This window comes from Electrophorus electricus, chromosome 15 (assembly GCF_013358815.1).
Source record: "Electrophorus electricus isolate fEleEle1 chromosome 15, fEleEle1.pri, whole genome shotgun sequence".
NCBI classification, from domain to species: domain Eukaryota; kingdom Metazoa; phylum Chordata; class Actinopteri; order Gymnotiformes; family Gymnotidae; genus Electrophorus; species Electrophorus electricus.
The window spans coordinates 9,147,934-9,271,716 of record NC_049549.1 but is presented as its reverse complement, the minus strand read 5'-3'; the positions used below and the strand labels follow the sequence as shown (position 1 = coordinate 9,271,716).

At 41.1% G+C, this 123,783-nt stretch overlaps 3 protein-coding genes across 11 annotated transcripts; 1 reads left to right on the top strand and 2 right to left on the bottom strand.

Annotated features, from left to right (window-relative positions):
• Positions 1-6,719: 6,719 nt before the first annotated feature.
• On the top strand, positions 6,720-73,235 carry LOC113580384 (chloride channel protein 2-like). Of its 3 annotated transcripts, XM_035533936.1 has the most exons (25): positions 6,720-6,978; positions 25,920-26,073; positions 31,279-31,323; positions 35,502-35,633; positions 36,957-37,085; positions 40,208-40,341; positions 40,798-40,875; positions 42,945-43,023; positions 43,221-43,346; positions 43,476-43,560; positions 45,648-45,749; positions 46,207-46,291; positions 51,433-51,588; positions 57,278-57,347; positions 57,576-57,686; positions 58,286-58,499; positions 62,278-62,411; positions 63,368-63,558; positions 64,101-64,212; positions 64,846-64,910; positions 65,177-65,245; positions 68,141-68,176; positions 68,254-68,358; positions 69,384-69,470; positions 69,589-73,235. In XM_035533936.1, the coding sequence occupies exons 1-25, from the start codon at positions 6,928-6,930 to the stop codon at positions 69,781-69,783; spliced, it is 2,745 nt and encodes a 914-aa protein (XP_035389829.1). In that variant the 5' UTR covers positions 6,720-6,927; the 3' UTR covers positions 69,784-73,235. The 3 variants fall into 3 exon arrangements, with proteins under 3 accessions (XP_035389829.1, XP_035389830.1, XP_035389831.1); XM_035533937.1 differs by lacking the exon at positions 31,279-31,323; XM_035533938.1 differs by lacking the exon at positions 65,177-65,245.
• Positions 73,236-74,884: 1,649 nt separating this feature from the next.
• hspb12 (heat shock protein, alpha-crystallin-related, b12) lies at positions 74,885-79,376 on the bottom strand. 2 transcript variants are annotated; one of them, XM_027014892.2, is made up of 4 exons: positions 79,238-79,376; positions 78,713-79,068; positions 77,106-77,248; positions 74,885-76,991 (listed from the first exon to the last, which is right to left on the bottom strand). In XM_027014892.2, the coding sequence occupies exons 2-4, from the start codon at positions 79,041-79,043 to the stop codon at positions 76,818-76,820; spliced, it is 648 nt and encodes a 215-aa protein (XP_026870693.2). In that variant the 5' UTR covers positions 79,044-79,068; positions 79,238-79,376; the 3' UTR covers positions 74,885-76,817. The 2 variants fall into 2 exon arrangements, with proteins under 2 accessions (XP_026870693.2, XP_026870692.2); XM_027014891.2 differs by having other exon boundaries at positions 78,713-79,376.
• A 3,546-nt stretch (positions 79,377-82,922) lies between these two features.
• Positions 82,923-94,361, bottom strand: zgc:165508 (FAM131 domain-containing protein). Of its 6 annotated transcripts, XM_027014900.2 has the most exons (7): positions 94,054-94,361; positions 93,695-93,745; positions 90,281-90,402; positions 86,786-86,879; positions 86,493-86,675; positions 84,968-85,099; positions 82,923-84,197 (listed from the first exon to the last, which is right to left on the bottom strand). In XM_027014900.2, the coding sequence occupies exons 2-7, from the start codon at positions 93,723-93,725 to the stop codon at positions 83,659-83,661; spliced, it is 1,101 nt and encodes a 366-aa protein (XP_026870701.1). In that variant the 5' UTR covers positions 93,726-93,745; positions 94,054-94,361; the 3' UTR covers positions 82,923-83,658. The 6 variants fall into 6 exon arrangements, with proteins under 6 accessions (XP_026870701.1, XP_026870703.1, XP_026870700.2 ...); XM_027014902.2 differs by lacking the exon at positions 93,695-93,745 and having other exon boundaries at positions 94,054-94,358; XM_027014899.2 differs by lacking the exons at positions 93,695-93,745; positions 94,054-94,361 and adding an exon at positions 93,776-94,043.
• Positions 94,362-123,783: the final 29,422 nt, after the last annotated feature.

The window sequence follows — 123,783 nt, the reverse complement described above, 5'->3', positions numbered from 1 at the left end:
AGGGCAGTGTTGAATTCAACACTGGGAGGCGGGAGAGACACCGTGGTCTTTTTTATCAGTTGTGCATGTATGGGTTAGATTGTATGTTAAATGCATGTTCATGTTTGAAAGATATTGTGTGTGTATATCTGGGCAACAATTGATGAGCTATGTTACATATGAAACCCACATGGCTTGCTGTGAATTGAGGGATCCATGCTTGTAACACAGATAAGCTAAACCAAAATGTAAAATTGATATTAATATTAATATACTTTTAATGATATAATTCCAGTTCTTTTAAAGAAATGATTCCCATGATCTGGTTGTTAAATACTGATGAACATATCCTAATGTTGATCCTGTTTTGCCAGTATGTGGACTATTTTCCATTTATCATTCTCTTGATTTACTGTATTCATTAGATTTAGTTATTAAACTCAATTTCATTTACTCTGCTTGTCATAATTTGTGCAAGTCATATAATTTAAAAGCCATAAACATCCAAAAATCTAATTATGGAATAAAGTAGAAATACCAAAAAGGCATTATGTATTAAATCTAGAAACAAGCAGCTTCATAAATATGTGGTAAAACAAAAATTACTTTTGCAATTTTGTGATATGTAATATACCACTCTGGGATGAGAGTCTGGAAAGTTCTTTAAAAGCCCCATATAAACTCTCTAAAAGCCATTAAAGTCCCCCAAAAGGCACATGGAGCATGTGTTAAGTGTGAAATGTTGCACAAACTCTGGACAGAAGAGAAACTTGGGCCTCAAATGTGAGCATCTTATTTTTGTTTTTGAAATGCTTTAAAAAAAATCTTCTGAGCAGCTGACTACACCATATCTACCTCACTGTGGTGTAGTTTAACATGAAATGTCATTACTTTAGTCTTATTTTGCTCCCCACTGTGGAAACCCTTTAGTCTGTGAGTGAGCGAGTGAGCAAATTACAAACCAGGCCAGGTCCATTAGGTGCTTTCATAATTTTTTTCAAGGAAAATCTGAATACTCATAAATTTTTAATACCTTTCCCCATAAGTGAATCTCAAATCAGCAGCACTGAATTAACACATACAGTGTTGAGTTCATTCAGCTTTGAGGATTTTACTTTGCTGACGCCTTTGCCAGAAATGTTTAAGCAATTAGAATTAAATGTAATAAATGATAAGCCTATTCATTCTTATTTGTAGACATATAGACAGTCCATTTCCCACAAACATGCCAGTGATAAAGTGGATAATAGAACATACTTGGAATTTCCCAGCCAAGGACAGCACCTGACACAGCTGAGACTCAGACCGCAGGTGTAGGACAATCCCCTGTAACATTGCAAGGGTAGAGAGGGTTTGGGGGTGCTCTATGATAAATCTGACCTGGTCACAGATTCTGAAACTTGCTGTTTGGAGGCCTGTATTAGCCCGAGGTGGTCTGATCTCTGCGGTCAGTTCTTTCCAAATAGGCTCTTTAAGATGTACTGTAGTGAACAGCTGGTGACCTCTTTCCCAAAAGTGTCATAGCCCTAATTTTAGGTGATATCATTGCCTGGACAAACAGGGTCACATGTTTCAAACAAGCACAGCCATTTGGGGAAGGGCAGAGCATTTCAAGCCAAAGCCCTTGATTTTCTTCCAGCCAATGAAATTACAGAGCTTTAACACAATCGGATTTACTTCCTTTTTCGACATGGTATACACATCCAGTTACATTGGCTCTCTTATACTCCACAGCAAAATGCTACCATATTCAGATGACACTGGATGACTTGACATGGCTGCTTATGGCCAAGGGTAAATGTACCATATTTTGCTTGCATGGGTCAGTCTGTGACACGTGCAGGTTGAAATTCTGGGTCATCAGTGTTGTGATGGCCAGAACGATTTGTCTACTGTACAATGACATTATTTATAGCCTGGACACATGTGTTTTCTCAGAACAGGGTGCATAAACCTCAGAACATTTCTCACCACACCAGCATGACTGAGAACAATTTGATTTGTTGTATAAATAGGTCAAAGAGATTCCAATCCATCTTCTTAACTTTCAGGAATTACATTTTAAGTTTCTTTTAGATGAGGAATTAGAGACTGAGTGTAAAATTTTATGTCTAATTATTGCAAATTGACTTTGCATCACTTCTTTAAATTTGTGATTTGTGATTTTCCCATTCTGCTGAAGTAACATGAAAAACGTTCCAGTTGGTGAGTGGAAATAATAAATCTGTTGTACGAGTTTTTGTATGTCATTTATGAAAAATCAGAAACTAACACAGTGGACTCAGAGACAACATACAAACCTGATGGAAGACACATTATGTTAATGACTATGATTGAATGATATTTTCAAGCGTAGGCATGATGGCCATTTCTGATGTACCACTCCATTGAAAGCGGACTGCCGCATTTGCAGTATAAGGTTCCCATGTGAAGGCAGCACTGCGTGGCCTACCAAACTGCAACAGGCGGCAGATATCATCCTGAGCTGCTTGCTTCTCTTATGATGGCTCTACTACTGTACTGTCTGCTTCCTTCATTTCTTCAGGCACTCATCTAGTGAGATCTGAACATGTAAAAAGCAGTGTAAAGGATGCATGCTGTACACATCACAGGAATTACACAACTTGTGAAAAATTCTAAAAAGCATCCACAATTTTTTTTGGAAACACTGCAAAATAGGGTGCAGTTAAAAGGGACAAGAAGGTGTCATAAGTCCTGGAGTCCACTTACTCTGATCTTGCCTAAAGACTTAATGGCAGGTGATGTCAACTCATTTGCTCATAACATTGATTCCTTTATTAGCAATTAATACTACTTAATACTATTGTTAGCCACTATCCCTACAACTTCCACTAGTGGTAGCTTGATGTTATATAATTTAAATTCAGTATTTAACAACAAGAATACAAATAATTAATCAAACTCCTTTTTTTTTTTTTTTTTATACAGGAGGCATAGGTCAAATAAATAAATTACAGGCACTTGGTTGAGGCACCTATTAATGTAACTTTACCATCTGTGTCAATTCCCAACAAATGATTACCAGAAAGTAGTGCAGGCACATGATTTCAGATTCATTCAGGCTGCCATTACTGAACCCAATCCTTCTTCATTCCAAATCCCATAACATCCACAATAGGGAGGGCTATTTCTACTGTGAACCAAAGCAGGTGCTTTTAGCTATTTTAGCTATTAGCAGCTGAAGGCAATGATTAATGAACTGGTCATCATGATAGACTACATCAAATGGTTAACATTATACTATTTTTGGAAGAAACAGAGGTGTTACAATGAAAATGAAACGCACCAGGAACTGTGCTACCCCACTGCTTCCATTCCATTCCAGAATTTCATGGCTTAAAGTTCCCGAGCTAATGTTCGCAGCTAACCTGAAAGGAACAGTAGAACAGGCTGGAGCAGGATGGTGTGGAACCTGCTCTGAAGCACTCAGTGTAATTATATTGATTGTGGCTCAGGTTAAGTTGCAGTTGTGTTAATTATAATACTTGCAAACAAAAAGCTAAGACAGACATATTTCAAATGCAAGTCTATACAAGTACTGAAGTTTTACAGTTATAACTGTACTACGGTAACCTCAACTTCTCATCCATGCACACTCAGATTGCATTCCAGTAAACACGACACGATGTAATCAAAGATCACAGGTACCGAAAGTGAAAAATGACTTACATACAGTCTCCACAGAAAAGGATATAATCATTTTAATGCTAGAGCCAGTTGGATGGAGGTTAGATGAACTCTGAATTGCACCAAGTATATCTATCCATATTTCCCAGAATTGTGTGTGTCTTCAGGGCATGCGTGCAGGCATATATGTGCATGTGTGTGTATGTGTTTGTGAGAGAGAGAGAGCCTTGTTGCTACACCAAATATTTCATAATATGTTTACCTCATATACTTAGATATTGTGAAATGCTGACAATTATTGAACATCAATAGGACACACACACAAACACACCTTTCATTTTACTGCTTTTAACAGCATATATGAGCATTAACAATCACCTCTATTGTGTATGCACAATTGGAAGTACCAACAACCTCTTATGACCTTGCAAAACTGTGTTTGTGTTTTACCTTGAAACAGGAAAGAGATTTTCACATGGAGACATGTTGTAATGACCTTTGACCTAATCAAATGACACCAGACAGAGAATTTGAAGTCAGGATGTTAAGATGATTTTTAAATTATTTTGAATGTCAGAGTAACAGGTAGGACGCTTCTGAGCAGACAGGGTGCAGTGGCATGGAACAAGCCCAGTAAAGGTCATTAAATATTGGGTGAGCCTTATGACTGTCTGACTTTTCCAAATAATGAATAATTTGTCAGATAAATCATTTTTGTGCCAAAACAAATTGTATGGCAGATAAAGGATTTAGTGTTTTTTTTGTTTTTATACGAAATTTAGAACAACTTAGCATGATGCAGTGGATTGTGAGTTTCAGGCATAATTTTAAACATTGCTCACAAAGGTCTCCAAACAAGTTTGTAGAGACAAATGTATGTGTATTCCTAGAGACAAAATGGCCTTTTCCAGTGTATTTTGTTTGGAAGATAAGTAGAACTTACTTTGTAAACCACCATGGAAGAACATGCAAAAGGAATCTGCTCTGGTTTAGCAGTTGATCTGTTAAGTCCAGTTAACCCTCAGATGGTACAAGGGGCACACAGGTTGAGCTATGACGTCATTAGGCTTGTGAGGTATACAGTCTGGTTACGGCAAGCGCTGTGAAGCTGAACACCAGCAGGTCACAGGGCCCTGAGACTGGCCCCATTAAACCCCTTGAAAGGTCTGGGTCACTAAGGGCCGATTCTTTATTCGTAAATAATATGAATCATGTATGCAATTCCTCTACTCACTATCATTCAGAAAAGAACAAAACAAACATGAAATGGAGCTAAACATTAATACAATAAAAAGTTAAAGGATTTTTGCATGTGTTTTCAAAGCTTAGTTATATCTTGTGAGCAGGAAAAATGAGAAGCTCAGAGGAATTTATCATAGGATCATAGGACCTTTTTTTTTTTTTTTTTTTGAGCAAATAAACAATTTCAATCCTGGTAAAGAGCTAAAAGCATGATTGTCTTGGGTGGGGGGCTAAGACTTCTGCATGGTACTGCATACTGCCATACATATAGAAAAATACGTGTTTAAAAATGATCAGCAAACTGAAAAGTATAATGCGGAATATGGAAAGCCCAAAGCATTTGTCATTGGAATCCCAACGAAGGGCAATTGGCCAAGGAAGATGATCAAGTAGCTTCTGCATGGCTCAGTCCTGAAGCCTCAGTACTAGCAGAGGCGCATAGGCTAATGAGCCAACAATGAATGAAGAAGAAACTCGAAAAACATTTCTCTGACCCCATTGTCTCCTCACTTTCCCATTTTCAGGCTTTTAAATACTTCTTAAAACCACATGAGCACACATACAAACACACACACACACACACACACACACACACACACACACACACACATTTGGGAACAGTGCAGCTCATCTTTCTTTGTCTTGACAGAAGCTTCTAGACCTTCTTCTGTCCTCTCAATCAGATTTACAGTAATCATTAACCACTAAGCCACCTGCCCTTAAGATGCGTGAGTGTGTGTGATGTCCATTACTCAACAAAGCAATGGTTTGAGACTGAGAATATCAGGATTATTATTACTGGAATCTCAGAAGCACTGTGATACATTCACACATATACAAAAAAAAAATAAAAAAAATTATTGTATAGGATAAATAGCATATTTAATGGTTTTGTATGATTGATGTGTGTTTCATGCACATTCATTTGTTTTTAAACACTCCAGAAGTAAAATTGTAAATCTATAGCACTTGGAAATATGAAATTAAAATATTTCACCCAGTTCCATAAATTTAACATTACACTTATGCACACAAATCTAGCTATCATTGTCTTAAGTGTTTGTTGACTTGTCTGTACAGTGACTCTATTCTTCATGAGGGACAAAACTAGTATTGATTTGCATGCTTGAATGGTCTCATGCGAATAATTTTATTTCCTGCTAACATTTTGGTTTCTCAGTCTTGGAGTATTCTTGGAGTGTTAAGTCTGTTCTCTGCTCCGACACATTTGACTCAGGTTCAGGGTTTGATGATTAGCCAATGATCTTATCCATGTTAGGGGAAAAAAAAACGAATTTGCCTCAGTAGTTCAGGATTGAGATTAGGACTGCCCTGAGTTTATGCAGTAGATAATTAGGGTTTGGATTTTTGTATTCAAAGGAGCCAAAGTGGCCAAAGTTTTATATTACAATAGGCTACACTGAGAAACCCATAGGAGATCCGGAAAGTGTTAATCAGTTTTTAGTCGAGATCTTAATTACCTCCAAATATATTCAAAATCTAAAAGTATTCAGGTCTAAATTACTTAAATTAAGTCTATGAAAAATACGCCTTTGACTTCTGTGATATGTCCTATATTTAGCTAATCCTTAACTGAAAATACGGGATGTCTTTCACGTGTAGAAGCCTCACTGAATCGCCACTTTTCAGCATTTTTAACTTCATTCTGGCTCTGCAACGAATGGTTCCTCACGGTGAACTTGAAACGCGGCACTCGCGCTTCAAACCCTCGAGAACCGACTGTACCACTGAAGCGGAATAGAGGGGGGGAGAGGCTTTCCCTTCTCTCTCAGTTAGTCCCGCCTCGGGGCTGCTCGGCGCAACTTTATGGGGATATAAAATGAACGCGCTCCAAAGCAGAATGACGTTGTGCAACGGTTCCTCTCCCTTGGCGGACGTTTGCCGTCGCGTGACACGCTGACTAACTTGACGCCATAAGTTTCCCACACGATCGCTGCGTGTGTGCGTGCCTTAAGCGTGTGACTCCCGAGCTCTGGCGTTCTGTCCACCGCTGCTTCGCCTCATCTGCCGGTAGCGTGAGCCGCCGAGGGCGCAGCCATGGCCGGAGACGGCACAGACCCGCGCGCGCTGCAATACGAGCAGACTTTGGTGAGTTTTCGAAGTTGCACGGCAACTTGCGACGGCGCGCTTGTGCGGTTGCCCTTTTCTCAAGGCAAAGAACGAGTGGAGAAGGTGTCGATATTTGTTCACGTGCCAGGCTACGGGTACAGTAGTTACAGTACGCAGTCCGTGCTTTGCCTTGTCGTTTCAGATGTGACGGCTTTTGCTGCGATTTCCCCCTGCAGATCCTGCAATCTGGTCGCTGCTTTAATTAGTCTTCCGGCGCGTTCGTTTTTGTAGTAGCTCGCGTACGTGTGTGGCTGTTTAGTATCGCCGCAAAAGTGACTTGGAAGTGACACTATTGTGAAGACCCAGTGTTGCTTTCTTACTTACTCACCTTGTTTGTTTCTCTTTCGCACTCCACGTTTTTGCTTAATGCGTTCTTCTGTGGTGATCTGTTCCCTCCAGTGATGTTTCATTCTCGCACTTTGACACTGCTGTACAAAAGACAGACGTATAGCAAAACTGTTTTGAGGGCGAAGCCAGTTTGGTACTCTGAGTGAAAATCACGGTAGATTTGTAGTCACATTTCAAGTCTTTTCATGTTCAACTTGTTGGGGTGTAATTGTTACGCATCGTGCGGGGCAGAGAGTGGAGTTTAACTGTACACGCGAGAAAGAGGCGTCACTCAGCAAGTGTCCATCTAAACCTTCTCCAAACTCTTCAGTTAGCCAAACTATGTTTTTCTCTCTGTCTTTCTTGTTTAACATATTATGTCCCGTATCTAACTCCATTTTGTGTGAGTTTACAGATCAGTATATGCCTGGATAATGCTGCTTTCTGTGCCATGTGTAAGTGGGAGAGAGTGCACACAGTGGAGCACTAGTGTGTGATGCTGATGGAGAGATGGACTGACACACTCCCAAGTGTGTGTGTGTGTGTGTGCGCGCTTGTGCTTGTGCTTGTGCTTTTGTGCTTGTTTTGTCAGAGATGACTGGCCTTCGTTCTGGAATGTGTGTTCTCTGTAGCTCAAGCAACTATGGCACCAACTGTCCCCTGCCACACACACGCGCACACACATCAGCTGAAAGACAAAGGCAGAGTATGCGCGTGTGTGTGTGTGTGTGTGTGTGTGTGTGTTTGTTTGGCCAGCTGAGAATGACTGACTGAAAGAAAGCACAGTTCTCTAGGACCCTTTCTGCCAGTGTTGTGCTCAGAGCACTGGAGCCTCCTACAGATTCACTCATGGTGCTGATAACTGTTTGCTGGTTGTTGAGATCAGCAGCAGGGCACTACTGTGTTGTAAAATGTGGTCTAGTTGTAAAGAAAGAGCATGTGTGCTGCGCCCACACATCACTTCATCTCGTCTAGGAGATGGCATTATCTTCATCTCTACCTGGTCTTAATCATCTTTCCTTTTCACCTCTTCTGTGGTGGTTTTTTTTTTTTTTTTTTTTTTTTTTTTTGTGTGTGTGTATCAAAGTAGGAAGGTAGTTAAAGACAGGTACAGTGGTGTGTGTTGGTGTGGGAGTGTCAGTCAGACTGCTCAGTCTTCTCATCTTTACCTGCTTCTCATTGTTCTTTCTTTGTGAAAAGTCCAGGCAATAAGTAATCTTTATTTGGTGTGCGTGCGTGCGTGCGTGCATGCTCCTCAGGTCGTCCAGGTGAGATTGTCTTCCCTGCACTCTGACAGTGTGTCTGTCTCCCTCAGACCTGCACTGTGTTTACATACACACCAATACCCTCACAGTAATGAGCAACATTGTAGATTACTGGGATAGGGCTCCTGTGTTGTGGCTCTGTGTCCAGCGTCATTCAGCTGTGAGAGACGTGGTAGAGCCTCAGTCACACAGCACACCTGTTTATGTTCAACCCGCTGCTCCCATAACAGAGTGTCACACAGATGAAGGCATGCTCAGCATACAGCCATTCAGAGGTGAGGCAGAGCTTGGTGGTGAGATAACGGTCCAATATTTGAAACCTTTTCATCCATCAATACAATTTAAATGTTAAGTCTTTATTGGCCTGACTATCATATTGCATTGCCAAAGAATTTAGATAAACAGAAATAACATGTACACAAACAGTAAGGTACGTAAACACAGATGAAGAACAGAACTGTAAACATCATTCTCTCTCAACCTCGCAACAGTGGGATGAGACAAAGTGCTATCTCTAACCTGCTTGTTTGTGCATGTGAATGAGTGGGAAGAATGGAGTGGTAATGAAGGTATGAAAAAACTATTGCCTTGTTTTACCTCTGTGTTATTTGTGATTTGATGGTACGTCCACAAAATACTCTTGATCCAAAAGCCTACACGCACTCGCTTGACCTTACCCTTTGGCTAGACTGGCAGCCATGCCTTCAGTGGTGTGGTGAGGTTTGGTTCTTTGGGCAACTAATAAGAAGGATGGAACACGGAAGTACATAAGCACATGAGGAGCACAAACAAACCACAAAACGTGTGCATGTGTCTCTCTTTCTTCTCTCTGTGTCTTCAGATTCATATTCAAGCGGCCATATTGGAATGAATTGTACTTTTATATTAAAATGGTGGCGATAATGTTGATTGATCTTTCTCTCATTTTTTGTCATCTTTGTTAATCACCATTTGACTAATCCACCTATGAGTGAAACACACAGCAGGTAAATGGCTGAATTGGCCGTCTATGTATACCTTTTTTTTTTTTTTTTTGCCATGTAGTGTTTATGCTAATGCCATTTTGGCAAACTGCACTTGAAGTTTAAAATTTCGGTGTATCGGCAGTGAGGGCCTATGTGACTAAGAATAAAAGAATGTCCATTAATCCAGAGCCAAAGAATCAGTTGCATCATGAGCAGTCCAACAATGACCTGTTTATTTTGTGTAAATTCATTTTATCTTAATAGTTAGCATTAGTTATCAACCTGTTTAATTATTTCTTAGCAAGTCTTGAACTGTTATCTGTGTTTGCAGAACAGTTCCTGCGACTTGTCAGGTGATCAGGAGACCGTATTGGGTGTTTGGGAGTGGAATATTTAGTTTTGCCTTGACCGCCTCTGTCACTCATTGCAAACCAAGTGCACGTCTGGCAAAGTGAACGTCACTGGCATGACGGGTTCATGTCTCTGCTCTCCCCCATTACGGAGCCAATGTTGGACAACCCTGCCCACCCGCTGAAGGTGTTGTGCGTTGATGAACTGTGCAGTGGCAGGTTACTGCTATACCTGTGCTGAACCACCAGATTCATCTGCTCAGCTAAATACTAGGTTCTTCATGTGATGGAGGAGTGTAAACAAAGAATCTTTTAAAATAATTAATAAATAATTTAAAAGAAAAATAATTCTGCTTAATTTGTAAAGCACTTTTTTAACAAAGTTTACACAGTGGTTTACAGAAAGACAGGGGCACAGGTCTAACCTTATAGTAAATGTTGTAAACATGGACCTGGACATCCTGTTTTTAGTTTTGGTGTCATCTGTAGATAGAAGTGTTTTTTTTATATATATATATATATATATATATATATATATATATAAAGTGTGTGCGTGCGCACATGCGCGCGAAGCTTTCTCGTGGAAATTCAGCTCTTGTTTGGAGCCGGCCGAGCCTCAGTGGTAAAGACGATCGATGAGGATGATGTGCTTTTGAAATGCCACCTGTTCCTACTACCCAACAATTCACAGCTGCGTTTTGCAGAAGTTCTGAGTGCAGAGTGTTGTCATTTTCTTGAACTGAAGTGGAGCTCATACGTTTATGGGTATGTCTGGAAGATTTCACCCATCATTTAGAAGGGCGGGGTTTTTTTTTCTGCGAATGAACAGTTCAAAGGTAAAGCTTTCTTCTGAGAAATGGTTACAGTTCAGGCTGTTAAGATGATGGGTCGATGAAGCCATGCACATTTAAATCAGCACGCCTGCTGACTCGTGACGTGGGTGTGTGGGGGGTGTAGGTGTGGAGCCCAGGGCAGGAGATGAGGGCCCCTCTATACAAGGCCTAAATGACTTGGACTATAAGTCTTTCTTTATGCGTTTACTTAATTTTAAATTTATGGTTGTAGCCGGTGTAGAGAACTCAACGGCTTGTCGTAGAGCAGTGATATTTTGGCACCAGGTAACAGTAGTTCACCTGTCTCGAGTTTTAGATTTTTCTGTGTTGTGTAGTTTCCTGGCCAAACTGTTTGTTTATTTGTCAGAATTGTCATTTTACTTGAGCCAAATAACACAAAATGGTTGATTCAGTGGCTTTTGTATCTATCCATATCACCCTCTGCTTGCTTTTCTTTCTGTCTGTCTTTCAAGGTGACTTTTTCTTGTTGACACTGAGGTCCCATTACTTTCCAATAGTCTTTCCACCACACCAGAAAACATCCCGTTAGCAATCTTGGTCGCTATGTGTTCTGCGTGCGGGTGTGGAGCATTCCATCTGCACCAGCTAAATCGGGTTGACATGTTAAACACTGCTGTATCAAATTCAACTGTTCTGATATCATGGGGACATTAAACTGTGTTTTGTGTGGGTTTACACAAATATCTGAGCAGGTTAAATGGGTCTCGTTCGTGCATGCTCTCTTGCTCTCTTGCTTGCTTGCTTGCTTGCTTGCTTGCTTGCTTGCTTGCTTGCTCTATTTCAATTTAATAGTTCAAAAAAAGTTTCTTCAAATGAAGAAGCAAAGCAAAAATATATATATTTACTGGTGTCCATATGAGCATGGCTTACCTGAGGAGTGGGTGTGAAAGCTTGATGCTGTCTCCAGGCAGAGCCTTGCTGCCAAATCCTTTGCGGTGAGAGTTGCTGTGGGCACTTCTCTTAAGATGTTCAGTTGAGTTTTGCCAAAATTTGCAACAAAGTGTTTTTTTTTATTTTTTATTATTTTATTTTTTTTATATATATTGTTGCTATGACTTTTTTGTATTTTTTTTTTTTTCCCCAGTGAAGAAGGTTCACCTCAGAAAGTAGACACAGCGCCTTGGTGTGCCTAAAATAGTGAACTTGTCTGACATCCTCCTCCCCCCAGCGCAAGCAGAAGACGAGTAAGAGGGGATCATGTCTTTTGATCTTGTGTCTCAAAGCAGGTCTTCTTAAACTGTACTTTGTGCAGGTTGGTTGGTTTGTTTTTGTTTCACATTTCAACAACAGAACAGTCTACACAGTAAACAACTGTGCTACTGTTTCCATTTGACAACCAGGTCTTTAACCCAGCACCCATGCAATGCACATCTATGAAAATGTGCGCACACACTCAAAGTTTATGCCTTCACCCTGCACATGTACACAACACCTGTGTGGTTCTATTTGTACTTCTATAAATGTAACAAATAAAATGTACAAATGTCTTGCCTGTGATTTGTTCTCTGATTAGCATGGGTGTCCCTTGCTGTCTTCTGTGTGCTGGTTAGCATTGAGGCTACTAGCACTGGGAAGCAGGAGATTGGAGCAAGTCGTCCATATCACAATTTAACCTCCCCTTCTCAATCCTTGTTTTTGTATTTTATTTAATATCTGATGCTGGTATTTGGATCTGGATTTCTAGACAAGTGGCTACTAAAATGTAATCTGACACATTTTAAACTCATAATAATGATTTAAAACCAACCCTTTTTACAGTGCACCTTTTACATTGCTGTAACTTCATAGATTAATCACTCAGGATCGTTGATGGTGAGCCAGGTATTTCAGTCAGTTCAAGAGTCTTGCTGGACCTCCCTAGATACATTACAGGAAACCTGCTCCATTTTCATCTCACCGCGTGGTACTATGGTTTTAAACCTGGCGGTGTTTTTTGATGTAGCAATTTTGTAATTGATGCTATTTAAATGTGTAGTTAAGTTACACCATTTGGGTAAATTACTTTGTGTTTCTTAAGCAAACAATGCATCAGTTATGAAGGTTCTGAAGAGTAATATTTTGGTGGAGATGAAATGGATGTCACTTGACACGCTTCTGGTCATATGATGCTGTGGCCCTGGATCCATTATCTCATCTCTCTACAAATCTCCATTTATTTACTCATGCATTGGGGGGGTGTATTCAGATACAACATTTACACAGAACACCCTCCCTAAGAGACAACACACTAAAGCAAATGCATAGAGTACCTGTTTGTGTAGAATGTGGACAACCAACATTGGGTTGGTGCGTGTGAGTGTGTCCGATTATGTGGTGAGTAAACTTTCCTGTTCTGGAAGGGGTCCAGTGTCGATCCATCCATTTGCAGATGCTAAAGCTGTCTGAGTTGCCGTGGATACTCCTTTTTATGTTCAAGTCCCTTGGAAAAGGGGGTACTGTTAAAAATTGGATGGCCTCCCCTCTCTCTCTCTCGCGCTCTCTCTCTCTCTTGTGTTCGCTCTTGCATTTTCTCCTCCATTCTCTCGGTTTGCTCAATCCTTCTGTTCGTCGACAACTACCTTGCTCAGAGATGGGTGCAGTGCACAAGTAACGGGTGGAAATTGCACTCCTTGCTTCTTTCTGTTAATTGAGGCTCTCATTTTCTGGAACGAGCCTACAGGACTGGTAGGCAGTGGACTGACACAGATCTCTCTTTCTGTGCTACTTGCACACATTCACAGGCAAGTCTGTTATTGGAGGGACTCTGCACATTTTTGCAAAGACCCAGAATCTTGCAAACACCTCGGCTTGCATAACAGTGCTATTAAGCTGACAGATGCTAAATAAATTTATTTAGCTGGTACAGCAGATAAAGAGGTTCTTTTTGGTAAGCTGTGTCATACATTATCAGTATTTTACCTACACATACCAAAAAAAAAAGAAGCTTACCTGCAAAGTCAGTTGTCATATACGATGTCGCCCCACAAATTGTCATAATGCATCCTAATGTCACCAAAAATCTGTCAGTGACAGTTGATATCAAAGTTGACAAACTTTTGCTTGTTGGAATAAGCATTTATAAATCTTTATGTACGTTTGTCATGAAGGGCTTATGTAGCTGTCATGTAGCTTTCTAAACAATGCCCTTCAGTAAAATGTTACCATTTAGTTTTGAGGGACTGAGTTGCATGAATGAGAATCAGAAAACTGGCCCTCCCTTTGATGTTTTGATGAGGGTCGAACAAACAACCTTAGGTGTGTAGATGTTGCATGGTTTCCCTTGGGTCATGTATGAAAGCCCATCATGGTGATCTCAATCCTTTTGAATTTGAACATGGACAGATGAGTGCATTCAGAGAGAGAGAGCAAGAGAGAGAGAGAATCATTAATGTCTAGAATACCTCACATTTTGGAAAGTGATCATGTCTGCAGCCATATAAAGAGACATTGTTACACCAGACATTTCTGTGACTTTATTTGGCATTTAATATTCTATTGTTTTCCCCAAATATTTCAAATTCAAAATAAAACTAAATGTAAAGCAGGAAGAGTGTGATGCTAGCAACACCAAGTTCATGGGTTCAGGGAGTACATACACATTTGTCAGGGTGACAGTACAAGTCTCTGTAATACTGTAAATACTGTAAATGTCAACAGTATGTATCTAGCAGTATTTCTGTCCTTTAGCCACAGGTCAGGTTCAGACAGGTGACCTAGTGCACGCAAAGGAGTCCTCATGCTCAGTTTCAGTGAAGTCTTGGCATAAACTCTCTGTGCCTTTTATGCTTTGTTCTGCTTGTTTCATTGCCTTGGTGTAAGAGACAGTCTCAAATTCACTAAATAATTTGGATTGAACTGGGTATCATTACAGCTGTTTTGCTGTGTGTGTTTGTGTGCATGCATGCACACACGTACTGATTTGATGTTTGCGTGCGGGAAGCTACACACTTTACTGTCTGAGACATGATATTCAGCTTGCTTCTCTCCTTTTCTTTCTCTTTCACATACACTCCTCCTCTCTTTCTCACTTTCACCCCCCACCTTTCTCACTTGCTGACTCTGAGAAAGTGTATGTGTGTGCACAGCATGTTGTGAACTGTAGGACCTGGGGGTATTTATATTGCATTATTTTACACATGCTATGTATTACTGTACTTGTAAGGTCTTACATAAAGGCACACACATGTGAGGACTTATTAAACCTCATATAATAATCACAGTAACCTCATAACAGTTTCTGTTTTTGACATTTTTGGACATTTGTACAAAATTCTACAAACCCACAGCAAATGCTTTTGTACATTCATGCACGTGTTACACTCTTTGAAATAAGGATGATGCCTGTGATCACCACCGCTGCTGTGTTTGACTGAACTGTAGCATAACCTGGGGTAAAAGCATTTAAAGCAGGGCTAATCTGCATCTCCCTGTGGCAGCATTGTCTGGATCTGAGCCAGCTGCAGCAGGACCCAGAGAGCAGTCCAGACTGCAGAAGAACCCAGAGAGCAGGCTCCATCGTTGGAGAACACAGAACTGACCCGAGCAGCTGCTGATTTATTGGAATATAAAATGAGCCCAAGCCAGTAGTAATATCTGCCCTGTACAAAACACATGCCATCTATAAAGTGTTGTTTTGTCAATAATACACATTCACACAAAACATTTATTGGGTTCAAAGGTGAAAAGCTTTGGCCTCTGATAAAATCAAGGCTGAATTGTACAGTCCTGATTATGTAATATTAATTGCTTGCATGTGCGTGCGCGGGTATTTTATTGATCCCTTCTTGCTAAACTCGGTGGTCTCTGAGTGTACTCTGCATCTCTTTTCCTTCACAAATGCACATCATAATGTTATTCAGTCAGTACAAGTGAGCAACACATTCTTTACTGTAGTACTTTACTAGTTTACCATGGCTGGCTTTCATTTTTTTTTTTTCCTCTCTTTTGTGTGCTTTCGTGGAGGGGGTTAAAGTTCATTAAAGCCAGTGTGTTGTTGCTCAAGTGGTGTGTTTGTGTGTTTGTGTGTGTGTGTGTGTGTGTGTGTGTGTGTGTGTGTGTGTGTGTGTGTGTGTGTGTAAAAGAAGCATAGATTTCGGTGGGATCACAATGTATCTGCAGTTGGCCAACACTCAGAAAAGGTTGTCAGCATTCCACATCAGCACAACATGGATTTACTCCTACTGCCTCCCTAACAGATTTCCTTGTCTTTGTGTATGTGAGTGCCTTTGTGAGGGTTTCAGCAAGAGAGAGTTTTGATCATCCATCTCTTGGCAGTCTCAGCTACTGTGCTAAGCATTTTCAAGCTTGATTTCTTGGTTAGCAGACTCTATTGTTGCCAGACCTATTTGGAGACAGGAAAATCAGTTGCCTGTAACAATGATACCATTTATGCTGACCTCAAGGGCTGAAGAAACAAAGACGCTGCTATCTTACGTTTGTCTTTGAACTTCTGGTTTGGCGTCGACGGCCGAGCTGCGTGGCGTGAGAGATGGCCGTAAGCTTTAGTGAAAAGTTGATCACTGAATCCACACCGTGAACATGAGTAGCCTGACGATCATTTGGGGACTGCCACAGCAGCTGGAGGAAAGAAAGCCGTGAAGGTAGTTTAACTGGGACAGCGACAGTGTTGCTAATGTGTGGTCATAGGTGTTAGGCTAAGTGGGGTTCCCTTCCGTCTTCACCTGTGGACACTTTACCCTAAACAAGCATATTCCAGTGGAATGCTATTGTAACTTTTCTTCTGAGCAGGCTTCTGAAGCCTTCAGATGGTCAGAAAAGCACTTTGGATGGCGGAGTGGGAAGGCATCTTGGAACATGTATTTTCTTTCTCTCTCTCACTCTGTCTCTTCGGCCCAAAGTCCAAAGACCTCCTACTGTTCAGAAACACCATAAATATTCGTTTTGGGACAGTTGACAGAGGCACACAGGGACTTTAGCTCCATTTTCTGATTCTGATAACCAGGAATACACTTTATCCTTTGCTGAGGTTGATGAAGATGAGCATGTAAACCACCTCTTCTTCCCCTTATGACTTGCCACAGTGGCTTCACCCTGTGTGAAGGTGGAAGCTTACATTACTGCTGGTGAAGGATGCAACAGGAAAGAAGTACTGCAGTGTGTGTGTGTGTGTGTGTGTGTGTGTGTGTGTGTGTGTGTGTGTGTGTGTGTGTGTGTGTGTGTGTGTGTGTGTGTGTGTGTGTGTGTGTGTGTGTGTGTGTGTGTGTGTGTGTGTGTGTGTGTGGAGCCTCACTGATTTTGGCCTTGGGAGCATGTGAGTGAGTACGAGAGGGAAATGGTGTGGTCATGCTGTTGACATCTGTGAGCGTCCTACTGAGTGAGCCTCTCTCTTTCTCTTTCTCTCTCTCTCTGTCTCTCTGTGTGTGTGTGGCCTTGTAAAGATGACAGGTTTCTCTTCCATAAAGAATGTTCTGTAGGCTGCCTGTCACAAGTGACCATCTGTGTATTTTTATTTACATTAAAAATAGAATCATAACAGCAATGTGTCTCATTTGTGGAACTTTCAGTATGAAAATGTTACACTACTTGAATATATTTTGTTTTAAAACTTACTCAAGGTCAAGTTTATTGGGATTATGCTTGAGGATTTCAAAACAACTGAAGATAAAGACACTAGAGCTACTCTGTGAATGGTTGCCAAATATGGCTTTAAGTCCTTGCTGCACATTGAATAGTGACCTGTGGGATGTGTTGGAATAACAGTGGGTGTGGCGTGTTGCCAGGTATATTGTAACTCCCTTATGCTTTGTTGTGAGTAGCATGATATTATATTAAATTGTAGTGAAGTATTCGGTTTCCACAATGGAATGTTTACTGCAAAGTAAAGTGCTTGCACAGCTGAGCTCTGTCTGAAATGTCCTGTTCCTCTGGAAGCTTTCTGTACTTCACTACAATTTTGAATAGCTCTACATCCCTAAAAAATGTGTATTTTATATAAATATTCACAGAGAGGTGTGAAAAAAGTGTTTGCTCCCTTCCTGATGTCTTACTTTTTTGCATGTTTGTCACACTTAAATGTTTCAGATCATCAAACAAGTTTAAATATTAGACAAAGATAACACAAGTAAACACAAAATGCAGTTTTTAAATGAAGGTTTTTATTATTAAGGGGGAAAAAATCCAAACCTACATTGGCCCTGTGTGGAAAAAGTGATTGCCCCCCTGTTGAAACATTAAATTAACTGTGGTTTCTCACATCTTTGGAAAGCTGAGTTCAATTTCTTTAGCCACAGCCAAGCCTGATTACTGCCACACCTGTTCTCAATCAAGAAATCACTTAAATAGGGCTTGCCTGACAAAGTGAAGTAGCCCAAAAGATCCTCAAAATCTAGACATCATGCTGCAAACCAAAGAAATTCAGAAACAAATGAGTTACAAAGTAATTGAGCTCCATCACTCTCGAAAAGGTTATAAAGCCATTTCTAAAGCTTTGGGACTCCAGCGAACCACAGTGAGGGCCATTATCCACAAATGGTGAAAACATGGAACAGTGGTGAACCTTCGCAGGAGTGGCTGGCTGACCAAAATTACCCCAAGAGCACAGCGACAACTCATCCAAGAGGTCACAAAAGACCCACAACAATATCCAAAGAACTGCAGGCCTCTCTTGTCTCAGTTAAGGTCAGTGTTCATGACTCCACCATAAGAAAGAGACTGGGCAAAAATGGCCTGCGTGGCAGAGTTCCAAGACGAAAACCACTGCTCAGCAAAAAACATAAAGGCTCCTCTCAGTTTTTCCAGAAATCATCTTGATGATCCCCAAGACTTTCGGAAAATACTCTGTGGACTGTTGAGACAAAGGTTGAACTTTTTGGAAGGTGTATGTCCCATTACATCTGGTGTAAAAGTAACACAGCATTTCAGAAAAAGAACATACTACCAGCAACATATTTTACTGCTGGTATGGTGATGGTCTTGGGCTGTTTTGCTGCTTCAGGACCTGGAAGACTTGCTGTGGTAAATGGAACCATGAATTCTGCTGTCTACCAAAAGATCCTGAAGGAGAATGTCCGACCATCTGTTTTTGACCTCAAGCTGAAGCGCACTTGGGTTCTGCAGCAGGACAATGATCCAAAACACACCAGCAAGTCCACCTCTGAATGGCTTAAGAAAACCAAAATGAAGTCTTTGGAGTGGCCTAGTCAAAGTCTTGACCTGAATTCGATTAAGATGCTGTGGCATGACCTTAAAAAGGCGGTTCATGCTCGAAAACCCTCCAATGTGGCTGAATTACAACAATTCTGCAAAGATGAGTGGGCCAAAATTCCTCCACAGTGCAGTAAAATACTCATTGCTAGTTATCGCAAATGCTTGATTGCAGTTGTTGCTGCTAAGGGTGGCCCAACCGCTTATTAGTTTTAGGGGGCAATCACTTTTTCACACAGGGCCATGTAGGTTTGGATTTTTTTCCCCCTTAATAATAAAACATTCATTTAAAAACTGCATTTTCTGTTTACTTGTGTTATCTTTGTCTAATATTTAAATTTGTTTGATGATCTGAAACATTTAAGTGTGACAAACATGCAAAAAAGTAAGATATCAGGAAGGGGGCAAACACTTTTTTTTGGTGTGTGTGTGTGTGGGGTAATGATCTCTGATGTTCAATAAAAGGAAAATGAAGTAAAATATCCTGAGTCGGCATGCATCACGTTTCGTTGCAGAAATTTCTGTGATTGAAAAGAAGCGTTTTCTAGTTTAAAGATTCTTTTAAAACAGGCAGTTATTTTTCAGTTGTTCGTGCCTCTGAATACGTGTGGGAACCTATGTTGGTTAATCTGTGTCGACACGCTGAAGTGTACACAGTTAATCTGTTAATGCAGGATGGAGTCATTCAGAGAGGTACTGGGGGTGATTTACTGGGATTACAGATTTTCACCACATTCCTGGAAATGTGCAACTCCACAGCTCCTCTGGCTTCGTAAGATTACTGAAACGCCCATTTGTAGAACGTCTGTGGGAGAGTGTGGCCTGGGTCACGGTTGCCTCTCCAGGAGTGCTTCTGCCTCTCCACTGCTGGCCTGCTCCAGCCCATGCCAGGCAGTTCTGCATTTGCTCCATGCAGTTCGCTATTTACCAGCACACGAGCAACCGGGCTCGACTGGCGTGCGAGACTGCATTTCTGTGCCCGTGTCTGGTCCGAAGTCTAAGAAATCTGCCCTCAGGCAGGCACTCATCACACACATGTGACTTTTCAAACTGTTGCAGGTGTTTTCGGGGACCATGGCTTTAACTCTGTCAAGCCAGGGAGATCATTTCCCATAACATCACTACACAGAAATGAGTAGGAAGCACAGAGGTTCTGTCCAAGAGGCGTTTTCAGTGTTAAAGCAGAGGTTTCGTCCTTTTGTTTCTCTAATCTGTTTCACCTCTCCCTCATTGTCTTCATGCATGCACATGCATGCTGTGGTGAGTCCCTGGGAATGATCATGTATTGCCTTTAGCTTTTTAAAAAATTCCATTAGAGAAACTGATCTGCCCCCCAGGTTGGCATCCACAACCTACACCTTCTCCCCCTCACTCACACATTCACTTGCTCTCTTTGTGGTGGTTCCATTCTCATCTCTGGATAACCAGGTTTGAAATACTTGCTCTTGACAGACAATTGTGTACACGCATGCAGGCACATGAGTGTACACACAGACACTGTGCTGTCTGAAATGTTCTCACGATATTTTGCATGTGTGCACGCACACTTTTTTTTTACTATTGTCACAGCTGTTATTTTACAGTCTGTTCTCTACCATTCACCCCAGGGAAGGTGGTACACACACACGCACACACTCACAAAAAGTGTGTACACAGATACAGAGTCACCTTAGTCATAATTATGCAAGAAGCCCACAAAAGATTTTGTCGAACATTACAGAGTGGTTGTAGTTTCTGTGCACAGTCTGGTAAATGTGTTCAGGAATAAAGATGTGTGAGCATGCGTGTGTGGTTTTTGTTTTTAATGCCCCTTCTCTGTTTGTTTATTTTATACTTCTATATGTGAATCTCCCTTCTGTCTCCGTGGTCTGCTCTCCTGCTCCCTCTGTTGCGGGTACTTTTCCGTCCCCCCTCTTTTCTTCAGTTATTTATGGCCTTTCAGTGAAATGCATTTGTTTCCATCTTGCCCAAATGTAATTGGGGGTGGGGGTGGTGTTTTAAGCTAATGGTTAAGCTATTTAAAGGCTGATATGGTTCTTGAGGATATGTATTTGAGAGAGACTACAAAGCACTTCTGTAAGTTGCTTTGGATATGAGTGTCTGCCAAATACTGGAAGTGTAAATGTAAATAGTTGTGGCTCTTTGTGATGAGTTATTAGCACCCTGGATTTCGGTGTATCAGTATCTTATCTGTGTCTCCCCATTCCCAGTCCACTTGAGAACTTTATTAACATGGGAAAGCCAAAATCTCTGTATCTGTTCTCTTTCCCTTTTCTTCTCTCTTGCAGTCGTCGGTTGCAATATTGCGTGAACATGGCACAGTTTAGAGAAGTCAGATGTTAAATACAACCACATTTTCACAAATTGGCAAAACAACAAAGGTTAGCGTTGACAGATCATGTCTCGTCTTGTGTTCAGATCCCTCTTAAAATAATGTGAATACCTGACGAGACATGTCTGCTAATCGTTTTCACCTTTTGAGGGATTTTGTTTACTTTGATTTTGCAGTCAAAGTAATTACTGGATTCTCTGTGAGGGACATCGCCTTTGCGTATCGTGTGAGTGCTACTCTGCCACCTCTGGTCATTTGTGGCATTGCACATCCCTCATGGTACTGCACCCCAGCCGACAGGAAACGTGGTTGGCGCTCTATACAGTAGGCTAATTCATCTCACACTGTGAGAGGAATTTGAATTTCAGTACCAGTAGGAAGAGAAGAGCAGGCCAGGGAAGAGAAGACAGGGAGTGACCAGCAGGAGGAATGATGCCTTCATCAAGAGAACCATTGTTCCTCTCTGTCTCTCTCTCTCCCTCTTTTTCCAATCCCACACTGTTGCGTTCTTTGCCTTAACATTGCTTTCCCCTTATTTTTTCCCTGCTCTTTCCTTTTGCATTCGGAGTCAGTCTGTCCGCACTTGTCTGTCTTACTCCCTTTCCTCGCCGTTGTTCTGTCGTTCCATAAGGGCCTCAGTTGGCATGGCAAGCCAACCGAAAGGCCAAAACGTTTCCTCTCTCGTCTTTCTTTCTTCACTGTTGCTTACATTACGTCCCGTGTTCACTATTTAACATTTGCTTTACTGGTGTAAGCCTTTTTAGGTTTTTTTTTTTTCTTTTTGTCTTGTCCTGTTTTGTGCGAAACTGATGTGGCGGTAACTGTGATTTGTGTGTGTGCATATGTTGTTAATTGCCAGGCAGGAGTCCCTGACCAATCAGGCAATCAGAGTCCAGTCAAAGCTGGGCAGCTGAATGCTTGGTCTACGTTTTGCCTGGTTTGTTTTAGTATTGCATGGGCTGATTATGCTTTTTGTTTTTTGTTTTTTTTTGGTGTGTGTGTGTGTACACAAGTGCATGCAAGCCCACACACACATGCTCCATCCTTCTACCCTGCTGACTCTGTTTTAGCACTGCTCTCTCTACCCAGCTGACTAGCTCCACCCCTCTACCCCTCCACCCAACAACCCCCTGCATAGTGTTGATACTGTAGCAGACATCTTGCAAGTGAGCATTCTACAAAATCCCTGTTTTTATCACAGCATAAGTTATGATGTTTCTCGCCTGCCAGACAGCTCCTAAGCGGGGAGAGTCCAGGTGAGCTCCTCTGAGACTCGTGAAGCCCAGCGCTGCATCTTTTGTAGCTGCCGCCCATGCTGCAACACGAGGCAGCTGAAGAGGAAAGCGCTAACTCCCAAGTCCACAAGCATAAGCACACAGACGCCCGTAATTGGCTAGAGTTGCTCTGATTGACAGGGGACAGAGTTATACCATCCCTTTGATGGCTGTGACCTCATTGAGGCTCGAACCAGAGAACCCAAAATGGTGGTCTCGTGGAAGACGAGCATCAAGACCATTTTGTCCTGGCTCCCAGAAGGTAGAATGAACTTCCACTTGCTGTCCGGCCAGCAGAATGTAGACCCATCTATTTGTGGATTATTTAAATGACCACTGACCGTGCGCCAATATTGGCTAGCTGAAACTCTAGTACTTATTGTAAGATTATTTATTACACTGATTACACTCTAGTACTTATTGTCTATTGTACTTGCCATTGTTTAAGATATGTATTTTGTGCTTCTAGGCATCAGCGGTGATCCCTGTATTTCTACAGTATTCTAGTTCATTGTATATTGGACTCTAACCTACTCTACTGGCTAGGATGTATTCTAGGAGGAAAAGACGAAGCACTTGTAAGTCGCTCTGGATAAGAGCGTCTGCTAAATACCGTAGGAGGAACGTTACACATCTCAGATTTCTATAGTTGCATGTCCTGAGCACTCTTGGATGCTTTTTAAGAATATCTTGAAGTTTTTGGTAGTCATTGGATCTTAACACATGTAAGTTTTGGTTAAAATAATGGAGTGTAGACCCAGGCTATGCTCCAGTAACTGTGTGTGGTGAAGGTGAGACATTAAGGTGAGACAAGGTGCTGATATCCAACATCCCTAAGGAGTTGATCTAGAACATGGCACTTCTTGGTAGTTTTACACAACCGAACTGAAACTTAGCCCCGTACATCACAGGCATCGCATTGAAAGAAGCACCACGTGTGTTTTTTGACTGTGCTGCAATGCCAGAGCAGATTTTGGCTGTCAGGTAATGAGCCCTATTAACCTGTTACAGAGACAGAGAGTGGTGAAGCTGACCGCATGTGTACGTGGACATGCATATGACCCTTGCTTACCATTGAACTCAGCTGAGAACTGAAGTTGAGTATCTTCATGCCTGTGGACAACTTTTGATTGTTTGTCTTTTAATGTCATAGTGGAAGCAATCCATCTCACACACACACATTCCATTATTTCATTCATCTAGCAACAGTTATTTCAGTCAGGCGCACACAGTTTAGTGCCTATACAAAGCATAATCCAAAAGTTTTCAACTCGACATGCCTTACACCACTGGGTTTGCTGGTTTCGTGGTGCTTTGGAAATTCTTATGTCCATCGTCAGGTCTAGTCCATGTAGAAATTGTTTACCCCAGTTGTTTGTGTTTCTGTAACTTTTAAGTGGTTTGAATGTATGAAATACCAAGAGCCACTCACATCCTCCATTTTTCTTTCACTATTCATTTTTCTGTTCTCTCTCTCTCTCTCTCTCTCTCTCTCTCTACACAAAAGATGATTTACACTGAATGAATTGGATCCTTGCCCGTCACCTGTCTGAAGTTCTTTTTGTGGGGCGCAGCTAGTTAATTAACCTCTGCTAATAAGCAGGGCCTTAGAACTCAGACTCGGGCAAGCTCTCACAGTAGTCTAAGGTCTAACTGGGTTTTTCTGGTTCCAGACATTGTTAATCAACCTGGAGTGATCTCACACTGAATCTCTGTGTGATTTTCTGTCTAACCAGGTTTCTAATGCTGCTGTCCATGTGCACTGAACAAACGCATACACGCATGCGCGCAGTTTTATTTTACATAGGCCATTACGCATACACTCGCAAAATAGCTCCCACCTACTTCACTGCCCTGTATCACAATCACAGTTTTTATTTGAGGTTTATTATACCAGATTTGTTTGAGGCTTATATGACCATGTGGGATGGCAGTGAAATCCATCTTGGGAACTAAGAGACTGGAGGAGCTTCCAGATCATCATGTGGTGGTTGGAGGGCATCTCTTGCTATCTCTCTCAGGTAAGCCACTGAGTCCCAGTGGCTGCCTAGCCAGCTGCCTCTCCCATGCAAGTGGAGCCTGCATCTTGTTTGAGTGTGGTGTGCTACCCTCTCTGTTGTTGTACTGAACAGAGTGTTTGGGTATGAGATGCCTCCAACACCCAGGACAGATCACGTTGCTCACACACGGTTCTACCTGATTGGTCATGTTTTGTCAACAGCTGGTTTTTTAGAATGAGTCCTATTCTTAACCTTGGAGTTTAGTGGGGGGGGGGGGGGGGGGGGGGGTCCACATTTCTGAGTGTGCGTTGAATGGCAATGGTGAGCTAATATCATATTTTGACTTTTTGACCTTTGCATCCTTAACCATGCTTGGATCATTACAGCTAGAAAAACACCAGCTCTCTGAGTCAGCAGAAAAGCACACACTAAACACCCCCCCCCCCCACCACACACACGCACACAAACACACACTCCGTTGTCTGTTTTCATAACCTAATCATGTAGATAAATGGCCATTGCCTGCAGGAAATGGGAGTTGTCTGTGGAAAACTTTTTTCTTTTTCCTCTCTCTCTGTGTGTGTGTGTGTGTGTGTGTGTGTGTGTGTGTGTGTGTGTGTGTGTGTGTGTGTGTGTGTGTGTGTGTGTGTGTGTGTGTGTGTGTGTGTGTGTGTGTGTGTGTGTGTGTGTGTGTGTGTGTGTGTGTGTGTGTGTGTGTGTGTGTGTGTGTGTGTGTGTGGCGTGCCCGCGTATGCAGGGATTATGGTGTGTTGTCAATCAAACTTTTCTTCAGATGTGTACATTAGCACACACACCCCAATTAATGAAACGTTGTGTGTTTGGGTGGAACCCTTTCTGTTTTGTAGATCTTCGACTGCTGCACCAAGTAACAGTGTGTAGAAAAAAAAAAAATTGTGTGTCTTTGGAGGGATGTGGCTGTGATGATGGGAAGTCATAAAAATTTTGATGTCCTGTTACCTTTTTTAAAGGAGCTTTTATCTCTGAAACAAAAGGGGTAGAAGATGGCTGAGTTTCCTGAGGTTAGGGTTAGGGTATACAAATCCGTGAAATATCCCAGAAAGACTGTACATCTGGGGCGTGTGCATGTTTGTGCGTGTGTGAAACCCAGCTCTCTTTTTGTCAGAGATGTATGGCTAGCATCCCCATAAACTGTGTGCGTCAACAAAAGATGAAGGGTGCTTGTGTGGGAGTGTATCTGCAAATAAGTGCCCGTCTCTGCCCTCCTGGAAGATGTGTGGCTGCAGGACCTGGTGAGTGTGAGTGCGACTGAGTGTGATTCCTCTCTTTTAGATGTATGGCTACTATACAAAGGACCTGGGCATGTTTGTGTGTGTGTTTGTGTGTGTGCGTAACCTCTCTCTCTCTCTCTCTCTCTCTCTCCGTGTTATAGATGTATGGCCGCTACACGCAAGACCTGGGCGTGTTTGCTAAAGAGGAGGCAGCCCGTCTGCGGGAGGAGGCGGCATTCCGGCGGCTGGTGACAGAGCGCAGTCGCTCATTTGACCTCCTGGAGTATGACAAGAGTCGCTGTGCCAAATGCAGAAGTGAGTCATTCTGCACCAGAAACAGCTGAGCTGCATTACCTCATGGCAGGGGGTTGGGGTTTTTTGGGGGTGTGTGTGTGTGTCCATGTGCTTCAGCATAGGGGCCCGAACCATGGGCCTCATTCCAGTTCAGAGTTGCTCACTATACATAGGAGGAAACTGCAGCAGCAGGGTTACTGCCACCTGTTCGTCGGTGATGCCAATTCAAACACCTACCACGTTGTTACTGGTATGCCTGTAAAAACCGCGGGTCCGATCCCAGGCAGACTCCAGGCCATGCCTGTATCTGACACCTGATCCAGCCAGCCAAATATTTGGAAAGGCTCTGGTTCGCAGGGCCAGGTGTGTTTTACGTGGGGTCAGAGGAGGGCAGGTGTCTGGGAGCAGGGATCGGCCCCACGGTTGAGCACTTGTTCTGCACTTTTTAAGACGTATATCCCAACCCCTTGTCTACTTGCACAGTATTTCTCATCAAATGTCCAGGCTGTGGTATAAACCAGTATGGTCTTACTGGCCTTTCTCCATGTTCAGCTGTACTTGGTGTTAAGTAATCTCGCTTGCTTGATCCAGATGTCTTGGGAGCTGGAACAGAGCTAAAACGTGGACCGGCTGGGCTGCCTAAGGACTGGTGTTTGAAAACAGCTGGCCCGAACGGTTGTGTTAAAGTGTAACCCAGCACCTTGCTGTGTGTGTGTGTGTGAGAGAGAGATAGAGAAAGTGCCAGTCATGTTACACATCAATGACTTCCTGTCTGTCCCAATGGCCCAGTGTGTTTATAAGAACACTACTTGCCTTTTGGTATAAACAGCTTCTGAGTTTGTGCTTGGGAGTGTGTCTACTCTCACCTAAATTGGACTGTCCTTTGTTATTACGTTAGCTAGACATGAAGCCAGCTCTATGAATAGCCCAATTAAAACCAAATGATTTGTCAGTTAAACATTTACAACCTTCAGGTACATATTGCTAACAGCTATTATTTTAATTGAAATCAACTGATTTTTTTGCATGGTGTACACATATTTGAATCAATGAACATTTACTGTTATCTGTAATCAAAATACATAGTACTACTGCCGATGCAAATACAGCTACCTCTACCTGAATGTAGAAAGTTGAGTGTTTTACAGGGGTTCCATATAACCGAATATAACCACTCAAGTTTTAGTTTTTTAAAAATAAAAGCTGTTTTATCTGTGTAGAGTGCCCTCTTCTGGTCAGGGAATACAGGAGCCATTACACTGGGGGTGGGGGGGTTGTGTTTTGAATTTGTAAGTGTTGTTTCAATTTTTTTTTTTTTTTTTATATATGGGCATGCTGTGTTTTGAATTTCATGGAATTTAATAGAATTGAGCAGAATTTGACTGAAATGAAACAGACTTCACTTCTTTGTCCTCCCCTCTGTCCCCTCATCTCCTGTTTGGCTTGTGAATCGTATATAGTCATAAATGAGATGCATATGCCTCTCAAAAAAACTGTCAAAACCTGTAGTGCCAAAGTACCGCCCGAAGGGGGCAGAGTTGCACTTTAGAAAAGCTGTGTTGGGGCGGGAGGGAGAGGGAGAGAGATGCTAACACGGGCTGAATTGTCATCTGTGACTAGGTTGTGGTATGGACGTGGGTGTTTCATGGCTGCTGAGTGCCCACAGAGATTTCACACAGAGAGCCTGACAGTGACCCACAGAGATTTCACACAGAGGTCCAAGGTTATCATTCTCTTAAAATAAAATCTTTCTTGTCTGAGGCCCATCAGAGCTCTAAAGACTCTGTGGGGGTGTGTGCAGGCACACGTTGTGTAACAGATTCCATTAAGAGTTCAACCTCGGGATCAGCCACGAACAGTTAAGAGGTACAAGTGTCATGCTTGCTCACTCTCTCTCACTCACACACACACACACACACACACACACCTCAAACAGGGAGAAGTGCAATTTTGCTTGTGGAAATGTCAAGTTCTTCCTGCATTTTGTCCTCTTTCATGCAGCAATAGTTGGTAGTAGATATTAACATTTCAACCTGAATTCTTTTAACTGCCATTATTTATAAGTCCATACATTTCAGCATGTTGGAATACACTTCAGCATTCTCACTTGTACACCCATCCTTGTAACAGGTGTGTTTGTTTGCAGGAGCTCTGTGCTGCCACAGGTCTCCATGGTTACATGTTACTGAAAATGGAGGTGTGTGTGTGTGTGTGTGTGTGTGTGTCTCTCTCTCTCTCTCTCTCTCTCTCCCCCTCTATCTCTTCCTTCCATCTCTCTATCCTCTTCCTTTTTGTTAATGCTCTTTTTTTTTCCTCTTGTCGTTTTTTCATTGCCAATATTTCTAACCCCCTTTGAACACTGGCAGCCCACCTTAGGAAGCCTGCAGAGAGGCACGTCCCTGGCACCCGGCTCCAGCCCAATATGTCTGGAGACCGACGCACAAGTGCGCCCCCTCCTGGCTACCATTGCCACCTGCGCTCTCTTCTTACCTTTTTGCTGTAATGATGGAGAGTGAGACTGTTGCCGTGGCGATTGCATGCCTGGGAACGGATGCTGGCGTTGCAGCTGTAGTCGTCTAGTCATCTGTTTTGTGGTGCACGCCATACCCTCTTCCATATAACAGCCCGACTCCTCTCTCTGCACTTCTCTGCCCGTCTGTCTCTTTCCTTTCTGTTGTCATTCATTTTTCATTTCTACTGCTTAATTGGCATGATGGTGATTTATACCATTTTGCCAAAGCAGTACAAAAGATGGGGGGGGGGGGGGGGAGCCACTAATATTTAACAAAAACACATACATAAATAAATACATAAATGAATAAACCAACAGATGGTAAGCCATACCAGCATACTGTGTCTATATCATAGAAAGGAAGCAGTTTCTTACCTGCTGCAGAACTGAGACGTACTCAGCTGCTGTGTTTACTGTGTCCACTTCCCCTCCAAGTAGAACAGCGGGTCGTGAAAAAATCTGAACACATTTAGTTTTCTGAATTTCTCTCAATAACTTACATTTTCGGCAATGGATGCAAAAAATGCGTATTAGATTTCAGTAACACATGAAAGTGGCCCACATTTGTGTGGTTTTTGCCGTTCACACCTCCATCCAAATGAAAAATCGCATATGGAGAAAATTAAGGTTAGTGACTTACTTAATTTGACACAAGGTTTGTCAGAATTTTGCACTGCTATAAAGGTAAGATGGACGTCCGCAGTAAGGGAGGATTTCAGTGGTGATTTGGTGAGGTAACATACCTCATAAACATTGAAGCAGTTGCCATGACTCCACAGAGCCCCAACATTCAAATCTTGGCCATCGCTACCTCCTCACACTCGTGATCACTTTCTTTTCTGAATTTGCAGCCGGCCTCCGCTGCAGATTAACACGAGCAGTAACTTTTAACCTAGTGCCTCTTCCTGTTGCCTCTATTTTTGATTGATTTATCTCAGGATGACCATGTTATTTTTCAGATGCAGGACAGTTTAGGAGCCTGATCTCTTCAGACTAATCGTGGATATAGGTCACATTTAAAAAGGTATTGTGAACAGCCTAACAAACAAAAATGGATTTGGTCAGGCCACTTTTACCTGCTGTGTGAATGTAGCCAAGGAGAACACATGGAAAGATAAGTTCGTGTTTTTGTTTCTTTAATGTTATGGCAGTTTTAGATAATCTGCCCTGCTAATTCTGTTTTTTAAGATTTTCACATCAAAATCATCAAATTTATTTAACACATTTTACAACAGATGTTGTCACAAAGCAGCTTTACAAATGTCCAAGTCCAAGCCCCCAGTGAGCAAGCCAAGGGTGACCGTGGCAAGGAAAAACTCCCTAGATCAGAGGGAGAAACCTTGAGAAGAACCCTAGATCAGAGGGAGAAACCTTGAGAAGAACCCTAGATCAGAGGGAGAAACCTTGAGAAGAACCATAGATCAGAGGGAGAAACCTTGAGAAGAACCCTAGATCAGAGGGAGAAACCTTGAGAAGAACCCTAGATCAGAGGGAGAAACCTTGAGAAGAACCCTAGATCAGAGGGAGAACCCTTGAGAAGAACAAAGACTCAAAGGCGGGGGGGGAGGGGCATCCTCCTCTGGCCAACAGTGGTCGCCACAATAGTAACAATTTTGACAGAAATGTAACTAAATAGTAATAAAATGGAAAAACAAGCAGTTAACGTCTAGTCCGGTTTTCTAGAAGTCCTAGCCTGGTCCAGATGACGTGTGCATTTCCAAACCCATCTCGCACTAGAACGTACATCAAGGACAACAAAGAAGTAGTTGACTCTGGTGGAGGCGTGGTGGACTACAGCAAGGGACATCAGGGGTGGTGGGAGTAGCCATGGTGGCTGAGATGGGTTAAGCTCAGTAACATCATGACATCAGTGGAAGGTGTACCTTGGCAGAAAGAAAGAATAGAGTATTGGGCATGTGTAAATTAGGGAACTATAATGTGCAAAGATGGACTCTAGCAAATTTTCCCTAGTAATGTTGAGGGGAATCTTATTTTGTCACTAATTCGTGTCAGCTAGGAGTCTCTGCTGGGTTTTATATTTTGTACATGAATGGGCAGTGTGGTTCTCACCTTCTCTCAGTGGTCCTTATATTCTGTTCTCTCTTGCTATCCAAGTTTTTCTGTCATCCTGTTTGAATGGCCAGATTATGATTACTGATTCTATATTTTTGTTAAAAATTTGTTAAAAGCTTTGCTGAACTTTTGTTTTCGAAAAAGAACATCTGAGAATAATTACACAGACAATGGGTCAGAGCTTACCTGGTTTTTGTCCTTCCAAAAAGTAGCAATAGTCATTTGGATCTCTGAACTTGAGGGACACAAACTCTATAGAAGGGGGAAAATTTTACACTATGGAATGAGATTTCAGAATTTCTTCCTGGCTTTCACAGATTGTGCTGTTCAGCAGTGTGGGTGTGGGTGTGTTTGCATGCGCTCACATTGAGCAGGTCCATTAGTGATGAGTGAGTGTTTACAATGTTCTCTAATCATTGAACAGTGGGTGGGAGGGTTTTTCTCCACCCTCTCTCTCACTCTGTGGTGGCTATATTCATGAGCTTGGTAGATGCATTTAGCTGCCTTCGTTCATATATGAGGGATCAAAAACACGGCCAAACCTGAGGCAGCCGCAGTCATTCACTCTTATTTAAAAGGTCAAGTTGTCCAGACTCTGTTCTGCTCAAATCTCTCTGTGACTGAGTTCTATTTGTTCTCAGGGTATCCTTACACCCTGGAGGCTCACCCTCGGGATTTTCTTTCCGGTAAATCTGCTGATTTTGCTGCATCAGTTAAGGACATTAAAACCTACTAAAATGTTTTACAGATGCTTAACTCATTAAAGCCAATAAATAATTTAAACCCATCACCTTCCAGTTATTAATAACCTCATCAATTAAACAGCCGCACCATCTGCCTATTCTGTATAGTGTGTGTGTGTGTGTGTGTGTGTGTGTGTGTGTGTGTGTGTGTGTGTGTGTGTGTGTGTGTGTGTGTGTGTGTGTGTGTGTGTGTGTGTGTGTGTGTGTGTGTGTGTGTGTGTGTGTGTGTGTGTGTGTGTGTGTGTGTGTCTGTCCCTGAATCGGGCAGTGTTTTATATTTGAGAGAGGGACAAGTGAAAGGTGAAAGACACTAACTGACTAGTGTCTGGTGGAGTAGCTTTTGTGCAGACAGTATTCGCCAATCTAGTAGAACTGCATGATGCTGCTTTGAACCCTGTGTTATCCTTCAGTTCCAAACATGTGACAGCATTTTTCCACCAATAATTCTTTTTTTTTTTTCTCTGAGATTGTATAGCTGACTGCACATTTTTTCCCTTCTAGTGTGTGTGGACTATGTGTGTTTTTTGTTTGCGTTGGTTGGGTGTTTATGAACTGTTTTATTTTCCAGATAAATATTACAAACATGTTTGTAAGCAAATAGGGTACAGAATGTGTGGTTTGGAGAGAGCAACTGTCAATAATTGACGTGTTTCTTAGTAGTGCCTAGGGTGTGTGTCTGAGGAAAGCTTGTATTTTTGTTTATCCAGAGATTAATATGTTTTAGCTGTAAGGGCAATAAAATGTCTGTTATTGATCAAAGGAAGTGTGCGTGTGCGTGTGCGTGTGCGTGTGCGTGTGTGTGTGTGTGTGTGTGTGTGTGTGTGTGTGTGTGTGAGTGAGAGAGAGAGAGAAATATCCTGTGCTTCTATAGTACCCTATTAGCCATGGTTGCCTATAATGCCTTCATTAATAACAAGGAGCTGTAGTAGGGGGGTGTGCATGTGTGTCAGCAGAATATATATACTGGGTAAACTCTGCACTGCGCTTTAGCTCAACAGCTGAGCATGCACAAACCAACAGTGCACACACGTGCTTCATTCACACCAGTATGCTAACAGTGCTCGCGCACACATTTATAAACTCCAAACCTATGTTTTATTTAGATTTAAATGTCAGATTGGGTTCAGCAGATTTATACATTTCTCATTCATGTTTCCAGGCTTTGGTTTCCATCACTGTATTTGAATCTTTCCCTGCAGTTCAAAACCAATCAATGTTTATGAAACAGACATCTTTATGAAGGAGCAAAGTTATAAAACAAGAGGGTTAAATTCGGTTTAATGGCTCAAGCATTAAAAACGCATCTGTTTGTAGACACGCGCTCCCGCACGTATGCAAACGTGGATACATTTACATAAACTCCCAATTACATTTGCATAAACAGTGAATTTCCAATTCTGTCTGTCCTAAGAACTTTGTGTGTGTTTGTGCATGCATGTGCGTATGTCAGTCTAACGCATTTGCACACCAATGCTTGTTTCTTATTAGATGTTAATGGACCAATGAGAAACAATATTGTGTGACTTATTCTTTACCTAATTGAGCTTTTGTCATTTTTTATAGTACCATCTTGTAAGATTTGTGCATAGTGTTTGTGTGTGGGCTGGTGTGAGTGCTCGCGTACGCGCTTGTGTGGACTGATCAAGTTTGAATATAACTCTTCAAATCGCATCCAAGTTTCCTTTCCATTACAACATCATGTGTACAGAACCCCCCCCCCCCCCCCCCACACACACACACACACACTTCTCCACACCTCCCTCCATTTTAACTACTAGTGTGCAGAGACTGAGTCACCAATTGGGCTCTCGGGTTGTCTTGGATACTGGATGCACATTTTGCTTGTGTTATGGAGGAAGATAATGGAGGTGCTCACACACAGCTGGAACAGGAGTAAAAAAGGCAGGAGCGGCGTGTAGGCTGATTGCGAGAGGGACTGAGAAAGTCTGACAAGCTGTAAAGTTAGCAACATGTTATAGCCAAATATATAGTGTAATGCAAAAATATTTGCCCGTCACTGGGTTAGTTCCTCAAATATAACAACAAAATGCTGTTCAAAGTAAATTAAAAACTACACACTTTCAAACGCATACATGCTCCATGACGTTTTCACACTAGTTTGTGTGTGGAAAGGAGAAAGTGAGGCAGGTCTGTTTAGATGGAGCACGAAGAAGAATGTACATGCATGTCGCTGCGCGCGTGTGTGTGTGTGTGTGTGTGTGTGTGTGTGTTGGGGTGTTTTGATGTGTGAGGGTGTGCTCATGTGTTTTAAGACGCGCACACACAGCAGGGGCCATCTGAACACAGCTTGATGGTGGGCGGGAAGACGGAGTCAGTCGGTGAGGGAGGGAGGTGCGAGAACAGATATCAAAGCCGTGGAGAATGCACGGCGCTCCCCGCGCTTGATTCAGCTTTGCCTCGACACATTCAGTATCCCGATGGGCTCTAAAGCGCAGCATGTGTAAAGGCATACTGATATCTGTTCCAGCCCAAAACGAGCACCCCTGTAGCCTCTAGATTCGAGTTCTCTGGAGCTCCTCTCATTTTCACGAGCGCAGCTCAGATCGCATGGGACGCTAATCTCCCAAACTGACACTGTAAGCGTTGTATTTAAAGTCATATACATGTTTTAAAGCAAGCCAATGTGTTTTTTCGTTTTGCCATAAAGAACGTTCTACTAATGCAGACGTAGTCTTTTACTTGTCTGAAGCCGGCTTTGTATTATGCGATTCTAGCGGTTTTAAACGTTTGTTGCATGTTGGACTGTACGAGATGCATCTGTGTTACTGACCAAATTCATTGACCTAGTGATGCCGCTTGTGCTGAAAGTCAGACTATATGGTAAAGGTTTTCTGATGACACTCCCACGGCATTTTGTGCTTTTATATATTCGTTTTGCCAGAAGGAGATGTCAAAAAGACATTTTCTGTTTTGCCACAGTTCCACAAAACCTTCTTCTTTCGAGTCCCACAGACTCCTCTTTTTTTTTTTTGCTATACTGCCGTTTATTTGCAGCTGGCGCGTGAGCTGTGGTGATTTCAGGCCATGTCCTGTTGGTTGTGTTTAAACATGCGTCGTGGGAAAGGTCACAGATTTTGTAGCAAAATTTCTAACACTGCCATAAGATAATCATAACCAGTCTTTGGTTGCAGCAGCACTGAATCAGCGTAAAAGGAAACGATCTCTCTCTCTCTCTGTGTGTGTGTCCGTGTCCATCTCTGTGCTGATACTACCACAACTGAAGTATGGTAATTGTGGTGTTTGGCCAAATTATGTCTGATCGTGCAGACACTAAGAATTCTGGAGGGCAAGTTTCTCCATTAAACCTGACCACTTGTGCCTGCCGTTTGGCCATTCTTGCCAGATGCTGGGAATTGTAGTAGGTCTATGTAGTGTTTGAAAGCAAAAGAGTATGGCTCAGTTTGTTGTCTATAAAGATCTTAAATGCTTGAATGGTGAACAAAACTTGGTGATGCCAAGTTCAGAAAATGGTTCTGAACATGTGGTCAGTTTTACATGAGCAGTTGGGGGTCATTTTCCAACACACTGTGCAGCCAAACCTGGAATAAAAACATGATGTAATGTGCATGGTGTGAATGTTTCAGATGAACATCATTCTACAGAAATGCTGGAGATCCATCAATTTTACATGCTTCTCTTACTCTTAAATGGAAATGGCATTGGGAGGAGGAGGATGATGATGATGATGATGGTGGTGGTGGTGGTGGTGGTGGTGATGATAATGATAATAATAATAATAATAATAATAATAATAATAATTAATAATGATGGTGGTGATGCTGATGATGATGATGATGATGATGATGATAATTAATAATAATAATAATGATGGCTAATTTAGTATTATGTGCTTCCTAATTTTGCAGTGCTTCCTGAGTAATGTAGTAATTTTAATTGCAAAGCCAGACACTTTTTTTTTTTTTTTTTGGGGGGGGGGGGGTGGCGGGCAGTTGTTTTCTTCATAAGGTGGGGAAATGTGCTTCTTTCTTTTTTTTGGCTGTGCTTTTTTGCAGTCTATACAGTGCACTCTCATATGTTTGCGATCTCTACTGTGCATGTGTACTGTGGTTAACGTAGTTTTGCTTGTGCTTTCTCTATAGTCTGTACATTGCACTGTCAGAAGTTCCTTATCTCACGTGTCGGGGAGGACTGGATCTTCCTCATCCTGCTTGGCCTCGTCATGGCCCTCGTCAGCTGGGTGATGGACTTCTGCATCGCACTCTGCTTACAAGGTGGGTGGGTGTGCATGAAGAGGTGGATGGATGGACGGATGGACTCATAGGTTGTCTGGTTAACTGATTTTACTGTGTACAGAGTTAATATGTACTGTTACCAAGCAGGGCCTAGCCCTAAAAATTATTTGATTTAAAGCCGCCTTGCTTATATTAAACCGTCATCCTGTTTCACCAACTGGTGCTCATATTTTTTGGGCCTTTTACCACAGGCCTGGGAGTTGGGGGTTTGGCACTGTATTTTCACTGTTCCAAGGATTGTTCTTCTGGACTGAGATTCATGTCATTCCTCCAGCTTTGGGGACACAGCCCCAAATGCGACCTCTAAGTGGTGACCATGTCCCCATACCCACACTTATGGATGATCTGACTGAACATTATCAGCCCTGTGCAAAACAGCAGTGGGGACAGTGCATCTCTTTTGCATATACCACGCTTTATGGTCACCTTGACGATTATCTTGACTTGGCTTCTAGTGTTGTCCTCAAGTGTTCTGAATTCTGGATGAAGGCCTTTATACAGGGCTGGACATTCAAGTGATCAGGTGTGTGGCATTGAGCAGTATGCTTCCATACACTTGGTCTTACACTTGGGACAGCTCTGTCAGTCGGTGGTGCTTTGAGCCTTTGGTAGTGGTACTAATCTCAATCACTGCACCCACCACTACAACATCCAGTGGATATATTTGAATATCTGAGTGATCCACTGGCAAACGTAAAGCTGTCTGAGGTGGCGGTACAATCTGGGCTGATCGCACTTGGAGGAGAGCGTAGGTGTTAAGAGAATATGGGAGCATGTGTGTGGATATGAATTTTAAAAGCTGTGCATGTGTGTGTGCGCGCGTGCTTGCATGCAGTGTTCTTTATAATCAAATCCAGCATATCTTAGTGTTTTAGCTGCTCACTGGCGAGTTATCGGATTTCTTTACGTGTAAGGCAGAGTGAGGTGTGGGAGTGTGTGCACTCAGATGCATCTGTGATTCTAAATTTACTTACATAGAAGGTTCAGAGAAGAGAGTGTAACTGTGATGAGGAACACAATAACTCACTGCACCTCTCTAGAGTACACTAACCGTCTGTCTTACTCATTCACACATGCTCACTCTCTCTCACTCACTCTCTCTCTCTCTCTCACACACACACACACACACACACACACACACACACGTGCACACACTCTTCAACTTTGTGAATGATTTTCTCTGTCAAGCATCATGAAATACCTTTCCATTATATGACTTTATTACTTTTGTTTTGGCTACATGCCTCTCTCTCTCTCTCTCTCTCTCTCTTTCTTGTGCTCTCTCTCTCTTGTGCTCTCTAGCCCAGAAGTGGATGTATGGAGGTTTGGACAGTAATTTGGTACTGCAGTATCTGGCTTGGGTCACTTACCCAGTGGTCCTCATCAGCTTCTCAGCAGGTTTTACACACATAGTAGCGCCGCAGGCTGCCGGTAAGAGACACACACATGCACCCCCCACATTTTTCACAATCCTTTGAGTGCTGCGTCTGACTCTCTAGCCTTTTGTCACGAGTCTCTAATGTTCATTAGCATTCTGTTCACTGTGCAGCTGTACAGCCAGTTCCTGTGGGCTGTTATCATTTACTGCTCTCGCGCTGTTTCGGACTTGCTCCTTTCTCTACTACTACTGCTGCTGCTGCTGCTACTACTGCTACTACTACTACTATTAATACTACCATTACTACTACTACTACTACTACTACTACTACTACCACTACCATTACTACTATTGCTGATACTATTACTGCTGCTGCTACTACTACTACTACTACTACTACTACCATTACTATTAATGCTGATACTATTATTGCTACTACTACTACTATTAGTACTACTGCTGATACTACTATACTACTACTATTAATACTACCATTACTACTAAAATTACTGATACTACTACCATTACTACTACTACTACGGCTGATACTATTATTACTACTACTACTGCTACTATTACTAATACTATTAATACTACTACAACTACTACTATCACTTCTACTATTACTACTGCCATTACTACTACTACTGCTGCTACTGATGTTAATAATAATAATAATAATAATGAAACACTACTACAGATCATGAAACTTTTAAAATGAAAGGAGATAAAGACCCAACAAACATCACTTGCCAGGTAGAACAAGTCTGTATTACCCCCCCCCCCCCCCCACCCAGTCATCTACCATTTAATTGATCTGCAAAAGAAGAGACCATGCACCCAGCATGATCAAAGCAGTAGCCAGTCACAAGTCAATGGGCATGCATGTCCTCTAGACCAATAAAGGAAACCATTAAACCTAAAAAAAAAAAAATCAGTATTGAGGATATTTTTAAAATGGTTTTTACAGTGGATATTTGTCACCTGTTTGGCTTTAAATCATCTCCCGGAAATAATCACCACTTGGACGTCATTTTAAGGTCTCTTTTAGAAGCTCTAATATGTCTCTAATGTACTGATGTAATCAATGGGCTGTTAGATTTTATGTTGAGATCTGACTAAGGTCCCATTGCAAAGAATATCGTATAGTACAGATTACCTGCTACTACCTTATTGCTCTACGCTCGGTTGAAAAGTTGTGATCGGAGATCTGTTTCTTCGTGTTCTTCAATGTTCTGCACCATCTCCCACCATCTACGACAGATCCTTTAAAGCTACTTCAATTCATATAAATCCGGGTCTGTTTCATATGCAGACATGCCTGTATTGTTCAAGAATATTTGTTTGAGATTTAAGTTTCCACCTCTGGAGAACTTGATCCTGTACCCACAGGTTGTTGGCTACTAGCTGCTAAGCTTGCTGTAAGTAACTATAGTTCAGTCTGCGGGAATGCATTAAAATGCCTTTGTAGAGTTCACAAAATAACCTCAGGACATGCTTTTGCTAATCTGGTTTTATGCTCATGATCGTAAAGGTTGCTTGAATCGGAAATTTTGCTCAGCTGAAGTCTATTTAAAGGTTATTTTTGCGCTCTCTGTAACTAAAAAAAATTTAAATTACCCTGAAGGTTGAAAAATGGTTTTGAGGTTTAGTGCTGGAATGTTCCTTTAAACCCGCTGGGTGAACATCATGCTGCCCGCTCTGATTGCTGGGGCTACTCAACAGTGTGTGATACCGTAGCAACAGCATCACAGCCACAACGGCAGTCTGTCCTGCAGCGGTTTCCGAGGGCATTTTTTTTAACATGCGAGCAAGCTGTTCTCTCATGCAGCCTAGTTCTGGGACTGCTGCATTTATTTGCGCTTCAATAAAAGTGGACAGAGTTTTGGAGCATGCAACTGCCTGAGCTAAAACTTCACACAGCAGAAATCGGTTCACAAAATAAATGTGGCCCAAGGCTGAGAGTTCTTTAGCAGTTCGATAGCCGCTTCACTGTTCGCAGAGATGGCCTCTCTGTTGGGAGGGGCGAGAGAGCAGGTGTCATACAGCGGCTGAGTCAGCTTGTAAAACTCTCTTGGAATGTGTCCCAGCAGCCGGTTGGAGCGCAGCCGTGTTCAGGAGTTTAAGCAGACTTTCATAGATGCCGCATTCACACGGAAAGTGCAGCTTATTTAGCCAACAGTCTCCTGCTTCTATAGGCAAAGCGAAAGTGTGGAATATTGGATATTTCAGGCACTCGGTGATTGCTATTGGCTGTACACTACACTGAAAAAAATGTCCATACACCCCCCACCCCCAAAATAGTGCCATGAAAAGCCCATTTCTAATTGGTAGGCAGGGGGAGTCTTTATCCTTACTAAGCTGGCTAAATGTAAATGCTGAGATGGAGTTTTCCACTGTCTGTTGGTATTTCTGAGGTTTTTCTTTTTTCGTTGGAAAGCTATGAACTGCCTCATGCCTGTCCTGGCCACATGATTCTGCAACCCCAAAATGACAGCGAGCTGTTGAAAGCAGGGGTACTCTGCTGAAACAAGCAGCCAGCAGATTTGGTCCGCGTGGCGGCTTTCGCGAAAGTTTAGGAGTGTAGTCAGATTTGTATAGGTGTGATATTTCTCCTCAGAGTAAAGTAACTTGTGCAACAAGCGACAATATTATCCCTCAAACAAATGACTGAAAGAAAAAAGGAGAAAGAGCATGCTTAGCCCTTATGCCTCTCCGGATGAGGAGCAGGCGAATGCTAAAGTGTGCATTGCTTGTTTTTTTTTTTTTTTTTGTTTGTTTTTTACACTACTAGCTGCCCGTTTCATTCCCCACTTAAAGAAAGGTCTTGACCCTGGTAACAGAACGTGCTGTTCGACAGCAGGGTAACTGCTGCGCTGCTAGGAAGCTACACGGGTGTTCTGAAGGATGCGGGGACGTGGCACTGTCGAGAAGAGAGGCGGACGAATTGGTCTGAATCATTGTGAGAGTCACGGCCCAGCATTTCTCGCTGTTTCACACATTACTGTTTCTAAGGCGGTGTCGTCATTGTTTATTCAACAGCATGCTAAAAGCATAAAAATGGATGAGGACCATGTTGTAGTTTAATTTGAAGTTTATCCCGTTTCTAATCACCTTTGATAGTCATATAAAGACCGTTAACGATTCATTTACGGCTCTGCTTCCTTTCTCCCAGGTTCTGGTATTCCTGAGATGAAAACCATACTGAGGGGTGTTGTCCTAAAGGAGTATCTTACCTTAAAAACCTTTGTGGCCAAAGTCATAGGCCTTACCTGTGCCTTGGGAAGTGGAATGCCTCTGGGCAAAGAGGTACTAACCCTCACTCACTCTCAACACAGACCAAGGCGCCATTAAGGAAGCTTAAACTGTTGTAACTGTAAACTGTACTGATGTATAAGACACACACTCACACTTCAGACTCAGAGAGATGTTAAGGATGCATTCCTTCCCTCTTTGTCACCATTACTTCATGCGTGAATCAGAAACGTGTTAAGGCGAAATACTTTCTCTGTTAATGAATCATCATTGATCAATCATGCATTTCTACCTGCTCACTGGCTGTCTGTGGAAGTATATCTGAATGTGTTTTTGGTGAAATGTGCATTGTGCTTTTAATGTCTCCCCCCCCCCCCCCCCATCCTCAAATGTGTTCTGTGGTTTTATGTCACTGTTTTTTTTTGTTTTTTTAAAGTTGGCAAACCAGCTAATTGTCCCAGTTACCTGAAATGTACCGTGTGTGTGCGTACGTGTGTGGTTAATCCCCAGGGTCCGTTTGTGCACATTGCAAGTCTGTGTGCAGCACTGCTGAGTAAGTTTATGTCACTCTTCGGGGGAATTTATGAGGTAATTGAAAATTTCATTCGTCCCAAACAGCGGCCTTACTTTGAATTTTTCAAATTTAATATGTTTTAACATGCCTGAGTGTGAAACCCAGCAGTTGTGTGTGTGTGTGTGTGTGTGTGTGTGTGTGTGTGTGTGTGTGTGTGTGTGTGTGTGTGTGTGTGTGTGTGTGTGTGTGTGTGTGTGTGTGTGTGTGTGTGTGTGTGTGTGTGAACATATCCAGTACAGTTCTCACAACTGGTGTGAATTTTATGTTTGAGTCCTGCCAAAATCCTGCTTTTGAGGATGAGCTTTACTGCCATGTTGTCATTTTGTGTCTGTTTTTCCTGAGCTTGTGTGACTAAGGCAAGATTTGGTGCACTGGTGCAGGAGGTAAACGTGGGTTATGTTCATTCATGTGGCTGCAGCCTTCTTCCCACTCTGCAAGGCAGCATTTCTGCAGGAGCCGCAGAGAAAGATGAAATAAAGATGCGCTGTGGAAGGAGGGACATGTGGGCAATCCCTAAATCCTTCTCTCTCCCTCTTGCTCTCCTGTGTCAATTTTTGTGACTAACTCTGAGTCTCTCATTATCTCCCCCCACCTCTCCATCCCTCCCTCTTCCTGACTCATTTTGGCACTCTAACTGTATCCTTCAAACTCCCTCTCTCTCTCTCTTTCTCTCTCTCGCGCATACACTTTTTAACAATTTTGCTGCATGCAGTGGAATGCTAATTTTCCATTGCAGTGCGGCAGAGGAATCTTCTCTCTTCTGCTCTTTCCACCACAGTTGTTTATTGCGTGCTTGTGTGCACTCACTCACTCGTCTTTCTCCTACTTCACTGCTTGCTAAGGATCCTAACCTGACTGGCATTAAGGTAAGCCCTGTGGCTAGACCAGCACTAGCGCGTTAGGTAGTATCCAAAGCATAGGCCTTTGTTACGGAAGCCTGTAAAATGTCCTGGCAATATACTCTCTCAGCTAGTCATGCAGGCATTTCTGGATAGCATCTAAATGAGACAATGTTCGGGCTGTGCTGAAAAGCACATTCCTGCTTCCTTTCTAAATCTCCCTGCTCACGGATAGTAAAAAATGCCTGTGGGCCTTCCGATGATTGTGTCCGCCGATCTCATCATGCGAAGCCCTGCCCTCTCGGCTCCGCCTGTCCAGTAGTAATGCATTTCATTTGCCTGAATTTGTCATGTTTATCTGCATGAAGTGTATAAACTGAGTGTATAGATTTTCACTTTATTTATTTATTTATTTATTTATTTATTTATTTATTTATTTATTTATTTATTTATTTGGGTGTGTAATGACCGGTAGAGGTTTGCTTTGGTTTACACTCGGATGAGAATGGAACACTACTGCCTGTCAGGCAGGGCCCATCTCTTGGCCTACACGGCATCTTGCCGTTCAAGACCTCTGTGGAATCCACATCCGTATCAGAAGTTGAGAGTTGAAGAAAGCTGCTCTATTTACAGATCCTGGCAAATTCTAAATTTGGAGCAGTTCGATTCAAACTGAAGTGTTACACACTTGCAGAACAGAAAGATGCAGTCAGAAAGTGAATCAGTCACAGGCTTTCAGGAAAGAGCCAGAGTCACAGAGAGTGAGCCAGAGTCACAGTTTGGCATCTTTGGCAGACTGTGATGGACAGTATCTCAAGTTTTTTGTTTGTTTTTTTTCTCCCAGAAGCCTATAGACCATGAAGTTGTTAAATGAAGATGATGGGCCCAGAGACATTTCTACTTATAAACCATTCTGAGGATGATTCTCATTCTTTTTCTTCTACGTGATTGTAATTTGTTTGATCTGTTTATTGAGTTGATTTGTGCTGGATTTGGCCATAAAGTGGAAATGCGTGCTTTGCAGTTTTTGAAGGGCCTTGCTCTGCTCTCTGTGTGGGGTGTTTCTGTGTGTCTCCACTGTCAGGGTGAGGGTATGTGGACATATGAAAACAATGGCCTGTTTTATAGAAGACTAATAAAGAGCAAGCAGTTGTATGTTTGTGTGCATACTTCTGAGAATAATAAAGGTAAACGGTGGTGTGTGTGTGTGTGTGTGTGTGTGTGTGCGTGCGTGCATTTAACAGAATGAATCTCGAAACATAGAGATGTTGGCAGCTGCTTGTGCTGTAGGTGTTGGCTGTTGCTTTGCTGCACCCATTGGAGGTGAGCACGCGCATTCCCCCCCCCCCCCCCCCACACACACACGTAATGCTTGGTGGTTGTTTTTGTATATGTGTATACCTGGATATGAGAAGTGTAAGAATGTGCACATGTGGGTGTTTATAAGCCATACATACACACGAGTTATCCATGGGCTTCCTCAGCGGTTTAAAAAGTCTGTGTGTGTGTGTGTGTTCCAGGTGTGCTCTTCAGTATAGAGGTCACCTCTACGTTCTTTGCAGTCAGGAACTATTGGAGAGGATTTTTTGCTGCTACCTTCAGTGCCTTCATATTCAGGGTACTGGCTGTGTGGAACAGAGATGAAGGTATGCATGGGGGCGCTTGCATGTTCTTTGCGGTCATAAGTAGCTATCCTTTTGCATGAGACCTGTAACGTATGTGCGTGCGTGCGTGCGTGCCTGCGTGCGTGCGTGCGTGCATGCGTGTGTCTTTAGAGACAATAACTGCCCTTTTCAAGACTCGGTTCCGGCTCGATTTCCCTTTTGACCTCCAGGAACTTCCAGCCTTTGCTGTCATCGGGTAAGTTCTGTGTCTGCGTGCGTTCGTGTGTGTGTGTGTGTGTGTGTGTGCGTGCATGTGTGTATACCCACACCCCAGAGGTCAGCTTCTAATGGTATCGTTATGAAACCATGTATCAGGTTATTCCTATGTTCATAATGTTCACGTGTAGGCTCAAATTAATGAGCATAGCTTAATGCGTGTGCATATTATTGCATATTAAAATAGAAGGAGAGATGTCTATTCTAAATGACATAATAGGTAAATTTAATAAACTCAGAAATTAACGAGAGAGAGAGAGAATAAATGAGTCATTTCTATGTTTGTCCTGACTGACTGAACTATCCAAAAAGAGTATGACAAGCATGTGTGTAATGAAACCCAGCATGTGTCTCGTCTTTTTCTTCCTTTTTCCCTCCCTCTCCTTCCTTTCACTGTCCCTTTCTCTGACACGAGCCTGCCACCATGGCCTTGGAGGACAGGGAAGTCCCTACTTCTCTCTCACATTTGCTGCTTTATTTTTCTGCTCTTCCATTTTGGTTTTAGTGTGGAAGTTGTCTGCACTTTGTCTTAAGAGCATCACTGCTGTTTGATGTTAATCAAAGCTTCTCTCTCTCTCGCGCGCTCTCTCTGTCTCTCTCTGTGTGCATTTCTTCCGTTCTCCATTTACTCCTTTACTGAAATGAGAATGAAGGTATCAAATGAACGTCTACCAAAATCTCTCTCTCTCTCTCTCTCACACACTCACACACTCTCACACACACACACACACACACACACACAGAGTATACTGCAGCTCCGATCTTGTATTACACAGATCTTGTCCACAGCACCATGTTATCACATGTTAATTAACTAGAGTACACTTATGTTGAAACTTGTAAGCATATCTAAAACTGCAAATATGACCAGTGCGGCATTTTAGGAGTCTCACAACAATGTGCATTTCTAAAACTTTATTTAAATAAAACCAGTCATTGTGTCCTGTTTTTCTAGGAAGGCCTTTTATTCTTTGTTCTGATCAGGCTTCACCCCAGGAAGCTCTGTGATTAATGAGTTAATTTTTCTGTGACTTGACAGTCCTAATTAAAACAAGTGATGGCTGGAACCCAATATGGAGTTTGTTAGAATGGAATATCTTTAATTAGAGCTAGGTTTGTCCAAATTTTTCAGTTAAATCAATTTAAATATTAATTAGGTCAGCGAGTCGTGATGCTAACTCATTTGCTAAAACACTGGACCAGGTAAAGATGATGGAAAAGCAGTGCTAACCGCTTTAATAACGTCTAATGTTCATGAGGTGGGATTCTCGTTTTAGAAAACTAATATTAGGTATTATTGTCCTAAAGTGATTGCTGTTATTTAATGAGGGTCCATGTCTGTCCATTGCAGCTTGTTTTAAATCAGTATAAAAATAATTACAAGTGCACAACAGTTTCTAATAGCACCATCCTGTTTTGGATGTTTTGTATTGTTTTGGTGAGTTTCCTGCCATCAAAAAGGTCTCTGTTCCTTGTGATGGGGAAAGCTGTCCCATTATGCTGCCCACACTTACCATCCCTCGCCGTCTCTCAGACTTCCACCATTTGGCTGGGAGCGCACACGTTTTCCTCACGGGTTTCTCATGGCTGCCCCTTTTAATTGAAGTGTGTGATAAACACCCTCCCTCTTGTACTGTTGCAGTTGATAATTGTGCCCGGCTATTGACTAAACAAACACATCTCGTGTAGTGAGACGGCGCACATCTCTCTCTCTCTCAGGCTAACAGATGTTTGAGGTGTTTGAATTCCCTCTGCACGCTCGCTGTTGTTTTCCTCTTTGTAAAGGTTTTCCCTTGTTACTGATTCATGAGCATTTTGCCTCGTTCATAACAATAATAATAATATGCTCATTAGCATACTCCTGAACTGTGAAGTTGTAATACGTTGTCAGGAGTTTTACTTAAGACTTAAGCCCACATATTCACGTATTCTTGTTATCGTGTTTGTGTACGAGTTGGGAACAAGGGAAAGCCCTAGGTCTCTAACAGTATGGACATAAAATGTTTGCTTACTGCATATTTTACAACCACAATAATCTTATTTTATACTGTGTATGTGTGTACGCAGGATAGCAAGTGGTTTCGGTGGGGCCCTGTTTGTTTATCTGAACAGGCTTATTGTTCAGTTCATCAGGAAACAAAAGGCCATCAACAAGTTTCTTATGAAGAAGTGAGTCATTCTGTACGTGTGTGTGTACATGTCTCTGTGTGTAAGAGTGCATGGAGTAATCCCTGTTTGGGTGCCTACCACATCCTGTTCTGTTTGGTATGAGTGTGTAAATGTGCAAGTGTGTGTGGAGGAAGAGAAAGGGAGACGCGCGCACACAAAAAAACAACAACTCAAGCTTGGTACTAGAGTGCCTGCATCCCTATCCCCCCTTTCCAAGACCACTGGAGTGAGTCTCTGCGCACCGGCCGCTCCAGGGATGCGCAGTGCCAAGCCACTTCTTGCTTGCCCTCCAGCTCCCTCAGTCCCGGAGGCGGGAGCTCATCACCGTGGCTTCGTCACTGAAACTTACGAACAGACAATGAAACCCAGCCCTGACCAGAACGTTTATGATAAGAGTGGACAGATACATTATTTATGCAATTACTTACCTCTCGTGTGGGTACATGCGTGTTTGCAGGCGTTTGTTGTATCCTGCTCTGGTTACCTTGCTGATCTCCACTCTGACCTTCCCTCCTGGATTCGGACAGTTCATGGCAGGCCAGGTAACTAGCACACACACCAAACCATGCACACACCACAGACTCTAGAGAGATGGGTTAGGACAGGTTGAGTGTTTGTTTGGGGGTGGTGGGGGCAGGCTGAGACATTGCGCAACACAACTCACCTCTACGTTACCTCAGTGGTTAAGGTACCTGTCAATTAATAAGAAGGTTGCCAGTTGAAGCCCCACCACTGCCAAGTTACTGCTGTTGCTCGCCTGAGCATGGCTCTTAACCCTCCATTGCTTGAATTGTATTCAGTCGTCATAATTGTAAGTCGTTTTGGATAAAAGTGTCGGCTAAATGCCATTAATGTAAAATGTTAATGTATACTCAGCAGAGAGAATGGTGAAATGCTCCTTCTAAACGTGAGTGCGAGGTTCATCGTGGTTAGGTCACTCTTCATGGAAACTGAATGTGGAATGGAATCAATTCCCAACAGTTCACTTTGTCCAGACCCACATTCCTCATTTTTTTCTTACTACACTTCCATAGATTTCACTTCATTGTGCAATAAAAAATGTCATAAAGCAGAAAGGCTATACACTGATTAGAAAATGAATTTTATAAATCGCAAACTTTTATACTGCTGTAATTAAACATTTTAACGCACAAAAATATCTAATAAACAACTGCACATTTTACAAGTATTAAACAAGTATAATGATGCTGAGCTGAAATGAACAAGATCACATCTCTCCCGACAACCACCACAGAAATTATAACAATTATGCACACACTGTCTCATTTTCTGTGTAATAATGTTTAACAAGGGGTACTGGAACTTGCAGAAAAAATGTCTACAGAGGACGGAAGGAACACACAGGCCACTGTCATGGGTGATGGCGACCGTGCGAACAACACTTATACTGACCAAATAATTAACGACATAACCTTTAACGACGCAACAGCAGTGGACCAAACCGTTTAGCCGGTTTGCTGCAGCTCTTGACTCAGTTTCTATGAAAGTTCAAGATGGCAGTTCTTGTTTCACTGTTTTCAACCTGGAGGATAAGCCAACTTTGACAAAACCCAAACTAGCTCTGTGCCTTAAAAAGATGGATGAAACGATGTCGGACCTGGATCATTTGGAATATCGCAACAGAAGACGGCACAAAAACTTTCTCAAAAGATGAGTACTTTGAGTTGTGGCTGCTGCAATTTCTTGGACTCGGATGCAGAAATGATTGCCTGAAGATTGACTGCGCATGCTGACTTGGACCCGAGTGAAGTCAGAACTGACATTTGCTTGAGCATGTGGCAGCTCATCGAAAACCTACATGAGAAAATGGACTCATGTAAGTCAGGTGCTGCAAGCTCTGTGCTCTGATTTTACTCTATATGATGTGTGGGAGTAACAACCTAAAAGAAGAAACTTCATGGCTGACATTAAATTATTTTTCAAGAATTGATTATTTTTACATTCAGACATATACTGGAAAGACTCAATTCAATAGTGAATAGTGAATCTTCACTATTGATCATACCTCAGACACAATTAATACTGCTTCCCCATACAGGGGTCCTGCTTTTAAATCATGGAGACTGAATGCTTTGCTGCTATGTAGTCCACCTTTTTGCAATGTTTGGAAAACCAATGGAGTTATTTTTTGGACTTGTATGACTAGTAAGGAATAAGATCTTCCCTCTTAAGGCATTCCTAAGGGAGTCTATATTCTCTTATGCCACAGCCAAAGAAAATTTAGCTACCCAATCTGCCTCAGATACATTCATATCACAGCACTTAAAGATTTGAGTAGAAAATTGCAGGTAACAGCTAAAAATTATTAATAGGACAATTATGAACAATTGTACAAATAATCTGTTGAAATGCCTGCCCTGAGAATATGGATGTACCTAAATAATCTGAGGAAGTTGGGGGCACTCTGTGCAGGCAGCTTTCTAGATGAGAGGTTCTGGAGACACTACACTTAAATCAGGAAAGGCTCCTGAGCTTGCTTATATCTCTTATAAAACATGATTGTCAACAAACCTTTAAATATGTTCTCAGACTCTCTTGAAAGAAGCATGGCGCATCATTATATCAAGCAAACATTTCCATTATATTGAAAAAAAAGACCTTCTGATGAATTTCCTTACTATCAGCCAATCTTACTAATAAATATGGACAGGAAATATTTAGCAAAGATGCTTGCTAGAAGGCTGGCGAACAACTCCCGCATCTGGACCTGCCAGATGAGACAGGATTTATTCATGATGGACTCTTTCAAATGTCAGGTGGCATCTTGACATCACACAGTAACATAACACATAGCTGTAGATGTCTATGGATGCTGAGAAGGCATATGATCAGTTGGAGTGGGGATATTTGTTTAATATACTGCAGTGTTTTGGTCTGGGGGAAAAATGTATGACGTGGATAGAGAAAAGTCCCCCCAGTTCTCAGTCCGGACAAAAGGCATGCGTGCCCCACCCTGTGATCTTGAACAAGCCACTAGACGAGGATGTCCTTGTTGTTCGCTTTAGTATTGGAACCCCTCACAATCACCAAGCAACTCCTATTATAACTATGTATGCAGATTATATACTGGTGTTTCTTTCTGAACCCAGCCCAACCCCTATAGAGCTGATGGGAGATTTTAGCTGTTTCTCAGGTTATAAGTTCAACTTTACTAAATCAGAAGCAACTCCAATTGGGACTTGACTTCCACTTTTCCCTTTTAAATAGTACATTGATTTAGTTACCTTGGAATACAGTTCTGTCCTAATTTGAAGAAGCTAGCTGGTCTCGATTCTTATCCAGTACAAAAGGCTGTAAAGGAGGACATGGATCAGTGGATGGACTTGCCAATTTGTAGGATAAACCTAATAAAAATGAATGTACTTCCTAGGATATTTTAAATCCTCTACAGATGATGCTGCTTCATATTACAAAAATGTATTACTGATTTGGAAAGGCACATATTTATTTGGCATAAGAAAAAATTTAGACACAGTTTAACAAGGCTTCAACTTTCAAAAGATTAAAGGTGTGCTAGCCTTACCTAATATACGTCTCTGTAATTGGGCATGTCACATTAGACTCATTATTGATTGGCTTTTGCAGGAACCATAATCAGGCCTAGAATGTTGTTTTTTTTTTTGATGCATTTTTACTGCAAGCAAAACTGTTATACCACCGGAAGCCCAAAGTAATTTTCTCTTTCACAGTACTTTTAAAAGTCTAGCAGGAAATTAACACATTTTTTGGAAAGGACAGCTTGTCACCTGATTAAACTTTAATTATGAATAAGACCTTCCCCCTGGCTTACAAAATAGTATTTTCTATCAGTGGTACAAGGTAGATATCTGATCGTTATCTGAGCAATACATTAATGTTATTTCAACAGTTACAAGAAAAATTCAGATCTCTGTCTAAACACTTTTATGGACACCTTCAAGTTAGAGATTTTATATAGATCTCTATAAAGTGTCCTGCAATCCACAACTGATGCACCACTATAGGCTCACTTTTTTTCTGAAACAGGTCACTTATTCCTTACTAATCTTTAATTTACCAAGTAATCCACAGGCACTGCTGTTATCTTTTGAAAGAGGGTCTGGCAAATACCAAAGATCTGAAGAGTTGCCAGATATTAGAAGAAATATGGGGAATAAATCAGTCTGCAACAAAGCTCTAGAAAATATTGTTTAAATATCGCATTGACCACATTGAACACCTTTTATAGTCTCAATGAAATCAGCCCTCTAAAGCCATCAGCATGGCAAAAATGCACAAATGATGTTTTTACATACTCATCCTTGTTTTGGTCCTGCCATGTGATTAACCCTGTTCCAGAAAGAAGTAAAGTAAAGCTTAAATGTGTTTTAACTGTACAAACATCCTTGCTTTTTTATACTAGGTGTGGTGGTTCAAGGCAGTATTAATCTCCTACCTCCCCAAATCCATCTTACTCGCAAGTTATTGTTTGGTGCTCATAAGTGTGTTTTAACTGGACTGGCGATAAACCGGCCATACTTGACCTTGGGAACAATAAAATAATAAAATAATACATTCTTCTACTGGAACATCTCAGTTTTAGACTTAAAAGAAACAATGCAGAGTTTGAGTCAGGACAGCCATGTTTTTATATATATATATAAAACCTCATTTAGTGCATGTTACATTTATATTCATATGCATTAACTGATATTAAACTCTACAGATCCATTCTTGAGAAAGGAAATGATCAGCAAGGGAGGGAAAGTGGCATGAAATTATCGGAGGAGACAAAGGCACAGATAGCAATAGCAAGGCAACAAGAAAGCCAGAGAGGAATAGAGAAGGGTGATCTGGCATTAGCTGATAAACAGGAGAGCTGAACATTAGTGTCTGGCAGAGTCTAGTGGATGAGTCACCAATCAGAGAGAGTGAGGTAAGAGGAGGTGTGTGTGTGTGTGTGTGTGTGTGTGTGTGTGTACACACACACACACACACACACACACACACACAATGTGTCTTGGACTTGTTGCTGTTAATACTTTCTAATAAGACAAAGGAACATGGAGACATTCATTAGCCTACATACACACACCATCAATATAATTTCATAACGCATCCCACACTCCTTTGGTTCGCGAACAGAGATGCGCTGGCTGTTATCATTTTTATACTTTTTTATTTTTATGGTGTGTTTACTTTCTCTTTTCTTCTGTCTGTCTCTCTTCCTCACCTTCTTGCTCCCACCCGCTCTCTAATGAGAGTGACTCAGAGTCTTTGTCTGTGAAAAACACTTAATAAACTGCCTTTATCTCAAACATGACTAACATCAGACCACAGCCTGAAATGGGCGCAACGCACACCAACATGTAAACATGTATATACATGGATGCAGAATGTTTCATCAGTGTTACCATAAGGTTGTACACAATTTGATGAATCATGGATTGCTAAAATTGTATTTATATGAGGTTGGTCATTTGTTTTCTCATTTTTGTAGTTGCCTGCCCATATGAAACTGTTTTAAAGCTTAAGTCATTTTTAAAAACCCTTTTGAAAAGGGACAGTCCTTCCTGTTTACTTGTGTACTTTTCCTATTTACTTGTGCACACTTCTGTGAGCAGCATCCCTTCCTGTCTTACCTGTGTACACTTCCTGGTTGCCGCAAATCTCCAATTCACCTTTGCCCACTTCCTGTTTGCAGCTGACCCAAAAAGAGTCCTTGGTAACACTGCTTGACAACCGTACATGGGCCAAACAAGGCATCGCTGAGGAATTTGAGTATATTGGACATGCCGCTGCCTGGAAGCACCCACAGGCTAATGTTTTTGTCACACTTGTCGTCTTCATCGTGATGAAGGTAAGCACCTTAATCATTACAATTCAACATTGGGAAGACAGTTTCAGACATGCCAACAATGTAATGTGAAAGCAGGTGCACAAGTATGCATGAACACACCATTAAAAGCTTGTAAATAAACACATACTGACTCTGTGACTGTCCGACAGGCAGGGAGAAGTACGTGTACATGCGCTCTTTCACACACACACTTTCTCTCTCCCTCTCTGGCCTCTCTCTTTCGCCCGCTTGCTCTCAGCCCGACAGGCGTGTTGTGCAAGATGGAGAAAGTGCAACAGCTTGTGGCTTGAAAAGCGTAGCAGTCTACATGGATGAAAGGGCAGATAGAGAAAAATAAAGGAAAACGTGAGAGGAAGTGTTGCAAGGAAATGGGGCATTTTATTGAAGTCTGTCCACCTAGAGCATCCTCTTGCATGTTTATGCACTTTTCAGCATTTTAGCCTGCCTTGTGCCTCCACTGGCCAGACATTTTAATCAGTACACACATTTTCTAGTTGCATTACATAGGTGTATCATTTCAGACTGTGTCTCATCGGCTGCTGTGAACAGTTTGTCAGCGACCCTTTACCAGTAGTGAGCAATGTGTCCACTGCTGACCGAATATTATTTGGGTTGAGGGCCATTCTCTACGCAGCAATGGTCCTGCCGTGGTAGTGCCATGGTTGTGGGTGTTGAGCAGGTGTCTATCTCGGGCACAGCAGTGTTGCTGGAGTTTTTACACTTGTGAGCCTTACTGCTGTCTTAAGTGTGTTCTGCCGTTAAATGAGGACGTACGTTAGAGCAAAGTTATTTCATGTGCCGTGTATTTAAAATAAATGAAACCAGATGACCACTGTTGCATGTTTTTACAAGTAAAAAAAAAAAAGACGAGAATTCAAATGTTTAAAATAAACTGTATTTTAACACGATAACCGTGCATTTTTAGTATTTTTTTTAAATCATAGATATCTTGTTGCTGAAAAAACACGGTCGTGCATGAAATGGTTGACGTTCAACTCAAGGCTGAGATCGACTCTGGGTGCAGTTGCACCAGAATGGAGGGAAAAATGCTGTCTGTCTAAAAGAATTTGGGGGAAAACTGAACAGCTGCAGCAACTCAAACAGGACTGCCATGAAGCTGAACGGGTTTAGAGGAGAACTAAATTAACAGTACACTATGAAATTCTAATAAGAAGATGGAAAGGTGAGGCAGCTGCATTCAAAGTAGAAAGTACTTTGTTAGTCTAGCTGAGCATCATTTCAATGAACATGATGCACTTTATGCTGTTCCTCAAGGATCTGTGTCAGGCCTGCGTTTCCCTTCTTTGTACTTGCTTCCAATAGGTCACATTTATTACAAAACATGGCAGTGATAACTGACTCCTACACGCAATTGTATATTTCTGTAGAGCCAAATGATGCATGTGTTTTAAAGAGACTAAAAACCTCTCTGTTCAGTATTATTAATTGGATGATGGTATTTTTTAATCAAAAGAAGAAAAAGGCTTCAAAATCGAAGGAAGCAATTGGAATTCTTGTTAGAATTTTAGGCTCCACTTTAACGTTTAAATCTTATACATAGTGTTACTAATGTTTGTTTTTTTACTTAGGGTCCAACTTGTGTTATATATCTTTTCTCAAACCAAGATGCAGAGAAGACAATTCATGTTTTTAATTTTTCTAATACTCAGTCACCAAAAACCACACTCAGCAGACTGCAGCTTGCTCAAAATTTTGCAGCAAGAGTTTTAATGTACAAAAAAGAGGGAACACAACACCCAGTTTTGTCTGTCTTATTTAGAATTGATTTTTACAATTCTTTTACAGTTTTTAAATGTCTTAATGGATTTGCACCTACATTCATTTCAGAATGAAACTCGTGCTTAAATTGCTGCTTTATTGTATGTTCCTAGGATGCACAAAAAGATGGCCGAGCATCTGTTTTTATGCTCCAAAAATTTGGAACTCCTTTACCAATTGACCTTTGTCAAGCACCTGCTGTTACTAGTTTTCTAAAGCAGTTGAAAACATTTTTATTTAGACTGGCATTCTGCTAGTTTACATTCTTATTTTGATTATTTCTGTATTTATTTAAACCTTATGTGTATACATTTTATATGTTTTCATCGTCATTCTGTGTTCATGCACTGATGACATTTAACTGGGGTTGGGCTAATAGATGATGTCGTCGTCATCATCAGACATCGTGATGTTGAGCACACGAAAAACACAAACAGCCATTTCCCCCTTTTTGGGTAATCAGTTATTTTAATTTCTTTTTGGTTTTGTACAACCATTAAATGCTAAGTTATGCTTTATTTTGTACTTCATTCATGTGAACATTTTTTAAAAAATGTACAACGTTTTATATAATATAACCATGATGGCAATAGTCAGAGCCCGAGCCGTGCCTTGGATACTTTGAACCTCAAGTACGGCTCGGTTTGAAACATCGTGCTCTCATGGAAGACAAGCATTGAGACTGTTCTCTGTCCTGGCTCCCAGATGGTGGAACAAACTTCCACTAGCTGTCCAGACAGCAAGGTCCCTTGCAGACTTCAAACATAGACTGAAGACAACTGTTTGTGGAATTTTTGAAATGGCCATTGATCCTGCACCTTTTGGGTAACCAAAACTCATTATAGTTTGATATGGTTTGTTATTGCACTTATCATTGTCTGTTATAGAGCTTATACTGCTAGGTATGATCATTTGATCCCTGCATTTCAACAGTATTCTAGTTCAATGGTATCTCGAACTCTAACCTACTGCACTGGTTAGGGTAGGACAGCACTTTTGTAAGTTGCTCTGCATAAGTGTGTCTGCGCAATGTTGTAAATGTAAATAATTGTTTTTATTTTGTTGAATGTATGTCTATAGTGGCAAAACCAATTCAAGGAAGTGAAGCTAAATGAGCTAAAATGAAAAAGTATTGCCTAATAAACAGGATAAATCCTTTGACCACTATTTTTTAAATGGAGGACATCAAGCAGTGCCACACCAGGTTTAGGTGATGCCATTGTCCATTGTGATGTTTCCCTGTAAACATTGTCATATCCCAGTTAGATATTGGCCCGACCCTACCTTTTAACTGCACGCTGCTTATATATCTCCTTATATGTACGTTTTAAATGTTACAGTACATACTATACATACATACTGTGTGCACTAGAGTTTGCATGGCTGGCATAAAAACAATTTAAAAATACTTGCTAGAAAACAGTCTGCACTGCTGAGGTTGGCCTTTAGGCTAATTGGCCAACGTTGTATTGCTTTCTCTTAAAACTCCATTTAGGGCAGGAGCCCAGTGATGAAAGCTACACTCACCAGATACAACATGTAGTTATTCATCCTGAGTGTTTGTGTGCCTTTGTGTGTGCTTGTGTTTTAGTGCTTGTGCAGATTCAGTGTGTCTGTGGTTTTGGCAAATGCCCCTTGGCAGTAACTTGGGCAACAAGGGAAAGAGAGAGAAACACCAAAGGGTGACAGGGAGCAATGAATAAAACAATAAAACTAACATGAGTTCAGATAATGTTGTTGTTGTTGTTGTTGTTTAGTAACTTGCTTTGTTTCTTGGTCTGAGGTCCCAAAGGAGCTATTCAGATCATGTAAGCTGTTCAAAGGCTGCAGTTGTGCAGTCTGCCCTGTGCCTCGGGAAAGGCCAGGCTAAGTGTCTGGGTGCTCTTATACTTTGTCGGATGAAATGCAGTCCCATAGATTGATAACTAGGTAATTGGAGTGTTTCCCTAATGTGGGAAGTTGCAGCTGTGTGCGTGTGTGCATGTGTGTTGTTACTTTACATCTGCTGGTACCTGCATGAGTGTGTTGCCTTGGCAACCAAAGCAGAACCTGGGCAAAGCCGGTCACCGGCCAGGAAGTGATGTCGTCAGTATCACCATGGGGACAAGTGCCCTGTGTGCTATGGAGGAAGTGGGACCTTTTTAAAGAGTGTGTGTGTCTGTGTACATAGAATGGCCTTCACTAAGCTGTTTTATGAGTTCTTTGGAGCTCTTCAATCCCATCGGTCTTAAATACGTTTACCATCCCACTGTGTGTGTGGGTGTGGGGGGGGGGTTGTTATGTGGGTGTGTGTGTGTGTGAGGCTATGTGTACACACACAGCTTGCTGATATAAAGAAGGATGAACTTTAAATGACATACTGATCTGTCCCGTTCCTCTTTAAAGTTCTCTCTTAATACCTCCCCCACCCTCTCTCCCTGTTGCACTCAAGTACACGTACACACACAAAGAGCAAATAAGGAGAATGATTGATTGATATAAATGATGCCATCAATGCAGGAGAGAGAAAAGAGAAAGGGACAAGCAGAAGAGAGACTAAGGAGGCAAAAAGATCATCAGGAAGGAAATCAGTTCACGAAGACACTTCCCAAGATCTGTGCTTAACTTAAGTCTGTTCCCTGCCAAGCAAAAATGGGTGTGGGAGGGAACAGGTGGGTGTGTACATGTGTAAGGGTGGATGTGTGTAAGGGTGGATGTGTGTAAGGGTGGATGTGTGTAAGGGTGGATGTGTGTAGGGGTGGATGTGTGTAAGGGTGGATGTGTGTAGGGGTGGATGTGTGTAGGGGTGGATGTGTGCAGGGGTGGATGTGTGCAAGGGTGGATGTGTGCAAGGGTGGATGTGTGCAAGGGTGGATGTGTGCAAGGGTGGATGTGTGCAAGGGTGGATGTGTGCAAGGGTGGATGTGTGCATGGGTGGGAGAGTCACAGGTAGGGGCAGGGGAGATTGGCTTGGTGATGCAGGTAAGTGGGTAGGTGTGTGCGGGTAGTGTGTGCCTGTGTGGGTATGTATACAGACACTGCTGTCTACAGACATGTAAGTTAGGCAGGTAGGCTGTGCCTGAAGCTCCTCCCACGTAGCTGAATTCCTGTACATTCCCAGATTCCCCTCTGTTCCGTCTCTGCGTTCCGGCCCTTGCCACCTTGCTGTGTCCTCCCCGCTCCGCACTCATACTCATGCCCACACCATCCTCTCTCTCTCCTTCTTTCACAGACAGGGCGCTCCATTACAGTTTCCTGCTCATTCCTCAAAATGAAACCAATCGATTCAAAGTGCGGTTTGTGCCCAGCAGGCTCTTATCTGTTATAGAGTTAGTGGGTTGTGTGAAGCGCTTTTGGCAGTGCTCGGCCAGCGCTGAGGTGACCTGCTCCACCCATCTCCACCCATGATGAGGCCTCAAGGCCAGAGCATACGTTTCCACTGGGGAGGGTCAGTTATTGCATGCACAGGTCTAATGTAGTTGTTTACACTGTGTGCGTGTGTATATGAGAGAGTTGTGGAAAAAATGTGTGTGTGTGTGTGTGTGTGTGTGTCGTGTCCATATGCACTTATGGTGCTTCTGACATGTTCATGCATGTGAGACAAAGGGAAGGCAATGCAAACTTTCCTTTTGAATCTTTTTAATGAAGCTCCATTTTGTCACATAGAGGGTAATTAGAATGATAAATGGTGCTGGAGTTGGGCTTCATGGGACCTACAGTGGTTTAGAGAAAGTTCTCAACCGACTCTATCCTAATTGTTCCCCTGGACTCCCTAATCTGTTTAGGCTGAATAAAATATTCCGATAAAGCAATTAAAGCAAGAACAGAGTATTGTAGCATTACCAAACCTGGTTAGCTGGCTTCACGTTGGTTGCATTTTCATTGTAATTTAACAGTGATCAATTCCCTTTCTCTTTCTCTGTGACTCCAGTTTTGGATGTCAGCTCTTGCCACCACCATCCCTGTTCCCTGTGGTGCTTTCATGCCAGTCTTCGTCATTGGTAAGTGTGTGTGTGTGTGTGTGGGGGGGGGGAGGGGGGTTAGGCTGTAGTCCTAGATATGTTCGCTTAGGGAGAATAAGACCATGGAAAATGTCTGAATGTTCATTGAACAGTCTAGTCACCTCCCAAAAATTGTGTGTGTGTTTGTTTTTTTTTTGGTTTTGTTTTTTTGGGGGTTTTTTAAAAAATTTTTTTAAATGTATTTTTACACGCATGTATATGCATCAGGTGCTGCTTTCGGGAGGTTGGTGGGAGAGAGCATGGCTGCCTGGTTTCCTGAAGGTATTCACTCAGACGGTGTTGTCTATTCCATTGTACCAGGAGGATATGCTGTAGTGGGTAAGAAACACACACACACACACACACCCTCTCTCTCTCTCTCTTCCTAAGTGCAGATGCTTCTCACTGTGCGAGAGGTGTGATCAGTAGCTTTTACCTTTTGTGAGCCATCACAGCCTCACGAAGATGTTTTGGATTTTGGCTTTCCTCTGGGCAGAAGAATGCAACGTTTGAACGCTCAGAGCCAACCCCCCCCCCCCCGCACGCTCACACACAACCTCACTCTCACTCTCTTAGTGCATTTATTTACTGTATTTACTTGTGTAGTTGAATTTCAGAACTCTTCTGCTGCTCCAATCAAGTCTTTGTTCTTCAATGTCTTCAGTTTTGGTTTTTTTGTTGTTGTTTTTTTATATAAATGTTTTTTATATTATATTTTTTATATATATTTTATATTCCCATTGTGTTGTAATTTTGTTGCTCATTCTGCATCATGCTGCTGTAACATTTTCAGCAGGAATAGTTAGAATAATGGTGTGCACAATAGTTGTCAGTGTTTCATTGTTTTGTGTATAACAACTACCCCCATCTTTCCCTTTCTTTCTTTCCATTGTGTGTTCTTCTTTGTTTTACTCGCGCGCGCGCGCACGTGTGTTCAGGTGCCGCAGCCCTGTCGGGTGCTGTAACGCACACTGTGTCGACGGCTGTGATCGTCTTCGAGCTCACGGGCCAGATCAGCCACATCTTACCCATTATGATAGCTGTCATCCTTGCCAACGCCGTAGCCCAGAGTCTACAACCCTCCATCTACGACTCCATCATACGCATCAAGAAGCTACCCTACCTCCCTGAGCTTGGCTGGGGTCACCACGAGTGAGTATCGCTCCACCCTTGTCCACACCCTCTATCCCTCCATCCTGTCCCAGGACCGTCCATCAGTTGACTGAATTTGAAGTTGACGAAAATAAATTTTTTTGAGAGAACACTTTGGCTGACTGTCTTTGCTTCCTAGTACCTATTCTGGGGAACAAAAATGTCTGTCTGTCTGTCTGTCTGTCTGACTGGGACTCTCAGAAAGGATGCGCTCTCAGAAACCCCTTCACTCCCTCATCATTAGTTTGCTGGTTCGAACCCCACAGCCATTCATCGCCGAGACTGCAAGAGAGCAGAATTGGCACTGTTGTGAGTGGGAGGGATGGCGATGCTCAGCCCTCTGTCAGAATGTTTATTGACCAGTCAGAGTCTGTGTGCTCATGCTTCCTGAAGGAGGAGGTTAGCACTTTCCTCCGATTGCGTTTGGCTGCCTTGAGTTGCAGCTTGGACGGCAGTTTGGAAAGATGTAGTGATTGACTTCACATGTCCCGGAGGAAACACACACTCAACAAGCCTCTCCCTGGGTGGTAGCTGTTGTCTGACACAGAGAGCTAGCTAGCTGGTGGGTGGGAATTGGCATAACGTTCAGAGAAAAACTGGGTAAAAATACAAAAACAAAAAGTGGTATTCTTCCTGCCTGTCAGTTATTTAGCACTTGCACAGAAGAGTAGGCTAAGGGAGGGTCTTTGCAGAGCTGTTGGGTGGACGAGGGTGGACTACTTTGATGGGCAAGTCAGAAACTAGCAAGAACTGCTTATAACAGCTTTAATTAAGCTCACCTAGAAGAATAAATCACTTGATAAATCACTTCTCACTCCACAAAGAAAAAGGGAACATTCTGGATACTTGGGGTATAGTGTAATCTTTCCCTTGTTGTCTCTTGTTGACTGTTATATAGCCTGTGTGTGTCTCTGCATGTTAATGAAGGATCACCCAAGAGGTTCTTACTTATTCTGCTTAGTTGCACAGTAAGTGCATAATTCCCCCCCCCACACACACACACACACTGTCATAGAGAAAAAGATGCTGTAACTGTGATACTAGATATAACTAAAAGGAGTGAGTACACCCCCACAAACACACATGGTTCATTATATAGTTTACATATTTCTCAAGCGCATGTGTGTTATGCTCGCTAACTATACTTTTTTTTTTTTTTTTTTTAATGTCATAATGCGACATTTATTGTGTAATATAGCGAATGAGCTAGCGAATATAGCTAAATTCAGTTAGATCTTGTGAGCCGTGGTCACTTATAAAGTGTCACGTTTTAGTTTCATAACAGGTGCCTGGTGTGTGAAAGCGCTCCGGGGTGTAGATTTAGGATGGCCAGTTGGAATGGCTTGACATTATGGCTGGACAATTTGAGGCAAAGAAAAGGGCTTTGTGTTGTTGGGTCTGGAGGCTGATGACGTTTCTTTTCCTGCAGAGAAACTCCCACTGCAATCAGCACTCATTACCTTTCAGCCTCCTGGACTTCAATTTGTGTTGGACTTGTCTGGTTAGGCAATGTATTAAGAGGTTGTAGTTGAGTTTTAAGTTATAGAGTCCTATGTGTGTATGCGTGTAGACATATACTTTGTATCTGTGTCTCTGGTTGCTGCTGTCAAATATGTTTCTAATTTTTGTGAAACTTTATACATGTCAAGGAGAATAGTCATGTAACTCCATCCTGTGTGTGTGTGTGTGTGTGTGTGTGTGTGTGTGAGAGATTATGCCCTCTGTCCTGTAATACATTTTCTTGTACTATGTTTATTGTATTTTTTTTTTTTTTTCCTGTGTTGATGGATTGTTCTTGTGTTGATTTGATTTTGGTCACCATAAGGAAAGAATTTTTTGGAGGGTGTGTGTGTGTGTGTGTGTGTGTGTGTGTGTGTGTGTGTGTGTGTGTGTGTGTATGTATGTATTTGGAAGGCCTTAGGAAGCAGTCTGTCATTGCCATGCAAGCTAGGTTGGCAACAACTTGTTGAGACACTGCCAATTCCAGTGTTCCGGGGGAGTGTGTGTGTGTGTACGCACACATGTGCCCTGGGTGTATTTACATATGCCCTAGGGGTGGGTGTTTGTGGGTGGGTGTGTGATGCCTAGATTAAAATCAGGAAGTGAGCAGTGCATGTGATAGTAGCTCTTTTTGTGATGACAGCAGAATTTGCTGAGGTCTAACCATATATCCGTACAATCAACAGAACACATTCATCCAGACTTGTGAATGCGTGCACACACACACACACACACACACACACACCGCTATTCATCTTTTCATTAAATATGAGTAGTTTAAAGCCCTTGATTTTAATGAAGACTTAAGACTTATGTGGAAAATTGCATGGATGTTAGCAATTTAGACCTCGTTCATCAATACTTTCCTATGTTTTTTGTTAAATTTGTTCTTGAGAAATGTCCTAAGAAAAAGTCTACATCAGATTCATGTGTTCTCATAACGATGAATCCCATTGTCCCCATAAATTGAAAGTGCTTGCCTGTTGTTCCTAATTAGTGGATGTAAACATCCCGCCAATCCTCATAAAGGGGCATGAGATTGCAAGACTTTGTGCACACATAAATCTATGGAGGCCGGTTTCAGCTACACTTAAAAAAGAAAAAGATTTGTTCAATTGCAACTTTATTTACTGAAATTCCGGAATTTCCAGCAATTGACCAGAGGTGTTGGTAGGGCTTTTTATATTGTGGCAACAAAAATGATTTTTTCTCTAGAAGAACTGAATGTAACATTAGTCAAGGGTTACATATATCACAGGTAATTAAGCGCAACACTTAAAAAAAAATAAAAATAAAAAAAATAAACATTTTTTAAATTTGTTTGGAAAATATTTTTCAGTAATGTTACCTAAGGGAAGCGAACAGGGAACACCATATTATGACATTTAGATTAGGTTGTGAACGAACAGCACCAATAACACTATAGGTTCATGTGTTCACATTTACTAACAGTAAAAAGCCATTTTTGGCCAAGTTACCAATGTGTAAATTAGCTGCTTTGCTTGTCCTTCAGGAATCTGTAATATGCATCTCCACCACAACCTTTTTATCTTTCTTTCGGAAGATCGGCTTTTTTGTCTAGTGGGGAGGTTGTCTTAAGGGGAGAGGTCCGTGACCTGGCGGATACTGTAGCGCATCTTTTTAATATAAAAAGTGAATTGAAGTGTTAGTGTAGTCTTTATTTTTTTAAAAGACCAAAATGGCTAGACCAAAAAAAAATAAATAAAATAAATAAATAAATATATATATATATATATATATATATATATATATATATATATATATATATATATATATATATATATATATATATATATAAAATTAATTATTTTTTAAAGAAATGATATAAAAATAATTAGAATTGTAATTTAAATCCTATAATATTATGCACCTGAAGAATTGAAGACGATGCGCCCATTATTTTTGACAAAATGTCAGTGCTCAAATGTGCTCTCGAGGGTGTGTTGATTCTGTTCTTACCTAAGAACAAATCCCAAATAAAACATCCAAATCTTCTTGAAAACCATGTAGGTAGGTTTTAAGAATACATTTCTTTTTAAGAATGGTTGCTGAATTTGGCCCATTGTTTTGGAAATGTTTGGAGATTAAAAGAAAGAAAAGGTGGAGAGCCAGAAGTAGGAGAAACTCAGATCATCATTGGAACTTTTAATGTGTTTTCATTTGTGCAGTTTTACATTTGTCGTTCATTCAGGTATATCCCTTCCTCTCTGTCTCACTGTCTGTGTCTCTCTTCACCTTTGTGTGTGTCTCACTATAGGAAATATAATATTCGTGTTGAGGATATCATGGTGAGGGATGTGAGGTACATCACTCTAAACTGCACTTACAGAGACCTGCACGACGTCCTTCTGACCGAACGCCTGAAAACTCTCGCTCTAGTAGAGTCCACAGGTACGTACGTGTGTGTGTGTGTGTGTGTGTGTGTGTGTGTGTGTGTGTGTGTGTGTGTGTGTGTGTGTGTGTGTGTGTGTGTGTACACACACACACACACACACACACACACACACACACACACACACACACACACACACACAGAGAGTATATAAACACAATTGATCTCTCAAACACAAGGCACATACCAATTACTTCAATTTAGCCAGCATAACAATGTATAGCAATAATATAACTCACTATTGCCTGTAAAACTTGAGTCTTTGTTTAAGCCTTTTAAAACTTTGGTTTTCTCAAATTGGCTTTGAAAAAAGCTTATGGTGTGGGACCAAACAATAACTCTAGTGGTCTACTTTCCCTGGGTCCTGCATCTTCTCAGACTTCCACTACATGGCGTCCAACGTCCTGTTATCCTTTCGAATTACAACCAAATCAGACTCTTACTACACCTCATTGAAAGGCCTCCGCTTATCAGAGCATCTCATCGAAATAACTACCATCTTCACCTGTCGTGTGCTCACATACAACAACCATAATGTTACGAAGGATCTCCGAAGTTCTTGCGCATTATGTCAAGCTACATCCCGCACAGTGAAGGTAGGTAGCTTAGCACTCTTGGAGGAGTGTGCTAAACTCCCAGCTGTGTCGGTGTTTACGCTGTGCCTCCAGAACCATGCCGAAGCACTTATTGGCTGACATGTTGCTTAGCGACTGGAGGAAGTGGCATCTTCCATCCCTTCCTGGTCTATGTCATGCTCTGTCCAGCTCTCCAAGCAGGGCGATGCTCGCCTCTGTGCTACGTAAGGACAAAGCTCTAGTAAAAGAACAACCACTAGGAGGTGCTGTAGATTTTGTACAGTAGCGATATTACAACTGAAAGTTTTTTTGTTTCTCTCCCTTTCTCTCCCTTTCTTTCCTTCTCTATCTCTCTTTCTCTGTCTCATTTCCTTTCTCAGAGTCTATGATCTTGCTGGGCTCTATTGAGCGTGCTCAATTGCAGACTCTGCTATCCCAGCAGCTTGGTCGCCCGCGGCGACTGGAGTACCTCCGCCAGCAGGCTCAGAACGAGAGGAAGCACATGTCTGTCGCGAGCACACCCAGCAGTGAAGAAGGAAACCACAAGGTCAACCAGGAAGTCCGCTTCCAGGTCAGTGGGTGGGCCGCTATGTTAGGCTGCAAGCTGGAGAAATCAGATAAATATATCTAGACCAAATATTCTGTGTTGGTTTATTGACTAGAAGTTTCAATTTATCGTTAAAATGTGATTGTTGTTTTCATTTTAATATAAAAAAAAATGTGTGAAAATAATAAATGGGTTAAGTTGAAGATTCTGTTCCAGACCACAGGAATGACCACTATTTGTTTTTTTTTAACCCGGTTTTAATTGTGCATTCTGGACAAAGTCAAAGTGTTGGGTCTCGCTCTGTAGTGCAATAGCTACCGGCCTGCGTGCTGGATGCTTGTGTCACTACTGGGACGCAGATCAGCAACATCCTGCCAGCAAACGTTACTCACGAGCCAACGAGCCGTTAGAATGAAGCAAATTGTTCTGCTATTTAAGATAATGTAATGTTATTACACTTATGTAGATTTTCTTGGGGTATATTTAAGTGTAAGGTATATTATCTGTTATGTGAAGAGTTTCAAGCATTATTGTGTTTGTGTGTGTGCACGTGTGTGATATTTCAGATCTCTACAGAAGAATCTTCTTTCAGTCCCACACGTACTGTCTCTTCCAAACCCCTAAAACCTGCACTTAAGAGGCATTCAGTGGTTGAGAGAGGACCAGAGATACCATCAAGTATTCAAATATACACACACACATACATACATACATACATACATATATGCGTGTGCACATGGGTGTGTGTGTGTGTGTGTGTGTGTGTGTTATACAGTAGATTGAATGGCAGTTTTTACTTTTTGACAATAAACAAATAAAATGTCAAAAGTGTACCCAGACAAACTGTTCCTAAATTAAACTACCCATCACTGCATATCACATGTGTTTAGAGATGATCAGTAATATAATTTACACTGAGATATAAGAAATCCTGTATTATGTTCAAACAACAGTGAATCCTTCATCTCAAATGGTTAAAGGCTGGTCAGAATTGTTTTCATCAAATGATTTATATTTCTTAGATCATGTGAACGTTGTCACAGCACTTATCTGCAATGTCTGACATGTCACACCACTCAAGGTCAATTAAAACGTTTTGTTATAGCATATTTCATCCTTCTGCTGTATCGCAAAGATATTGCAATGTTTAACAAATTATATATTGTGCACCCCTACTACATTCTCAGGCACTTAAACGTGCAAAAAAAAAAAAAAAAAAGTTCTCATGCATCCTAATCACAAGTGACAGAACTCTCTTCCCCTTTTGCGCTCTCTCTCACCTTTATTTTTCCTTCTGTCTGTCTCTCTCAGGCCAGGATTCAGGCATTGCCTTAAAGAGTCTCTTCTGTGCCCATCCAGAGTCTGCGGCAGCAGAGGTAGGAGAAGTCTCGCTCATGTCGGTGGTGCTGCTGTGGTCCTATTCTTTGTGTCTCTCTCACACACACACGCGCACACACACGTGCAGCTGTTCTCTCTCTTGATTCCCAACCTCTTTCCTGTTTGAGAGGATCTTATTACATTGACACACTCAAATACTGGCCTCCTACCTCTTTTCGCTGATGCTTTTGAGGTGTGAAACGTAAGCTAAAGAATCATTTTCTTTTTTTATCGTAATGTTTGCGACCTTGTTTCCCAATGGAAGAACAATAACGTGGAGAACACGGTGGTTCCTGAGCACAGAAAGCCCAAACGTGTGAGGATATCGGTCGTGGTAAGAACCCTAGACCGTAACCTGACCAAAAAATAATTTTTAAAAATCAAAAGCAACATGGAACATCACAGTTTATCTGAGTCAGACATTTGTCTTCATATGCCTAATCATGAACACCCCTCTCCCTTATGCCTGCTCCTGACCTTTGACCTTCTTTAATGCAGTGGCAGAAACTATTTGTACTTTGTAATTGCATTGGATTTACAGGTACCATAAGTCAGCAATTGATTTGATCAGTTGATTTGATTTTTGTGTATCTGAATTTTATTAAAGAGTAATAAAGTAACCTCAACATGTAAATAATATACAGGTCTGGAAAAAATGAGACCACTCCAGAATTTAATCTCCACATGTATGGCAGCCATTCCATGCTAGTGTGAAAAAGACCAAGACAGATGAAAGCCAGGGTTGTAAATTAGGTCTTTACCACCAAATATTGATTTCTCCTACCAAGTAAAGACAAAATTGGGTTGTTTTAAATGAATATGAACAAGATTATTTTTAAATAAATGTGAACAAGATCTGAAAACATTGCTTTTTTTTTTGTCATGTGCTGCAAATAAATGCTCTTAATGACAGTATTTTAATATGGAAATTGGGAGAAATATCAGTAGATTATGGAATAAAAACATTTTCATTTTTGTTCACTCAAGCGCATACTGAGAAATAGTAAATCCAGAGAAACTGACAATTTTGCAGTGGTCTTTTTTCCACAACTGAATATTTTCAAGATGCATTAAAGAGGACTTTGCTATGCAATCTGCCACCGTCATTACCACACCCAAATTTTAGGTTTTATACTGAACAATTTTCAGTAATTCAAGCTTAATTTAACATTGCATTATAATTTCTCTGATCATGTTGAATGGAATGTTTTCTACATGTAAACAAAATGTATAGGTGGTTGTGAAATACTGGTATCAGATTTGTGTTGCTATTACAACTAGTACTTAGCCAGCCTTTTGGGCTAATCTGAGTAGATAGGACTACAAAGTGTTTGTTTATAATCACGGTTGAACACTTTAGATAATGCTGAAATCTGTGCTGTAAGTAGTTAAGTGCTGCTCTGATCCAGAATCTGAGGATAAAGGTCAAAGGTTTGATGTGACTATAGTCTGAGCTGTCATAGTAGGGATGACGGGTTTAAACTAGCATGCTGAGCTGTCTATCATCAGCCATGTCTTCAAAGCTAGTCAGTCCCATTTAACGTTACTGTGAGTAGGCGGAGTTGTTAGCCATTACACCACCCTTTCTCACATTTAGGAATTTAGAGCTTCACTGCTCTAGCCATTGGCTTTCCTTATCAACATCATATTCGTAAATGAAAGTGTGCTTTTTTTTAATCTGTTTATCTGTTTTAAAATTTTATAATTTTATTTAAAAGTTAGTTTTATCAATTGAATTAGTCTGGTAAAGCCAAATTTGGTGTCTTCTGCACTGACCAAACAGCTCCAGTTCTTGAAAGAGCACAGATGCTGAGTTGGTGTGAATGTCTTGTTTGTAATTATTGGAAATATAGAAGTCCTTTCAAGTTGCTAGTTGTAGTAGCTGTTTGGTTAGTCAGCTAACAGTTTTACAACAGAAATATAAAGCTGGCAAAGGCACATCGCCATAGTAGTAATTGCATTTAGCTGCTCATTCAATGTAAGTAAATATGGATAAATTGAATTACAGTTATCTAATTGTCATTAATCATTAAAGTTAATATGGTAAACTATAACCAAAGCTGAAGCTATTGAGGAAAACGATAAGGAAAAATTACTAAACCAAAATGAGAATGAAAAGGATAAACTGGATCCAAAATGGATCACAAATTTAAACAAAGATAGTAACCTTTACTGAAAATTGAGATGTAATTATGTGTTCAGTGATGTTTTTCTCTCTCTCAAGAATGCTGCTAAATTAGACCTCATAGTTTTCACATGCAAACACATCCCCAACACAAATACATGCAGTCATGTGGTCATTCAGACACTAATCACCATTTCATCTTTTTGTTGTTGTTGTTGTTGTTGTTGTTGTTGTTTGCTCTTTCTTTCTGAAAACATCCATGTCCTTTAAATAACATTTACTATACTTATTACTTTTTGCAAATATATGATTGTTTTATTAAAGAGTTATGCCTCCAAGGTTGATTTGTCATCTGTGTGTATGCATGTTTGTCATAGATGTATTCTTTTTTTGTCACTCTCGATCTCACTAGCGTGATAGTCCTGCAGTGAAAGAGAGGCTGATGATCAATAGGCTGAGTTTGTGCATGTGTGGGCAGCTTGCAAGGCTGCTGAATGTCATTGATTCCGTTTTGGGCCGGTGGGAAATCAAACTGGCGGAGGGGAAAGAAAATGAGAAATGGTGTGATGTGTCTATTGCTGAGTGACATTTAAAGTCATAAGTCGGTCATTTATCTGTGGGTGTATGTGTATGTTTGTGTGAATGTATGGGGAGCCTCTTAAATAGGTTTCCAATCGCCGACTTTGGTTAAACCCTTACACTGATTGGATTTGATGCAACGTGTTGTGTGCTGGAGCAACTCTCCCCACTACCAACAGCTAGCTGCAGAGATGTGTGTGTGTGTGTGTGTGTGTGTGTGTGTGTGTGTGTGTGTGTGTGTGTGTGTGTGTGTGTGTGTGTGTGTGTGTGTGTGTGTGTGTGTGTGTGTGTGTGTGTGTGTGTGTGTGTGTGTGTGTGTGTGTGTGTGTGTGTGTGTTTTGGGGAGTGGAGGTCATGCATAAAGCAAACACACTCCCACCACGTGTGTTGTTTGGTTATATATTTCTACTGTAGGACACCATTGTCTAGGCATGAGCAACAGTTGCTAAGGTTACTAGAGTTTCAGACTAGGTATGTGTGTATTTGTGTACATTTCTCATATACACATTCTGACGTTTTCTCTAGGATCAAGATGTAGAGGATGACATGACTATGAGAGAGGTGAGGAATGACACATGCACACACTCACACAGTTTTTCTGTATACTATTTACAAATCTGTCTGGTCACTGACTACAGATTGCTGAATGGGAGGAGCAACAGCTTGATGAGCAGGTCAACTTTAATAACTGTAAGATAGACCCCGCCCCTTTTCAGCTAGTGGAACGGACATCACTGCACAAGGTAAGTGTGTTTGTGTGGGTATGTTCTCTTTGTTCATACATTTATCATTTTAATCGTGTAATCGTTTATTTATTTTTGCTATTTATTGTTCTGTCCACAGCCCCCCCCCCCCCCCCCCCACACACACACACACGTACACACATTCACATATTTCTGTACAGTATTACACACTGACATCATGTGAGTGGCCATAAACTGGCAGGAGCGCACACATATATGTCCATAAAACAAATTCCCTCTTGCTTAGAGCATTGGATGTGGTAATGCTTTCCATTCATCCCCCTTCAGACACCCACTCACTTTATAAACACACATACACACACACACACACACACACAGTCATGCATATACACCCCACTAGCCTAATTTCCGCATTCTACTTCTTAAATATGTATAAGTGAGATTTTAGAATAAATCCATCCCAACCCCACACACACAAGTCTATTCTTTCAGGAAGTCAGTGCTCTGTGTATCTGTTATATCTGTTATCAGTTTATGTATCTGTTACTCTGTAAGGAGAAAGTTTGTGCTCTAATGTGCTTGGGTGTGTGTATTGAAGTGTATCAGTTGATGGTGCCATGGTAAACGTAATGATATTGTTGCTTCTGCTCTGGTAGTGATACTGTTGCTATGGGGACAGTGTTCTTAGGGAATAAGATGGTTAGTAAATTTCCTCTCTCCGAATAATCCTGATACTTTCCACCTCTCATCAAAAGTATTTTACACCCGATTAAATAATTAAAGCGTATCAGGTCTGATCTGAGTCTCTAATAGCACTGTTTGCTTTAATAAGAGAGGGGCACAAAGTTATTTCTCTTTTTTTTTTTTAGGAAACATGAACCCGCAAGAAGATAGATGACGAACTAATTATAGACTTTTAAATGCATTTTAAATGTTTTTGTGCATGTGTGTATGTGTGCTTTTGTTTTTATTTCTGCACATTTATTTACACTGGTAGTTGCAAAGTTGCTGAAGTGTTGCTGGAATGTCATCAGTTGACGGGTGTTTTATTGTGCATGTTTCAGACTCACACCATCTTCTCACTACTGGGTTTGGACCACGCCTACGTCACCAGCATCGGGCGACTCATAGGAGTCGTGTCACTGCGAGAGGTGCGGGGCTGCTTTGCTTTGTTTACAAAAATGAAATAAACCCACTTCTTGGTGGATGTTTAAAGAGATTCACAAAGGATATCATTTTTTTTTTAACGCATAACGCTTTGTGTTGTAGCTGCGCAAGGCCATTGAGGGCTCTGTAACGGTGAAGGGGGTAAAAGTACGTCCCCCTCTGGCCAGCTTCAGGGACAGCGGTACCAGCAGCAGCGACGCTGAGGTGACTGAGCTCCACAAACTGTGGAACCGCCACACCAACTTGACACTACCCCGAGACCCCCAACCTTCAGACTCTGATGAGAAATCCCAGTAAAAGGAGGACATTGTAAAATGGGGACGGTGAATAAAGTTGTTGATGATGATGATGATGATGATGATGATGATGATGATGATGATGGATGCAGCAGACCGAATGGATACGAGAGGTGTAACTGATGGGCCTTTTTTTTGTTCTGTGTATGTGAGTGAGAAGAAAAAATTGACATTTCAGAGTATGCTCCGCACTTTCAGCTTCCTGCTTAATGCTCTGCCTGCTCAAGCTCCACCCCTCCTGTGACCCGTTCCTCTACGTCCCGCTCCTTCCGCACTGATTCTTTTTACTCCTCCAAGAAAGCAAGCGCGAGGACTTTTTTTGGGTTTGCCTTTTCTCTGTTCGGCTGTGTGGGCGTGTGCGCGCGCACGTGAGGCAGCGTGTGCGCACACATGCACGTGAGAACCCATGGACATTTGTGTTCATGTGGTGAAGGGGAGCCCTTCTAATATCAGGGGTTGTTATGCCTTCTCTAAATTCAGGTTCTCATCCGAATGTCCTTCCCTCCTTCCTCCTTCTTCCTGTTTTCCCTTTTTTTTTTTTTTTTTTCCTCGCACGCACACGTTTCACGCTTCTCCCCTCTCTGTGGAGAGAAACGCCTTCCTAATGCCTGCACACCGCACCAGGTGCCACACCAGGACGTGTGATTGTGAGAGAGGCAGGGACAGAGCGGAGGGGACGTGAGATTAAGAGCCAGAAAAAGAGAAAGGACGCCAGACTTTGTCTAGACAGCATTTCAAATACATGAATGCTTTTGAAGCGCAGACGGACGTGTTTTCCCGCCTTTTTTTTCCCCACTGTCAACAAGATCTACAGCGTCAAATATAGTATGTTCTTAACAACTGGCCAGCATCCATAGTTTCCATTTCGTAGTCATTTAATTTAGTCACTGGAAATTTTGTGTTGACAGCAATGCACTTTTTTGTAAAACATGTGAAACTGTTTTGCAGAATTGTTTTTGCTTTGAACCTTTTACCTCATGCATTGCTTTTATTGTAGAAATGTCCCAATCCTAACACATTGATCAGAAGAGGCTGGTTAGAAGGCTCCTGTTAAGGACTCTCTCCAAGCTGATAGTTTTTATTTATTTGTACTGCGTCTTTTATTTATTAATGAAGCTGTCTGCATGTATTAACCTGCAGATGACCGCTGCTGTTATCTGCTGCCTGAAAGGAGTGGACAAGCTTAGTATTCGCTCGTGCATTTCCCAGCATCAGAGGATCCTGACACTCCAGTCTATGGGCGAAGCCCTCAAGTAAAACCCAATATAGGGGTGGTGACATCTTAACTTCTTCTCTCACACATTAACATGCAGTACACTCACTTCGCCAAAGTCCACATGTCCAGATTTGCTGATTATTCATCTGTAGTTGAGCACAAGAACAGCTAGAACAGCCTCTGGAGGTTTTTTTTGGTTTTGTTTTGTTTTTTTGGGAGGGGCAGATTTGGCCTTCACAATATCTGATTGCAGGTCTGGGGTATGGACGCGCGATGGACCACATTTCTCCTGGGCTGAACCCCCTGCTTCGTGTGGGGTGTTTGTCTTTTATATGGCTGGAATATAGTCACAGCTCTTCTAGAATCCTGCTGAGTCAGCTTGCCATGCCTAAACCCACCAGTTTCCTGTCCACTCAATGGGCACCCCTCCCCCTGGTCAGTTTGAATTTCCGTGGTAATCAGTATTTTTTGACCCTTGGTGCGTCTCAAGCTGGACCAGACCAAAAATAGACTGGCTCGGGGGTGGGTGCGGTCCTGAGAAATGGGAACATTGGATTTAAGCACGGCTTAAGGGGAGGGTGTGATTATAGAATGGCAGTGCTAATCGTAGATTCTAAGTTCTCAGTTCTGAATTCTGAAGCTATTGACAGTATTTCCCTACATGCCTTAATGAGCACATTTAATATGCACCCAACCTTACTATTCATTATTTTCTTCCTCTGTCACTCTCCATTTATGCCTTGTATATTGGAAAGCTTGTCACATTGAAGACTACGGAATTTCTTACGTATATCTTGACCAAAAGAACAACCAAGTATTTAGTAAAGAGGAAAAGTAGCCTCTTCAAACCAAGCAGAAATGGATGTTCTTTTATTACTGTTGACAGTTGCCTTGTTCACTATTATGGATGTTTGTTTGTTTGTTTGTTTGTTTGTTTGGATGTTTTGTTTATTTAATTGCCTGAGATTATTTTAATATTGATTCGTCACTGACAAGTGTCCATCATTCCCCTTGACAAGTAAGCTTTAAAATGATTGGTTGCTTATGTAAGGGTGGAGGGCAGGGCTTGTTGTTTGATGGTGCACCTTAGAAGTATGATTTGTAGGTTTACACATTTAATATATTTAATAGATCACATCACTGCAATGAAAGCAGATTACCTTGAGATCAAACGTTTTGTTCTACTTTTTTGTTTTGTTTTTGTATGACTGCAGTCCTTGCCAAGAAATGCATTAGCATTTGTATTGGTGATGTTCAGAAATCTCCTTATGGATTGTCTTAGTATTGTGGCCATATTGTCACCATTATGGTGTAATTTTGCCTGAATCTTTCATGTATACAGTTTTTCATGTACAAACCTAAAGGCAACTGAACAGAAAAATATTAGCAGTTTCATCTCACTAAGTGCCTATAGCATCTCAAATGTGATTTCAGTGAGAATTGCAGAATATAAACAGATGCATCTGTGAGCACGCATACACGCGTGCACACACACACACACACACACACACACACACATACACACACGTACACAAACCATTTATCAGACCAGTAGAAATACAGAAAAACATGCACAGACAGACAGAAACACTGCAACATATTATACTCTATCATGTCAAGTAACCATGGTAACTTGATCTTGGCTCTAATTTTCCTAACAATAGGGCAGGACTAAAATCACTCCTTTTTCTCTATTATAGTGTTGTTGGTTTTTTTTAATTGTCTACTTGTTTTTCTGTTTTTGATTATTTGTTTTTTATGTCCAATGTGATCCTAATTTGCTAGCATTTTTTAATCACAAGCACATATTTATTAGCAATCACTTAAATCAACCAAGTAGAGCAATAGGAGTTATATTTTTGTTATTAATGTTATTCTTTTGAATGATCTAAGGTAATGAATTTGTGCAATAACGGTTGTTCATTTCTTTGAATGGGTGTAACTAGAGTTGAATTTTGTGACCATGATGTAGGTAGGAGACAATAACCTTATTTTTGTAAAGAAAAAAAGTTGCATTCTGCTGTCAGACAGTGGAAGGCACAAATGGTGTTCACCACCTGGGACCATTGGAAACCTGATCACAAACCTCCCTTGTGTGAAATGAACAGGAAAAACAATAAACAAATAAAACAATCGCAAGTGTGTGCACACACTTGTGCATTGCTATTTTTAAGAGAACAAAAAATAAATAAAGCATTGTTTTGTATCAGGGATAAATAAAGAGAATTTTAACATTTGTGAATGTGTGAAGCTGTTTTCTTGTCCTGTCCATCTGAAGCGTCTCCTGGCTGCTGACGTGTCCTGGTTGGCCTGTTCCTTCTCCCTTAGCTTCTAAACCGCTGTTGGCTTTTCCATAGCAGCTAAACGTCTGTCTTTTCTTCCTCATGCATTTCATTAGATGAACGTCACACACAATCTCATATGTATGTTCTGTTACAATTCCTTGATTTCTGATTGGCTATGAATGACTTTGGTGTCACTTAAGGGTATTTGAGATCTGTGATTCGGTGATTGCTAAACTCCAGACATTTGTGTTTTAGGTGTGAGTTCTCAGTTCTCTAGAGTTACAGAGAGAAAAGGAAGTATTTGCACCATTGCCTGTAAATAATAATCTCAAATGATCTCAATCTGGTGCAGCTATTATAAGGCTGTTTAGAGATTTACACAGGTGCACAGGGATGTGAGAGAGAAAAGGGACATCATATGATTTGAAAGTCCAGTGGATGATTGGCTGGTAAGTAGATGCGATGCCAGCATGTGTGCTTGTCACCCAAATGTCACCCCACATTTAGACACTATAGATAACAGGCCATGTCAGATTTGATTTTCTTCCTTGCCTCATCATTTCATATATAACAATGGTCTTGGATCAATTCTTGAAATTCAGGTTCGGTGAAGCTAGGCCATGCTCAAAATTGAAACAAAAAAAAATCTGATTAGATTTAATTGTCTGCTGTTCAGACTGCAAGGGAAAGGGCAGATGTACAATCGACATGTGGAACAGAAATCTGATTTGTCTGTCTAAAATCTGCTTTCACACCAAAAAGCACAACTTCTGCTTTCCATTTTCCACTGGCTACTAAACCTAAATAAACCCTTCTGTCTGTCTCCCTGCCTCAATGTGTTTTCTTTCAGTTTTAGGATTTTAACTTGTCAATTAAACCGACTCAAGACAGCAAGGGCAGACGGAGGATGAAGGAAACGTTTAGTGCGGCAGAAGTGGATACACAGTTAACCTCACTGAGGAGAAATGAATCGGCTTTTCGTAAATGTGCTGCAGGAAGGTGTCCATAAAGGACATAAGGAAATTACATCTGTAGTGTATGAGTTTTGACAAGCGTGGGGTTTCATTTCCCTGCTCTTAAAATTGTGTCAGAACAATTACCACGCAGAACTACACTGACAACTCACACGAACACATGCATTTTAACACAGGATGGAGAGTTCATGAACACACTACAAAAGCCAAATGAACAAACACACATGCCAATCTGTAGTCTCAAAAGGCTGTTTACGTGTCTGACTGTTTATTGCACAAAACCCTTTGGAAATGCTGGCGTAGCCGTACAGGTTAGTTATGATGGACCAGTAGATCACTGCCCGCTTAACTTTAGATCTGCATATCTACAACCCCAAGCCTCTCTTCTAGTTTAAGCCTTAATATGACTTAAATGAAAAACAAAGAAAACTAGCTTGGCTAATATTTCTTTCGATTTGTTAATTTAGTACTCAACTAGTATTTATTTCTAGTTGAAAAGTGTACAACGTATCATTTATTGTTGATAGTAGGATACCACAGTGAACATCAGAAAGCAGCATGAAGTCATGATTCATCTGGTCTAACATGATGGCCAGGGCCATAATAGCAGGTGCTGACCATATGATCTCATTTGCATTATGTAAATCATTGTCTTTATTAATAGCACTTAAGCACAATACAGTGTTTTTGTGTGAAGCTGTGAAGTTACCTTCTAACACAGTGCCATAGCTCTCTGGGATTAGTTAAATTGCTAACACAAAACAAGCTGAGAATGCATATTTTAGGTTTTAGAAGAGGTCTTGGTTGTGGGTGAAGACAAGTTGTTTCACATTCATGGACTGTGATTTTGCTGGACCGCCTAACAGGCTAGTTTAAGAGAATCCCATTGTTGAAATACACAAGCCCAGTGAGTTTGACACATTTCAGTCTAGCCAACATTAGCTAGCAAACAGAGAAATATTTGGTGATACCCATGCAACTTCAACATTTGCTCACAATTTAGCCCACCTCTGCATTATTCTCAAACTGATGCAGAGACCGCATAGTGGATGATGGTGGAAATAGAATGTAATGCAAAATTACAAAAATCAGTTACGTTTTACTTAAATACATATATTCACCACAGGTTTATAGTAATGATGTAATTAAAATGCTCAGTTTTTAAAAAATGCTGTGAGATCACAGGTAGAGTTTTGATGCTGAAAGTGTTGCACTTATAAAAAATCTGAACCCAGTCAGTAATAAAAGATTCTTCTTGCAAATGAGAGACACCTTGGATCCTTGAGCCACTACCAGTCACAAAACAGCAATGAAGATTTCTATGTCTGTCCAGCAGAACATTTTTCATATCCTTAACCATTAAACCTGGGCTATAATTAGTTAGATTATACATTAATTAATTCTAGATTCAACAAATCAATTTGAATTAGTTCTAAAAGTGTAATCATATTTTGAGCAGAATGAGCATTTGTGAGTTTACACTGCATGGGAGCCTTCCTTCATTTACAGAATGTGTTCCAGAATATGTTATTGGTTACCTTAAGACACCTGCAGACAGTCTGTATTCAGGCATTGTTTAATATTTGAATTTGATTGGCTTTAAATTTTCTATAAGTTGTAAAGTTTAATCTTGCTAGTTGCAAAATGCAAAAACAGACATTCAGTGTTAGGTGTTTTGAGGAAAACAAAAAAATAGCTAATGATTTTATATGAAAACATTTTGAAAATTTGAGGACCATAATCTTCTTGTAACACAATGTTTACCATATGGTATTAATATATGCAGTTTAATGTATACTATTAACCTGCAAACAATGCATTTATTACAAGATATCTACAAATATTGAAACCATTTAGTCAATTTGTCATCTAATATATTTATTTAATAAAGGAAAAGCAGTTGTTAAAAAGAAAAAAACATACACTCTATGCAGTGGATTAACTCATAAGATCATTTAGCAGCCCCCTTGGAACCGAGGAACCTACAGAAGACTTCTAACACTTGCATCACTGATCATGTACCATGCATAGTATTTGGGTAAATCTAGACTTGCTTCTTTGACTTGTTAAGTACAGTTTACTGATCAGCATTATTTTTTATGTTATAAAGCTATTGAAAGCCATTAATTGAGCATGCTAACTGCTAAATGCTTATCTTGCTAAAGCACCGAGTATTTAGCATCAGTGACTGCCTGGTACTAAGTAAGGAAGTCCTTAGTTCAGAAATAATTTTTGAATTACACATAGAAGTATGTTAAATGCTCTTTATTTGAGGTTTTTTGCAATTCAGATTTACTGTAGCATTTTATCATATAAATACTATTACTGGTAGACAGATAAATTGCATAATAATAGAATAAAATGACAACTTGAATAATATTTGTTATCTTGTTTTTGCTTGAGTTAATAAACATCATATGGGATTGAACCTTTGAAATATTCTGCTCTTTTGTGTCTGTAGTCGCTCTTGGCATTATGCTTTTTATGTTTAGTTTTGTTTTTTAGTTATGCTTGCGTTGTTTTTGTGAGATTGTGAGAGGACAGAGTTCAACAGTAAGTGTCACAGTGGAGGACAGGAGGTCACAGAGGTCATGGGTGGTGTGCAGGTGCGTTTCACACTGATTACGAGCATGCCTTCTGGTGTCAGGGTACCGCTCACAGATAAAGGGTCCATGTCCTCTGGCAGCACAGACCTGTGGGAAAATTTGTTCCTGACACATCCGTCACTTCCGACCTTTGGGCCAGGAACACCAAAGATAATAGTTTATAAATGTTTGTAATTGATTAATTAAATATATAGACAAACAACATGAAATAATATCTTTGATTTTAACACACACACACAAACCTTCTCAGCATGTATGACTATGCAATGGTTATAGGCCATCACCACGATGTCATGCGGTTCAAAGTAGCCAACGTCCGCTGACAAATAGTAAGTTTCACCTGCTGTCTGGACAACACCCATACTAGCAGGACGACCGGAACTGGCTATAAACAGAGAAGTTAGGTTAAAATGGAAATAAACAAAGATAAACAATAACAAGTGTAGTGGGCTTAAATTTCATCTGATTAATTTCCACCCATTCAGTGATTGAAGCAGTGACTGTCAGTCTGGTTTTCTGGGTCCTCTGTGTCAGATTCACATGTTGCCTCTGGATTTAATAGGGTCTTCCTCCTCTCATTACGCACTTTATCTCTGGACCAAGTGTGTCGTCTACTGATCACACTAAAGGCGTTTGTGCTAATATAGGGTTTAAGCATCCCATGGCTCCATGAACAATGATTCGCCTCTCTGTCTCCCTGTCTCTCACTTACTATCTTGTTCTATGTTGCTTTCTTTCTTATGGAATATCTCTGCAGTTCTCTCTCTCTCTCTCTCTCTCTCTCTCTCTCTCTCTCTCTCCCTCTCTCTCTCCCTCTCCCTCTCCCTCCCGGGACAAATAGTGTCTCAGGAGGAATAAAGACACTAAAGAAAAATGTCCACCCTCTCTCACGTCCCTGACATCTCCTCCATAATTCAGAACAGGATGAGCGGAGAGAGGAAGGATACTGTCTAAACATTAGCCCAATATTTTTCTGCCTTTCTGGGGGGGGGGGGCTTCATCTAATTCCTTATTGTGTCACATCCATTTGAAAAATGTATTGGAATTGTTTAGGATCCTGTGGAAAAGTACAGCACTAGCATTCTCCCTCCCTCCTTCCCTCGCTTTCTCCTTCTCTTCCTCCCTTCATGCTCCTTTCATCTGAAGTGCTGAGTATTCCGGTGCATTCTTCACTTATAAGGCCCAAATACGCTGGGCTATGATCATATTCCTTATTATAGAGTCTGTTCAAAATGGTAGTGGCGCTACCTTTGTATAATAATGTTTGTGTCATTGCACTTTTGGGAGACATTAGTGTCAGGCAGAGCATGACTTTGTGTAAAGGACTGAAAGTGGCTGGTCCATTCTAATTGTAATGTTGTTTGTGGCACTGCACACTCATACACACGCAGTCGGACTCGGAGGAATGCCACCAGTTGCATTACTCCTCCCCAGAGAGAACAGACAGTCCTATGCTCTGATTGATTTCAAACATTTTAAAGAAACTGCATTGATAAAAAGTTGAAATAATGCATTATAAAGTTACATAGAGTGAACACACCCACATATACTTTCAAAGATTCCGGTTCCGTTTCTCAAATAATGTCATAAAATTGTGTGAAATGATTAGAAAGTGAAAAAGACTAAAGGTGCCCTTTTGTGAAAAAAAAAATTTGACTGAATGTGTTTCACTAAAAAAAAAATCCAGTAGTCATTCATCTTTAATTTGAACTTTCTTCAGCTCTATTTTACACAGAATATTCAAAGTATTTCACAAATAAGAAATAAATATTTCAACATACATTGTTCATTAACTACATGCTCCATATGCTCTATTCTACATGAAGGGAGCAGCAACATCTACACTCACCCTGTAAGCTGTCTCCATGGTTCCAGTCACCTTGGTAACTCCCAGAGCAGGACTTCCTGTCTCCCTGGAAACCTCTGAAACCTTCTCTCTCACCTCCATGGCTTTTGAACAAATCCAAATCCCCTTTGTAACCCTGAAAAGAGCTACGGTCACTGTGGTAACCTGGCAAGGACTCCTGATCACCCTTGTATAGGGAGTAGGAGCCCCTGCAGTGGTTACTAAGGGATGGTAAGGACGGTGGGGAGGCACAAAGCTCTTCCCCAAACAGGGTGTCGGATCCTTGGTCTAAGAAGGGCCCGAGGAGAGGGTCTTCTGGAGCAGAGCCCTCCATCCGAATCGAGCTGATGCTGGTGCAGCTGTAGCGTGATGACGAGCAGAATAAGGATGAGGATGCGTGAGAGGGAGAGGAGTTAGCCAGGGAAGTCATGACGGGTGTTACAAAGTGTCTTGAAAGATCGTTGCAGTTTATATCTACAGTATATCAAGGAGGGTACACTCTCGCTCAGAAAAATATAAGCGTATGACCTGGTCTATCCTGAAACCTAGTGCAGTGCTGGACATTGATGGATCAAAGGCACTGTGCTCTGCATGCCAAGCCACAGGATGTAGAGCTGAAAGAAAGAAGTTGAATGGCTGATGCCGCCGCCTTCTAAGATATACTGAAGAACTGTGCTGTTTTGTAGGTCTGGGTTAACAAGTGCCCCAGTGCATTGTGGGTCAACTCTTCCCTCTCCATACATGGTCTTGCTCCTCGAATTTGCCCTCTCGGAATAACGGAACAGCTGATAAGAGATGGAAAAGCTCTTCAGAGGACACTTCAGAATCAGTGGGAGATACTTAGATACCCCAACCGCCAACCCCCATGGATCTAAATCCCTGTCTGCTCAAACCCATGTTTCTAAAATTAAATCTACTCCACTGACGTGCATTCTATACCTTGTGTTGTTGCCTATGCTATTTACCACCAAATGTGTACCTACATTCAGTATTTTTATGTATTTTAGAGCTGTGCAGTTGTAGACTGATCTCTGCTCAGTATCTGACCACATCACTCCTGCTGAGTAGACGTTCTCGTCTCATCAGTAATGCATACATAGTAATGGGGTGGTGAGTGTACATAAATACATAAATTCTTTTATTGAGTCCTTGTTTTCATTTTATTTATATCTTCACATTTTTAACTATTATTATCGGTAATAGTAGTGGTTACATCTTATGCAATGATGGTTTCCTTTATAATTAATTATATAACAACATATATGTTATTTTAGTGACAAAATTAATAAAATATTCTCAACATTTGTATGTCAAGTGTCATATCCAAATGTGTGAGCTGGAAACTCGGCCGGGTCTTCACACCTGTCTGAGCCAAATGTGACACAGCACTCCTCTTTAGAGCAGATCCAAGTCCCCTTAGTGTCACATCTCTTTGAGGCAGCATTAGCATATAAACTCTGCCAGATCCATTTCACATACAGTTTTGGCTGCTGGAATCTATCACTGCTACAGAAGGAACCAAAATTCTGCAGTCAGTCAACCCAGAGAGGAGACAGATATATTGTGGTTTAAAGTGAAGTAATGCAGCTGTTCATTAAAGAGTCTGTAAGTGGCACATTTCACACTAAATTAAGAATTAAGATAGGACATCTTGCAAATAACATTGATCATTTTATTGATAACTTCAAAACAGTTTGGATGCAGAAAAAAGGTTTATATTTCAAAACAACGCATTCAAATACTCGAGGAGAAATCAAGCAAACATGAGAGTTTACAAATGTCACTGGTTTGTAGTTGTGTGTGTGTGTGTGTGTGTGTGTATGAGAGTGAGAGACAGAGGGTAAGGTCGTGCATGTGTGCCAGTCTGTCTTCACATTATCAAGGGACTAAGACTGCCTAATTAACCTGTGTGAGTGTATGTGTGTTAAATGTGTATCATTTCATAGCTGAAACCTTAGAGGATCATGGGAAATCTTAATTAAGAGTGTTAGAACGTGTGAGACTAATGTGTGTTTAACACACACCATCTTCCATCTCCCAGTCCTATTTATGAATGTATTCTGTCTCTCATTTTTCCTCTCTCTCTCTCTCCATGACACAGAACGGACATCTTGGTGAGAAAAGGACAACTGCTGGTCTGTTCACAGAAACATGAACCCACAAGACTGCAGAATGAGGTCACTAGGAGAGGTCTGGCTCTTGTGACGTATCTCACGCATGATTGCATCAGCCATTTGTCAGTCAGCGCTATAGGTGGCACAACCCACCAATCACAGAGCAGGATGGCAAACAACATCCTGTCCTAAAAAACCTAAATAGCTTTTTAGAGCATTTAACCTCAAAAACCAATTTAGCTGAGGGGGTAGAGGAGTGGGAGTGAGTGAGGAACGGAGAGGGAGAGAGAGAGGTGGAAAGACACAGATATGCTAGAGTTTGTGGGGCGATTTCATAATTGCTGGTTAATTGCCTGTCAGCAAAGGTAACATTCAACTTCTTACATAATCCTCCCCTGTGGTGTGTGTGTGTGTGTGAGAGAGAGAGACAGAGAGAGAGAGAGAGAGAGAGAACTAAGGAAAAATGAAAGGGTCCTGATTGCTTGTTGGAAGCACAAAGACAATGAAGTACATGTAAAAGAAATTAAAGGCGCAAGGGAGGGAGGGAAGGAGAAAGACAAAGAGAAGCAGACAGAGCACTGGTAGAACATCACGTCATCTGAATCTGAAAATGTCATGTGGAGGTCTTGGTGCCCCACACATATGAATGCTTTTAGTGAGTCAGGGAACAGCTTCACAAACCTCATTTCAGATTAATTAGAGACCCTCAGCAAAAAACAAAAAAAACAAAACATTAAATCTCCATTTCTGAGTCCCTTTGTGATCTTAGTAAACTATTAGCAATACCCAAAAACTGCCATGGAAACCCTTAATGCACTGTAAGGGCAGAGAGGAAGTAACATACAAGAAGTGACACGCTTTGCGTAAAGGCACAGTGCTTTAGATTCCCCTGAGGTGCTAAAAAGCCCTGTGCGATGGCCAGAAGAAAAACACACACACACACACACACACACACACACACACACACACACACCTCTGCCCAAATACTAAAATATAGACTGTGACAACAAACATTCAATGGTTTTATCTTCAAACCATTTAAATTCTGTACAAAATTCTGTAGAACTCATACAACTGTGTACCCATTAATTCTTTGAAATGCACATCTATCTACATATTGGGGAGCGAGCCATGTCTTTACTAAACTGGGGATTTTTTCTGATGGAAATGCACATCAGAAATGCTCATTACATCACACACACACACACATAGGTTGTCTACCCAGTATGCCAACACACTGCACAAAGCTGTGGTGGAAGGGTATTTCTCTCATAGTCCTGAACTAATACACACATAATAGGAGGGGCTTATTCGATCTGGGAGCCAACCAAACTTCCTGAGCTCACAGGTTGAGGGCCTTTGTAATTTTGTCTGTCTGAGGGAATTACAGATAACCATGGTAACAGCAGGGTGAATGACAATAACCTAAATTAGTGATTGACAGAGAAGTGTGATGGTGAGAGGAGGGTGAGAGCGAGATAGAGAAAGAGTACTTGACATTTATGGTGAATGAATTGAAAAACATGAGAGAATTTGCTGAAGGCCAAAAAGAAGGCCATGATTTATCAAACACCCCCACTATCCTCCTGCTGGTTAAATAAAGTTAAAACAAACAAACAAACACAGAGAAATGCAAAACATGCTTGTTTTGTTCACATGTGTTGACTTTTTTAACCATTGTATAGACAATATCACACAGTGATAGCTCTGAATCAGAAAAAGAGAGAAAGAAGGAAAGTGAGAGAGCAAGTGAGTTGGTAACACATAGGGCGCGTCTTTCAAACGTGCCAAACACTCACAGACTTGCGTGCCCCACACATGCACGTTACTGCAAAACTCACAGATACAAAAATAGAACAGTCTGTCCCCCAACTCTCTGACACAGACAGCCTGGACAGCATACTGTGCCAAGCCCACCACACACACACACAAACCTTGGTCATTTACAACACTTTGTACTTTTTTCACTAACTAGCCAACTCCAACCACAATTGCCAAACTGGTTTCTTTTTAGATGGTTATGGTTTTAAAATAATTTCTACTATTCAGAGAAACAAACAAACAAAAAGTTTCTATCAAATTCTATAAATGTAATAATAATAATAATTATTATTGTTTATTTAATAATATTTAATTATTATTATACAAGTAAAAATTTGTTTTATAAAATCTAAATTGATCTTGTATTGATATGCTTTGTTTTGAAATACATATTCCCATCATTGTACAAACATTCAACATTCCAGCATTTTCTTGGAGCAGACTGTGACAGGCTAAAATAGTTTGGCAGATATTTAAAGTTTGCTTAGCAAGCAGCCATGCCCAAAAGATGCAACTGTGTCTCATAAGGGGGAAGGGGTTGGGTTTTACCAGGACCCAGAATGCAGTGGGGCCAAAGATCTGGGTTGGGCTAAACAAGAAAGCCAAATTCACAAACCGTGCTAAAGACCAAGTGGTCAGAACTGAATGTTTAAAAGATCAGGTTTGAAACACATGCAAGAAATGTTTCAGTTCATTTGCTTTCAGTCTTTGATTCCTCCGCATTAAATGACTGGAGTCTGGGTTTTTTTAGGTGTTAGTTTTAAACCTAATCTTTGCTTTTTGTTGTTTTGTCTGTTCAGGTTTGAAATCTCCTTCCACTGCATGGTAGGAAAGATTGTTGAGACGCTGTGAATAAAATAAAATATAATAAAAAATTTCAAATTAGACCAGTGGCTGGGAAGCCTTATTTAAATGAAAACGGAGGAGTCCAAAAGAAACATGCCGAGTCATTCCCAACCAGGAAGGAGAACTCAGGTACTTGAGGAGGATCAAAGGAAAGCAAATAATGCACAGTTATGGCTCTCTCTCCTCTTCCTCTACCTCTTCAGCACCTTCATCTTCATCTTCCTCATCCAGTGAAACTACACCAGAAGATGCGACGTCTGACACCTTCCTCCTTGTGGAATATTCTGGTTGGCAGCAGACTCCACCCCCACAGTCTTTACAGGGTGTGTCCTCTTCTTCAAATGTCTCAGAGTATGTTGCCAGGCAACATGGCGAGTGGCCCGGCCTGTGTCCCGCCCTCTGGAGGCGGGCCAGGAGTACCTCCTCCCCACCATGCAGCACCCTCAGTATCTTGGCAGCAAGGTCAGCTGCTGGGGTGTCGCCACGGTGACTGAGGTCACGAAGCAGTGGGTGTCTCTCATCTAAGCTGCACATGCTTGAACAGAGTGTGTCTGACGGTGACCCTGGTGACCCTGGTGACCCCACGGGAGGGGAAAGATCAACACCTACGCCGCTTTCAACCTCATACAAACCTCGACTCTGCAAGTGAGCCTGACACACCTGTGTGTGTAACAGGTCCCGCAGATAATGAGGGTACGACGAAAGATCTGTGAACACACAATACAGCATGAGAGTTTTAATTGTGTGTGTGTGTGTATAAATGCAATTTTTAGACATACTTAGTTTTTGTGTGTGTATGTGTGTGCTAACTCAGTAATGTAACATCACCATTGTACCCTTTGCAATGAGAGTTTATCAGAAGACTAATCTAATATGCCTTAACTTGTCAAATAGACCTGTAAACATATTTGTACATAGCAATGCTTTGTTATCAAAGCTGAAGCTTAGCACTCAATTACCTTTTCTCCAAAAAGCACCAAAGAGAGACATTTTCAAGTAACAGTGAATTTAAAAAGCTAGCTATAGTTTTATAAGTGTTCTACTAAAATCCAGGTTTTAATGTTTTGTTGTCTGTTCTTTTTGTCTCTTTTTTTTTTATATATCTTGCTATCTTACAGCTGCATGTTTCTGTTTTTATTGCTGTTCTTTTCTCTTTTCATCTCTCCTCTCCAGCTGCATCAGGCACTGGAGCACATTAAACTTGCAAGAGAAATGAATGCTGGGATATCAAATTGCACCAGGGAGGAAAATGAAAAAAAGACTGAGAGACTCCTAGGACAGTAAGCTCTGTACTGCATTCATGCCATGCTAGATAGAAGATGCTGAATGTAGAGACAGACAAAAAAATAAATGTAGAGAGAGCAGGCCAGAAAAAAAGAAAGATGGGGAGAGTAAGAAAACGTAACAAACATACCAAACAGAGACTGAGGGAGTAAGATGGTGTGAAATGTGTGCGTGTGTGTGTGTGTGTGTGTACCTGTACTCTGGGTGGTAGGTTCATTGACAGGAAGGAAGTCTTCATCGTATGAATCATCATTAGACTCATCGCCATCTACTGAAGACCAGGCACGAAGTTTAGCCTCTGCAATTGCAAACTGTTCAGCAACACCTGAAACCCCCCCCCCCACACAAATGCTTTACTACTCAGCAGGTCCACACATTAAACAAATTAGATGCATGCACACAGCATGTATTACAAACATGTATCCTCCTGTATGTTACACACTAGACATTTCACTCTTACACATACTTGCACAACATTCACAGTTGCAATCACATTATTTAGACATTATAATGGAGCACTCTGCTGGAGGGAGTGACATTGCCATGGAAACAGGGCAGGTTATTATAGGATGCAGAACACTGTCAAATGTTTGATTGACAGGCCATTCTCAACAGCAGGCTGCCTGCAGCTGGAATGACATGCCAGTGTCCTCTACCAGATGGGAAGATGATGTCACTAGCTGACCTCCATAGTCATTATACTGATGGTCATATCACAAACTAAGTCACTGTGGTTACATGAGTTGAACCAACACAGATATAGAGAAATATGAAGGCTGCTATAAGCTGTCCAGGCCAACTTCCTCATATCACCTTCACCTGATTAATCAACCAATCAGAGCTCTTTGGCTCAGAGATTGATTCTACACATTCATCTTCTTTCTCAGAGCCCTTTGTAAACAGCACCACCATCCCCCACACACATGCTTGCAAGCAAGCACACACACATGCAAACACAATCGATCCAAATACACACACTGCAGGGTATTCTGCTGTTGGACTTTGGCAGTTTTCCTAGATGTATGCAGTTTGATTTGATACAGAGAGAATCTGTGTGTGTGTGTGTGTGTGTGTGTGTGTGTGTGTCTGTGTGTGTGAAATGTAGACAAAAATGCACAGTCCTGCAGTGGATACCGCTGTCCATCACACTCTCATATGTACAACCCAAATACTGAACCTCTTTTGTATAGAGCAAAGAGACCAATAGTACATACACACAAATATTAACCGTGTTAATATTTTGTGTTCTCTCCTGCAGTAGGAAGGTCATGGAAAAAACATTAAGAGAAAGAGAGAAACAGCCAGAGAGAGAGAGAGAGAAGCAGGCAGAGAGAGCAGGAGAAGGAGAGAGAGACAGACAGACAGCAGAGACAACAGACAGCAAGCTAAACGAACTACACCAAGCTCTGTGAGTAAACCCGGCAAGGTACTATGGAAGCACAGAGAGTGAAAACAGCAGAAAAGCTTTGTCACAACAGACACAGAACTAATTCACTTTTATAGAAACTGCAAAGAGAGTGATGAATGCGTATATTGTATTTGTGTGTGTGTGTGTGTGTGTGAGAAAGAAAAAGAGAGAGAGAGAGAACAAAAGGTGTAATGCAGGTGTATACCATTCATAACAGTTATTTTTCCCTTGGTTCCCCCCCAAAGCAAGACTTTATATTGCTGTCCTTTACGTCTAAGCCCCACCCACACCCACACTGGCAGCCACTTACCTGCGGCGAAGCGTGCCTCCTGCTCACCCTCCGAGAGGTCAGAGTAGGAGTTGAAGTCAGACTCCAGGGCACCGGGTGTGTCTGTGGGCTTACACCAACCCTTCCACTCAATGAGGTGTGCCACTCGTCCCTGGGCCATTGCTGTGGGTTTTGTCACATGGTCCTTAACCACCTGAGAGATGCCTGATGGCATACACACATGCACAGGTTCACACAGCGCAGGTGCAACAGGTATAATGATATTGGAAGCAATACTATACAATGTGTAAAGAGAACCGTGTGTGTGTGTTCACCATGAAGTGAAGATCTAGCAAGTGCTGCAATCTCTTGAATAGTGAGAGCTCTTCTGGATTTCGGTAACATATTGTTAGGGTTCTCAACATTTACCTGGGAATAAAAAGACATCTTCAGTGGACAAAAAAAAGCATAGCACATAAATCATCACAGTCCTTAGACTGATTTTTGCGAGGGTGGCAACCGAAGATTATATACTCTCACTCTCTCTTTGTTTTTGTTAGCCTAAACCTTCTTGTGCTGTCAGAGAACACTTAACACTCAGAGAAAAGGAGAGACGCCTAACTCGAGGTATAATGATATCTCTCTCTCTCTCTCTGTGTGAGTTCTCATTTTTAAAATTGTCAGATCTTCAGGGTACACTGTGTCGCGTAGTGAAGATATTGTTAGCAAAAGGACAGACGCCTACCTTACCCAGAGCACGCACGATGCACGAGAATGCCGAAAGACTTGTCAACGTGTCCGTGAACAAAAAGCGTACTCCTACATAAACGCACGGTCTGTCCCATCTTTCCGTCTGTTTCCATCCTTCGTGTGAGTAATTATCACACGAGCCGCTGACATTCTATGGCACGTGCATCTAGTTTATTATCATGCTCGATCAAACCTGAAGCTCGAGCTGCTTAATCAAGAAGGGGCGCTTGTTAACCGTTAAGCAAAAGCAAAAGCTCCGCACCCACGACTCCTTAGAGCCAGGAGAGATGAGAAGATTCCTCGCGAGATATTACTGTTGTATCACGGCACGTCTAAAAGATGCGATAATCCTCTCTTTCGAACCCAGTGAAACAACACTAACGCTGGAATATAAAAACCTCTTCCGGTCGACAGAGGTCTGTGGCTTTTTTTGTTCCTCTGACACACATAAACCCTCCCCTACTGGCCTACTGAACGTAGCGCGCGAGTAGAGAAGGCTTGCTGAAGAGAGCGGAGCTCAGGAGAGAGAAGGCAAAGGGAGCTCGCGAGGCATGGAAACAGCGCAGAGTACACTGCATCTTACACGTAGGTGTACCCACTTCTAAGGTTTCCATGACCTGCACTCGTACCTTCAGCACGCGGTTTTTGTCATTTGACGTTAGTTAGGCCTGTTTTCTCGCTCTAGTGAAATTTAAAGAAAAATGCACTAGAGGTAAAAAAGAAGCAATGCTTAAATAACTGCAACCTGTAAATAACGTTCCGTATCGAGAGCTTCCTTTGACGCCATGCCAAAACAAACAAAACATACGTGAATTCCTCTCCGATAAGCGAATTTCGCTCCGTGGTGGTCAAGGTTGCAGTAGCGAGCGCCACAGGTTTCATAACTGCCATCAAACACAGTAATCACAGACGAGGCTCTGAGGTGTGCGGATTCCTCCTACTGGTGTGTTATTGACTCCCGGGTTCCTGGTGGTCAATAACACACCAGTTGTATATTATTGAAGATCTTTTGTTAAAGACGGAAGAAAGGAGCAAGGTTACAGTACGTAAGAAGCCCGCGAATATCGCGGAAGACAGAACGTTACAGAAGAGCGCAGCTATCGAGGGTTTCCGTTTCAGAACTGGACAGCGACCGCCGAGCGTGGCTAAACAAAAACGTTTACCGAAATAAAAAAAAAACCGAGCAACTTTCATAGTTATGCCAATATACATTATGCTGTAAGTTATCAATAGACAAATGCTCAATTTAACAAAACGAACCTACACATACAAAGAAAAATACAATTGCAAGAGGAACAATATATAAAGACGTGAACTACCACAGTGGCTGGCTCCCCGCTCGCACCGCAGAGAAAGAGAAGCTTTTCCATGGAAAACACCGTGCAGCGCGAGACGGTCCTCGCAGACATGCCACGTAGTCGGCCAGTGGATAGCCCACTCTCTCGCGCGCGCCCCTATGCCGGTTAAACGGTGTCTCGTCGACCAACTTAATCAAAAACGAGCATTTCTATAGCAACCGGTCACCATGGAACACATTCTCCCAGGATATGCGGCTTGATTCTCAGATGACGTCACATGCGCTACATCGAGGGATACAATTCAGTTGCGCACTGTAAAGCTTCTTTTAAACGATCTACAACAAGTGACACCCACATACTGTAGATCCTGTGGATCGTTGCATGGAGAGCATTGCGAGTGGTATAGGCCTTTGTCTAGAAAAAGGCTATGAACCAACCACACTCAATGTGGTCGTTAAATTACATTACCTCAAGGCAAAATCCTTTACAAGAGTCGTCACTGAAGATTCTATTTGGGAAAAATCATTAGGAATTAATTGCTAATTACATCGAATGACCTGCGAATAATTAGAAAACTAACTGGTGAACAGTTAATGAAATGCAGGGTGAGGAACCGAAGACAAAATCAGGTATCTAACCACTCTGATGGTTTAGTTAATTACATATTTATCATTCCCAGAAAGGTTAAAAATAATTTTCTATTTAAAACGTGGAAATTACTACATTTTGTTGGAAACTCAATTGAAATCACCAGTCAGTACAAACTGTGTTGTCGTATGAGGTATAATAGTGAGACGTTCTCTGTGCTTGACATAAACCCCATTAAGTTTCTGTTATATTTAAATAACATTACCTTTTTTGAAAACCTAAACTAAGTCTATATGTCGTTTTCGCTAACATGCCTAAAAGACCAGAGACAAAGGTCTGCTAGGGTTATTTTTTGCCAGACCAAAGTCTAAACATCAGAAAGACATTATCAGAGTTCAATTGTAATGTCCCAGATAAACGGCAATAGATTATCTCCGATTAACTACCTAAGTTAATTAAATAATGCCCTGTCTTTTGAATAGTGCCACCAGGAGACCCATTATCCATATACTGGTATAAGAAAGCGTGTGTGACTGGTAGGCTCTGGAGTGAGACAACAATAAATTCTATATAAGTATCATCTTTTCTAATGGACCAATTGATGCGTGGGAGCTGCTCACTTTGCTTCGGGGGCCTGCTGATGCTCTGAAGTGAATGATGAAAAACGAAGAATGCTTGCTATTCCTGAACACTGTGAATCACGGGAAGAGATCTGGTTTCTTTTTGGTCCAGATCCTCAAATGGTGCGCATAGATAGCGTGCCAAAGCCCAGGGACAAAGATCTACTTTTTGTTAGTTTGTTCATTTTTTTGCCAGCATAAACTCCAAACGTCAGAAAAACATTATCACAGTTCAATTGTTATATACCGGATACACACCAATAGACTATCTCTATATTAACCACAAAGCTAACAAAATAGCACCCTCTCTCTCTGTCGACAGACAGCAGGCTGAACTGGCTATTCGAATATTGCCACCAGGAGACCCATTATCCATAAACTAGTATAATAAAGCACGTGTGACTGGCAGGCTCTGGAGTAAGACAACAATGCATTCTGTATATGTATCTTTTCTAATGGGTCACTTCAGGCATGGATGATGTGGACTATGAAAAACGAAGTAGAAAGAATGCTTGCTATTCCTGAACACTGTGATTCACAGAAAGAGAGCTGATTTGAAGTAAGACTTTGGCACCTCAAGGTAACGGTCCAGGTCCTCAAATGGTAGGCACGGGTCACGTGACAAACTGGTCTGTGTGTTGCCCAAGAGCGCGAGGTTAGGAAACAAACCCTCTGCGCCCCAGTCCACGCCTGCAACTGTGGGAAAGAAGGAAAACACTGACACAAAGTAGACCAGCAATGGCCCTCGGTCCACTGCCATGGTAACCACTCAATAACATGTTATTTGTTTTTGAGTCCTAAATCAACAAAACCAGTCAAGATCATGACTTTCCTTGTATCAGGTCAGCTCATATTTTACATATTTTACTTGTTGCTAAACCAACATCTTGCTTTCTTAGCTGTTTCAGCACCAAGACCAACAAGACTATAACAGTCATTTCTAAATGGGCTACCATGGTAGGGGATTGCCCATGCAGTCTCTTGATGCAATCATGCATGCATTCAAAAGTGGGGCATATAACTACATTTTTCTTTAAGCGATGGCCGGAGATGCAAAATGTATTAAACTGTCTCTGTACTTATTAAATACCCTTCTATCTATTCATCTGTTTCCTTTTTTTTTTTTTTTTTTTTAAAAGGTCTCTTATTCCGAGCTTCATGCGACAGCTTGAGCACCCCCAAATAGTTTCAAGTGATTCACGTGCATACGTCACCAACACATGGACCTCACTGGATGAATGCCAGGAGGCATCCGTTGTGCTCAAATGTCATAGCTCCTGAGGTGAGACTTTAAAAGTCTTATCAGACATTGGTGATATCATCATTGATGTCATTATTCCCCATGACATTTACTTAAGCACTAGTTGGCTTCTCAGAACTCCTCCCATTATTGGCGTAATTTATACAAAATAAGTAGGCTATTTAACAGTAATCGTTTTACGTTTTTAAATATGCTACATCTTTAGTTTTGTGCATGGCCTAATGCTTAATAACTGAAATTTAAAGATAGTGTATGATAGTGTATGATACTGCTTTCTCTGAGTCAGGTCTGTATTTCATCAATCTCTTCAAAACTGCCTCCCACCGTCCTGTTGACACTCTTTAGTGACTCGGGTTGCCCTTGTAGAATTCTATATCCCCTGTTGTATGTACTGCTTGATATCCGATACCCTGCAGGCATTATTACTGATGAAAGTGATGTGGTGTCCGTTGAGGTGATGGTCTCTTGGCTTGACCCGTGGAAGGCACTAGAACAGGTCTTGAAAAATATTACAGCACACGAGGTGTCATTTTCTCTAATCTCTAGAGGTGTTATTGGTTTATCTTATTTGTGAAACTAGAAATTGGTTTACTTTTTCTTTCTTTCTTTCTTTCTTTCCTTTTTTCTTTCTTTCTTTCTTTCTTTCTTTCTTTCTTTCTTTCTTTCTTTCTTTCTTTCTTTCTTTCTTTCTTTCTTTCTGTCTTTCTCTCTCCCTCCCTCCCTCCCTCCCTCCCTGTGTGGTTCTTGTTTCCAATTTCACCCTCTTCCCAGTTTCTCTCTGTAGCTTACTTTAATTTGCTAACAGGCTCGACCTGTACATTAGGGCATGTACTGGTGGAAGCTTCTCTGCATTAAGTTGGTGGGAAGCGTGCCCACCGAGGAGGCTGTACAAGTAGAAAACAGAGCCAACCAGTGAACAAAGTAAAATTAAAAAAACTTTGCAAGAAATATACTACTGATACGCAACTCAATTACTATACGTCTACTCCATAATCATAATAATAATGATGATAATTTGAATAATAATGATAATAATTAATAATAATTCTTATTATAATAGTTATAATCTACAACTATCTTGCGGCAATGATTGAACCCATGTGGCAAATCTCAGTCTTCACCGGTTGACCGTATCAAGTCCGTCTGTTCTCAGACCGGTTAGTTGCTTCACACTGCGCAACAGGCGGAAGAACAAGGCACATGGAAAGGCTCGTGGCCACCAGCGGATAAGGCCATCTGTAGACTGCTCGTGTCTGAAATGACCTCATCTAAACTTGGTGTGTATGTGTGTGCGTGTGTGTCGTCTTCCCTCTAAGCAGCGTTTGACTTTTATATTTCACAGTGAAGCGTTTAGAGGAGCTTGGTCCTGTCGTTGTCGTGGTAACTGTGCTGCGCCTGTCTCTGCCGGGATCAAACTCATAAAAGGCGAGAGTAATTAGGCCAAGGCCACCAAGAGGGGAAGTGATAAAATTCCCCCCACAGTCAAAGATTGCACTTAATATCGTTTCGATGTATCGGGTTAATCGGTCTTGCCGATAAAACTGAAACCACCAGGAAGACGACTTAAAACAAATTAATTAAAGACAGGTTTCGATTAATTCTGAGTTTTACATTTTTCAGTATCATAATATATGTACTTACTAGTTCGCCTACCTAGATAAAATCGTAGTTCTGCGTGGCTTTGACAGCTGTTCGCCAGATCAATATCCTAACCATATCAATATCCTAACCTCTTATTTGGACGAGCAAAGTGATGTCTAATGTGTACTTTAACATGTAGTAGTTTCAAATGACAAATATTCTCAAATAATCTAAACAAAAAAGTCCCATGTTTTAGTTCTCCGTCAATTCCCGTTCCTACATGCACTTTACACTATTCTGTGTTTTTAATAATCTACCCCTAAGGCTGTTACAATCGATACGGTTGTGAGAATAGATTTGCGGTCATTTGTTTCACCTGAGAGTGGAACATCGTTTTGTAGTGCTACTCTTTGCTCGCTGATGTGAAGCAGAGGAGAATTCTTTGGGACCTGCATGATTTATAGTGTTTGGGATAGACTCCAGTCTCAACCGAATCATGTTTCAAAGTCAGTGCGAAAAAGACCTGGCCGTGGGCAGAACGCGGACGAGAGGGCGTGCACTGTCGCAGGATTAATGGAGAGTAATTGACAGGAGTAAACAATGTCTTCTTTCATTAGGAGGACGATGGTGACGGTAGGTCCGTGCGAGGGCGAATCGTGTCCCTTGGCAACAACTAAAGAAGTTAGGGCATGCTAATAACATGCGTTGCTACGTCTTTGAAAAGCAGAACAGTGTTTCCGAGGCATTTATTACGTGTTGCAATGCAACGTGCGGTTGCAAGCACAGCAGCAGCATAAATTCGCATCCTCCTGTTTCCGCTTGACAGCGTTACACATGGACACATATACACAAACACTAGCTGCATTCCATCCACCACTGACTTCGACACACACACACACACACACACACACACACACACACACACACACACACACACACACACACACACACACACACACACACACACACAAAGCTTGCAGTATCCGCGTGCACAGCCTTCATTCTAAACAATTAGCATAAGCTCTAGGGAGAGAGGGTTAGACGGGCTTAGGTTTCACGCGTTTAGACGTGCTCAGCACCTGAAGCTTCTCTCGCGCATTCTTCGTGCTCAGAAATGAGGAGCAGAAATTAAAGACTGCTTCTTACCTACTGGGATTTTGGAGCCGATGCAACCCATATTCACCGCCTGTCACTAACCTGCAGTGTAGAAATCTTAAACTTGCTCACCTCGCTCTCTCCTTCTCAAGCTATGACTCCATTTATTTAGCAAGTCAAGTTCTGCGTTGCAGGGAGCGAAGAAAAATCCAGTTTCCATGTTCTTCGAATCGAATGCTGCGCTTAACCTACTGATCATCGCTGTTTGACTGCTCCTTCGTTTATAACCTCACGTCATCACATCGCATTAGGTAGCTAATGCGCATTTAACTTTATATTGTCTTGCCGCATGAACGTGCATAAAAAGTCACCGTGTGCGGTCTAAGCAGGCATTCTTCGTTTTTACTCACCACTACGTCACGCAGGGAAGAGTCGACGCGTGCGTTTCAGCACCTTGGCGGCTGGACAGCGCTTGTGTGCTCGAGCTCCCAAGCAGCGGCAGCAGCATTGGCGTCACTCGCGGCTCGGTTCTGTTCAGACTCACTTGAAGTCCACACACCAGTACGGGCCCTCCGGTGCCGACGAGCTTCGCGTTTTGCGTGTTAGTTAGTGTCGCCCCTCTTAGCTTAAAGGGTAGCCGGACCGAAAATCTTGCACGCGAAAACTACCTTTATAAATGGGGCTCTGATTCCTCCACCTCCAGTTCTATATCGGAGGCGGAACGAAGTCGGATTGGTTAAAGTTGGAATGACCCCGCCCAAAACATTTTGGTTGATGGTGGTGTTTTATTATATTTAAGAAAGAGAGAGAGAGAGTACGTTTGGATATTCGCCACACAGTCTTGTCGAACATGGGGAAACGTCTCGATCAGAGTCTAGACTTGTATTCCGCATCCCTGGGAATGAGCCATGGCTGCAGACCTTGCTTGCCGCTCTGCACTCTGCACGTTAACGCACTCTGGGCGAGTCTTTACATCGAACATACACTCACGTGGCACTGCCTGGAAGAATTTTCTCCTGAAGCTTTTGGTACGCCAAAGGGATAACACTATTTAAAACATTTGTTTGTTTCTTTGGTTTTTTTTGTACGAGTTCGCAACGTTTACTGCGTCTTTTAGTGGACTTGGTTTTGTAGACGCCAACTTAGAGACGACGTATAAATGAGGACGGCTTGTTGTAAGTGAGTTGTATAACCATGCGCCTATCAAACGCCCACCCGCAAACTAAACATAGGCCGCGAGTGCTGACCCACGCGCCTCCACTCTCGCGCTTTTATTTCTCCTCAAAAGCTCGCTGGTGGGAGGCAGTCCGGCTTCGCCACGGGATCTTCTGAAGATCGCTGGAGTGGGAGCAAATGAATAGAACTTCAGTAATCACACCCACTACTGCAAAATAGCTTTACATTCTCGGGGATTCTCTGAAAGACAGAGTTCCGTTTGAGGGTCTTGGACGGTTGTGCCCTTCATTTATATAATCTTTAACTAAGGGTTTTCACTTTTTTCAAAAGTAACCTGCTCATTTGGTGAACATAAGGCAAGAGTGTTATTCATAACAGGTGATTGGTGATGACCAATACACACACACATACACACACACACACACAGCCAGAGAGAGAGAGAGAGAGGGAGAGAGAGAGAGAGCGAGCGAGCGAGTGAGCACAAACTATCATATCTGCAGTATATTAATGAGGGGTATTAAATTAATTTTAACATCGTGTGTCCTGGCCGGATGTCCAGTGTGGCCCCACCAGCCTTTACTGTGGATGCTTTGTGTGTGTTTGCCACATATGCTGCACTTCCTGTTTGACAAAAGCATTAAAAAATGGGCTATTGTAACACACACACACACACACACACACACATATACCCCCGCCCCCCCCACACACAGAGAGAGAGAGAGAGAGAGAGAGAGAGAGAGAGAGAGAGAGAGAGAGAGAGAGAGAGAGAGAGAGACAGAATTACTTAAATACAAACTTAATATTTGAAGACTAGCATCAGCAGAGCAGTTAACTGGACAGTGGTGGTACATTGAGTGCTAAGAATCGAATAGAACAGAATACAATATAATAGAATGAAATAGAATAAAACACTTGCTATTATTTGTTACCATTACTTCCTTTTTTTTCACTGCTAAATGATCCTGCTAGATGTTCCAACATCCTTAAACACTGTTTCAAACTGTAGAAAAGCTGCTACATATATATGAACTTTTCCTTTGCAGAAGTGCTGAAGATTTGAATATTCGCTAGCCTGAATCTCTGAATATTCAAATAGTTCTGAAGTCATTGCTGTGCACATCTCAAGTGAACAGAGGTGCAGTGAGCAGTGCAGCATGAAGCACCCGGTAGTGATGCAGGGCCAGAGGGCAGAACAGGGACTGCAGCAACTCCATGGCCTGGAAAAGCAGAGTGTGAACAGAAAAAAAAGACACACCTCAGTTAATGACTGCTCACCATTTTTATGCTGTCTGATTCCTTCTTGGACCCCCCCCCCTTCATTTTTTATCTTTAGTGCCCCTCACCCCTTCCGCTATTACCACCCGCCACCCCCATCATCCCCATTATCTCTGCCCTGTGCACATGGTGCTGCGGTTCATTAGTTGGGCAGTGTTACAGCTCCCTCTGCAGCAGGCCAATGGAATGCATCTAGCTTTTTCTCACATTATTGCTCTTTCATCCTCACTGTAGCTGCAAGAAGATTCTGCTTTGAGCTGTTTTGGATATAGCCCAGAAGAATATCACATACTTATATAATCTTATATTCATACCTTCCTGAACCCTAAATTGTTTTTTTCCTAAAGAAATTTAAACTATGCATTTATATTATGTTGGTGTTATGTGATTTAAAGTCCTCTTTAATTTCTTTTTAAGCATGTTAACACAAAATTATCCTATTAAACAAGACATGATATTTCCCTATATCATGTGAAGGATGAAATGGTATTTCCCCATATCCTCTGATGGTTGAAGTGATATTTCCCCCTATCGTCTGATGGTTTAAGTGGTATTTACCTATATCCTCTGATTGCAGCACTGCAGTATCAGTCCTGTCAATCATACCACAGGTGGAACCTAATGGGTAAGTCTGACACACTAGGATTAATGCTTTGGCAAACATGCACTCACACACACATGTATGTATGCACAACCCACCCCCTCTGCACTCACACACGTTAATCACTTAAAATATGTTAAAAATAACTGATCTTTCAACATGATGCATTATTTATTGGTATGTGGGCATACTGCCATGAACCCCTTCACACACGCAGCTTCCTAATTACCCTTGGGATCAAATACAAAGGGACAGGAAGGGACCTATTACAGGGGGTATTTGCAGGTAGAGGGGTGAGAATAATAAAAAAAACAACAGTTCAGTAGATTAAATGCAGTGGTTCCATTTGCAGGCAGCGCCAGCATTGGAGACAATGTTAGCACAGTGTTGCTGATTGGTTCCCAGGCCCACCATGTAGGCCAAGAGATTTTACAACATGCATTGTTCCATAGCAGCTTTACAGATTTTAAGGTCCATGTCCCAAATGAGCCAGACGGTAGTGGCAATGACAAGGAAAAACTCCTTGGGTGGATTAAGGAAAGAACCTTGGGAAGACCAAGACTTAAGAGGGAGCCCATTCTCCTTGGGTGGTCCAAGCTATGTCCAAGATATGCACCTTAAATAGTCAACTCGAATTAAATCAAAATGTATTTATGTAGTGCTTTTTACAACAGCTGTTATTACAAAGCAGCTTTACAAATGTCCAAGTCAAAGCCCCCAGTGAGCAAGACAAGGGTGGCAAGAAAAAACTCCATGAGGAAGAAACCTTAAGAGGAACCAAGACTCGGGGGGGGGGGGGGGGGGGGGGGGGCATCCTCTTCTGGCCAACAACGGACACTACAATAGCAATATAAACTATAACAATATAAACAATGAAGAGTAGAATAAGAAGTGAGAAGAAAAATAGTAATAAAGATAAAGAAATAAGCAATGAATGTCTATTCCGTTTTTTGAAGATGCACTTAGGAAATCATAGCACATATTTGACGCTGTGGGAAATGATCCTTGGAAGACCATTGGCAATTCCCTTCACATTGCCAGAATATATAAGCCTGCAGTTGTAACAATTAGAGACTGAAATATCAAAATTCTTGAAAGGACAAATTTTTGTACATCTGTATATCACGTAAAGGAAGCCAACTCATCTCACAAAGAACCAGTGAAACCTGACAACCTGTAAAAGATGGACAACTGGGTCTACATTATGATACATAAAAGAAAGTGGACTAAATCTAGGGTCCAGGGAATATCCAAGGTAATCCTAGCATTGTCTGCAGTAGTTAAAGTAGATGGACTGAACCAGTGGATCCACATCAACCACTGTAGTCCACCTGAAGCGTCCGGTAGTTCTATGAATGAGATAATTGAATTCCTAAAGGCACAGAAAACTGAGGATAGAGTGAAGTGCTAGTAACCTCTTCTCTGACTTCTAACAAGCCTCTCTGCATTGTACAAAATCGCATAAGGCAAAATAAGCTAAGAAAAGACACAGGACAAATATAAACAGCCTATTATAAAATAAATAAAATGTTTGGTAAAAACCAAATAATTGGGGTCATAGGCCATGGGAGCATTAGATCATTGGGAAGGCGATGAGGAAACAGTCATATTAGGAGCAGCAGTCCAATTATGTGTCTTACAATAAACTGACACAAATACTATATAAAGAAAATAACTGAAATAATTTCATGATGGTCTTCTGGATGACTTTCTTTCTGCTTACTGATTTAAACAAGATAGGGACTTTAAAATAACAATATAAATGACTACAGAATTGGTAACAAAAGCATGGATTATTCTTATTTATGTATAATGATGTAAGACTTCATAAGTCTTTTTATGATCCCAGGTGATTGATACACTATCACACACAAAAGCTGGTAAAACACGAATTTTCTCACTTCGCTTGGCAATATGAAGAGGGATTTTTGCCTGTTTCTGGAGAATGACTGCATATGAAGCCTTATCCAATTTTTAAATCCTATGACTTCGAATCATGATGTAATGAGCTATTCTAGTTATTAAGCATACTGATAATTGATGATTATTGGAAATGACTGTGATCAAATAATGAACTGATCAACTGATCAACTGAGGGGTGAATGTGGAATAATAATCAGAACATACATTTTCTACTTTTATACTACTATACACAATTTATTTCTATGTTTTAAAATGTGACTTGAGAGGAAATGCTGAACTGAGTTTTGTGTTTGTGTGTGAGTTTAAGCATGCTTGGGCACCAGCAGTGCGCTGAGCTGTACCCATCGCTATCAGGAAGAATTGAGGTAAACAAATTCCAAGACCCAAGAAAAAGCCAATAAAACTGATTAATAGCTTTAGCTCATACCAGGCCATACCAAACTCTCTGTACATATTTGAGAGCTGCGTCAATGCTGATGAGGGAGGAAAAGGAAGACATCGCTGAGATTAGTCTGACCCGATGCATGGGTCTTATCTGCCATATCTGCATTGTTTTCACATTCACTAGCTGACCAGGTGACTCCGGTACATTAGATTACACTAGAGTCCCCCAAAGGCAAATGAGTTATCAAAAGTGATAGGCGGGACACCTAGTGGCAAATAAAGAGAATGTAAGTGAGTCAGGAGAATTGGAACAAGCCAGTCAAAGAACACAAGGATTAGAGAATCTAATCCTTTTAGAGATCCTTTTAGAACTTTTAGAGAATCCTGTAGGGTATTTAAAATTATGCACATCCATCAGCCAGTGTTCACTGATACTAACCTTGTTTGATAGTTATTCTTTGTTATAAAGTCAGTTTTGTTTATCAATATGTGTTGTTTTGATTATCCTCAAATCTACATGGGAGAAGGAAAAAAAAAATCCTCCACAAACAAAACAGACACCTCCACATATACATATTTACGCGCAAAGCTGTTCCCTCTGAAGGGCTATTCGTTAAAAGAGAGAGCACGGAATTTGGCAGCAGTGACTGGTTAATGTCTATTCTTCACTGATCAATTTCAGCACCTGGCTAATAGCATTATCAAGGGCAACAATTTTGTGCAATGGCATGGTAACCCTGATCAAATTGCCCACATGAATCCACACTGATTAAAGCTCAGCTATATAAGTGAAACACGTGGTGGCCTGAGTGCCGCAGGGTGAGGGGCAGGACGCACGGATTGGGACGTACATTTATTTACATAAACGACACTACGGCACTCACACTTATCACAAACAAGCAACATGAAGTGGTTAATGTTTAAACAACACGATACACAAGGATACATTTAACATTAACACGTCACACTCACACATTACTCCAACAATTACCAACAGTCTTTACACTTTGACACAGGTTTATATACATTTAAGCGAAAGAGGTGCAGGTATGGTTACAGACAAAACAGCCCTCCCACTGCACGTGGCAGGCCAAACCACATGACTCGGGAGAGGCGAGCGTTCCATGACAATAAGACATAAATTAAATCATAAAATGCTGACTTAGGAGTGATGGATTTTGTATTGGCTGTTTTATTGACTCTGAATGATTTATTGGTGGCTTGATTGTGTTGTTTTAATTGGTACTCTGATTGATTGTTATTTTTCTACAAATTGACTGGCTGCTTGTGTGGCTGATTAACTGATTACCCTCCAGAAGAAGTTAGAATCATTTGGGGTTCTTTTTCAGCATGACAACGCTTTTCTCAGTGGTGTAGATTATGGAGCTATCCATGGCTGGGTCCCTGTCCACCTTGAACCTCTTACTGGCAAGTCCCAACAGGGTACCCATCACCAAATAGTGATGCTGGGATTAGCCCCTCCAGAACATCTGCAAAATATGCATGGGCAGCATGCTCACCCATGAGGTAGTCTGTAGTGTCTGCATCCAGGTCTGTCTTATTACACATATAATGAGCCAACTATGGGAAATGTATGCATTTGTCAATGTCCTTTCTCACTCAATTATCTCCCTCCTTCTCTCTCTCTTTCTCACTCTCTTTCTCTTACTCTCTCTCTCTTTCTCTCACTCTCTGTCTCTCTCTCCTTCTTTGTGTCCCTGTTTTGTTCACTACTGGAAGTGTGATTGTGGACAGTACACAATGCGTTAAACATATAGTGAAATTTGATTTGTGTCTCTCTCTGTCTCTCACTCTTTCTCTCTGTCCTTGTGGCTCCTCCTACTGTACCTTTCCTTTCGTCATGCAGATCCACTCTATGAGCCTAAAATAAGTCTGCTAAGACATTCGGGAAACAAGGAAGGCAGACAGTGAAGGGATTATGCCCATGTCCATGTTGAAGGGTAGGTGTTGACTTAACTTGCTGTTATAGCTGTTTATAGGGTATTGTACAAAGTGCCAAGCAGGGTTTATACTGCACTGGAGAGAGATTGTTGTAAAGAGATTGTTTTGTTTTTTTACTTTCCAAAAAAATGCACTTGCATACCTTCAACAAAGAGGACAAGGATGATCACAATGTATTAACAAGCTGAACAAACTGATCAAGATGGCCAGCTCTGTTGTAGGAGTCAAGCTGGACACTCTGGAGGTTGAGGCTGAAAAACAGACTCTTAATAAGATACTGGCCATTATGGACAATGCATCACACCCCCAGTACACTATAGTGGACAAACAGAGAAGGACATTCAGTGGAAGACTGATACACCTGCGTAAAGGACTGTCATTTGAAATCTTTTCTCCCCACTGCAATAAGACTCTACAGTGAGTCATATTCACTGTTACTTTTATCTGACCTGGTACTAAATTCAGTTTATTTTTACACTTTAGTCTGACCAATTTTTTTTTCACTGTCTCCTATTGTTAATAATATATTTACTGAGAAGTTCACCTCTTATTTACTCTATTAGGGCAATAATCACTTATCACCTCTTGTTTATATAATCTACAGTCATGGCCAAAGAGACTAGCACAAATTTTGGTGTTCACAAAGTTTGCAGCTTCAGTTTTTATGGTGTCAATTTGCATTAACTATAGATTGTCAAGAGTGATCAAATGAATTGCAATAAATTGCAAAGTAATTCCTTGCCATGAAAATGAACCTAATCACAAAAATTACTGCATTCCAGCCACTGCATTTCAGCCCTGCCATGAAATGGGGATCTTCTTGTTAGCTCTTTAGCTCAGGAGAAAGTGTTAACACGGACAAGGTAGCTGATCAGCCATTTATCGAATCAACCTTTTATCGAATCATCAATAACTTCAACGAGAGAGGTTCAATTGCAGTGAAGAAGGCTTCAGGGCACCCAAGAAAGTCAAGCAAGCACCAAGACGATGCAGCTATGGGATCAGGTAATCACCAGTGCAGAGATTGCTAAGGAATGGCAGAAGTCAGTTGTGAGTGCATCTGCTCGCAAAGTAAGGCGAAGGCTTTTGGAGGATGACTTGGTGTCAAGAAGGGCAGCAAAGAAGCCACTTCTCTCCAAGAAAACATCAGGGACAGACTGACATTCCACAGGAAGTATAGGGATTGGACTGCAGAGGACTGGTGTAAAGGTATTTACTCTGATGAATCCCCATTCAGAATGTTTGGGACATCTGGACAAATGGTTGTCCGGAGAAGAAAAGGTGAGCGCTACCATGAGTCCTGTGACATGCCAACAGTGAGGCATCCCAAGACCATTCATGTGTGGGGTTGCTTCTCATCCAAGGAATTGGGTTTGCTCAAAAAGAACACTGCCATGAATGAGGAATGGTATCAAAACATCCTCCAAGAGCAACTTCTCCCAATGATGCAACAATGCTTTTTCCAGCATGATGGAGCACAATGTCACAAGGCAAAAGTGATAAGCAAGTGGCTCGGTGAACAAAACATTGAAATTTAGGGTCCATGGCCAGGAAACTCCCCAGATCTCAATCCCATTGAGAACCTGTGGTTAATCCTCAAAAAGAGGGTGGACAAACAAAAACACAGAAACTGTGATCAACTCCAAGCACTGATTAGTCAAGAATGGGTTGCCATCAGTCAATATTTTGCCCAGAGGCAAAGAGGTACTTCACTATACCATATAAACATCTGACAAAAGGATCGAAAAAACTGAGGCAGTAATCTTTGTGAAAACCAAACTTTTTGTGAGTCTCAAAACGACACACAGTCATTTATGTATGTAGACATTTCTCACTTGTGTTATCATATGTTTTATCACTTAATATGTTCTACCACATATGTTTCTTAGTGCAATACCTTTTAGTGCAATACTTATGTTTGCAGTACTTGAAAGACCTTCCAAGGCTGCTCTTGCATAAGTCATGTACATAATTTATATATGTATATTGACTCTGCTAACTCTTATAATGTTAAGGTTTATAGTTCATCTGTACTGTACATTTGTTATTCCTTTAACTCACTTCTACAACTCTCACTTTTGTACTTCTGCAACTTCCTTCTACAACCCTACCCTATTTATTTATTCTGATTTAATGCATGTTCTCGCTTGGGCAATTTGTACAGTACTGTGATGCTGCAATTTCATTCGGAATCAATAAAGTCTTATCTTATCTTATACAACATGTAAACACACATGCTCACAGCCCCACACACAGATTTATGTTTATGAGCAGACGTGTGTTCCTGAAATAAGGAGTGACTCTAGCTAGCAACTAGGCAGAAACCTCCATGTGATAGATAGATCAGTATAGCATTATCTTTGGTGCAGGATTAGAGAGTGTATGTATAAGAAAGTCTTTTCTCAGAGAGGAGAGCTGATAAGGGATTCCAGTGTAGTTTGTACCCTGGTACATGCTGCACTGTGGGATTAATCCATGTGCTTTACGATTCTTTACAGCATCTACATTATGTGCCACATCATGAAATAAACAGCATTAGATGTTCACCAGTGTTGTAAATGTATGCAGATAATGTATCACACAGCAGCTTGGCAATCATGAGAGCATCTTTTTCTCTCTCTTTAGCTGTCTACCACCCTCTGTTTCTCCCCACCTGTTTCTCTCTCTCTGTCTCTCTAATTCTATCATCTCTTCCATTCTTTTTCCATATCTCTCTACTCAGTTGCCCCTTCTCTTTCTATACTTTCTTTATCCAGCACGCTCTCTCTCAGTCTGTCTCTATCACCCACCCGCTCTTGCACCTGTGCTCACCCCCATTTCTCTCTTTCGTGCGCTCTCTTTTCACGTCACCCTCCTACAGCTAGCATTCCATCATGGTTTTCTGCACTTGTATTCCCTCCTCTCAGTGAATCACCCATTTGCTTCTTTCCTTTTCTGCTCTTCGAATCTTGCTTTCAGGCTCTTTTCACATCTTTAGTGCTTTAAAAGCCTCAGTTAGTTTTGCACTTTGACTAATTTTTTTATTCATGTTGCAAAACAAAAACACACACACACACATCACATGTACATACAAACTCATAAACCCCCACTATTTTTTTCTCTCAAGACTAAATAAAATTCAAAGTAATCATGTTTGTAAATTTGTAAGCACAGTCTTTTGGTTAGTGTGTGTGTGTGTGTGTGTGTGTGTGTGTGTGTGATGGTTGCCCCTGCTTTGGCATCATATGCATTTTGTTTTGGTTTAGTTCTGCTTTCATTTCTCATTATGTTCTTACCTGCCTTCAATTGTTCCCAACTGTACTTTGTTTCACCCTTGTTATTCTGTCCTTTTAAGCCCTGTGTTTTATGATTGTCTTCGCAGTTGCTGTTGTACATTCTCTATTGTTTCTACATGTGATCTGTATATTTTTGGAAGCATGTACGTGTACTGTAGCTCAATGGTTAAGGTACTTGTCTAGTAATCAGAAGGTTGCCACTGTTGGGCCTCTGAGTGACAAAATAGCCAACCACCTGAGGATGCAGCAGGTGGCCCTTGCAAGGCTTGTTAAGGAAGCATCAAATGTTCTCAGTTGCTGGGGGGTGTTTGTAGGGGCTGTGCACCCTGATTCAGGCCTCCCCAGTACATCATGTAGGAGGGTCTATATTCTTCTTCAGGAAGACACCACTCAGCCTCCCGTCCCTGGCAAATACGATGCTGCCACTGACCTGCCAGACCTGCTGGTGGCCTTTCTGTGTGCTGTGGCCATTTTGTCAGCCTTCTTGCCTGACCTGACCTGACCTGTGCTCTGATTTGGCCCCTCTCATTTAATCAATTAAAAATAAAAATGTATTTATATAGTGCTTTTTACAACAGATGTTGTCACAAAGCAGCTATACAAATGTCCAACTACAAGCCCCCAGTGTGCAAGTCAACAGAGACAGTGGCAAGTTAAAACTCCCAAGAGCATGAAGAAGAAACCTTGAGTGGAACAAAGACTCAAAGGTGGGGCCTATCTTCCTCTGGCCAACAACAGTCACCACAATAGTAACAATTTTAAGAGAAATAATAAATAATTAATAATGTCCATGTACAAGGGTATGTAAATTAGGGAATTACAATGTGCAAAGATGAACTCAGCTAAAAGGATAGCGCCAGAAGGAAACACAGGCATGAGGGCACCCTGGAACATCAGCACCCCGTCGCTCTCAGTCAACAAACCTGAGTGATACAAGAGAGGTGAAGTGACAGCATCACAACATCCCAGTTTACCAGAACTCAATGCCCAATGGACCCTCAGATCTACACCTAACCTAAGATGGGGAGTAGTTAATAAAATGCCTGACTGTACAAATATGTTTTCAGCCTAGCCTTAAATATTGAGACTGCGTCTGTTTTGAACATTTACAAGAAGGTTATTCCATAGTGTGGGAGCTTTATAGAAAAAGGCTCTGCCCCCTGTGGTAGATTTTCTTATACTTGGTACTAGTAAAGAGCCTGCACATTTTTATCTAAGCAGACGTGGTGGATCGTAATGCAATAGGTGTTCTCTAAGGTATTGTGGGGCATTCAGTACTTTGTAGGTTATTAGTAAGTATTTTATAATCAATACGAAATTTTACTGGGAGGCAATGTAAAATAGCTAAGATATGAGTAATGTGATCAAATTTTCTAGTTTTATTAAGAACTGTGGCTGCTGCATTTTAAATTGCTGGAGCTTGTTTAGACACTTAATGGTACAGCCAGGTAATAAAGCATTACAGCAGTCCAATCTTGAAGTGATAAATGCATAGATTAGCTTTTCTGCATCATGTAAGGAGAGCACATTCCCAATCTTTGAAATGTTCCTAAGGTGCAGAAAGGCAGTCCTAGAAGTATTATTTACATGAGCTTTGAATGAGAGACTGGGATCCACAATAACTCCAAGACCTTTAACTGTTCAAGAAGTTGTGATTGGGAGACCATTGAGGTTCATTGAGTAATTAGAGAGCGAGGACCTAGCTGTCCCTGAGTCTAATAGAAGCACCTCTGTGTTGTCAGGATTAAGTGAGAGAAAGTTCCTCAACATCCAGTGTGCGACATCCTTTATGCCTTAGTCAATAATACTAAGCTGATATGTCCTCTGGTTTTGCTGAGACATATAGATGAGTATCATCAGTGTAGCAATGGAAACTAGCACAGTGTTTATGCATAATGTCACCTAGAGGTAGCATATATAAAGAAAAAAGCAAAGGCCCTAGAACAGATCCTTGAGGGACACTATAGCTAACCTTGTTGTATGCTGAGAAGCCTCTATTTATGTTAACAAACTGGGAGTGACTGGGTAGATAATATTTAAACCAGGAAAGGGCTATTCCCCTAATCCCAACAACATTTCCGAGTATATCTAGTAAAATGTTGTGATCTATAGTGTCAAATTCTGCACTCAAATCAAGCAATATTAGCAAAGAGACAAAATCCTGGTCAGAAGCCAACAACAGGTCATTAACTATTTTAATTAGTGCTGTCTCTGTACTATGATGAGGCCTAAACCCTGACTGAAAGACTTCATGAATCTGGATCTGATTCGGATATGAACTTAGCTGCTGACCTACAGCTTTTTATAGGATCTTGGAAATTAATAGAAGTGTAACGCGTGTCGGCCCGAGTGCCCAAGGGCGTGGAGCAGGACGCACAGACTTCCTCGACAGGGACGAACATTTAACGGAAACATATAAACACAACGGCACTCACACGTATTACAGAATCGGAACATGAAACGGTTAACAATAAACAGACACGATAACCGTGAATACATGTAATAACGACACTACCATTAAACATTAATACGCTACATTAACACGTTACATCGACAAGTTACTTCGACAATGACCAACAACGCCACACACCCTGACGTGAGTTTAAATACACACAGACAAAACGAAGTACAGGTGTGTGTAGGCGTGGCCACAAATGAAAGTCCTCCCACTGCACGTGGCTGGCCAAACCACGTGCCTCGCGGGAGGCAAGCGTTCCGTGACAGGAAGGTTTGAGATCGGCCGGTAGTTTGACAGCTGACATGGGTCGAGGTTAGATTTTTTGATAAGTGGTCTAATTACTGCTAATTTGAATGGTTTAGGAATAAAGCAAAGTTTGAAGGAGGAGTTTATTAAAATTATTAAAGGTTAAATTACTTCAGGTAGGATTTCCTTAAGAAAGTGTGTGTGCCATGATTCAGAAGTTCTGCCTCTTGGATAGGTGAAAAGGATTCTAGAGTAATTTTTGGCTTGGCTGTTTTGATCTCTAAGTAGTTACCTGTTGTCATGTTATTACTCTTAATGTTATCTCTAATTTGCTAAATTTTCTCATTAAAGAAATGAATTTATTCACTGCCAATTCCTACCTACTACCAACCCTAGAGAGTGAACGCTTCCTCTGACACACATGGCCCCAGTGAGCACATCTTTTTGAGCTGATGCTCACACCTCTTCATAGGACAGCTGTACACTAACTGCCTGGATTTGTATACGTGACCAAGCACATGCCTCTCCTCACATTCAGAGAAACAGGATGTTTCAGATAGAGGCCATTTATCAAGCTGTGCAAGCAAAGTGCTTCTGAAGTTCCAGGAGGTGAATCAGTTTATGATTGAAACAGCAAATGTTTAAATCAGAAAACTCATTCCATGGTTCTTAAATTGAACAGTTTTTGTTTTTTCATTAAGTTTCCTAACTTCATTGCTGCCATAGCAACAACTGGCAATGCAAACAGAAATGATTCTTTAACTGTGATGGTGTGAAGGTGTTTATTGAAAGAACTCAGCAAGCAATCTCTTGGTTTCTCCAATGCAAAACTACTACATCTCTAGTAAGAAATATAATGGACAACTCTAACATTAGTGCGTGAAGAGGAACGATGATTGATATTTTGTGCTAGTTATTTTAGTAGATTTGTTATTAAATTTACACGTAGCACATCTAAACTGGTTGCTACTGTATCACAGTTATTATTCGATTAATTATATATGTCACTTTTGAATGAGTAAGTCTTTGATATTGTAAATTAAATTGTGTCACTGTATTTAAACCAGAATTTTCAGATTTAACTGAAACATTCCAAAAAGTGCTGTGGTAAATGATACAGAAGTAGTAAAAATTGCAGTGTTACTGCCTCTCGCTCATATATATATATATATATATATATATATATATATATATATATATATATATATATATATATATATATATATAACACACTGAAAATTGTAGTAAAGTGTAAAGTTACTGTTCCATGTGATTTGGAATTTATTCTTGTAACAATTGCACACACAAACGAGGAAGAAGATCCACTCGCAAGAGGTTTTATTATTTAGAACAAACAGATCAGCGGGGTCAGGCAGATATTTGTAGTCAGGTTGTTCCAAGGTCGATAACACGTGGCAGAGTCTGGGGGGGACACAGGGGTCAGGCAGAAGACTCACACTAAATAGTGTTGCCAGCGTTTATGATTACATGCTTATTTTAATAATAATGGGTGGCACTCTCTATACACACAAACATCACAATGTAAATTGGATTAGGTGACATGGATTCACAATGACCAGCAACAAGACTGAACCAACACAGGCTATATATACAGGTACTAATGGGGCGAAACAAGACACAGGTGAAACTCATGAGGGGTGGAGAAAACGAAACTAAGGAATGTAACTACAAGGAAATAAACCAAGTCAAAGACACGAGACAGGGTAACCATAGGGTTACAGGATGCTAGAGAGGGCCAACTGTGACACATGACTCTAGTGAAACCTTGATTTATCTAAATATAACTCAACAAAATCTTCCTGGACCCCTCATACAGGCGAATTGAAAGCACTAGATTTTTATATTAATACATAAAAGCAATTAGTAAAATGAAATTTCAACAAACCTTCTAAAAACATAATCTACCCAAGGAAGAATATTCCGCACTTAAACATTTAAACAACAGGAGTGACAATAAACCAGCCGATAAGATGGAGCTGTCGTCATTTAGAGAAAAGGTTTTTATAAGAAGGCAGCAGTCATGCAGCTTTTTGATACTACTTTTTATATACAAAATAGCTCTGACATCCCTCCACAGTTACAGTCCTCCATTCAATCCATTTCAATCAGAACTTCTGTTAACTCTAAACTGCTTCAACTTTGACTCCAAGTACAACTCATAAATAGGAAAAACAGCAGAAACAGTGGCAGGTGTACAATAAAACAGACAAGCATTTCATTTTTTTAATGCTCTCTACACATCACCATATATTTCAAAATTTGCAGACACACACTGCACATGCTGTGAGGATTGCTAAAAAAAATTTAATTATGACCATAGGAAATGCTTTAATTCTTCAAAGTCTGTAATCACTGTGGATGCCTGCATAAATACTTTGACCCAAATGTACCCCTGACTACTGAAATAGATGCATCACAGAGAAGCTTGGGTGTTGTGCTGGTACAGGACTACAGACCCATTGCTTTTGGCTCAAAAACATTGACAGACTATCAGTCAAGGTACAGCAACACTGTATGTGAAATGCTCACCATTGTGTTTGGGATTCAGTGTTACCATACATATCTATATGGTAAGTCTTTTCTTGTCTACGTGCTACATGCTTACTGGAAAGGACCTACATGCTTACTGGCCTTTTAGTGATAAGCCTGCAGGCATGAGTCATATTCAAGGTCAGACAAATGCTCATTCCAGATGATGGACAACATGCTAAAACAATGCCATTATAGCCACCAAGGGGTAGGTGTAAAGGCCTCTTAATAAGACAATCGAACAAAAAATAGGACAATTCAGTTGATTCAGAATGCATCTGCTAGAGTTCTCAATAAGAGCAAAAGAAGAGATCACCGTTATTCTTAAGTCCTTACACTGGCTAGCAGTATACCAGTATACTATTGACTTCAAGGTATTATTACTGGTCTATAAATCACTTAATTAATGGTATAGGACTAGCGTATTTATCTGATTTGCTACAGAGTTATGAGCCAAGTAGAACTCTTAGGTCATTAGGAACTAATAAGTTAGTCCTGCTAACTTGAGAGGCAGCATTTATTTACTATGTCATTTCTAAATGGAACCAGCTGTCAGAGGATATTAGAAGAGCTCCAACATTAGATGTTTTTAAATCAAAGTTAAAAACATAATTAATTGGCAAGGCTTTTGGCTCAAGTTAGATGTTATTTCAGTTCCCATGGCACTGCATCTCAAATATGACACTGCACTTTTAACTTTTAAGCACCACATTTTGTTTTTGTTCAGTGGTTAAAGTGCTTGACTAGTAATCAAGCAAGGTTGCCATTAAATTCCCCACCACCACCAAGTTACCACTGTTGTTTCCCCAAGCAAGGCCCTTAATCCTCAATTGCTCAAGTTGTATTCAGTCATAATTGTAAGTCACTTTGGATAAAAGCATCAGCTAAATGCCGTGCATGTAAATGGTCACCATATGCACAAAACTGCTGTACCACCAGCTTGCTGATTAAGACACAAGGATACAATTATCAAGTCTTGTACCGCCCTGAAAACCAAATGGTCCTTGCACACAAATTCTCCTGTGAATCAAGACGCCCTTTGCACAGAGACTGCCAATGGCTGGAAAAGATACAAGACCTACCAGAAGATCTACGTACTTACTGGCCTTTTACAGATGATGTTGCAATGCAGGCATGAGTCTTATTCAAGGTCAGATAAGCACTCATTCCATATTCCATGACAAGTGGCATTCTAAAACAAAACCATGACAGCAAAGATGCATTTACCCAGTAATGCAGCAAATTCACAAAAATATCAGCTTCACCAAGCCACATCTTCATGATGATGCCAAGAAAGTCTATAGCAGTCCAGATATAACAACCAATTGTTGACACTGGACTGAAGCCAGACATAAAATAATCCAAGGACACAAAGCCAATATGTATAATCTTGAAGGATCATGAACACACCACCTCACTACCAGGATTGTGTATATGATCAGAATAACACACAGAGCAGGAGGGTAATCTTCCCCATTGATTTAATATGATGTACATTTTTCTGCCAGAGAAAAAAAAAGACAGAAGAGAAGAGAGAGAGAAAAGTTTACATCCCAAGACTATGTATTAGTTCGGCCTTAATGAAAAACAACTGTAGTTGATAGTCTGATCAATATCTCAGCAAAAGCTTTTGTTACTGAATGTTATAATAAGGATATGGATAATTGATATGAGTACTAATGTCTTTAAACAAGGTGCCTTTGAGTTATATTGTTAATTATAGAAATGTATGTGGAGTCTGAAGACTATTTTGGTTAAGCATGTGGTGTCTCAGAAAGATATATAATAAATATGGCTCTACTGAACAGCTCAGTGAGTAAAATGGGTCATACCAGACATTGTACCGAAGGAGAAAGAACTTTGATCAAGAAGTTGATTGGAGAGGGGGAAACATATAAAGAAGTGCAGAAAATAATTGGCTGCTCAGCTAAAATGATCTCAAGTGCTTTAAAATGGCAAACAAAACCCGAAACACGTGGTAGGAAAAGAAATACTACCATCTGCATAGATCATAGAATAACAAGAATGGCAAAGAAGCATCCAATGATCAGCTCCAGGGAAATCAATGAAGATCTTCAGTTACCTGTGAGTACTGCAACAATTAGAAGATGCCTACATGAAGCCAAACTATTTACAAGAAACCCTTGTAAAGTACCATTGCTGAAAAAAGATGTGTTGAAAAGGTTACAGTTTGCCAAAGAACACATTGACTGGCCTAAAGAGAAGTGGCACAACATTCTATGGACAGATGAGAGCAAGATTGTTCTTATTGGGTCTAAAGGCCACAGACAGTTTGTGAGACAACCCATAAACACTGAATTCAAGCTACAGTACACTGTGAAGACTGTAAAACATGGAGGTGCAAGCATAATGGTTTGGAGATGTTTCTCATACTTTGGAGTCGGACCCATTTATCGCATACCAGGTAAAATGGACCTTGCAACTCATCTTAATCTTTGAGATCAAATGATCAATTTCTTCCATTTTAAATTACCTTACTCTTTTGTTCTCTGTGTTACTCTTGTGAGCTAACAGATGTGCTGGTTAGCTAACTTGGCTATCACATGACTCATGATACATTGTAATATATTAAGGCTGATTTTATTGTTCTTCTGTAGAGCCACCTGCCTGAGATATTTGTTTATCCCAGGGCAGGGCTTCCTGTATTTAAGGGGGTGTACAACAGAAGGTAGAGGTTGGTGAGATGAGAGTCTTATTCATTTAATGATTGTCTGCTGACTGATCAGTATCTAATTTTATTTCAGCCTGGTAATGAAGCCTAGTCCAGTGTTAATTAATAGGACTGTTGAATAATGTTTAAGGAATGTTAGAGTCCTACTGAACTGTTGTTTACTTTTAAAACCATTTATTTTCCTTTTTCTTTATTTTCACAATTTTTATTAATAAATTGATCACACTAAACTTATCTGGATGTGTAATCAAATTACTCCCAATTACGTCCCACCTTACCATCTAAATCTTCTCTGGATGCTATTTTTAAAATCAGCCTGACATCTCAAAATATAATTGACAAAGTATATTCTATACATAATTCAGAAAATCTAAATGTGTTAAAACAACAATGGGAGGAGGATTTAGATATACAAATATCTATACAAATATTTAGATATACAAATACATTCCTCTTCAATCTGCCAAAGAAATATTGTGATGCAGTTTACGGTTGTCCACCGTCTACACTGGTCCAAAATAAAACTCACCAAATATATTTCACCAAATATTGACAGGTGCAAAAAAGAATTAGCCACCCTCTCTGGTCATTCAGCAAATTGACTTTATTTTGGGAATTGATACTCACTTTACTCTCAGGAGTTTTGGAAAGCTTGATTGAACCCTCTTCACTGGTGGCAATATTTGGAATGATATCACAGAATATTCATATAAATACTTCAGCCAAAGGTAGGATAGCTTTTTTAACCTTCTTGGAAAGAGGGTTTGTGCTGCTAAAATGGAAAGATGAGTCCCCTCCTACATTTATTCACTGAGTTAAAGATCTAATGTGCTAGTTGACTTTAGAAAAAAAGAATTGCTACACTGTACAAGGTGAAGGTGCAAGATTTTACTCTGACTGGCAGCCTGTCATTACTTATGGGGGGGGGGGGGGGGGGGGACAGACTATGCATAATGAATTATGAGACTTTATGACCACTATAATTACTCTTACTGTCAATGAGCTCAGCTACTTTTAGTTATCAGCTTATTGATACATTATTGATCTGTATGTGATGTTGGGGTGCAGGGTGTAACGTGCTGGCCCGAGTGCAGAAGGTCATGAAGCAGGACGCGCAGACTTTCTTGGCAAGGACAAACATTTAATTACATAAAACAAAAGACAAGAGTGACACTTGCGTACTACACAGACAGACACACTAAACACTAACGATATAACACAATCAAGACAACCAGTTACATTTTACAAACAAATAACACGCTACATTAATTTCTACAAGTACATTAACGATGACCAACACCCTGCACGCAAGGACATGGGTTTATATGCATCAAGACAAGACAAGGTGCAGGTGTGGCCAAAAACAAATATCCTCCCACTTCACATGGCAGGCCAAACCACGCGAGTCGCAGGAGACGAGTGTTCCGTGCCAGAACCCCTCCCAAGGGGCGCAGCTCCCGACGCGTCCGTCCAATGAACGCGAACCTCTGGGCACCGTGTACATGTAAACACAAGACAGCTCGACAGTGCCCGGTGCCTACCCAGTACCAGGCGGGCCAGGTGCCACCAGCAAGGGAGACCTTGCGGCAAGAGGGAGAAAAGCAGCTTCCCTGCCTCTCTCAGGGTAGCCCGGTACCCTCCCAGTGACGTTACGCCTGTGGACATACAAAAGGTGCATAGACAAACAAACAATAGCACCCACACACAAACATATGCGGTGCAGTGACGTGGAACCTGCCATCCTTGCAGGCACCTTGATGTGTCCGTGGCCTCAACGGACACGCGGGGGTGCACGTCCTCCCCGGTTCCAGACGTGCCACCCTCCCCAACAGTCCTCCTTTTCCTGCCGCTCTAGGAGTGTCCCAGAGGCGGTTTGCCTCCGGGGCTATGGGCAGATCCCGCCAGTCTCGCTGGCGAGTCCACTGAAGGAAAGGGACTTGGGCTTTAGCTCTGCCCTCTGGAGATCCCAACTGCTCCACCCAACCGCCCTCTTTTTGGTCGGTGTGGTGCCCCTCGGCCCAGTCTCAACAACCCTAGGCCCTCCCCGAGAAATTCCTGGGGGTGTTCCCCTCTGCTTCTGGAGAGGACAGACAGCGGTCGGGGTTCTCTCCCCAATGTCCTGGGATCTAGGCAGCAGTGGGTGGGGTGCCTACGCACCTCCCGCTAGGAAGTCCGTTTTTTGCCGAGGGAGCTGGCGTCCTGTGGTGGTTGGTCATTCTGTAACGTGCTGAGCCAAGTGCCGCGGACTCTCCTGGCAAGGACGAACGTTTAATTACATAAAACAAAGACGAGTGGCACTTACCTACTGTACAAACAACAAACAGACACACTAATCACTAACATTTAACACGATCAAGACAACCAGTTACGTTTTTACAAACAATAACACGCTACATAAACTTCTACAAGTACATTAACAATGACCAACACCCTGCACACAAGGACACGGGTTTATATAAAGACAAGACGAGGTGCAGGTGTGTGCGGGTGTGGTCACAAACAAATATCCTCCCAATTGACGTCACAGGCCAAGCCACGTGAATCGCGGGAGGCGAGCGTTCCGCGACACAGGCGGGTTGAGTGGGGTTCGGATCCGTCCCTTTTATCGTCTTTTTATCTCTCTCCTTTCCTTTTTGGCTTTCCTGTTCTTTTCCCTCCATTTTGTATTAATCAAACTGATCAAAACTAAAAAAAAACACCGCTCAAAAAAAAAAAAATCTGCATTTCTATTTCATCTGGCTAAAGTATTTCCTCTACAAGCTATCTTTACTTGATAGATCAATAATTCAAGTAATAATATATAATAAAACGTTTTATGTTCCTAATGACAATCAGTAAACGTTCGTTCTTATGATGCCGAGATAAATATGACATAACTTAGATTTCCTATAACGAAACAAATTATTTTTAACAAAAATAAATAAAAACAGTTGTACTACAGGCTTGCCAAACGCGGCCCTAAAACCTTTCACGAATCTTGGAAAGGGATGGCCGGAGACAATATAGCAAGACAACACATTGTTTTCGAAAAGATGCGAAGGCTTGCTTTTTCTTGCAGCAGACCGTAGACATTTCACGTAGGACCTTGATATTCGAATTGGCGCAAACACCTTCTCCGCTCTTGTAGCATCAGCTATCCTAACTGTCCCTGTAGCGAAGCAACTGCAGTAACCTCCAACAGCCCGCCCGGCTTCTCGCCACGCGCGCGGGAAGACGTGTTAAGTACGGGGCTGCCGTCTGTCAATGACGTCATTGATTAATTTAATTCAATTGAGCTAATCTTCGTTTAATTCATTCATACATCACATATCGGGATGTGTCACTAGGCTGGCCGCCATACACACAAAGCAGGAAGCAATTCTCATTATTGTAAATTGTACCATTTGTTTTTGATTACCGTCCTAATATTTCATAGTTATTTCATCATTACTAACATCTGTTTTTAATTTTTTTGGAAATAGTAACGGTGGAGAAGGTAATTTTGTACCAGTAAGTGTACTCTAGGTTTTGAAAATGTCGAAAAAATCCCACCTTAAGGTTTGACCTTTTTTGGCTCGTAGAGCTATCTACTTGACTTTTTTCTTCATTTGGTTAGCAGTGCAAGGTGTTGTATGTATCGGTGTAACTATCTCGCTAGTTTTCAGCTGTGTGTGTGTAGAGCCGTGTGAACTAAACCACACAGGAGCAAACGTGCGCACTTCCCGATATCAGAGCGTGCACCTGTGAGTAGGTTGTTTGGTACGTAGGTAGATAGGTGCGCAATCCAATAATTTCATCCGTCCGAATCGATTGACATCGTGGTGTAAAGAGTATTCCAAAAAATATAACAAGAAATGATTTTACAATAAATGTCCTGGTCCACCTATAACGTGAGCGGCTTTCTCGTGGAGGAGTCTCCACAACAAATAAAATAGTTTAAATATGTATATTTTCAACACATCCCTGCAACTCTGTTTACACTCACTCTAAGCACATCTTATGTTTTTATTTATGTAGGCTATTGGGTTAAATTTGCGGTGTGCTCGGTCTATTTCAAATGGTAGATCTTGTTCAATGCTGAGGATTTTAGGTAGTTGGCCACTTTTCCAGGAAGAATGCATCTTTCCCCTCAACTCTGATAGGGAACCCAACCGGGCCTAGGATCTTTAGCCTAAAACAATTTTCCACATCGTCGACTTTACCTATTATCAAGTTCAGGCTGTTTTAATATCCATATATTTAAAAGATCCATAATGGCATTCTCAAAACTGAAGTTTGAAATTGTACAACCTCTCCCTTTCCTTGGCAGTCGTTGGGAACTTTCTTTCTATTTTTATTTAATTCAGGTGATCATCAATCCTGCCTTGATATTTCTTTAAACATTTTCCATGTCTGCCTCAAAACACAGGAGTCAGGGGTGTTACTACAGTTAACTTGGCTTAATTTGGGGATATTTCTCTTTTATTCTTAGTCATTTTGTGGGATGACATCATAAAACACTACAAAATAAAACTATATAAGTCTTCTTTATCTTGTTTCTAAAGCTGTTCAGGACACAAAAACAGGATTAACAATGGGAGTTTGACTTTTCTCACTGTTCTCTCATGCTGTCATAACCACGTGCAATATAATCTTGAAGACATTTTGCCACCCACCTGAAAGGTTTCATCAGGTGATGGAATATTTTGCATTAGTTCAGACCTTTGAACATCAGTGAATGTCATGTGACCTTAACAAGTTTACATTATAGGTTTCAATTGCCCACAGACAATTCCCCACCATTTAGCTGTGCTTTTGAAGTCTTTCAGATGAGTGGCAAAATACCTTTAAGAATAAATCACAAGTGTATTCACTGTGAAAGTAAGACAGGTGAAGAGACACCCATGAAAAGACATATGTGATCAGAGACATTGAGACAGCTACAGACAAGAAAAAGCATAGAAACAACAGACATGTATGATACTGGCTTTTGCTGATAGTACAATATGTGTATTCCTCTAGGTTTTCACCATGGAGAGCAACATGGACCTACATCAGACAGCACCCAAACTCGGTGTTGTCAGTGCAAGCACAGGGTAGTTGTCTCACAGAATCCATGATGACTGAAGGCAAATGGACCGCACCTCACTCCATCCTAAGAGCTGGCTAAATAAGCCCGCCACCCCAATCTGCCAATTACACTCTCTAAGCCAATCACATTCTCTGAGACAGCATAAACCAATCATAGCAGCAGTGACCTCTCATCTGCAAGTATTAATGTAATGGGCTTGTGTTGTTGGCCAGAGTTCTGTACCCTAAGGAAAGGTTTAAAGCACCATAACAAATATATTCTGCATTTTGACCAGTATCATACTGTACACCTATAAATTAAAACAAATAAATTTGGACTAAATTTCAATAAAAAAAATCTATGAATGCAGCAATGAATTAATTAATCAGTCAGAAAAAGTAGCAAGGAACAAATCCACTAAAGGACAAGTCCATTAACAACAGCTAAAACTATCACATCTGATCAAATTAGCTTAATTTATTCAGCTTCAAGTGCGTTTAAAAAATAATAGTTAAATACTTTCTCTGTATACACACAAAGTTCAGTCTAGGTGGCTGCTAGATCACCAGGAGGGTTTCACACCCTCCTATACACCTACCCACGCACACATCCCCAACAGTCTTTCGCAAAGTTAAACTCAAGATGAAGCACGGAGCCCAGTGTAAAAACCAGCCCAATTATATTCTAAATCAGTTCACTGCATATCTGACCAAAGAATCACTATTTAGACAATTAGGAATACTATCATCTAACCACAGAATCATGGCTCACCTAGTTAAGTATATGTATATCGAACCAAATAATCACTGCTTTCACAATTAGAAGGACTCATGTTTCAAGGATCGTTTGAGGTCGCACTTATTGTGCCATATTAAATTTACACTACAAAATATTGTTAATAAACGAATAAATTTCAATTATTTGTTTTATTTATTTATTTATTGTATGACCTTATTGTTTGGCACAGAACTGCAATGCACTTTAGCACTCAGTCCTTGCCAAGGATGAAAAACACAGGCATCTTCCAGAGAGTGGGATCATAAAATGGAGGAGTAGAAAGCAGAGCTCAATGACTAAAAGGGGATCTTATCACAAACACACACACAGACTCACCCACATACACAGACATGAACATTCACAAACATGAATATACTTCTGCCATGAGCATACATCCACACCCAATCATACGGGCATAGTAAAGTACAAACATTACAGGATATGACACATTGTTTGCTGTTTTGGCTTTGTAGTGTACAATTGACTTGGATTGAAGACTCACTTTTAATTTTAGTGCATAACCTATATAGGAATGAAATTATGCTGCTACAGGCTTACACGCACATACAGAAGGCTAAACTGATGAATCAGCCTCAGTGGTCGCTGCTGCAAGCTAATGGCTTCAGTGTTTAAAATCCTCTACTGCAGTGTATCGTCACTCAGACATGCACAGACACACTTCAGACCTTTACCTCAGTTTTCATTAAGCCTATGTTGTAAATAGTTTTCATGTGTTAAATGTGCGCTCACTCGCTTGTGCATGCACACACACAAATAAACACATGAATCATTACATCTTTTTCACTGCCTATTCAAGACACGAGTTTTTACCCACACACAATATCTCAAAATTGTTTTGGTACACCTGGAACATTAGTAGGGTTAGATTGCCATCTAGTGGCATGTTATCATCCTGAAACTAACTATCACTCCTATGAGCAATTGCTAGAAAGGCAGCCTTCACACTTTACTGAAGGATGGAGGAATAAGCCACACTCAGACGTGAATTAGCCCATCGCTTAAAAAAGACAGTTAAAGGATGATGCTGAGTCATTAGCACCACAGAACAATATTTTTTTTATTTCTGCACACCTTACACAAAAAAATGTACTGTGTCAAACACAAACATATACACACAGAAATATCACATAAACACCCTTTCTCTTATACACACAAAAACCAACACACAAAGTGTCAAATACAAACATATATATATATATATATATTGTTTGCCCCATATATTGTTTGCCCCATCTGATTTCCTGAATTTGTACACATTTCAAACATTACATTTAAAAATTACATCTTAAACCGAGACCTAATAATGCTTGAAAGAACCAAGAAGGAACAAAAAATACAAGAATGTGGTGGATATTTTATATATTTTATTACAAAAAGATAGTCCAAACACTCCATCCTTCAGTGTGAAAACGTTATTGCCCCATTCTTTTCAATAGATGGCTATAACCCCCTTAGCAGCAACAACAACAGTCAACCAAACATTTTCTGTAGCCTTAAATAGTCTCCCACAATGTTGTCAAGGAGTTCTTTCCCAATCCCTTTTTTCAGAGTTGCTTCAGCTTAGTGATGTTTTTGTAGGCCTTTGAGCATGAACTGTGCCTTACAGATCCCTCCGCATTACAGTAATAGTTAATGTGTGGACTTGCCAAAAGTTTACTTTTTTTAGCCATTGTGAGGTAGACTTGCTTGTGTGTTTTGGATCATTGGTCTGCAGTTCTTCAGATATTATTTTTTCATACTTTGTCACTTCTTGGATGATTTGATGCCCTTGGAGAAATTTTGGGAAGATGTCCACTCCTGTGAAAAGTGAATACTGCTCCAGCTCTCCATTTGGACAGTATGGCTCTGACTGTTCTTTCAGTGGAGCCCTGGAGTCTTAGGAATGGCTGTGTAACCTTTCCCAGGCTTACAGGCACCCACACATTTTTTTTCCTGATGTCTTCAGGAATCTCTCTTCTCTGTGGTATGATGTCCCTGACTGGATGATGTCCCTGACTGGATGCTGCCAAGTTCATTCAGATTTAAAGGCCCAAAGTAAAATTTGGATTGGCCCCAGACTCTGCCAAATCAAAGGTTAAGCCATTAACTGAAGCAGTCGCACTGATCACTTATCCTAATGAACTTTAGGACACCTGATGGCTGGATAGTTCTTACCTTACAGACTTTTCTGTCAATTTTCCTGAATCTATATACCACAATAATCCACTATAAAACCAGACTAAATGTAATGTACCAAAAACATTTACAAAAATATAGGAATTCAGACAGAGGTAAACACTTTTTATGGTACTGTAAGTACAGAGTGCCAATGTACTGGTACATATTTTCCCTCACTCATATTATTGGTATAGGTACTCTGTACCACTAGTGACATATTCTTGTAGCTCATCCAGTAGTGCAGGTAACATAGAGTGCTTACAACACAGAGGCTTTTGGTTTGATTCCCAAGGAGTGCACACACACTGTATGATAATGGTAGACATATGTAAGTCACTCTGGATTAGAGTATCTGCCAAATGGTGTAATGTAAAATGTTACCAAAATGCTGTGTCTCTACGCATTCAGTTGTTGTTGTATCTCACATAAGAATGCACTTCCAGTTTTTCTCAGAAATGGGTTACTCAAAATTTCACACAGGGAGGAAGACCATGAGAGACCATTAGACTGAAAACACCAACAACAGGGTTGCCAGGTGAAACTAACCAAGGTAAAATAGACCAAAATAAAGGTTGATTCAGTCCATGTGGGATACCAGTAGTTCTACTTAATCTGTATGATCTGTTCAGTTATGACAGCTAATCAGTTCCACTTACCTCAGAATTTAATTCATAGTTCTGAAGTACCTGAAAAACAAGTTCTGATGATCAAGTGTTCCTACCAAGGAGAAATAATTCGGATTTGGGAAAGTAGTTCTGGGAAGGGATGTTTTTAGCTAGCCCTCGGAATCATCGAAACCCGAATACAAAACTAAAATTATAGTTCAGGCATGGAAAATAGTAACAGAAAACAATGGAACTGTTTTAATCCATAACAGCAAACAGTAGAAGTGCAGTTATTACCTTCATGCCTGCAATCTGGAAAGCTGTCCTGAAGCACAGTGCAGGAGCTTCAACCTAGGGCCTTGCAATTATAGCATCTGTTGACACAGTAAGGCATAAGCACTACCTGCAGGCTTTAAAAGTTCGAAATTCAGTGTGACCCTGTATTATGACTGAGATGCTGTATACATGCCATTAGCTGTGTCCTTGTCTTATGGGGGTCTTTTCTTTCTTCCTGGGACACATACATGCAATGCCAATTTAAAAGAAAGAAATTATTTACCTGTACTTTGTATATACATGACAGACTTATCTGAAGGACTTGTACTCGAGAGCTGCACTATACCTCTATACCAATACAGAGGTACCACACTAATAACTTCTAATATATTTTCCTTTGGTAGGTTATATTCTAAGTCATGTATTTTACTTGTGGTAAGTTATATTTTTACTTTCAATTGAAATAAAGAGATATAAGGATATCTGTACACACCCCTAAATGGACTTTCATTCATGAGTAACTGCTTAAAACTCACCCCCTGAAATGTTTACTTTCTCAACACCTTATCTTAAACATTTAATACTTAATGTTTAAAGTAAATGCTAACATCAAAACAAAGATCGATGCTGAAATAGCAATAATAGCACTTAATATTTCAGAGCTTATACAATATAGACTTTCAGTCCATATAAAAACTTCATATAGACTTTTCTGACAGACAGGTCTTTTATTTGACATGTTTAGTTTTGCCCTAATACAGAAATCTTTGACTTGTTTTTAGAAATTGAGAACAGGTAATTCACATACTTGTGGGGAATTATTTTTTCTTTGAAAATTCTGCAGTGTGTACAGTGTGTGACTTAGACGCATTCCCAGCCTGGCGACATTATAATATCTGAGATCTTCTGTGCCAATGTAAGTATTTATAGCCTGATATTTCTTTGCACTGTTATCAAGGATCATTGAGCTGTGAACAGTAGATGCTGTTGTGTAAATAAGTGTTTCCAAAGCACCCAAGTTCTATTAATAATCCTCTCAATTTTGTGATAAACCTTTTTCTTATGCTTATATTAGTGCTTCCAATAAGCAAAATATTGCTATATTGATATATATATATATCTTAGAATCTAGTGTTTTCAGGGCATATTGACATTAATATGTACTCACAGTTGGGCCTGAAATGTCTTCTATAGGCATCTGACTCTTCCCTAAATATACACTCACTGGCCATTATTCATTAGACCTGCACCAACACTCACTGGCCTACATTACTGTAATGTGCATTTTATGGGTGTACCTCTACAGACTGATGCTCATCTGTTGCCAAACTCAATTTGCAAGCCACCCTCTATCCCAGTCTCTGAACACAGGCGCTCTGTGTGGTAGGCTGACTAATCACCATAACACAGACATGGTAGTAGCATGGTAATGGGTGTTGTGTTGGTACGGGTGAATCACGTCTATGTGACAAAAGTATTTATGTGACATTTTTCATGGTTCCGTAAACCTGCTGCATTGAGATTGGTTTGTCATCTAAAAATACCCAGCCAGTAACAGCGCAGTGGTCAGAAACTGACCATTACACAGGGGCTAAGGAATGCCAGTTTGTGCCACTTTTACAATATTAAACTCAAATTGTTTCGAGTAAAAATATTTCTAAAAAAGTGGGTGATGAATGTGGTTTCAAATGATTGCAACCCTCATATTGAAATGATCTAGAAATATAGATATATTTATATACCTTATATAAAAGTATATAGGTATATCTTTGTAAATGTTTGGATAGAGCAATCTTTAGGCTCATTACTATTAAGTCCTACTTTGAATGGAAGTTATCATTTTGGCCACTGTGTCCAGTGTCATCACTTAACTAATGCAAAATTTTGATAACAATTTATTTACTTCTCCTTATCCTAGCAGAAAAGCCCACATGAATTGGCTTACAGAAAACACGAGTTTTAAACCATTAGTCAGGTAAAGTAAATGTTAGTCTTTGATGAACTTTATATAGAATTTTGCAATTGTATTGGCTTGGCTATGTTGTCAATACCATCATTTTACAACATAATGTTTCGAGTAGTCAGACTCAGAGATTTATTTTGATTATGTTTTGATTGGATTTGATTGCAATTTACAAGCTATCAGGCATGTACTATGCATAGTTGTTTTGAGAGGTTTAGCCTAGTTAATCTAGCTAATAGGCTAACTTGCAAACAACAGTTGCCAAACTAAGAATGTGTGGACTATGATGTTAGTTTCTCTGAATGATGTAACATGAATCAGTGTATATTTATGAGCTGCTGTCCACTGTGTTATACAGCACACTGGGAGAGGAGGGGAAGAGGAACTACCCTATCCTTCCTAATGTAGGACTATGGGTAGATGTACGGGTTTGCCACAGAGACTAAAGGCTACAGAGGGCAATAATACTGCTACTACGACCTTCTCCAAGTCTTGCTGTCCTGTCCTACTATTTCCTAATCTAAAAAAATTTGAAATTGTTCATTTTGAGTCATTCTACTTAAATGTGGTAACAAACTTTGTATTGTATTTTAGGTATTTTATCTTTCACTTTTCCATGATATGCATGATAGACAATAGGAAAAGCTCAGTGTCCGCAGTTTTATTGAGGGGTTCTGCTCATTCTCGAATATGCTGTCCTGGCTTATTTGGGTTCAGCCCAAAATTAAAAACTTAATCAGTCGGAATTAAATCACGCCGCAATACTTATT

Excerpts from the sequence above, each read along its gene's own strand:
- LOC113580384 (XM_035533936.1), top strand. The coding sequence starts at position 6,928 with ATGGCCGGAGACGGCACAGACCCGCGCGCGCTGCAATACGAGCAGACT. Across the intron at positions 43,561-45,647 it reads CCAGCCTTTGCTGTCATCGG|GATAGCAAGTGGTTTCGGTG; the intron begins GTAAGTTCTGTG and ends GTGTGTACGCAG. Across the intron at positions 65,246-68,140 it reads GTGTGAGGATATCGGTCGTG|GATCAAGATGTAGAGGATGA; the intron begins GTAAGAACCCTA and ends CGTTTTCTCTAG.
- zgc:165508 (XM_027014899.2), bottom strand. The coding sequence starts at position 93,902 with ATGATCAGTAGGTTAAGCGCAGCATTCGATTCGAAGAACATGGAAACT. Across the intron at positions 86,676-86,785 it reads TGCTAGATCTTCACTTCATG|GCATCTCTCAGGTGGTTAAG; the intron begins GTGAACACACAC and ends GTATGCCATCAG. Across the intron at positions 85,100-86,492 it reads GGAGGCACGCTTCGCCGCAG|GTGTTGCTGAACAGTTTGCA; the intron begins GTAAGTGGCTGC and ends GGGGGGTTTCAG.
- hspb12 (XM_027014891.2), bottom strand. The coding sequence starts at position 79,139 with ATGACTTCCCTGGCTAACTCCTCTCCCTCTCACGCATCCTCATCCTTA. Across the intron at positions 77,249-78,712 it reads CCATGGAGACAGCTTACAGG|CCAGTTCCGGTCGTCCTGCT; the intron begins GTGAGTGTAGAT and ends CTCTGTTTATAG. Across the intron at positions 76,992-77,105 it reads TAGTCATACATGCTGAGAAG|GTCGGAAGTGACGGATGTGT; the intron begins GTTTGTGTGTGT and ends CCTGGCCCAAAG.